We start from the raw sequence: 122,425 nt of genomic DNA, 5'->3' as shown, positions 1-122,425 counted from the left end.
ACATTACAAGCAACCCTGGCCATGAATTGTTAGTGGATAATGTGGTAGAGTAGGGACCATAGAAAGGTTTACCAATTTACAGTAATGGAATGGTTTAACTCATCAATTGATTTTCACTTCGCTTCATTTCCAGCTCGAAGATATGTTGAGTCCATAACTAAGCTTTTTGCTGGTTTGGCTTGAGTGTATTTTGAAAAACGTCATGTTCAGTGATGTACGGGAAACTGCCAAAATAAAGGAAACACCAACATAAAGTATGAATATGGCATTTTCCCACCACAACCTGCCAGAACAGCTTCAATGGGCCTTGGCATAGCGTCTGGAACTTTATTGCCAGGATGTCACACCATTATTCCACAAGTAATTTCATCATTTGGTGTTTTATAGTTGGGTGTGAAAAATGATGTCAGGTGCCATTTCTTAATCTTCCATAGGTATTCAACTGGGTTTAGATCTTTTGACTGACATAGCCGCAGCATATAGTTTACATCTTCATAGCATATACATTTACATTTTCATGCTTATCCAGCCATTCATGGATCACTTGTGCCCTGTTGGTGGGGGCATTGTCATATTGGAAGAGACCACTCCCATTAGATGGAAATCTTACACCATAAGATGAAGGTAATCTTTCAGAATGGCTTTGTATTTATTGGTGTTTGACTTGCCCTCTAAACTGTGTGGATCTTAACCATGCCAGGTGAATGCCTCACACTATAACAGAGCTGCCAGAGCCCTTCACTGTGGGAAACAAGCACTCAAGCCTGTAGGTTTATTTTAGCTTGTCCCACACATTCATTCATCCAGTTGTTGAGAACAGAGTGAAGGATGACTCATCTGTCTATATGACTATATCATCAATTGCTGCCTGGAGAATGACGTGTTTGAACCATCCAATGAAAGGTAACAAGGCACTTACAAAATCACAGAATGAAAAGCTGATGTAATTTGCTGGATAATTTCTAATGGTAATAATCTTTGTCATGCTAAACAAGCTCATTTGTCAGTGATCAAGGCCCTCTTCATGTGGTATAGAGTGATTCCTAAAACAAAACAAGCCAGGTTATGACTAAACTAAGGCTGGGAGATCATTGGTCTTGACCCAGAAGGTTATGGGAAACAGTTTTATCACTGTACCTCATGCTATGGAGAAATTTAGAAACAATATATTGGCTAAGCAAAACCCAATTCCTTCCATTTTTGGTTAAACCAAAATATTGCAAAACAGTCTGATACTGTGTAAAAGATCCAATGTTATACATCCAAAAAGAGTGTTTAGCTTGGACCCAATACACTATCCCCAAACAAGCTGTCTATCATAGATCAGTAGGAAATTTTCTATCTTAAATAGATCTGATTAACTGTATCTATCAAATGGATAATTATGATGTCTTGCTGTGCTGCTGGTTGTTAAAATGGACCCAGTCTAGACTGTTTACATGCAAGCTGCATCTATATTCATATCAGGTCAAAATTAGCATAGTTTGTCACATTATAGCAACACTATCTAGTGAGCTGTCTGTAACTTCAAATAAATTCTGCTCCTGTCTTCAGTAATTAGCTGGCGAACAAGGTGAATAGATGTCTTGCTATAAAGCAGCTAGCTAGAAACACTGTTTCATTTTATAGAATTAATTTCATATAGCTGGTCACTCATGTATAAGTAAATCATTTTAGCTAAGATTAACAGTTAGCTAGCTATATATTTTCTGTAGAGGAGTAGGTATTTTTCCACTATTTTGTTATAACTAGCTAGGAGGACAGCTAGTTACACTTTGGAAGAAAAATAAAGAGGAGCAATAGGAAAATTGTATCATTACAATTACAATTACAATTTGGCATTTCACAGATGCTTTTAAATCAAAGCAACTTACAATTAATGCATCAATCAGGTTTAGCTGACTACCTCATAGGCAAAGGATCGCAGTAGGAATGCAAATTAATTACTTACAGTACCATGCACCCGTATATCCTGCAACAATAAAACAGAAATCTGCAAACAAAACCTGCAACATAGAAACAGGGTTAGTATAGAAGATTTTTTTACATTTTATACCATGACACATACACTGTATGGAAAAAAGTATTCGGACACCTGACCATTACATTGTAATGACATTGTATTCAAATACATATACTTTAATATGGAGTTGGTCCCCCTTTTGCAGCTATAACAGCTTCCACTCTTCTTAGAAGGCTTTCCACAAGATTTTGGAGTGTTTCTGTAGGAATTTGTGCCCATTCATTCTGTAGAGCATTTATGAGGTCAGGCACTGATGTTGGACGAGCAGGCCTGGCTCGCAATCTCCGTTCCAGCTCATCCCAAAGGTGCTCGATGGGATTGAGGTCAGGGCTCTGTGCGGGTCAGTCAAGTTCTTCCACACCGAACTCATCAAACCATGTCTTTATAGTCCTTGCTTTGTGCACTGGGGCACAGTCATGTTGGAATAGAAAAGGGCCTCCCCCAAACTGTTGCCACAAAGTTGGAAGCATAGCATTGTCCAAAATGTCTTGGTATGCTGAAGCATTAAGATTGCCCTTCACTGGAGATAGGGGGCCTAGCCCCAACCCTGAAAAACAGGTGTAGTCAAATACTTTTGTCCAAATAGTGTGTACAGTATATATATATATATATATATATATATATATATATGTATAGCAACAATCAGTGTGTAACCCAAGGTTAATAAAAAAATGGACAACACTCCAGTTTTAACTGGAGGACATTAATATATTATTATTTTAAACAGATATCTGTAAGTTAAAAATAATAGTATTAGATGTAGTGTATAATACCATTTCAATTATATATATATATATATATATATATATATATATATATATATATATATGCCCTTTCTTGAGACGTTCTCGCGAGATGAAGGAGGTCTAGGCTGACGTTGAACCATATCGCGAGATTTGGCGCGGGAGGGGAGTGTCAGATTCCAAACGAGAGGCGAGAGGGAGAGAGAGGGGCCCTCGGGTGAGTTTGTAAACATTCTATCACTGTCTCAGCTCACAATCCAGATGTAACCCAAGTTAAAACTGGCCATAGGGGCCATACACGTAGACCGGATAGGACTGTGCCTAACTCGCAATGTCTGCTGTGAGGTACAGGCTAACTTGCTGGGTAGCTCGCAGTATCAGTTTCTTGCGGTGTGTTTCTGGCCAACCAGCTAGCTAGCTGGCTAACGTTAAGTATCTTAGATTTTTTGCTCTCTCCTTTTGATCGAGCATCGATGACTTGTCCTTGTCAGTTGATTTGGGGTTGGATCTGCAGGTCTTGGTGTATTATTGCCGTGCTGTCAGGCGTGGGAATTGTCGGCGCTGTTGCTAGCTAGTTGGCTACCTGACACACTTTCTTTGGAGGCTTTATCTGTTAGCGGCCTGCTCGACTGGGGTTCTTTTGGTTTGTGAGGAGGAAAAAGGGGAAATTCCAACATTGAGAAGCATTTCTGACATCCAATTATACTCTACTGTTAGCTTTACTGACGTCTTAGTAACCAATGACAAGAAAGTGTTTGATTTTCTGATTATGTATGACCAATCAGGGTCATTTTAGGGCGGGCACATGCGGGAAAAGGCAGGGTCAAGCAAGTTACAGTCAGATAGCTAACCAGGTGACTAGCTAGCTGGTTAGCAAGCAGCGTTGCTTCTAGAGTGGGTTATGACACTACCTAGTATCTTTCGATCGTGACACGTTTAACTAGGCGCTAGCTAAACAGGCCAGATAGCAAGTTAAATAGTGTTAAAATTTATGTAGCCATTCTTCTCCATCTGTTGTATTGTTTTCGAACGATTGTAGATATTTAGCTAGCTAACATTAGCTTGTCATGTCGCAAATGACTTGGTAACAGTTAGTTATCTTCCTGCATCCATTGTTTTGAGGTTAGTGTAGCTAGCTTCGTGGTTAAGTTCGCTGTTGGTTGTGTTTTCAGGTTAAGTAGATGGCTGGCTGATTATAGTTATTCACAACCAAACTGCAGGATCTCGGACGAAAGTCGGGTAAGAGAAAAGGCTTTTACGGAACAATCAGGTCAGAATGGCACTGTGGCGGGCTATCTCACTACCTATTTATATGTCAGTTAACCTTGCCAAAACATTTAATTAACGCTAATTGAATTTGTCGTTTAAAAGACTGCATCATATATCTAGACAACTCAATAGTAAACTTGCCTAATATTTAGCTAGGCAGTTGCTAGCTAGCTAACCTACTAACTGTTAGTTTACTAAACTGTGTACATGGGCACAAATCACTGCAAAATAAAGTGTATTATAGAGGGAAAAGTGTTCGCTAGCTATTTTATTTCTGTTACTTACGGGGCTGTGAAGAATTGAAAACTCTTCAGCTTAGCTAGCTGTTACTCGCTCGCTAGCTGTAGTTTTAGGCAGCGATGTGAGGAGGACGCCACTTTCTAGCCAGATAGCCAGCTGGTTATGCCGTGGGTGTGACCCTAGCTGCTGTAGCTAGCTCTGTAGCCTGCAAGCTACCTAGGCAAATGTGCTTTCGGAATAAATCTCTTACACAATATGTAAGATGTAAACAAGTCGCTCTGCAGAAATTCGCCCGCAAAGTAATGCAATGTATTGTAATTTGAGCTTGTGATATATTTGGGCCGTCCCCTCTTCTGTCACCACCATGGGAATGTAGCTTGTCCACTAGCTATGTGGGAATCGCATCTGGCACCCGGCAGGTTGAAGTAAAATGTAGGCTTGACTTCGTGGGCTTAGTATTGAAGTTCTACGGCACTATGTTAGTACTCCTCAACATGTATGCTTCTGGAATTGGAATTGAACAGACAGACAGTTTAAAATCTAAGACTCAAGTGGTTTATTTTTAGCTGTTGAGATTCCCATATTGGAGGTCTTTTCTACATCCGGATCGGCGCTGGTGAAAGAGCAAATTTGAATTCAGGTAGGGGAAGAAGATACCAGAATGTTTGAGTGAACTCAAGTTGCCCTCTCAGAAAATGGCTGGAGTTGATTGGTGGCCCTGATCCTGGATTTCTGCAGAACTGGATCAGGGTGCAGATCCTCCAAAGTGGAGATGAGTTCTCATTTACTTTGGTATTGTATGGGCCACCAGTCACCAGTGAATAAAATGCAGATTTTCACTTGTTTTTAAGGCATACTTTTTTTGCAATTCAGATCTTAATATTTGAGATGGAATCGTGGGATTAGCATCAAATCCAGATCATCTTATTTGGAGGAATTATTCTGGGAGTCATATCAAGTGGAATTGGTGGTTGGGCTGTTTTGAAATCAAGTGTCTTCCTAACTACAGGACCAAGTACCATGACCCACATGGCTGACTGATGCTTTTCAATATTGTATTAATACTTCACAAACAGTGCTGGTATGCCTCCAAGAATTGTCTCTGATGTCAGTTACCAAGGTGTAGACAGATTTGGGATGGACAGTTGGTATGGCGTGTTTTAGGGTTTTCTGTCTGTGTAGAGTTTAAGGTTTCTATTAATATGCCATCAACAAGCCCAAGGCTTTTGGTGTGCTGCATCTGTATTTTATCTTAAGCAGATTTGTTCTCTTGGAGTTAAAGTATGGCGATTACATAACATTAATTTTTCATAAGTGTTTTTCTGTGCAGTATGTATACAGTATATCATACATGAAACATTGATCTAAAAAATCCATGTCAATACTCTGATTTCTAAATTTTTTTGTCTTGAGTTCCTGAATTTGAACATTTGAATCTGGACATTTGAAGAGTAACTGAAGATTGCTATTTAATGCTGGGATCTTTCCTGTTTGTGTTGATTGGATGTCTCAGTTCTGAGCATTTATGTTGCTTTGGCGGATCCTAGATCTGTCCAGTTTAAATGATGATCCTGTTTTTATCCCAGAACAGTGTAGTGGGTTCTGGACTGTTGTATATTGTCATCTCCAAGTGGATTTCACATAAGTAGCTATGGAGTAATGCAGGTGTAGACATAGGATTTCATTTCATCAATATGTCTGTTTCCTAGGTTTGCTCCATTTAGGTAATGGTCGTGAATCTCTTGATTAGATTATTTATTTTGAACTGTATTTCGACTTTGTCATTTTACATTTACATTTTGTAATTTAGTCAGACTGTCTTTCTTTCTTTCCTCTTTCTCTGTCCCTTCTCTCTTTCTCTCAGTTCAGTGTAATTCAGCTCCATTCAATGCAGTGATGCCTTCCTGTCATGGCAAATTCTAGAACTGGAATAAAACAGAGCATCATAAATAGAACAAAAAACTAAAGAATAATATTAATCAAATAAAATCCCCCATTCTCTCTTATTCTTTCTCTCTCTCCCTGTTTCTCTGTCTGCCTTCAGGAGTTCTAGATTGCTTGGCCCTGGCTGCAGTAGGATCTATTAATACAGTTTGTTTAGTCAGTTTCCTAGCAGGCTGTATCAAACACTGCAGGCCTGTGCCCCCCCCCCCCACCCCCCGCCCGACTGTCACCCCTGTCCCCCCACGCATGTACTCATACACACATGCGCACACCTGCTGAGTGGGAAAATTCATGGTTAATAAGAGGCAAGGCTTTACAACTGGCAATCTTAGAGCTGCTTAGCTTAGGCCACTGATTTTTCAGCATTTTCTGATCCCCTCTTCACTGTGTGAACCTAAACCTCACATTTTGAGGGGAAATAATTGAACCCCCTTCACACATACACACACACACACACACACACATACAGCAGTCTCTGGTCTGTGGGTGGCCAATTTGTCTGCTGACTGCTTGCCCCTGCCTGTTCAAATTGACTCTGTGGAAGGCAGTCTGATTGAAGAACCTGGCACCAAGATGTTTTCTTGTCCCAGCACTCCTGAAATCTGCAAGTAGCCCAACCTCTTGACTTCTCTTTGTTCTCTGGATCTCTCTGGGGGGGTGGGGGTAGGAACAAAAGTCTTTCTTTACACAGGAGACTGAGCAGAGATATTAACAGCCAACTCAAGGCAGTATTTCAGAAGTGATGCTCCCCAGAAAACAAGGCCATCCAGTGGAACTGAACTTAATGCCTTGATCATTCGAGGTTCAATTGCTTCAGTTACTTCTGAAATTGTTTGAGAATTGTGAAAACCTCCCACAGTTCTGTTAATAAAGGAGTAATGGAACAGTGGTCTAAATAGGAGGAAGCTGCAGTATTGTTGTTGTTAATGTTTGCTGTTAAAATGTTGTATTTGCATGTAGTAGAAGTTGTGTAACTGTACCAGGCGTCATCCAGGGCTGGTAGGGAACAATTAAACATTGATGTCCTTCCTGTGTTCCTTATTTAAATTTAATGAATGTGTTTTTTAATATATTTTTATTTTTTTAAATCATACCTTGTCTTCACTGGGAGATGTAGTAGTAAAGGGGAATGTGATTGGGTGGGGTCGTGGAATGGCAAAATGGAATTCTTTGGATCGCAAAAGAAATTCTGGGCTCTTGTCTGCTCAACTGTGGCTGGTGAGGGTCTGCAGGAAGTATGCAAATAGCAGAGTCTGCTTGTGTCGGACCATTCTGAGTCAGCGGACTGGGCAGTACAGAGGGGAGCATGTGTGTGTGTGTGGGAGACTGCCTGTGTGCATTTGTGTGTTGGTGAGAGGTTTAGGCTTACATGAGTTGTCAACTAGATAGAAGCTTTACGTTAAAAAAGAACGTAGAGCTTGACATTTGAAAGGCGTGAGTTGGAATGCAGGGTTTTATCTTCAGTCAGTTTCCTTGATTTCTCTGACCCACTGTGTTTGATGGCAGCATTTTGGTATTTGTTTAAAACTGTATGAAATCAATATTAGTTGTGGTTATAGGCTCCAGAATCTATCTCACTTGGGCCTTGGGGTCCCTGCCTTGACTTGGAAATTCAATCCTGTAAACTCACTTCCTCAGTTAAAGACAGCACTGTAACTTGCGTTTGCAGAGACAGGAGATAGTGGTAACTGCACCCCGCCATATTGGAGCTGTGACAGTAGTGTTGCATACTATTCAGACTGCAGGTTGATGGCTTGAATCTTGGGTGTGCACTGGGGCTGTGACGGTAATGATTTTTTCGTCCCGTGGTAATAAAGCAACAAATTACCGCGATTTAGCGGCGCCGCCCTCCGACCCCCGCGCAACATAAAAAGCCAACCCATAACGTTTGCACATGAACAACTTGTTTATTTTTCTGCAAAATTCTCGGGAAGGCTGATTACAACTTAGAAAGTGATTGCAAACTTACAAATATTTTACATTTAACATTTTAATATTTTATATTTTAATTCACATAATTCTGTAGGCTATACAATAATGGCATCTGAAGCAGCATGAGCAGGTAAGCTATATGTAGCCGCATTAAAACAGTTTTAATTATTTTTCAAATCAAATGACAAATAAGATGGTAAGGGAACATTAGGATAATGGTTTTGAAACATGCTACATAATTGAACATTCATGATGTCGGTAGGTATCTACTACAATCACTGCTTGTATAAAGTGCTGCAAAAAATCGAAATGTACTCATTCTTTATTTTACGGTCTTTTATTTTACGTGGCAAACGCAGATGTGCTGAACGGCAAATTTCATTTTAACCCTTTCGCGCGTACGATCACACCGGTGTGATTAGCCGTTTAGCGCATATGCTAAAACTGGTGCGATTAGAACACTAGATTGGAAAAATTCTAGCTAATTTTTAGCTTTGAGGAAACAGCGATTTAACTCTAAAAATATAGCAAATGCTATGTGAAATCTATAAGAAACTTAATAACGCAAATGAAAACATAACGAACCATATAAAGTAACACACGCGCTACATACCATAACAAATAAATTACATGCAAAAGGGTTAAAACGAAATTTGCCGTTCAGCACATCTGCGTTTGCCACGCCTTTCAGTAATTCAACCAGGTAGATATCCGCGCTGGAATTATGGAAGGAAGTTGCGGTCAAACTTGATAATATGATTAATTTGCGTTAAAACGTTAACGAGTTGAAGTTTCCAGATTAATCGCGAACGAGCGTTAACGTGTTAACGGTGACAGCCCTAAAATAAATAATTGCGGTGATGCGGTAATGAGCTCAACCCTGCAGTAGGCGTCTCATGACCCCGGTATTGCAGTGATGCGGTTATCGTCACAGCCCTAGTGTGCAGCAACCAAAATGTGAGAGATGTTTGTAAAGAGAGTGAATCATATGATACGTTGTGGTATTAGGAGAAAGAGTCCAGTGAGAGTGTGTGAGGACTGAAGCTGGCTGTTAAGAGTGAGTTTTGAGGAGCAGAGGAGAGTTCAGAAATGGAGACAGATGTTTTAACTAGGGGTACAACGAATAACACCGTAGTCCACTAAAATCGATGACCAAATTAGTTTTGTCGATTAGTTGATGACGCTATCGCGTGTGTTTTTCGTGCTGACTCGGAATGCTCAGACATGTAGTTTAAGCTACGTTGCTTTACTGGAGTGAACAGTAGAGATGGCAACACCCTCACGACCAAAGACTTCAAAAGTGTGGCAGCATTTCACTCTTAACCCTTTCGCACGTAATTAATTTTTTATGCTGTGTAACGGATGTTACATATTTCGTTATGTTTTCAATAGTGTTATTAAGCTTCTCATGGTTTATTCAATATTTTTCAATTTTAAATCGCGGTTTCCTCAAAGCTGAATTTAGCTAGAATTTTTCCAATCTCGTTTTCTAATCGCACCAGTTTTAACATACACACTAAACGGCTAATCACACCGGTGTGACCGTACGCACGAAAGGGTTAACTCTGCCAAGAAGGTTGTGAACTGCGACATTTGTAAACCTGACCTTGCCTGGCATGGGAGCACATCAGTTATGCTCGAGCATCTGAAGAGGTGGCACGTTGGCTTTCTGGATGATGAAGACTCGTCTCGTTTGGCTATGCTAGCTAGCTAACTATCTTATGTTAATGTTAAAAGCCATGTTACTTCACGTTATGAGCTGTAATATTTTCTATTTTGAAATACATTTCTCTTGATCAATAAATTATTATTGGTGTTGAACATACAGTGTAGCAAATAATAACCTATTATTCACAACGACCCTTTTCACATTCCAAATGTGCCCTAACTTTACAATGTTACACCAGAGAATTTAGAAATTCTCTGCTTAAACGTTGCATCGTTGTCATGGCAACGTTTATGGCTGGAGATAGTGTTGAGTAGTGGTGTTTAGAGAACACCGGAGAATTTGATACTTTCTAAATTGCGAAAGATTTCTACAACTCATGTCTATGCGTGCATGCCCAATGTGGGTTGCAGTCAAATTCATTTGAACGAGATATGGGTTTGTTGGATCTCATAATGCTACCATGGATGGCTTTCTTCAAAGGAAGCAGACTTGTACTCCCCAGCAAGCAACTGCCCTCACTGAATTAGTCCTAGTAACCATTCATTAAAAGACATATTTTTGAATGAAGTTCTCATCTTTATTGTCTTTATTGTTAGTTAGCATATGCCTAAAACAACCTCAAGCTAAATTTAATAGTCGATAGGTAAATAAGAGCCATTGAGTAATTGTGCGATTCATAATCTGAATAGTCAATTATTCGTTTCAATAATTGATAGATTATTCAACTATCAAAATTGTCATTAATTGCAGCCCTAGTTTTAACAGACAGGAGGGAGGGGAGGAGAAAGAAAGAGAGACAGACAGGGTAGAGACTTTCTCATGCAAATGCTAGCTTCTTCTAGCTTCTCTTGATTTAAAAAAAAAAAACTTGTTCTGATTGGCCAGCATGGAAGCCCCTTGCATGAGGGAAAACATCACCAGGGAGACCCTGGCCCACTGTGTGTGTGTGTGTGTGTGTGTGTGTGTGTGTGTGCGTGCGCGCGCGCACACGTTTTCTTCCCTGCCTGGTTTATTTTTATACGCACTCTGCTTCCTTGGCTGGCTGAGGATACAGCTTAATGCATCCGTGTGTTTATGTTGACAGGAAGACCAAGATTGGGAAATTAAAGAATAAGCCTAGTGATGTTCTCTTCTCCCCTCTTACAGCTATACTGCGAACTCTTCACAAACATGGGGGACGACCGACCTTTTGTCTGCAATGCCCAGGGGTGCGGCCAGGTGAGTGGGAGCTGCTTCGGGGTTTGGGGGTATGGGCAATGGTGCACGGGTATGAGCACATGTTCTTGCTCACGCCTGCACGTGCGTTTGCGTGTGTCTGGTGTGAACATTCATGTCTCTGTTTGTGTGTGGCCCGGACCTGGTGCTGTGCGTTAGTAGTGTTGAGGCGTGGTGTTAGAGAGCCGAGCCACTGTTGCCTTAGCTCACAGTGCCTCTGTGAGCTAGCTGGGCAGAGCAGAGAGGAGCAATGGTGTATGTGTGAACCAGCGCTGCTGTTGTGACATGGGCATGGACCACTGACTCAGAGAGGGCAGGAGTGAGTAACCAAGGTGCTGCTGCAGTTTAAGCCCCTCCTGGTCCTCTCAGAGCTGCCTGCCAGCAGACAGGGATTCAGGTAACTCGGGTCATCACAGGCGGTGACACGTGAGAAATGCGTCTTTTGGGTCTGCACCAACACGCTGCTATGAAGAGAGCAGAGGGCCGAGTGCAGCAGAGTGACACTAAAAACAGGAAGCACGCACAGACTGTCTGAAGTGTTGAGACATCCACGAGTAAAGAGAAGTGCAATACTAGTTTTATCAGGCACATTACATGAGGCTGAGGTGGGGGCTGGGGTCTAGTGGCTTGTGTCTGGAGGCTGTCATTGAGGCTAGTGGCTGTGCGTTGCATGCACAGCCTTTGGGAGGGGTGTGGTATTGTGTGGCGGCTGTGGCTGGATGCTGAGGGTTCAGAGATGTAGGCTGCAGAGTGGGGATGTTTGGACTGAAAGCTGTAAGCTGGGCCCTGGTGGTTGGGGGTATGGGACACGATCAAACCTCCAGACATTATGTTTTGAGCCATTTTTGTTTACGTTACTTAAAATGACTGAGTAAGTGGTTTAACAATACAAGCATGAAAATTCATCCAAGCAGCACAGGTTGAGGATGAATAAATCATTAGGTGCACTTTGTTTGGGAATCTTTGGGAAGTTTTTTTTCTCTCCTAGCCTTTCAGGCAGAGAGGAAGGCCTGTTTCTTATCAGAATCTCAGTTTTCCTGTTGTGTTAACGTGTAAATTTCATGCTTGGACTCATGGCAGAACTTATGGTGGTGCTGCGTGGCTGAGTTTGTTTTTGGTGTGTGGCCCAAACAGGTTTTGTGCTGCTGTCTGTCACCAGATGTAATGAAACCCTTCACAGTCCGCCACAGTCAACCGTGACAAGTATACTGTCTGAAGATGGCGTTTTGAAATGAATGAAAGTGAATGCTGTGTCATTTGAAGTTGTCCTCCAGTGGAGTCTTGGGGAGCTGCCTCTCTAAGACTGACTTTGGTGAGTGTCACTCACGCTTGGGTATCCTGGCTCTCCTTCTCTTCCTTGTGTGGTGGTTGTGGCTGCTCCTTTTTCCCCTGTCCTGTCAGGATGGGGTGCAGGCTGAGGTTTCTCTCTGGGTCTTCTTGATTTGGATGCGCAGGACGGGCGGGGAGTGCAGTGTCCGGCCTGGACGATGTTGCTTTTGTAGCCCGCCCATCACCTTTAGACACGGGGACTTGTGTTCACTTGGAAGAGCAACCCTCAGGAGGTGCCATGAGTCACAGGGTATCTGCAAGCTCAGGACATTGGGCTTTGGCCACTGATTGTTGCTACCAAGGAATACACCACAACCCCCACTTTCAATATTTAAAGATGGAGACATGCAGAGCCGAATAATCGACCACCTGTTCTGGCCCCCCTCTTTACTTGATGTTGAGCTGGTGTTGCCACTGTCCCCATACTATGAAATTCGGCTATGAGCCACACTCTACCCTTAGTGAGAGGGCAGGGACTGCGAGTCCTGCAGTTGTATCGGTATGTCTAAAAAAAGCCTTGACACTTGACTGTGTTTCCACTTGGCTCGGCCGCCCACGCTCTCTCTCTCACGGCCTGTGCCGTGGCCGCTGCGCTGTGACCGAAATAGATCGAAGAGTGAAGTGGCGGCTGTTCCTCTGGCACTGAAGCACCCTGCAGGGTCCAGCTAAATCAGTGGGAGAAAAAGAAAAACAGGTGGAGAGACATATAGCCAGACAGATAGCCATGCATTGGTGCCAGGGGCCGCACTGTGTTTGATTCATCTGAACACACCACATGTGGATCTCTGAGTGTATTAGCATTCAGGTGCCTAGTTGGGTACCAGAAAATGGAGAAAAACATTAGTGCTCATCAATATTCATGAAGGGCAGTCAAAGAACCCTGCACAGGATTATCAGATAATTCATAGGTGGTGTTGGTTTTCCTTCCTGCAAGTATGAATGAATGCAGTGAGTGTTCACTTAAAGAAACAAAAAGAAAGAGTTTGATGCAGTGTACTGGATCATGACTTACCTTCCAGTGTCTCTTCTGGAGTGTGGACCTGCTTGATTGGTTGAGACTTTTTCCTATGTTACTGTAGGCGAACATGCACAAGCATCACAAGAAACAATGTGCCAGGCAGGGTTAAAAGAAGTTATTTTCCCGCAACAGTGCAAAAGAAGCAGTGCAGTAGAAAGCATTTTTTTGCACAGGACAACAGAATCACGAATGCAAGTTAAAAATGGGTAACAAAATAATTTTGGAAAGGCAGGGTATTGTTTACAACCAGTATCCATTCATGTAGTTGCCATACAGTGCCCTTCAGATGAGTGAGAGACTATATGGATTTCCATTTCCTCTTGTCAGCTCATTTTTTTGAAATGTGATATTTGAGTGAAGAGTTCTGTTTTTCTTCCCTCTGCCCCCTGCTCTTTTGTCTGTCTCCCTCTGCCTACCCCTCCCTTTGTCTATCTCCCTCTGCCTGCCTCTGTGTCTCCCTCTCTATCCCTTTCCCTCACTCTTTCTCCTCCTGTTCTCCCTCATCTGTTGTGCTCCCACCTCCTCCACCCCTCAGTGAGTTGATTGTTTGTTCCCTCTCTCTGTCCCTCTAGAGATTCACTAATGAGGATCATCTGGCTGTACACAAACACAAGCATGAGATGACGTTGAAATTCGGACCTGCCAGAACTGACTCGGTCATCATTGCAGGTGTGTGACCTTCTGGACCCTCCATGTTTCTACTCTGGAGATTCACCCTCCCTCTTCCACTTCCTCCACCACCATTTACTACCTGTTTTTGGCATTTTAATGGTGGGTGCAGTTATATTATGGCCAGCAGCCATAATATTTTTTCAAAAGGGGAGCATGGTGCAGGGCAATGGCTTTTTAATATGAGTGTGAATAAGTGGGCCAACACTGATCACAAAAAACATGAATGGAAAGAGAAAATATTTTTTAAAAATTTAAAACCTATCAAACAAAAGGAATCCGCTTCAGCACACAGTCAACTGCAGAGGATAAAAGTAAGCTCTCTTGGTCTCCAGCCATACACCTGTATTTAATATGGCTTTAATTAGGCATGTGTGGCTTGTTAACTGATGGCTGGTGGCTGGTACTTACACATAATGGCAGTTACAATTGACAATTAAACAATTAACCTATTTGGAATGAAACTGATGTAATGAAATCTGTCTGTCTGCAAATATTTTACATTGGGGAAAAAATAAGGATCCTTAACATTCAATCTTAGCAAGATTGAAGGAAACAAGATTAACAAACACAGCAGCCAATTTGGGGGTGAAGGCACCTCCCTCATAAAGAGCTTACAAGAACTTGCCTTCCAGAAGTGGTGTTTTGGACTAGCAGGGGCTGAGCAAATAATTGATTATCTGTTTTACCGGACAAATTTGAAACTTACCGGTCACGTTTCAATAACAGTCTATGTTACAAGCGCAAATATAATGAGCACCTAGGTTGACAAAAGAATGATGATGACCTCAAATCAGTTTGACTATTTAGTGAACAGTAACGATTGAGCAAAACCTCAACATTAGCCGCTAAAATGTAGGCTATTACGAAATGTCTGTAACCCGTAAACCTGTAAAAAAAAAAAAAAAGGCTAGGCCTACATGGCATAAAATGTAGCCTATAGGCTACCAGGTAACGTTTTATTTTCTCCTTTTTTCATTGCGGCAAAGTCCTCTGCTGCCGACTTGAAATCAAACATCTCCAATGTGTCTTTGCAGCTTGCAATGCGCATAAACCGCATCACTCTCTCCTCTTCCAGACGACTTTGCAGCGCCGTCTTAATTCAATTCTGCAGAGACAAGCCCCTCTCTTCTGGCACGCTTGACACGGGCAGAACACAGGCAATACATGTATACACTATATGGACAAAAGTATTTATTCAGGGTTTGGGCCAGGCCCCTTATCTCCAGTGAAGGGCAGTCTTAATGCTTCAGCATACCAAGACATTTTGGACAATGCTATGTCATTGTCAATGTCATTACAATGTAATGGTCAGGCGTCCAAATACTTTTGTCCATATAGCGTATATATATGTATATATATGTATATGTATATATATAATTTGGAGTATAAACTGGAATTTGTCTGTATTGTTATCATGTCTTCAGCTAAAAAACAGAGTGAAATATCAAAGGTGTGAGGGTTTCACCGCTGATCATTGCCGTGTACCGATGTGTCAAGCATCTGCAAGATATAATACGGCACTTAGTTTCCACTTAGTTTTACATTGCATGTATGTAAATGTATTATATTTTATAGAAAATTAACATTCTAAATCTAAAACAGAATTTCAAAATAATATAAACATATTATTTTATTTTATTAATTTGCCGAGATGATTGTTGAAACATGAAACATCCATATGCTTCTTTTTGGGAGCATAAACATATTTAAAAGGAAAGACACCTTTCTGATGGAAAGTGCATCTGTATTGTCCACCTTTGTAATCAAGAGTGGAAATTTGACTTCAGCTTGAAAAATTGACAACAATATAAAATTAAACATCATAGTGACAACACTGAATAACAAATCAATATTGGATATTAAGCTTACTTTGAGCAACGTTTAAGTTACACATCATCACAAAATGCCCCCATATGATAGCTAATGAGCCACAATATCAAAATGTATTAACGAAAATTAGCTTCTCATTCACAGGGTCATTCGGAACGATTTGGTAATTTTGTTTTATAGTAACATTGGCTAACTAATAACACCAACAACAGATTATTGGTCAGAAATACAACAGAATCCGCTAACCCGGGCTGCCAGGTTTGGCATAATTATTTTGCCTAATCGGTAGTTATTTCGCACTGACTTGTGTGACTGAAATGGAAATAGTTTGGTTTTCTTACTGAGATCGTGTCAACTTGACAGAATAAAATATGCATTTTAGCCATCAATTTCAACACTCGTTCCTGCACAGAAATAGCCACGGTTTGCTTCCATGGTTAGCAATTTATTGTAAGTAAACACTTGGCAGAGTGGTGTTTTAGTGCTTTTTCCAAAGCGAACCTTGTCTGGGATCGGTTTTGATAGCCTGTAACACGATTTCAGCTTTTTATGTGACATCACTTGAAATCAGACTGGCAACCCTGTCAAAAAAGGCCGACTGTTGTTTATCACAAAGACACGCTTCTTTAGTGCATTTTATTTCCTATTAACCAGCGCTTGCTACGCCCCTGCCCCTTTTCGCTCATTGGTGGAACATCAGTTTTAAGGGTGCGTCATCCCGGAAGAACGTGGTGGCGGGACTGTATAGCTCATGGCGGGCCAAAACAAAGGCGGGCCAAATTGGGTGGACCTGTGATAGGTCAAATGGTCGCATGCTGAGTGTGAATGCATGGCGTATGTAAATTAAATTGATTTTTCTTATTCTTCGCACTTCAGGCAGTCTTTTGCGATGTGTTTATCGCACATGTTCATATCGCGATGACGATCAAAATACGATTTATCGGTCAGCACTAGTTTGTAGTTGGCATTGTTTGTAGCTGGTTCATTGAGGAGGACCTGACAGAACCGACATCAGAAACAGGGCAACGGCGACTGAAAAGGGAACTGTCCCAGTAGTATTTGACTAGAACACCTACTTGGTTGAATCGCTGAGACTTGGGGTATGGGAGAGGAGAGAGAGAGACCCTTGGAAGATACTGCTCCACAAGAACAGATGGACATAAGCCTGGAAAAGTATAACTACTGCTTAGCCCCCATCCCTGCAGTCATCAACCTAACTCTCGCTGAAAATGAAGAGCTCCGTATCACACAGCTATAATATATTTAAGCACGTGAAGATAGGTGGCACATTTTATATGACCTGCTTGATGGAAGACAAAAAATATCAAGGTTAAAAAATATCAAGACTAAACATCAGATTAAAATATATTTTTAAAGACCACTGGAGACTCATGCAACTAATTTCATAAATATAAGTGGAATATCAGTAAATAAATTTAAAAACAAATGAGCCTTTTCTTAGCCTCCTTATTGCTTCCTCTCCCTTACTCTCAAACTATGTGACTGTTGGCTTTTCCTCATAGACCTAAAGCATTCTGCCCTAATGATTTTCTCTTGTCACTGGATCTTTGTTGGAAACAGATAGGGGACATTAACATTACGATACTGGATAAACTGGAATACATTGAAAAGCTGTATAATGACATAATTGACCAAAATTTAGGTAAGAAGAAAAGTAACATAGGCATTATCATCTTTGTTGGCTAACTGGAAAGCTAGCTAACATTAACTAATGACATAATTATGTTATATAAGAAGAAAAGTCACAACAACATTATCATTTTTACTGGATAACTATGAAACCAAAAGGTGATGTGTTACTAGTAGGGCTGGGCGATTAATCGAAGTTTTGTTTCTAACGATTATGAAAACAAGATAATCTGTATATAATATACACTGCCTGGCCAAAAAAAAAGTCGCGCACACTATTTTGTTGGACCGCCTTTAGCTTTGATTACAGCGTGCAATTGCCGTGGCATTGTGTTGTTAGTCAAAGTCCAGAACAACAAAAAGTGTTTTGTTACGACAAAGAAGCAGATTCGATGTTCGTAGCAAAAGACAGGAAGGTTTATTAACACAGCCGGCCGTGGGAACATCAGCATTGAGCAGAAGTTCAACAGGTATAGAATTCAGTTCATTTTTTATACAGTTAATAGCAGTCACATTTGCATATGAGTTATGATAACCAGCGGGGGTGCTGTTTCTGATTGGTCTTGTGCAGGTGTGCATAGCTAAACAGTTCCCTCTCTGATTGGGTATTTCCTGAGCCCTGTAACCTAATTGGCTCCATAGGGTTCACAAGAGGCGCCGTTTGGCTCCGGTCGGATGTAGCGACATCGCTTTGTATTCAAATACACATCGCTTGTCTCCAGTATTTGTATTCGAATACACATCGCGTGTCTCCGGATCAAACGCCATGCCATTCCACAAAACTGTCTCCTAACAGTGTCAACAACCTTATGCAATGTCACAACATTTAATTCCGTCCAGTTGCATTAATTTTTGCCCGAGATCTTGTATTGACGACGGGAGGGTCAGACCACTCCGTAACGTCTTCTCCAGCACATCCCAAAGACTTTCAGTGGAGTTAAGGTCAGGATTCTGGTGGCCCGTTCATGTGTGAAAATGATTCCTCATGCTCCCTGAACCACTCTTCCACAATATGAGCCCAATAAATCTTGGCATTGTCATGCTGGAATATGCCCATGCCATCAGGGAAGAAAAAATCCATTGATGGGATAACCTGGTCATTCAGTACATTCAGGTACTCAGCTGACAGCCGCATAACGTTGCTGAGCCTACACCTGACCAATTGAAGCAGCCCCAGATCATAACACTGCCTCCAGTGTTTTCTTGTGGTCACACAGCTGTTTAGTCCCAATCCTGTGAGTTCTCGTCGCATTGTGCATGTGGAAATGCTCTTACTTCCACTATTAAACATAGCCATGAGTTCTACTGTCGATTTTTTACGATTCCACTTCACCAAGCGTTTAAGTGATCCCCTGACCACATTTCTTCTGTGAAGTTGACGGTTCACCAGTATCCTTCCGGCTTTTAATAATGTGTTGGGCATTTCTTAACTCAATTCCAGTAATTTCAGCAATCTCCTCAGTTGTTTTCTTTGCTTGATGCAGGCCAATAACTTGACCCCTCTGAAACACAGTAACATGTTTTCCTTGACCACGGGATATGTCTTCTGACCTGGTTGTTTAAGACATGAGAAGCTACTCACTGCATCAGTTAGGGTTAAAAGCATTGTTGCCAGCTGAAACATACATTATATGGACAAAAGTATTCGGACACCTGACCATTACATTGTAATGACATTGTATTCAAATACATATGCTTTAATATGGAGTTGATCCCCCTTTTTGCAGCTATAACAGCTGACACTCTTCTTGGAAGGCTTTCCACAAGATTTTGGAGTGTTTCTGTGGGAATTTGTGCCCATTCATTCTGTAGAGGTCAGGCACTGATGTTGGACGAGAAGGCCTGGCTCGCAATCTCCGTTCCAGCTCATCCCAAAGGTGCTCGATGGGGTTGAGGTCAGGGCTCTGTGCAGGCCAGTCAAGTTCTTCCACACCGAACTCATCAAACCATGTCTTTATAGTCCTTGCTTTGTGTGCTGGGGCACAGTCATGTTGGAATAGAAAAGTTCCTTCCCCAAACTGTTGCCACAAAGTTGGAAGCATAGCATTGTCCAAAATGTCTTGGTATGCTGAAGCATTAAGATTGCCCTTCACTGGAGATAGGGGGCCTAGCCCAAACCCTGAAAACCAGGTGTGGCCAAATACTTTTGTCCATATAGTGTATTAATCACTGCAGTGATTATCCAGTCATAGGCTCTTAAGTATTTGCTTATTTAAATCCAAACTGCGACTTTTTTATGGCCAGGTAGTGTATATAATTTATTATTTATTTTATTTATCTCATTTTTTACATTTATTTTTTAATAAAATTTTTTAAAATAATGATTTTCAGTTGAATTATATTTAAAGTTCAAGAAAAATCACTGTTAACCCTTTTGCACATAACTTATTTTTATGTAGTGTGTATATTACGTTACATGGTTTCATGTTTTCGTTAGCGTTAAGTTTCTTGTAGTTTTCCGTTAGTATTTGCTATATTTTTTAATGCTAAATTGCTATTTCCTCAAAGCTAAAATTAGCTAGAATTTTTCCAATGTAGTGTTCTAATTGCATCCGTTTTAGCGTATGCGCTAAATGGCAAATCTGGTATGACTGTATGCGCGAAAGGGTTAAAAAGACAAGTTTTTAAAAAAAAAAAAATTCAATAGAGGTTATGCACGTGATGTCACAGTAGGCAGAGTCACTGCGAGTTGTGCGATTGACTGTACAAATAGATTCAACAAGAAATCGGATCTTTTTACAGACTTCCGAAAGCTAAAGAAAAGAGAAGCAAATGGATCGCTGTAATTCGCAGAAACAACTGGAATCCAGGCACCGATACGTGTAGCTTAAAGCTTTCCAAATAAAAGTTGTAATAAAATAGTAATATTTGTACAAACCTGTCCACATACAACCAGAATATCCATTGGTGTCCTCGTCACTTTAACTTTGCCAACAAATCCCGCCTTGAAGTACGACCAAGCTTTTGTGGACATTCTAAAACACTTAAGGTGAAACAGCTTAACGTGGCTTAATGTTCCAAAACAGCGATCAATGATCACCAAATTTCTCTCTGACATCTCTTGTCACAAAAAAGCAAAAACTAAAACCCAAAGGAATATGGTATTTAGGCCGATGTTACATTAAGTGCTGTCCTCTTGCGTTTTTGTTAGTTGGTCGCGGTTTGGAAAATTAAGCTACGAAGCGTTTTCCTTATAATGGGCGTCAATGGAGAGTTTTGCTTTTTTGAGAGGAGACAGTGTTTATGACATGTGAGATGTCAGACAGATTTGGTGATCATTGATCACTGTTTTGGGGCATTAAGCCACATTAAGCTTTTTCCTTATAATGGGCGTCAATGGAGAGGAAAATGCTTAACGTGAGATAACGACCATACTCCTAGGATTTTGGTTTTGATTTTTTGGCAGGAGGAAGTGTTTCTGACAAGAGATGTCCGAGAGAAATTTGGTGATCATTATCGCAGTTTTTGGAACATTAAGGCACGTTAAGCATTTTAGAATGTCCGAGCTTGTGTATGCCTTCAGGCTTTGCTTTGTGTATTTCCCCGCCATCGAAATCAGGTAGGCTACATATAAATGTCAGGAAACCTGATTCCTGGCAACATGTCAATGTCCATGGACCACTGGTTCTTTGGTAAGTAGTAAGGATCACTGTCGAGTCCAACTGCCTTTAATTTAAGCAGATAATAGTTTGTTTTACTCCCACTTTCGCAGTTTCCCCTACTAAAGGCCGCCATGTTGCAACATGTTTTGCCACTCAGTCCGACTGAGGGGGCGTATTCCGGCGGGAAAGTGACATCAGTGCATAACCTCTATAAATGAATGATGTTTCCAAAGTCACTCGTGACTCTGAATCTTGACTATAATATTTGCCATAATGGAGCAGCCCTAGTTACTAGCTAACCTGATAGCTACCTGGCCAGCCAAATTTTGATTGAATTTGAAGTTTGTAGTTATGGGTGTAGCATGAAACATGAAGCTTAAAACACTTCTCCTTTTTAATTGCAAAGGCACTGGACATTGATTGAACAATTCATTGTATGTCTTTTACCGTTATAAGAGGCATATTGTAGGCATCTTGTAAAAAATGTCATGACAAGCTAAGTTTCAGGTAGGAAGAACCTGAGGTAACCAAGATGGGAAATAACCAATCTGGCTAGCCGTTGTATTTCAGTTTCGACTGTAAAACAAGTAGGGGTGGATCCTTCAGATGTTGTACAAAAAGAATCTGCATGACTGACTCACTGCTGCAACCTGAGAAGAGAAGGACAATTTGTATAGTATACCAAGGCTTTTGACAATGGTGTTGGTGAAAAGGCTTGTAGAGCTTAGGCTGAGGGAGAGGTCGTGAAACGGGAAGGACCTGGATGGGATGAAAAGAATCTCAGGGCATACTCACACTAGGCCCGGTTGCCTTGTACCGTGCCCGAGCACGATTGTCCCCCCTCCCCACTCCCCCCGCTGGCCTGCGCTCACATTGCGCTTAATGTTCCAGGCCCAAGCACGCTTACATCTTCACGATGCGACTTTTTGTGTTGAAGAAAAGGGCTCTCGCACAGCACAATGGAGTTCATGATTCTACTTACTTTGTGGCTTATTTGGGGTGACACACGGCCATCTCGCATGCCTTATAGGTGCTTTAACAGACTTTCTTTTAATTTTATGTATTTGTTTTTGGAAGACATTCATCCAGTGACTTGCAAAGTCATTGTTTCAATGCACATGGTGCTAACATCTGTCCATAAGAGCAACATACCTATGCCATGCTAGTGTATACCTGGAGGCCTATGGTGGTCTATAAGGTCACCATTTCTCCGCTTTTCTGGTTGAATATGCTGCAGATACATTTACATTACATTTACATTTATTCATTTGGCAGGTACTTTTATCCAAAGTGACTTACAAGTGAGGCAGAGTACAACACAAGTGAAAGTCATACATGGAGTCGCAATACTAGAAGTGTGCTGCATGACCAAATTTCAATAGTTGGCTGGACAAGGTACAAGGTACACTACCGTTCAAAAGTTTGGGGTCACTTAGAAATTTCCTTGTTTGTAAAAGAAAAGCAATTTTTTTGTCCATTAAAATAACATCACATTGATCAGAAATACAGTGTAGACATTGTTAATGTAGTAAATGATTATCGTAGCTGGAAATGGCTGATTTTTAATGGAATATCTACATAGGTGTACAGAGGCCCATTATCAGCAACCATTAGTCCTGTGTTCCAATGGCACGCTGTGTTTGCTAATGCAGGTTTATCATTTTAAAAGGCTAATTGATCATTAGAAAACCTTTTGCAATTATGTTAGCACAGCTGAAAACTGCTGTGCTGATTAAAGAAGCAATAAAACTGGCCTTCTTTAGGGTGTACTCACACTAGGCCTGGTTGCCGTGTACTGTGCCTGAGCACGATTGTCCCCCCTCCCCACTCCCCCACTCCCCCGCTGGCCTGCGCTCACATTGTGCTTAACGTTCTGGGCCCGAGCACGCTTACGTCATCACGATGCAATTTTTTGTGCTGAAGAAAAGCGCTCTCACACAGCACAATGGAGTTCATGATTCTACTTACTTTGTGCCTTTTTTGGAGTGACACACGGCCATCTCACATGCCTTATAAATTTACTGATTATGCAGTGCAGCAATTTTCATTTAATCGTGCTGCATGTATAAGAAGATTTTTACCTAGGCAGCTGATGTTTCAGTCATTATGCTAAGGGACAGACCATTTTGTATCAGATTACAGTAGCCTAATCACAGTAATGTTAGCTAATGTTAACCAGTTAGGGCTACTACTTGTGTGTGCGCTACTGTCATCATTACAACAACAAGAATCTTCTATTACTGCTTGGATAGTACACTTTTCAATTCATTCAAGAATATTTGGGTTAATAACGGGTCTGGTTCTCACCTTATTGATGAACGTGAATTGTAGTCTGCGAGTAAAGCAGCTCCAAATTCCTCCCTCAACGTCAGCTGCCTCCGTAAAAATCTTCTTATACGTGCAACATGATTAACTGAAAATCACTGTGTTGCATAATCGTTGCTAACTGGCTGGGGATTACTGAAGACTAGCTACTTACTAACAGGTTGCCTGTTTCATTTGTGATACTCTGACTAAGCCCCTGACAACAGCAATGCTTACATGGTCACGTAAAGTATGGTTAGTTTTATTTTGCTTGCTAATGTGGGGATCCACAGAGTTATTTTTAGGTATAGGTCTACAGAACTAATCAATCAAAGGTCATTTTGGAGGTAGCCAGCTTGTTATATTTAAGGAAGTCAGCTAGTTAATCAAACTATGATTTGAAGGATTTATTTTGACTGGGTGTGTAACTAACAGATATTCAGCTAACTGTTGCTATAACGGATATATTTGTTAAATGGGACAGTTGCATCGTTGACGTCACACATCACACTAGTCAACTGAACTGGACTTTGGACAGTACGGATCGCCTAGTATGAGTACGCTCTCAGTCTTAGCCAGGTTAAGCTTTAGGCAGTGGTCCACCATCCACTTGTCCTGAATGTCTTTCAGGAAAGCTGAAATGTGTGCAGAAACCTATGTGCCAGATGGCAAAGAAGACAGGAAGAGTTGTGTGTTGACATCATAGTATGCAGCACTGGTGCATTTAGTATATCTTGTGTAAATCAGCTGTGTGTCCAGAATCAGGTCAGGGGTCTGTTGAAAGACTTTTTGCTGAAGGCTGACATCATCCCAAACTGTCACCAGAGTCCTGGCCCAGATACAGATTAGTGATAGCTCATGGCAGTGGTGCGAGTTATCCTCTTGAAGTGCCATGTGTTCTCTCCCCTTCTGCCCTGACAGACCAGACTCCCACACCAACCCGCTTCCTGAAGAACTGTGAGGAGGTGGGGCTTTTCAATGAGCTGGCAAGCTCCTTCGAGCAGGAGTTCCGCAAGGCCCAGGAGGATGATGACAAGAGGGCCAAAAACCCTGTGAGACTGGGGGAGGGAGAGTGTGGTGCCATGGAGAGGAAGGTGGAGAGGATGGTGGCCATATATGATGGGGTGTGGCCATGGGTTGAGTTTTAGGTGGAGATGAAGAGGAGCAGAAATCAAAAATGGGAGAAACAGAGGGATGGCTCAGATTATTTAGGATGGGGTTCAGGAAGGCAAAAATATTTCTTACCTTTTTGAGCTCAAGTTCAGACTGTAATTTTTTCCTCTCTTGAAGGAAAGGCGGTGCACTAACACTCTCTCTCATGACCCTCCTTGTGCAGCTGCCTGCACCTCCCCAAAGTGGTGCCCTGGACATGACTCTACAGACCCCCTCAGATGTAAAGGTGAAAGAGGAAGAACCAGTAGAGGTTGACTCTTCACCCCCAGGCAGTCCTGACTCCATCTCCAGCAAGTCTGACAGCAGCAAGGAACCAATGGTGAGAGGGAAGGGTTAGACCAATTTTGAGAGGGAAGGGTTTTGAAAGAGAGAGCAATGGTCAGAGGAGAGGGGAAAGGGGAAAATGGGAGGTGCGAGACAGAGAGTGATTTCTGAAGATCCCTTCAAAAATGGCCTTGGATCAGTTTTAGCTTTGTGCTCAGAACAGATGGAATTGACAGCATAGACCCAAGGCACATAAAGGAGGGAGAGAAGACAGACTGAAGGGGGGGGGGGGGGCTAATGGACAGAGGATAGTGTCGGGAGTGCCAGCACTGTAGACAAGGGACCAGGGATTAAGGAAAAGGGTTGAAGTAATGATGAACAGGTGGAGTAAGACATAGATGGTGGAGGAGCGGAGTGAGCCAGTAGTGCCTGAACCACACAGCACAATCCCACTCCAAACAGGTAGAGCAAAGCATCATAGCCTTCGTTGGGCGAGGTGAAGACAGTCGGTCTCAGATGATCAGCTCTTTCTCCGCCCTATTTCCACAGGAGACCCCCCCGAAGCCAGCAGTGAGCTCGGCCCCCACTCCCACCATTGTGCGGCCGGGCTCCCTGCCCATCCACATGGGTTATGATGCCCTGCACCCCACTATGCCCTCCCCGACGTCAGTCATCACCCAGGCCCCACCTTCCAATCGCCAGCTTGGGTAAGAGTGTGCCAGCAGAGCAGCCAACAGAGGAGTCCCACCCTGCTGTTTACTCTCCAAACTTCAGCCCATTCCCTGCCAGCCCATTCATCTCCTCGTCTGCCTTCCTCTTTGTGTGTACATTATCAGAAAAATCTCTGTTCCAAAGAGTTAATTTCACTTTGTCTGTCCTTTCTTCCTCTCTCATTTCTTCCTTTCTCTCTCTCTTTCTCTCAAATCAGTTACATTTTTCCAGTTTAGTATGATTTATTGGCATGACATACATTTAGTAAATATTGCCAGTGTTATGTAATTGGAACTAAACAGAGGTTTCAGTGTGTATCTTTGTTTCTGTCTTCTGTGTACAGCTCTCCCACAGGTCCTTACCCAATGATGATGCATCTTCCTAATGGACAGGCAGTTCCTGTCCTCCCGGGCTCAGTTCAGATGCCGTCTGTCATATCTGTGAGTGCCACTGCTTGGTGTGCTTATTGATGTTGGCCATTTTTGGTGTGCTCATTGATGCTTGGTATGGCTGTTTGGTGTGATTGTTTATTTAATTGTATTTGGTGAAGTTACTTGCAGAGTGTGACAATAAATAATAATAAATAATGTCATATTAGAATATATGTTAAATAATGATTATTATTTATTTATTTTAAAACCCAATCACACACTCAGGGCCCAGCCTTGACAGAGCCACAGCAAAGTGCTAACTGCTTGCTCAGTTCATGGCCCTCCTTTCCAACACAGCAGTCACATACCGGCTAGTTTAGTCAGGTGAAGCCCATTACCTGTTAGCTGGCATTAGACATGTACACATACAGACAGTGGCAATTACAAATGGCAGTTAGATGTGTTCTGTCACCATTTCTGTGAGTGCTCCCGGGTAGCATGGTGATTAAGGCGTTTGTTTTGGGCTCAGGCTGAGCTTAGGTTCGATCCTAACCATGTCATCAGGTGCTGATGACTGGGAGTCTGCAGTAGTGAAACAAATTGGCTTCATTCTCCCAGGGACAGGCGTGGGTATGTTGGCAGGGATTGCTCTTCAGGTACCTGCAGGTTACCACCATGATATCAACGGTCTTTCAGTTGGCGCTGAGCTCACTGTATCACCCAAGGTGATATACAGTGTGAAATATAGTAGCAGTTGGCTGTGAGTGTAGTAGAAGGTTGCCTTCACTAAGGCCTTGCATGAGCACAGTAGCTGTTGCAGTGAGAGAAGCGTAACATCCAACTGGCATTTCCCGAAGAGGACTGGATAAAGGGGAAACAGCATTGAAAACAGTTTATTGTTAGTATTGAAACATATACACATTTTAAACACAAATACAATGCAAGAATCAGTATTGCTGACTTTTAGAAACATTTTAAGTAAGCCTGGTCTCAGGAGATAGGCAAAGGATCCTTCTTCGTATCTTGTTTGATGTGGTTTCTGAGTAGAATGTGTTTGGTGAGGTTGTTGATATTCCAGTGTTTAAAATCAGTTATTGTTTTTTGTATCTGATGTGGTCATTGCTGTTTGCCCTGTTCGGCAAGGCTGTTGATGTTTGTTCCTGTGCTGTGCAGCTGGCCCGGCCCATGTGCATGGTACCCAACATTCCTGGGATCCCTGGCCCCCCACTGGGTGGCAACAACAGCGGCTCATCATCCCCCTCTGGGTACAACCCGCACTCCGAGGCCAAGATGGTGAGGCCACCCTGGACAGCTGATCTGTGTCTGTCTAGCTCCCTGTTTCACTGTCGCATTATGTTACATTACATTACATCACATTGCACTGCATACCAAGCATAAGCCCTTGCCTGAAGAACCTATGTTCTTTGTGCTCAGTCGAGACAGCAGTGCGGCATGGTGGTAAGCAACAGGGCTTGTGACCAAAAGGTTGCTGGTTCAATTTTCCCGCTTAGGCACTGCTGTTGTACCCTTGGGCAAGGTACTCAACCCACACCTGGCTAAGTAAATATCTAGCTGTATAAATGGATGTAATCCATGTAAATCATTCTGGATAGGTAATTAACTGAAATGGAGTTTTGGGGTGTGTGTGTGTGTGTGTGTGTGTGTATATATGTGTGTGTGATACTTTGTGTTTAAATGGAATAATTTGACTGTGGAACACACATTGTTTTAACAAACACCCTTATCCAGAGTAACTTATGTTTGTGTTGTCCATATATGCTGCCAGACATTTACTGAAACAGTTTTGGTCAAGAACCTTACTGTAGGTTACAGCTGCAGACCTGCAACCATATGATCTAATCCACATGTATGCACTGAAACACAGAGACACATGCATGCACACATACACCCATAGACACGCACACTGGGTCAGTGATGATCAGTGGTACATATTCCTGTCTTGAGAGAAAATGGTTACATTACATTGCTTAACTTGAGTTTCAAAAAATATCCCTCTGTATAAGTGGAGCCTGTGTAAAATATAGCATAAGAACATCTGCCAAGTGAATAATCAAAGGAGGAGCTTCACCCATTTCCTCAACACATAACTAAAGAGAAACATCCCTCTGTCCTTGCAAGGGATGTTAAATTCCACACATTCCTGTAAGCTTTTCTTTCTCTCACTCGCACGCACGCACAAGCACGCACACACACACACTTTTCAACCATTTGTTCAGTTACTTAAGTATACAGGAGTTAATTGAATCTGTTTGGTTATGTGTACTGATTATGTCAATATAGACCAATCACTTTGTTTAAGATAGAAATCCAAAAAGAATGACCACTTTCCATGTTCCTGCATTAAAAACATAGTAGTGGTACTCTCTCAGACTCTCATCCCCATTTCAAACCAGGCACAGTCATCATTTTAAATGGCATAAATCAGATGGGCTGTGCTTATCCCATGTGCATTCTCCTCCAAACTGTGCACTCGGCTCTTGGGCTTTTGAGTGTATTGTTTTCCTTTATACGTGATTAAACATGCCTTACATATAGGGAAGACTGACAAATTCTGCCTCAGTAAAGCTTCACAATATGTCATTTTTGCTTCCAGTGGAATATGCTCACTAAATTTCAATGAACCCTGTAATCTGTTTCTTTCTTTGCACTTGTTTGTTGGGATAGATTTTGGGAAAGATAGATTTTGAAATATGCCTTCTGCCATCTGGTCATTGCTATTCAATTTTGAATAATACTTCAGCCATTCAATTAAGATTGTGGATCTTGTGAGGAGAAGTCCAGAAAGTTTTAAGTTGTTGAAGAGGTGCAATGCAGGATGAATGCAATGTGTGAAAAATTGGAAAAATCATTTTGTTAGGAACTTTGTTTGTGATGATTTTTGCTGTTAACTTGGCGTTGAGAAGATTTCTTAGAAAACACGATTTGCCCAGATGCCTACTCCTGTGTGTTCATGGCATTCTGTGCACTGCTGTTCCCCACAGAGACTGAAGGCAGCGCTGTCCCAGCAGACCCCTGCAGGGCAGAACTGTGGGGCTGTTGCTATGGGGTCCAGCACCATGGTGCCTCAGAGACAGGAGCAGAGCCAGCTGCTCGTGCAGCAACCAGATGCCCCATCGCCCGCACAGCCACAGGTATACATGCACACTTCCCTATACCCCACTGCTCACACATCCACAGGTGTACATACACACATCCCTACACCCCACCCTCTGTACAGCCCGAGGTATACATGCACACTTCCCTATACTCCACTGCTCACTCATCCACAGGTATGCATCCACACATCCCTACACCCCACTGTCTGTACAGCCACAGGTATACATGCACACTTCCCTATACCCCACTGCTCACATATCCACAAGTATACACACACCTCTCTAGACCCCACTGTCTGTACAGCCACAGGTGTACACATACACCTCCCTACACCTCACTGTACAGCCAAAGCTATACATACACATCTCCCTACACCTCACTGTCTGTACAGCCACAGGTATACACACACACATCCCTACACCCCACTGTCTGTACAGCCACAGGTATAGACACACCTTCCTACACCCTACTGTCTGTACAGCCATAGGTATACACGTACACCCCCCTACACCTCACTGTCTGTACAGCCACAGGTATACACACACACACCTCCCTACACCCCATTGTCTGTACAGCCACAGGTATACACACATCTCTACACCCTACTGCCTGTACAGCCACAGGTATACACACATCTCTACACCCTACTGCCTGTACAGTCACAGGTACAAACACACATATACACAGTCAAGTTTGCTAAAACTGAGGTACAGGGGGAAAGCCCTGCTGCTAGACACGAGTTCTGCTAACGTGTGGCCACTTTTGTAGGTTTCACCGGCCCAGCCTACTGGTGGGCGGAGACGGAGGACGGCCGAGGATGATCCTGATGAGAGAAGACAGCGCTTCCTGGAGCGGAACCGGGCAGCAGCCTCACGTTGCCGACAGAAACGCAAGTTGTGGGTCAACTCTCTGGAGAAGAAGGCCGAGGAGTTGACTTCCATGAATGTCTCTCTGTCTGTGAGTGTGCCTCCATTGTCTTTTTTTCCTGTGACTGTATCTGTATAGTCTGTGAGTTTGGGTCCATGGTCTGTCTGTTAGTGTCCCCCCCAAGTCCATTCGTCAGGGAGTGAATCTATCCTGCGTAAACCATCTGGACTGCCCACTCATCTGTGTGCCAAAGTGTTGATGTAATGATGGACTACTGCTATATGTGTCTGCGTGTGTGTGTGTCTTCAGATCCCGCCAGGTTGTAATGTTTGCGGTGTTATGGTTTCTCCGTTTGTCTGTCAGAACGAGGTGTCTCTGTTACGGAACGAGGTTGCCCATCTGAAACAGCTGCTGCTGGCCCACAAGGACTGTCCTGTGACCACTATGCAGAAAAAGACTGCCTACCTGGGTGAGTATGTGCCAGGGAGAGGGAGGGACACAGATATGGACAGAAGAGTATCTGTACCAGCTCAAAATGCCTTAGCAATATTTACAGAGTATACTTCCTGCCAGTAAAGTGAAGTGAACTTGATGTAGAGGGAGGGGGTGACTCTCAGATGCCTGATATGTACAGGAACAAGTGTGACTCTGTTGTCTCTGTGTCCTTGCTACAGGGGAAGAGAGCCTGAAGGAGCTGTCGGAGCCCACAGGCTCCCCAGCGGCCGTCATCCAGCACAGCTCCCTGGCCCCCAGCCCCTCAGCTGGGCCCAACGGGCTGAGTGCGCGGGCGGCGGCCGAGGCGGTGGCCATGTCTGTGCTGGCGGGGATGGGCAGCCAGCGGGGGGGTGAGAGTGGGGGCGGCTCCTCCTCCCATGTCATCATGGCCACACAGTCCCAGCCAGCCGCCAGATGATGAGCTTGGCGTGGCCCTGAACTCTGCAGACCCCGCCCCTTACTGGGGGAGGGTGGGGAGAGGAGGTCTTTCTCTCTCGTCCCTGCCCAATCCTTCCCCCCCTGCCTCCCACCCTGTCTCTTTCCCTGACCTCACCAGCGCCCCCCTCTTCGCTCTGGCCTGGAGCTCAGCAGCATTGTGGGACTGCACTGGGACTCTCTGAGAGCTTCCTTTTCATGAGGCCACAGACTACAGGGGCTGGACTCCACCCACCCTTCTGACCACACCTTGTACTCCACCCCTCATCTTCACTGGACTGTAGGACTGCAAAACTTGTCCTGAGTGCACTCTCATTGTCAACACCACACACACTCTTCAGTGTGTGCCGCACACATACAGACACACCATAAACCATAACACAAATACACCGTCACACTAAAACACGTACCACACACTGTAACACTTACCACACACACGTGGGCACACTGTAATATTATACCACATGCAGAGTTTTATTCATGGATTGTCCTTGATCAGGGAGTTACTGTACGCAGAGCCTTCCCTTTTGTTCTCCTCTTCTCCTTTTGACTCTGCCTTTCTGTCACGATTTGCTAGAAAAGGAGGCAGTTTCAGAAGTCCCTTATCTTTTACCAGGGACACTGGCTCAGTGGTAGTGAGTGACATAATCACAGGTGCCATCTTGTTCATTGACAAGTGCAAACATCGCCAGAACTTCACTAATAGCTGACCTCATTTATACCCCTGTATAATATATTTTATAAAAGGTTCTGTGTGCATGTGTGTGGGTGCGTGTGTGCTTGTGTGTACATATAAATGTACATCAGAATATATATATTGTGGTGGTTACTGAGTCAAAGTGTCTGATACACTAATGTCTGGTTTTGCTGGCATGCAATATTTTTCTCCTATTTTCCCCCTCTGTGCTCTGTACCTGTGTGCATTGTGTCAGCTCTGGCCCCCAGACAAAACAGGATTTACTAAAAAAGGCATTTGGGAAAGTAGGCACAAATAGCACCTTAAGACTAGTTGAAGTGAATGTCCGCATTCATGTTGCATTGCAGGTCAGCTCTTTGCGTCCCATGCTTCTTCCACTATGTCTCTCTATTGGCTGCCTTGACCTGAATGGCTAGGTCTCTTCAATGGTTCTCTCTGTAAAGTCATTCTCTTTACCTGCGTACCGTCTTCCTCTCTTCCTGTTGTGCTTCATTTAGAACAGCCTAGGTCAAATGCGATGGATCAGATCCCCTTCACAATAACACTGCAGTCCCAACTGTCTCATATACACACACACACACACACACACACACACACACACACACACACACACTCTATGTGTTTAAAAAAAAAAACAAACAAAAAACAGAGTCTGCCTTAAATCACACTAGTGCCTCCTTCCTCTCCCTGGACAAGCTGGTAGTGGTGGGACTTATGGAAAGTGTTGTGTTTGAGAGGAGCATGTAGTCTTCGCTGGTTATTCTAGCTGCGTGACAAACCCCCTGACAAAGGGAAAAGATGAAATACACCACAGCATCCACATCATTGTGAAAACCCCAGAAAGGCATGGGACAGGGTAGATTTGGAGCACTTTTGTCAGCAGTGATCACACTGTCCTTGTCTTCCTGTTGTGTACTGGTGGCGGTGTCTCATGACTGTCATTTGAAGCAAGTGAAACTTAGTTCTCCACTTGGAGAGACTGCATTGAGCTGCAGTCCACCTCCCTGCAGTCAGACGCAGTCGGCCCCCTGCAGTCGGACGCATTCAGCCCTTGCAGTTGGATGCATTTGCCTCCAGAGCTGGACTGAATCCGTGGTTCTTTCTGGGACCACAACACAGCGCAACACAGTCAAACACAGTCATAAAGAAAATGGGGGGGAAACTCACAGAAAACAACATTTTAATGTCTCTCAAAATTCATACATGACCAAAATCCTCACATCTCATGTATTTGGTATGCAGTGTGTTGTGTGGCAAAAAAATGAAACATTTGAAATTGTTTAAATTTTAAGGGCATGGGTAAGTGCACTAAAAACAATACGCATATTTTTCTCAATTTTTTTTGTTTTTGTTTTTTTTCCTTAGTCCTGAATAAGAAACATCCCCATAATAGGTTCTTTTTCAGTGACAAAAGTTTGCCACATTTTGTCTTGTGTATGTATGTGTATACATATAGAGGATTACTTAGCAGCTCCTTAATACATATCTTATACATTGCTGAACCTTTACTCTTGCAGTCCCAATGAAACCTCTGTCTTCATCTATCTCCCATACCTGTATCACAGTCCCTAAAGACAAAAGGTTGAAAAGAAAAAAAGACTTTACTCAGCTATCATCATAGTAATTGTCATTAGCACTTTTTCAAGTTTTATTTTTTTAATTGTGTGCTGTTGTCAGGACTATACAGATGCCTGCTATAATAAATTCTTATCTGTTTTGGTTGCAAGAATGACATTTAGAAGTTCATCTCTTTTTTTTTTACTTTTACTTAGTTTTTTAAGCCTTACTAGTTGTGTCGTATACTCAAAGATGGCTATTCTGTTAGTTTTTCCGAGGCAGTTTTTCCACTAACTGCCTTGACGTATTTGTGTTAACTGTTTGTCTTGTTCTGCTGGTGCAGGTGCTCTGTTGGATCTTTGCTGCACCTTACATAGGCAGACTCCTCTCTCCTGTTCAGCATGAAGCACATCACTATTTATTATGGAATCAGTTTCAAATGAAATTCATATTTTTAAATTTTCCCAATATGTGAGCAATTTAAAACAACACTGTACATACCTGACATTACCCCCTCCTGAACTAAAAGCAATTCAAACTATTAATAACATTTCAAGTTGCTGTTTGTGTATAAATATATTTTGTGTTGCACTCACATATGTTAATCTGGTAATTTCAAAAATTTCAATGTATTGTACATATCTGTACTATATATATATATATATATATATATATATATATATATATATATATATATATATAAATTGTATATGAACTTTTTCATGCATGCTACAGTGAAATACTATGAACACTTACCATGCTGCCATTTTAATAATTAAAAAAAATATATATAAGGTTTCTTAGAATTCAGAAGTTTGTGAACTTGTAAATACATGCACTAAAGAAAATGATAGTCTTCATTGCTTTGTTGCAGTTTTTTCAGACCGCTGGTGATCGGAATCGAAAGATAATTCGTTTTCTACGTAGACGTGTTTTTCTAACCCAGTTAATAAAATGGTAACAAATAGAAAATATTCACGAAATTTTATTGGATTGATTTTTCTGAGAAAATAGTAGATGGGCGGACTTATTTCAGAATGTGTATAGTGGAATTTCTAGGTCTACTAAAACATCCGCAGTACTGATGCTATGTCCTAATGTACGTATTTCAGAGTATTTTGAAAAGCAGGAATTCGCAGTTACCCAAAAGTGCCAGCAGAGGGAACGAAAAGCGTATTATGCTGTAGCCTGTGATACTGTTGTTTGAATTGGGTGCAGTTATGTTTGCGGCCGATAGGGGGCCACATAGATGCTGTGGAATAGTGCGTCCCAACAAGATCACGTGACTATTTGCATCTGTGAGTTTTTCCTCGTTATGGCGGAATTAGACACACGAATGGATTGTTACCCATATTATAATCCATGATCGGTGTCGTGAAGAAGGATCTTAATTCATTATACATTTTTATTTTACTGTAAGCACTTACTGTAGTATTTGTTTCACTATGGCGGAGCGAGGTGTGGATTTGTCCGGTCTGCCCAAAGACGTTAAGGAGCAGCTGGCCGAGTTGGATTTGGAGCTGTCTGAAGGTAAGGCTTGCACGAGAATATGAAGGGAAAGGGCCGAATTATGCACTTGCCAGATAAACCCTGGTACTTTTTTCTCTTACCTTCAATTCTTAGGCGTCGTGACACAATCTATCGAATGGATTTCAGTATCAAAACTAGAAAAACCCACAGCAAGCCATATCCGTGATGACGGGGTATTGCGAGATGTTGAGAATCTGCCCTTTTTCATATCAATCCATTTCCGCTTCTTCTTTAAAAATGTACTGCACACAACACACCACACTTGCGCATATCCCGTCACTCTTTGTGGCAAGCTATAAATATGTATGTTTTGTGTTTTGTGTGAAATATTAAAAAAATAGAACACTGATTTGTGGAGGCGATGTAAACTGTTTTATGTCGCTAGATAAGCTCATTTAGCAAGTCTAGCTTGTCTGTATCTTGTGTTTTCGCATTAGTACAGGGAGCATACCGGTATGAATGTTGATCGTTCTTCATTTGATGTTTAATTTTTAAAATGTATTTATTTATTTATTTAAACAATAGCTTTGATGTAAATGAGATGGCCCGTTCCGCCGTGGGACAGTCTACTGCTTATCTAAATGTGAATTAAGTCGTAATGCGATGGGGCGGAACAAGTGTACCCACAAATTTACTGGCAAGCTGACTACTCTACAGCGGGAATATTAGCAATAGGAATATTTTCACGATTACACATTTTTTCGTGGTGCCGAGTCGTGGAAAGGAGTAATACTAATTCAGGAGTAATACGTTTCACACACTGTGTAGGCTACAGTATTGTACCTAGCTAGCGAGTTAGTCTGAAAGTTCAGTGTTTTGTCACATATCCTACGGCTACATACATATTACTAAAATACAGTATGATTGTATTCAGATTTAACTTTATATAATGTGAAAAGATGTGAATGTGGTTTCTATGTTAAACTGGCATCTACAGTTATCCCCTTAACGCTACACAGTTAGAGATCTGCCGTAACAAAAATAGACCACAGCCTGTTTGCAAAATGTTGCAATATCACGCCCAAAGAAATATTTTATTCGACGAAATATGCCATAACTGACACCTACACGCCTCAAATGTTGCGCAATCTCATGTTTAATTTACTTTACGGTAGTGTGTTGAGATTAACAAACAATACAGATATCGTGGTTTTGAAAAGACAGTTTCTACCTTCCCTATGTCAGTAATTTTCGATGGCCTAATGTGAATTTTAGCTAATTTGTGCTTTAGTGTCTTAAAAGTTTATCTTGTTTGTAGGTAAAATAACCAAGATGATATACAGCATGAATGTCTTAGTATATAAGTAGTAACAATACCGGTGACAGTGATACCGGGTAAGAATATTGGTAACTTTTATTCAACGACTAGGCTTGCCACAATTGGTATGAGTCAAACGTTGCTTTCCTCACAGTTGTGTTTGTGTGCAAATCACATGATATCACTGTTTACGTCACACGCGGGCTAATTACAAATAAAACATCTCTCGCACTCTGTAGCTATGGATTAAAATATTTAAGTTAAAACATGTTTGGAGCTGAGTGAACTCTGTGGTATGACCAACTAAATAATCGAAATCTGATATTTGAATCTGAATCTGATTATTTAGTTGGTCATACCACAGTTTTGACGGGAGTTGTGGGAAATGGAAAGAGAAAAGAGACATAAGATTTTGAGAGCCAGGCTTAAAAGTCATATGCAGCCTGTTTGATTATCAAGAGGTCAGCATTAATTAACAACATCACTGAGTTTTGAAACAGTGAAACTACAAGAGAAGATGCCTGGTGTGGGCTTTTCGTCAGAGCATTCCCAGACTGTTAACGGAGAGTGTGCAGTAAGACCCATATCTGTATCATGTAGGGGAATTTAATCACATTCAACTAAACAGCATTCAGGTACTCACAGTATTTGATGAAGGCAAATCAAAACATGCTCTTATTACCACACCTGTGAACAGGCAAAGCTCAAACTGTATGGTGCCATTTTAGGTGTGTTAGAACTCACTAGATTTTTTGTATTTGTTTTTGTATTATCAGAATCAGAATAGACATTATTGTCATTGCACGGTGGGGTACAACGAAATTGTGGGTGGTCTGCAACAACAGTGCACTGTGGAACATTTATATAAACACAATACAAATAAGGCACACGACATTATGTATAGATACAATAAAATACAATAAATACAATAAAATACTAATTAAAAAGAAGACACACATTTTAAATATTAAGAAAAACTTGTGCAATAAATATGACCTTTTAAAAACTTAAAGTGTACAGTGGAATTGCACAGTTGTATTGAGGTAGAGGGTGGTGGTTGGGTTGTGTGTGGGGCGGGGGGGTGTCAGTGTTTGTTAGCAGTCCGTATGGCCCAGGGGAAGAAGCTGTTGGTTAGTCTGGTGGTGTGGGACTTGATTGACCTGATGCACCGTCCAGAGGGCAACAGGTCAAACAGGTGATAGGCGGGATGCGAGGGGTCTCCTGTGATGGCCTTAATTTTACTGAGGCAACGGGATCTGGATATGTCGTCCAGGGAGGGCAGAGGGCAGCTGATAATTTTTTGGGTGGTGTTAATAACCCTCCGCACAGCCTTCCTATCCTCAGCTGTGGAGCCTGCATACCACACCCCCAGAGAGTATGTTAATATGCTCTCCACAGAGGAGTGATAGAAGGCCAGCAGCAGCTTCTTGTCCAGGTTGTTCTTCCTGAGGACACACAGGAAGTGCAGCTGCTGCAGGGCCTTCTTCACTAAGGCCTTGGTGTTGGATGTCCAGGAGAGATCTGCAGAGATGTGGGTGCCCAGAAACCTGAAGGTGGTGACAGTTTTCACACATTCTCCATTGATGAGGAGAGGGGCGTGGCCTGTGTTTCCTGAAGTCCATGATAAGTTCTTTTGTTTTAAGGACGTTCAGTGACAGGTTATTTTCTGAGCACCACACAGACAGTTTCCCTATCTCAGCCCTGCATGCCGTCTATGGCAAAAGGCTTGGTGCCAGTGGCCCTCCTGTATGTTACAGATATATGTCATTTAAAAATTTGATTTGGTGTCAACATAACATTTTTTCTCTGTGATCTTGGACATGATTTAGCTACTGACGGTCACTGTATTATTGAATTTTGCCTAAATTTAAGATACTGGTTTTGTGACAGGTGGGAACACAGTTGTTATCTCAGAAGCTCAAAACATAACAGCTTAATTCAACTTTTATCCATTTATCTATAAGAGAATGTAACAGATGTCAGTGACTTTGATAATCTTCTCCCAGACATTGTCACGCAACTGTCTTTTCATTTTATGTATTTGTTTTTGGAAGACATTCATCCAGTGACTTTCAAATTCATTGTTTCAATGCACATGGTGCTAACATCTGTCCATAAGAGCAACATACCTATGCCATGCTAGTGTATACCTGGAGGCCTATGGTGATCTATAAGGTCACCATTTCTCCGCTTTTCTGGATAAATGTGCTGCAGATACATTTACATTACATTTACATTTATTCATTTGGCAGGTGCTTTTATCCAAAGTGACTTACAAGTGAGGCAGAGTACAACACAAGTGAAAGTCATACATGGAGTCACAATACTAGAAGTGCTGCATGACCAAATATTAATAGTTGGCTGGACAAGGTACAAGGTACTCTACCGTTCAAAAGTTTGGGGAAATTTCCTTGTTTGTAAAAGAAAAGCAATTTTTTTGTCCATTAAAATAACATCACATTGATCAGAAATACAGTGTAGACATTGTTAATGTAGTAAATGACTATCGTAGCTGAAAATGGCTGATTTTTAATGGAATATCTACATAGGTGTACAGAGGCCCATTATCAGCAACCATTAGTCCTGTGTTCCAATGGCACGCTGTGTTTGCTAATGCAGGTTTATCATTTTAAAAGGCTAATTGATCATTAGAAAACCTTTTGCAATTATGTTAGCACAGCTGAAAACTGCTGTGCTGATTAAAGAAGCAATAAAACTGGCCTTCTTTAGGGTGTACTCACACTAGGCCCGGTTGCCGTGTACTGTGCCCGAGCACGATTGTCCCCCCTTCCCACTCCCCCGCTGACCTGCGCTCACATTGTGCTTAACGTTCTGGGCCCGAGCACGCTTAAGTCATCACGATGCAATTTTTTGTGCTGAAGAAAAGCGCTCTCGCACAGCACAATGGAGTTCAGTACAGTAGCCTAATCACAATAATGTTAGCTAATGTTAACCAGTTAGGGCTACTACTTGTGTGTGTGCTACTGTCATCATTACAACAACAAGCATCTTCTATTACTGCTTGGATAGTACACTTTTCAATTCATTCAAGAATATTTGGGTTATGCTGTGTTGCATAATCAAAAGTGGCTACTAACTGGCTGGGGAGCTAATGTTAGCTATCTAGCGATAGATTTGACAAACATAGCTAGTTAGCTAACAGGCTACCTATCTGAACGATTGTTGAAGACTAGCTACTTAAACAGTTGGCTGTTTCCTTTGTGATACTCTGACTAAACCCCTGACAACAGCAATGCTTACATCGCCACGTAAAGTATGGTTAGTTTTATTCGCTTGCTAGTAATCAAGCTAATGTGGGGATCCACAGAGTTATTTTTAGGTATAGATCTACAGAACTAACCAATCGAATTTTGCAGGCAGCCAGCTTGTTATATTTAAGGAAGTTAGCTGGCTAATCAAATGATGCTTTAAAGGAATTATTATGACTGGGTGTGTAGCGAACAGATATCCAGCTAACTGTTGCTATAATGGATATATTTGTGAAATGGGACAGTTGCATCATTGACGTCATGTTTGAGTTCCGTGCTTGGGCACGGTTAGCGATCACACTGATGCGTACCGTGCCCAAGTCCAACTGAACCGTGCCCGAGCCCACCTCTTCAAGCGGGCCCGGGCACGGTGCGGAGCGATCACACTAGTCAAACGAACTGGACTTTGAGGGTCACATGTGCTCGGGCACGGTACAGATTGCCTAGTGTGACTACACCCTAAGACAAGTTGAGTATCTGGAGCATCAGCAATTGTGGGTTCGATTACAGGCTCAAAATGGCCAGAAACAAAGAACTTCCTTCTGAAACTCATCTTGTTCTGAGAAATGAAGGCTTTTCCATGCGATAAATTGCCAAGAAATAAAGACCTTGTACAACGCTGTGTACTACTCCTTTCACAGAGCAGCGCAAACTGGCTCTAACCAGAATAGAAAGAGGAGTGGGAGGCCCTGGTGCACAACTGAGCAGGAGGACAAATACATTAGAGTGTCTAGTTTGAGAAACAGACACCTCACAGGTCCTCAACCGGCAGCTTCATTAAATAGTACCCGCAAAACACCAGTCTTGACATCAACAGTGAAGAGGCGACTCCGGGGTGCTGGCCTTCTAGGCAGAGTTGCAAAGAAAAAGCCATATCTCAGACTGGCCAATAAAAAGAAAAGATTAAGATGGGCAAAGAAACACAGATACTGGATAGAGGAAGATTGGAAAAAGTGTTATGGACAGAATCTAAGTTTGAGGTGTTTGGATCACAAAGAAGAACATTCGTGAGACGCAGACCAAATGAAAAGATGCTGGAGGAGTGCTTGACGCCATCTGTCAAGTAGGGCTGTACTGAAAAATTCGAAGCTTCGAAGCTTTGTTCATTGAATTGGCATTCGATTGTGAAATTAAGCATTTGATTTTTAGGATGGGTACTCAGTTGCCATTTTATGGTTATTGCTACTGTAATACGAGAAATTTAGATCTTAAAGCAACCTAGTTTTTATTATCATTTTACATAATTTTGCCAATAAACTGTGGGTCACCGCCAAGTGTAACAGATCTTTTTTCGCAGACAAAATGCCTTCTGTGCTACAAAACGTATAAATTCTATATGAAACCATGTGACACCGTAACATGTTTTGTCCACGAAAAACACAAACGCGTTAGCATTGTGTCCACGAAATACTGAAGAGAACATACTTTCATGTACAGAAAACAAAACGGATTCCTGTCGTGCACTGAATTGACCGTTGTGCTTTTCATTTGTGGTCAAAAGAAACTCAATGTGCTGACTGAAGTAATTCTGTCCACGTAATAGGTGTCCCAGGCCAGCATTTATGCTTTTGTGGCACAAAATGCAGAATGCACTATATGATCATCATTCCATGCCATCGAATGTTCATTTTGTCCACTTAACTGTTTTTCTGTGTTACTGAAGGTATGATGTGCATAAAAGGGCTTTGGTCCAGTACATTTCATGAGTCAGCAGTTTACGGAATGAATTATGTGTCATGAAATCGCACAGGAATAATTCCGTACACTAAAGCAAATGCCGGTTGAACTATTGGAGACAGAACTGTTTGTTACATTCATTTGGTCACTTATGAAATGCCAAAACAACAGGCTAAAACGATGACATCACGTCACAGACATTCGAAGCTTCAAATGGTTTGAAAAAGGTTGTCTAAAATTCAAATGCAAAAACTGGCATGCGATACAGCCCTACTGTCAAGCATGGTGGGGGCAATGTGATGGTCTGGGGCCTCTTTGGTGGTGGTAAAGTGGGAGATTTGTACAGGGTAAAAGGGATCTTGTAGAAGGAAGGCTATCACTCCATTTTGCAACGCCATGCCATACCCTGTGGACGGCGCTTGATTGGAGCCAACTTCCTCCTACAACATGAAAATGACCCAAAGCACAGCTCCAAACTATGCAAGAACTATTTAGGGAAGAAGCAGTCAGCTGGTATTCTGTCTATAATGGAGTGGCCAGCACAGTCACCGGATCTAAACCCTGTTGAGCTATTGTGGGAGCAGCTTGACGTAAGAAGTGCCTATCAAGCCAATCCAACTTGTGGGAGGTGCTTCAGGAAGCATGGGGTGACGTCTCTTCAGATTACCTCAACAAATTGACAACTAGAATGCCAAAGATTTGCAAGGCTGTAATTGCTGCAAATGGAGGATTCTTTGACAAAAGCAAAGTTTGAAGGACACAATTATTATTTCAATTAAAAATCATTATTTCTAACCTTGTCAATGACTATATTTCCTATTCATTTTGTTATATTTCCTATTCAAACTCATGTATATTTTCATGGAAAACAAGGAAATTTCTAAGTGACCCCAAACTTTTGAACGGTAGTGTAGCTGATAGAGAGTTTAGGACATAAATTGCTTTAGGTGGTACTGATTCAGGTGATCAGGTTAGTGTGGAAGAGCTGTGTGTTCAGATGTTTCTTAAAAATAGTGAGGGATTCGGCAGAACGAATGACGTATGGAAGGTCATTCCACCATTGGGAGACAATGGCAGAGAATGTTCTGGATAGTAATTTTGTTACATATTTTGATACATACAGTTAACACTGATATTGTGGAGTAACTTTTAGCATCTTGTTAGTAAAAGTAACAATTACATTAACCAGCTACTCAGTGACCAGCAGAGGAAAATGCTGAAACTGGGGAGGCAACTGACAAAACCGCAGCCCAGCCTTGTCTTGGTGAAGGTTGCAGGCTGTTTGTTGTTGTGTTTCATCACCTGAAAATGTGGTGTTTGTTAGATTGAATCCGGGGCTGCCTGAATGGTGATTCTTCATTCATGCACCACGTGGTCCTGTGCTTGCAGTGTTTCCCAGCCTGCCCTTTTCCCCCAGGTGTGCTGTTATGTGGACGTGGTTTCAGCTCAACAGTGAGTCACATGACTACAGTGACTCCTCATGTGGGAGTCTTGCATGGCTTCAGCATTCACACGAATGAGGTGATGTGAGCCAAAGCCTGGGGCAAAACCACAATGACAAGAAAAAACAGATAAACCTCTGTAGGCAGTGGTATGTGAAGATACTAAGCAAAATCCATGAGATTGCCTGTAGATAAAGGATTACTCTAGGGGGGTGGGGGTGGGGCACACAAGGCTGTGGTGCTGAAATTCTCCTCCCCTCCTATCCAGCAGTAGGCACACAAGCAGCCTTTTTGTTTCAGTTGGAATTAGACAGTAAGATGAGCATGGCATAACATTTTAGATATTGTGAAAGCATAAAAGGAGAGCATGTTGTGTTATCTAAAACTCCATGTTGAGTCACCCTGGTGTGGGCTTTGTGCTGTAGGTTTCCAGGGCCCGAGGGCCAGTGAGTCATGCCTTGTGTATGACAGAGCAGGGTTCTTTCACACTGGGGGACAGATGCCGGTCTGGACCCATGCCAGGAGCAACCAGAATCTGCCAGTCCAGTTTCTTTTGCTTTCAGAGTAGCTTGTCTTAACAAGGAGTGGATACCAGTAGAGGTGAAGATAAGCACACAGGGGGTGATAGGGTTTGGAAAATAATTAGATAGATGGCTTGCCAAGGCTATAGAATAACAAGAAAGTTAGAGGGAGCATTAGAGGGATTGTGATCTGATGCTACATGCAGATGCTGACTGGTAACCTAAACCCAGACTCTCCATGAAGCAGTGAGGTGAGGATTCTCCGTGGGTTTTTGAGGTTTTTGTGCTATGGTGGGTGTGAATTCCAGGGATGGAAGTAGCAATCCCAGTGTATAGAAGCAGTGTTACAGAACTGCTGAAATCAAAGCAGTGTTACAGAACCGCTTAGCATTGTGGAAGGTTATTGCACTCTGCCTGTTGAAGCCAGCCCTGGCTTTGTGACTCATCTTTGTGGAACACGATGCTTGAAGAGCACATGTCTGTTGGGCAAAGTGACTTTCAGCCGTTGCCTGAATAGTGATTCTTTATTCATGCACCACATGGTCCTGTTCACAGTGTTTCTCAGCCTGCTTTCTTCCCCCTGTGTGCTGATATGTGGGCGTGGTTTCGGCTGAGCAATGAGTCACATGACTACAGTGATTCGTCGTGTGGGAGTCTGTTGTGAGAGATGTATGTTGAGTGTTTGCACTGTGTATCCCCCAAATGCTGGTACATTTTGCAGAAGTATAAGCTATGCTCATTTGCAGTGGGGGATAAATGGGGACTCAGAGAGGTGGAAAAATGAAAAAAAAAAAAACAATCCTCTATCCTTAGAGTACATGTGCCCCTGCATAGGTACACGCAATATAGCAACCTGTCCGGGAAAACCTGTGACTCAACATAAGTCGGCAGGGAGAATTCGCCTTATGTGGTTGGAGAACACAGGTTCATCTGACAACCTAGCTGTAGGGTAATTCACACCTTGGTGCTGAATCTCATTCGGTAGGTGACATTGAATGCAACTTCATGAATTGTGCTTGTTATGAAGGCGCTCTTAAATGCTGATGCCACTTTTCTGGTAGGGACCACGAGGAAGGGCAGTCATTTTGAAAGCGCTTTAGTGTTACGTTGTGTTATAGTGTGAGATGTAAAGAGTCAGTCATATGATGGATTGTTAGGAATCGGTGGGAAGGAAAAAATTGCCAACTATATCAGCATCCACCTTATCTCATCGTTGGGGTGCTCACCCTGCAAACATGTCTCATCAGCACATTCTGCATGGGCCGTGTGTGTGTGTGTCTGTGTGTGTTGAGGCTGGCTCTGTTGCCTCTTGAACAGTAACCCAGTTCTGCAGACCCCAGTGACCGCAGGGACACAATGGAGTCCTTTGAGTTGATTAAAGCCGCGGTGGCCAGGAGCGCTACTGACATTTGGGGCATTGAACTGAAACCTTTCTGTATTTCAGCTGTGGCTGACGTAGGTTGGGCAGGGTGGGACAGACAATGGGTGTGCTCTAAAATGACACTTCTTTTGCACTGGGATGCGCAGAGCTGGAACCAGGCTGGCTCATTTATACCCCCTCTCTGTACTGTAAAACTGGAACCAGGCTGACTTACTTGCTGTCTTAATGATTTTTATAAACTACATTCCCCAGTGTGCATTGAAGTACGCTAGTAAGTGCAGTTAACTGATGGTTAATTCTCTCAAAAATAGAATATGAATTTGAATGCACTGTGACACACATGAAAGCACTAGAGGTGCATGAGGTGCAGCATGTAAGCCATGTTGCTGTACAGCTTTCTTTTTCTCCAGTTGAGTGTGTTTGATTCAGGTTGCCATTGACCAGAGGAAGATGTTGGAAGTACAGTCCTCCTGCAGGGCCTCAGAACAGATGGTAAATGGTCCAATACCCAGAATGCACTGCACTTACATACAGATTTCATTTCCTTTGAACAAAGAGATGGTAGTTGGCTTCTCTGTCTCTCTCTTTCCCTCGCTCTGTTACATAACGCCATGGTATGGGTTATGAATAGTTAATTATGGCTCTCATCTCTCAGCTCCTCAGGGGGGCAGTGGTCTGTTGCTGGGAGTATTAAAGGAGTAGCCTGAATTATTAACATGTTCTTGTTAAGCACCAGCAGGAGAGCCTTGCTCTGGCGGAACCCGGCGCGAGCACATCTGAGGTATGATGGGCCTCTGTGGTGAGGGGCAAGGGTGGAGGAGGTTGGGTCTGGACCCTCACTCTCAGGGAAGCCATCACTCAGGTCCCAATGGCAATGGGAAGTGGCTCTCCAGCAAGGCCTTCCTGCAGAAGCCATTTAAGGAAGGATGTCGATGTGGATTCAGTTACCATCAAGGGACCTTTTGGCAGTTTACAAACAAGCCCCCCCAGCCACTACTCCGCCTTTGAGTCCTATAATGTTAGGCTCTCAGGCATTTTTTAGGGGTTAGCCTTTTAGGAGAGAAAAGGGTCTTCTTTCAGTTTCTGGAGAGAGCAGCTTTTCTGTTTTTGGTAGTTGCTGTTGAAGCAGCATGAATTTGCATAGCTGAACATCTCCATGTGGATTTGTATCTGTATGAGACTTCAGTATACTCTGTGGATGAAGGCTGGTTTTGGGTTGGGCTGCTGCGCCTGTTTAAATGCCAAAGCAGAACTAGTAATACTTATGCAATGCTTATGCTGATTCTTTGACCCAAACTAACTGGACTTGCGTGGCTTGCAAGGGAATAGTGCAAACCACATGTGTGCTTAAGATGGTGTCAACAAAGATCACTGTGAGTTATTGCCTAACAAATTCTAAATCGAATGGTTCCATCACAGATATCCTTTGACCTTCATGATCAAGTTAAATATGGCCACCAACATGGACGTCATGTAAAGTTACATCTCTGACCACTCCAGTCAGACCTAAATGAATCTTACCCAAGTTGCGTAATCTTCAATCCGTCTGAAGTTTAAATACACTACTTTTGATAAACTCTGTTCTTAATAAAAGCTCATTCTGAAAGAGGCAACCATGAACAGGCTGACAAAGGCCATATGTTTCTTTCATATGCCAGGCAAAAATCATGTGTACTCAACAGGGAGTGGTAAATACTTGACTGATTCAGCCAAACACATTAGTGCACAGTGTTCAAGTGGCTTGTGTTTCACTTTTGTTTGTTTTAGGTTTAGACTTACAGTAGCACCACTAATCAGGCCTCATCCCTAAGAAACTACCACAGTTGGAGTAGAGTAATCACATTTGGTGTGATTATAGTGGAATTTTGGTGCCACTATATGCAGTGTGGGATGTTTTTTGGAAGTCTTAGGCCTCATGAGCTTTTCTGAATGGCAAACTCATATTAAGGTTGTGAGTTGACGATCAAGACGATCTTGCATTTTAGTGTGGAGCACTGGCCAACCTCTGTGGTGCTTTGTGTTCAGCTTTGAGTAAATCATTTTTTGTATTCTGAATATTTCCTCAAAAGTTTTGAGGGCTCTGTGGTTACTTAAAAATGTTCTATGAAAAAATTAAAACATAACACAGCTATGAGGTAAGTGCCATAGTGGGGAGTGTCATGTAGTGGCCCTTAGTAACTGTAATCAGTATGCAGCAGTTGCTTATTTATGGGTGTCCATTTGAAGCAGGCACCATGCAGACCCCCTGACTTTCACATATGCATGTTTCAGTTGGTTGTCCCTGAGATTGCTGGTCTGGTGTGGACTCTTCACTTTGCATTGCCAAGCACCATAGAGCAGTGCAAGGACACCCCTTCCCCCCACACCGACTAATTTCCTTAAGACTCCTGTGAAAAGGACACCTCTCTGCACACCTTTGTCTGCCATCAAATGTGAGGACAGACACATGAGGACAGATGGGTTCCACGCTGGTTGCACACTGACAGGAGAAGGGCTCTTAATGCAGAGGCAGGAGTGTGAGTGGAGGTTCTCTATGTGATGTCGCCATTGGGCATGTGACTATTAGAAGACTGCACGATAAAAGGGAAGAGTTCCTTTCACAGCTCCTAAGGGGACATGAGGAAAAACCCTGGTAGTGTTTTTTTGACTTACCCCAAGAGCCAAGAGCAGTTGTGCTTTTGCTGCCGCAAGAACGTCCATCGCGTTTGCACATGTCCACAGAGCCACCTTGAAGAAGGAGGTTGAACGGTCACATACACAGTATCTGAGACCACGGAAAGCAGAGCTTAGTCAAAATGTGTCTCAGTCCTGCACCCAATGCAGTCTCCAGAAGCAGATGCTTTATTTCAGGACCCCTAAGTTGCCTTCTTAAACACTGGTCCAATTCTTGAGCGAGGTGACTGACATATGCTATATCTGGCCCACCGCCCTGTTTGTGTTGAGGGAACGAGCCTGTAATACAGCAGATTCAAGAGCTCAGACAGCTCATGAGTTCTGCAAGAAGTCCACTATGAATTCGTACCAAGAGTTGTTGTGATTGTGAACATGGTAAGTCTGAGTTTGTTCTCAGACCAGCCAACGACACGTGGTACTGAACAGTGACAGTGACATAACTTTTGTCATCTTTTGCAACCTTACAATAAGTGCACTCTGGAGGTTGAGAGAGGTGAGCTGTTGAAGCACATTTAGAGATAGAGATATAACTGTTAGTGATACTATATGATTGCAGTTGGTCCTCTCTGGTTCCTGTGTCCATCAGGCCTGTGTGATTAGAGAGCTGATTGTTGTAGGGGCGTGGGCAGTGCAGAGTGTTTTCCCTACAGTGGGTCACTTTCTAATTTTAAAAAGCACAGGCCAAGGCCGGAGGTGGGGGGGGGGGGGGGGTAGAGGGAGAGCAGTCTTGTTGTGTGCAGTGGCACAGAGCCCAAATTTGAGTGGAGAAACAAAAAAAGCCCCGGAGAAGTCCCCCATCCCCCTGGCCTTACCCATAGTGCTGTTTCACAGAGATTTTCCTGTGGCAGAGTTTGACTTTAAAAATGTAGCGAGAACTACACTGTGTACATACTGTGGGGAGGCTAAAACAGGACCCTAAGTCAGTATTCTGTAATCCAGGGGAAGTCTCCACAGTGATGTTAATCCATAGCTTGTATGTGTGTGTTTTCAGAACATGAGCAGGTGTGTGCACGCATAGGAGAAAGAGCAATGGAGAATCACACAGGAAACTGCTCCATTTGTGAGCTCTTGATAGTAGTCCCCGGAGGGAGGGAGAAAGAGAGAGAGAGGAAGAGAGAGAGAAAACAGTGGCTGGGTGTGGTGTTAAATAACAGCATTCAGCCCCTAACCTCCTGTCTGGTGTGATTAGCCTGAAATTTACATGTGTTGTGAAAGAAGATTAGCTGTGGAAGGTTTGTTCCCAGCCCACTTTTTGTGCTGTTTCAGGCGTTACAATAATAAGGAAGACCAGCTGATTGTTCAGATAGGTCTCTGAGTGTTTAAAGTGGCCTCTGCATCTGAAAATGGGACGTTCAAGCTGAAAACTTGAGTCCGAGTATTTATTCTAGAGAACACATTAACATTAGAAATCTGGTACACAGTAAATGACACCTTAATGTAACTGTTCTACTGCATTATTCACTTTTAGTAAGCTGGGGAAAATAAACTTTTTTTGAAGCCGTCTGGTTCTGTCTAAGGCAGTGTAAATAAATCCATTGTTTGAGAAATCAATTAGAATGCATGCTGTTTAATTATGGGAATATATTGAAAGCCAGATCTGATGATGCATTCAAGGGAACAAAGATCTTGGCTATTGACATGCTATGCAGGCAAAAAAAAAATTTAAAATGTGTTTAAACATTGAAAATAAATATGTTTTAGTAAGTGAAAAAGTGTGCTTTCCAGTAGATTTCCAGTCTGATTAGGACTCAGTCAGCTGAAACAGTGGGATGATGTGGGCTCCCTGAGAAAGCCATCAACTATCAGCACTCTTGTTTTCTGCATATGGCTTCTTGCTCTGTTCTCTCTAATTAAAATGCACCATGTTTGAGTCATACACACAGATGGCTGCTTAACGACATGATTTGATGTGGGACTGGGAGTTCTGGTACCTGCGGAACAGTCAGGCCCGTCTGGATTGCCAGTCGCTGCTCTTAATTGTATCCCTGTGTCATAGATCCTGGATCAGCGGTTGGTGCCAATGAAAAGAGGGGGCAACAGTAAGGGGAGGGATTAGGGAAGAAATTGGATTGTGCTGGATGTGTCACGGCGATGCATCTTTCCAGCTGATTCATCAGAATCTTCTGGTTAGTGTTCAGATTAGAGTTCCCATTAGGGAGGGATTTGTTGATGGGCCCTGCAGTGGGGTCTTGGTGAACAGGACTGCTGTAGGGATATCTATGTGTGCATGTACTGTTGCCAGATTCCCTCCCACCAGACCTTTATGAAGTACCCTCATTTGTTGCTAAAAGTTGAAGACTGTGATGTTCGCACGTTGTGACATCATCGCAACATTACATTACATAACCTGACCCAATTTGTCAGTACATCTGTCAGTCTTCTTGTAGCCATGCCCACAGTTCAAGGTAGAGTGGTGGTGGGGGTGAAGCCCAGCAGTGTTTTGCAGTCATTACATAAAGAGAGCCCTAAAAGTGAGCAAATGGCCTTAATGGATGTACCGGTCTTTTCACTTAGTGAAGATGAAACTGATCATGAATTGTATTTAGATTTTTTCTTCTTCCTTTGAGATTTCTTTGAGATTCAAAGAACTTGCTCAATATACAGAAAAGTTGGTAACAATGATATAGTGAAAAAAAAGTCCCAAACTAGCTGAATAAAACATTTGCCAAGAGATAGTACACGGTTTTATGCTGTTGTTCTCTTTAAAAAACAGAGTAAATCCATTTATCTCAACAAACACAACAGATATCAGTTTTCATTTTTATGTAGGCCTATTCCTTTGTACTTACTCCTGTTTAATCTAGCTAAGTTATTGCCAGCTTGCAAGAATTTTCCCTGTCTAACTACTACTTGTTTTCCACAATTCAACCCCATCAATAACCATTTTGTTGAAGTCCTAAGATACCCTCTTTTTTTGGGAATCAGATATATAAGGAAACTGCCTCACTAACCAGTTATTTTGTGGAACAGTCCCTTTAATTGTGACATCAGCAAGCTTTTTGTCTGAGGAGCAGCAGAATGGGCATCGGGCATCACCAGCCCCTCCTGTCCCTTGTTTGGATACTCAGCGCAGTGTCTTTCTCATTGGATCAGTCCAGGGGGTACGTAATGACTCCTAAGGTGCTGCTGATGATTGGATACCAGCTTGGCACACTGGCTTTCCCATTGGATAAGTGCAGGGAATGTGTGTGATGGGCCTCCCTGTCTCTGAGCCTCATGCCAATGTAGCACTTGGCAGTCTGACGGTAGCGCTTGGCTGTCCTGCTAGGGAGAGCTTTGTCTTGCAATTGCAACTTGTCCAGCACAGGAGACTCTTCAAAAGTCTTCAAAGAAATCCATGTCACTCTGGCGATAGGTCATTGGACAGTATTTCTGGGCTTATCTGGAAATGTTCTCAAGAAGCACAGGATAAAAAAATGTAAGAGCACCTTCTCCATCAGAACTGCTTCCAATGCCACTGGTTAAGTAATAGAGTATACCCATTGCCAATTGTAGATACTAATTGCAGCTGGCAGGTTTGGGAGAGTTAGTTTAAAGGAGAGATTTTTCGCTACAACCTGCCAACCTGCCACCATTTGGCACATACAGTAATCATGGCCAGTCCCATGTGGTTGTGAACTGAAGTGGAGAGTTGTGGGAGATATTTTCAGCTGTCCAGTCCTGACCCTGCACCCCACAGACAGGGTGATGAGGCTGACAGACAGTCACTGCTGCACAAACAGCTTGTCGGACACCAGAAATGCCTCCAGACTCCTGTGACATCAGCACTGAGATCTGAGCCCTGATTATTGACACTGCGCAACAAGCGTCTGTCTGTGGCTTTCTGGCACCCTGCCCTCATGGCTGTGTGTGAGCGTGAGAGTGTGTGTCGATGTTGCTTCAGAAGGAATTGAGTTGGCATGCTACTCTAACATTTTCAAAAAGTAAATATTTATCTGGGCATTAAAAAACAGTGACAGATGACGTGTGGATCCCTCAGTATCTTCATTAGGGATCCAAACCCAGCCTGCTTTACAGAACATGCACAGAACTGCTTCCCCTCTCTGGGGGAACTGGTCTACTGTGTTGATGCTATACTTTGAATTGTGTGTGTGTATGAGCTCTGTGGTGCTTTGAAGTTTCACCACCTGTGTCCTATACAGTTATGAGGATAAAGTCTGTGAACTTGCTGGAATTACCTGCATTACTGCATTAATTCCCCTGCTAAAGGACGTTCCTCCAGTTACTAAATCTTAAGTGTCACGTACTTTTTCCAACCTCGACTGTGAATGTTTATACAGTGTGTTCAGTGACAAACATGAGAAAGTACAGTTTGTATGTTATTTGTTTCTTTTTTCTCACAACTGTATTGTCTGTGTGTGTGGGTACTGTGTTGTTTATTATGCAATTTTTGTGAATTGTTTGTGGCTTCTGTGTTGTGTCTTGTTCTTACTTTGTTGGGTATGGTGTATGTGTGGTAGTTATTTTGTATTGTGTTTGTAACTTTGAAGCTGGGTAGACACACACACTCACACACACACAAAGACCACGAATGCTTAGGACTGTTTGCAAGGCAACTTTACACAAGAGGGCCCTCTTGACCAATAGTATAGAGTAATCAAGACTTCACTTTGTTGGGTTAGTCAGCGTTGTTAATACAGGTACAGTGCTTTGGTGTGTGGATCATGACGAATGACTGTGCAATATTTCAGCAGAGGGAATTGCTGTAATCTCTGACTCTGGGGGTATTTTCTTTTAATGCTTCCAGCTGTGTGTGGAAATATATAATCCCTGCAAACCTGAAGCTGCTGATAAACCTAAAAGGCCAGTGCGGATATAAGTAATGGACAAAATGATTCTAGTGTTCAGGAAATCTCTGAAAAGAGCCTGTTTTTTTCCTTCTCCCATTTTTCAAGTTACATTGTCATATTTTCAGTGGTCGTTAAAAAAAGACAGGAAGAGACAAAGTTGCATTTAATTATAGCCAATAGTGTTTTGGCATCCGATGTCTTCCCCATGACACAGTGGCCCGGTTTGGTTTTGTATCCATTACATCACAATCATGGATTTGCAGTGATTGTGGCGTGGACACACGATGCTGGTGCCTCTGCTCTGTCAAGCCACCAGATTGGTGTGGATTCTGCAAAAGGCTGTTGTGAGTCTCAGCTGGAACATGCCCTCCAAACCAACGGGTGGTCTGCGCTGGCAGAGCAGTGTTACTCCTTCATAGTAACCATTGCCTTCCACACTGCCCCACATGAACCTGCAAATTGTTGTGATTTCCATCTTCCAACAGGAAGCTGTTAACCTGTCTGCTAGGCTGGCCTCCTAAATGGCATGGGCCACGTGGTTGTGGTGGGGAAACCCAATGGAACAGAAGTGGCTCTCACAGGCAAGGCTTCATATGAGCATAGCTCCGCCCCGTCTGCCTGTGCTTCATAGCGTCTGGCTGAAGACATTTCCCACAGCCAGAGGAGCCTGTCTCGCTGTGTGGGGGGGTAGCTGAGTATTGCTCTGTTTTTCACTCGTATACGTCTGGCACTTTGGAATGCTCTTCTCCAATGCCTGTTATTGAATGAAAAAATAACGATGACCTGCAGGCATTCATGTCAGTGCACTGAAAGACAGCCTCATTTGCAAAGGAAAGTGGTTCTGTGTGCACAGGAAGAGCGACTGGCGAGTGAAACACAGACATGTTTTGTTCAGAACCAGTCAATGTCTCAACACTCTGCAGTCATATTCAGGCCTATAGTTCCAAACAGTCAAATGCCAAATTATTTTATTTGGATAAAATTAAATCCAATGGACCAAAGTCTTGTGCATGTACGGACGTTTTTACTATTTGAGCATGTGTGTCTTTGGAGATCAGCAGTGAGCCAACTCAGAGCCTGCAAGAGCCACAAGATCACTGTTGAGTATGAGCGCACATCTTCTGTACGGCTCAAAACACAAGACAGAGACCATTGTTCTTTTAATCAGTGCTGGTTTTGTTCACATACATGCACCACCCTGTAAATGCTGCTCTGTCCACCAGGAGCATGTATTGTTCAGCTGATTTGTGTTCATACTGGCTAAGTGTGAATTCAGTGCAAAGACGCATGCCGCTGTGCTTTTCCCTGGATGTGGTCTGAGGTTGGTTATATTAAAACCCCCCTGTGAAGACTGTTTGAACAGGGAGGTTTCCTTTATTACAGCTCAGGTGGATCTGGGGCTGGGCTTTTGCTTACTGCGCCGGACAAGACCTGTTCACAGGTCAGGTGGAGTGACAGCTCTGGAAGGGGTGTGAGAGATGGGTTGTTACATTGCATATTTGTCTAGCAGGCACCCTTGTACTTGCTGACTGACACAGCTTACATTTGACACATTTGACACATTATATATATATATATATATGGGATATTCACTGAACCCTACCCAGGTGTGGTGTAAGTATAGGTGGAAGTGCGGTGGTCCTCATGGGAATGGATAAAATTCTCAGCCTCCTAACCTTTAAATCATGCTGTCACCCCATATTATGTTCGTTTGGACTGTGTTCAAACCTGGTCTGTTGGTTTTGTCACCCGTGACATGCCACTGTGCATCATGTGAAGACCCAGAGCAGGCAATCCCTGTCCCTGCTCCTCCTCTTGAAGCCAATATGTTTGGCCTTATATTCAGACACAGAGAAATCCCCTTCTGTTGTGTCTCTGTGTGTGGTGTTTTTGTGTTATTCTCCATCTCACCAGGACAAGGGAGAGGGCTTGAATTATGAGGCTGACAGTTTGCTGGGGGTGGAAAGGTGGGGGTGGGGGTGAGGGGTGGTGGTCTTTGTGGAATTAAATCTCTGTGCTGCAGTGGTAGGGGGGCTGCTTTGACACCCCCCCCCCCCCCCCCCCCCCACACACACACACACACACACACACACACACACACATACACACACATACTCTGATTTAAAGATTCCTCCTCTAGGCTGGAGATGGCGGGTGGTGGGGGTATCATTGTCTTATTTCGTGTATTTAAGGCAAAGCCAGTTTATGCTCGTCATTTTGGAGTGCACAGACAAACCCTTAAGACAAACCTCACAATAGGTACCTTACAAAATCCTGTCAAGTTGTTCACTTTGGGTAAACGATTTATAATACAATATATGTACAATTTTTTATGTAACAGGTTAGTATATGTAAGGTGTTCCTGCACAGTAGTGTATCTCATGAATTGCTTGTATGGAATACAGTGCAGGAGATGGTCTTGTGGCAGTGCTTTTGTTTGGAATGCTTTTTCAAATAGAATCTGATAGGTGGAACATACTGTATATCCCACTCTGAAGCCAGCAGCTGAAGGTCCAGTATCTGTATTCAGGGGCATTTGTAGTAGACATGTAGTGTTCTGCTTGTGTGTTAGTCTTTCAAATGAACATTATTGTCAGACTGAAGAGGTGCTCACCTCATGCTCTGAGGGTCTGCACATTGACTTTCAGGGAGAGTCCACCTATGCATGACATGGGCAGTTTGGACCTCACGCTGGACAAGATGGAGGTTTATCACAGAACATGTGTCTGTATAAAATCATGCACATGTACAGAACACACACACACACACACACACACAAAAACAGACACACACACAAGCACAAGCACAGCTTTACTCCATTCAGTAAAGTGCAGGGACTGTTTAACATCAATTATGGATTGTTTTGTGCTGGTTTCTTGGGTCCATCTTCAGAGTTGTTCATGAGAATTAGAAAAAATAAAAATTCAAATGTTAATCCAAGTAGATTCTTGCTGACCTTCAATATTCCAGTACTGGAATACTCAGTCTTGTCCCTTGTACTCAGTGTTAGAAAAACCCTCTAATACTTGAAACTTTGAAATCCTCCATTTCCTGTGTTGACTGTGTATTCATGGTCACACTCCCCCCTGTTTAATCTAATGGAACAGTCTGCTCACAAGTGCTAAAAATAAGGCCAGTGAGTGATGTCATTTCCTCCCCAGCATTACTCTGTATTTATGTCTGTGTTTTTCACTGTGTTTTTAAAATGCTGCCTGTAATCAGAGTGGAATAATCTCTCTCTGTCTCTCTCACAGATCTTAAAAACAGGACCATACAGCAAAGACATGAGTTGGGATTATTGGAGACTAACTGTCCGGGATGATTTGAGCGGGACTCATTTTACATATTATCCATTAATACAGCGGGGTATTTACTGAAGGGGTTGGTTGAGCACTATGTTGCTGCTCCACAGCAGTGTCCTACCTGGGGATTTGTGCTAGTTATTAGCCTGGTACCTTAGCTTCTATGTTGCATGGCCACCCCAGATTCCCAATGTGAACTGCAGAGCCTGCTCAATCACATGACTGCATTCTCCAGGCCATATTGTCCAGCCTCCTCATCTATATCTGGGCTAGAGGCATGGAGCCAGAGCAGAGGGGTAGAGCTGAGGTAGAACTTTGTAACTGGGATCTGCTCTCTGATCAAATGAACTGAATGATTTCTCTCCCAGAGTAGCTTTTTTGCATTTTGTAAACACATGTGTTCAGATGTTCCTGAAAAAGGCACTACCTTGGAGTGGAGATAATAATGGCAGATAACAAACACTGTCATACATTAATAAAGGTTTGGTTCAGAAGCTCTTCCTCCCAGCATGGCGGCTGTGTGTGTAGGGGTGGCAGAGTGGAGGAAAGGGGACCTGCTCACCCCAGACATTCTGCCAAGTGGGACAGCAATGTTGGTTCTGCCACGCCTGCTCTCCCCTCCTCTCTGATTGAAACTGTGACTAATCTGGGATTACAGGGCCCAGGATTACGAGAGAACAATAGCGTGGGACATGTGTGGGTTTTGTGAATTCCGCAGAGATAACATGAAAACAGCACCAAGACCCAGCTCTTTCATTCCTTTCAATTAAACCGATGACTGAAATCTGAAAAGGACCTCTCTTCTGTCTCATTCTGTCTGTATCTCTCACACACTCTCATACATACTCACTCTTTTCTCTGACTTTCTCTCTATCTTACACATTCTCTCACACTTTTTCTGCCAGGCTGCAGACTTTGCTCTTCAGAGCCATAAAGACATCTCTCACAAGCCCCTTTCATGCATGCACTGGACGCCGGAACGTATCCGGCCCTTAGCCGGAGGAGCTGTATGTGAGAACGCAAATGTCCGGATCAGTCGGACCGGACATGTGACGGACTTCTTTCTGCCAGCTCCCTAGTACAAAGTCCACCTTTTGTCAGCATGAGCCCATGTGTGAACAGAGCAGGCAACATTCCGGAAAATCCACCGCGAGCGAGTGGGCATGTTGATGACGTTTCTGTCATGCGACTGGCTCAAAACTGGAAGAATACAAACATCTGCCTCGTACTCTTTTCCGCGTGCCTGTACATAGCTTTCCACTGTTTCGTTGACATTGTGGATGTGTAAATACATGCTATTTTGAGTCCAGTGATCATTAAAGAGATAGTTAGCTATAGCTATACTGTCAAAACTTGTCTCTTACGATGATTAATAACGTTGGTTAGTAGTTTATTATCTGGTTAGTAGCTAGCTAAGCTGTAGCTAAGTAATAGTGATAGGTGTAGTGAGATAGGTAAACTGGTGACCTAACATTACATAGCGAACAACAAAAACATACCTTCTTGTTATAATAAATGTATAATTAATAATAAATTATGTGTACCAGTAGCACCATTTGGATGGCTATGTGTGATTTTTTTATAGGCTACCCAAAAGTATAATAGCCATGTTCGCCTTCTCCTCCTCCATGCCACATTATGTACCCGTACCACCGAAAGGTAAGACATTGAAAAGAAAAAACTGAATATACTTCAACTCGCAAATACTTCAGGTGATCTCGTCAATACTTTTCACCCGTGAAAATGCAGGTGGCATCTAACTGGAAAATACCACGAGGAAATCTGGATGTTTCTAAACTCGCAATGATTTCAAGCGGCAATGTAACATACTACAAATGTAATTATTAATGGTTGCATACTGGGTACTACACTAAAAAATAGCATGCAGTATACAGTATATAGCCTACTTGTGTAGCACGCAGTACACAGTATGCAGTAGGCGGTTTCTAATACAGCCACTGCGATTTCTGCAGTGTACTTTTTGCGTCATGTCCTGCCTCCTGCACACTCTACCCAAGTGCCGTCCCTCACCTAAACCAAAGTGGAGTATTTCCTGTAGGTGAGAACACGACTGTCACGGACAATCTCCTGTTGTGTGCTACATGTGTGAAAGGGCAATTCCGGCCAAATTGCAGACCTTATTCTCCGAACTTTGTCCGGAGTTCATATTTGAAAACGGCTTCACACTGTAGTGCTGGCCATATGATGCTACAGCTGTAGTTTGTAAAGGAGACACTTTCTGCTTTATAAGACGCCATAGTGCTCCTCTGTCTCGTGTCCTGAAAGAGAGAGGGAAATCTTCTTTCATTGGCTGTGTATGTGTGTCTGTGTGTTTGTGTCTATGTGTGTGTGTATGAGTGTGTCAGTGTGCAGGTGTGTGTGTGACTGACTGCTGTGACTGACTCTGTTTCCTGGACACCTGAATTGAAGATCCATCCAAGTGACCGTCATGATGACACATACCTGCACCATACACCAGACCTGGGGTTAGTCGGAGTTGTGCATTCATGTGAATATCAGTTATGAGATTGCCAAAACAACATCTCCTGGATGTCACCCGTTGAGCTCCAGCTCTCTGTCTCCTCTGTACAGTGGTTCCTCTGTAAGCTGAGCCCTGTCAGTGACGACTCCATATGCCTCCCTATGTATATGGAGTCCCTGCGCGGGACTTCCTATCAGAATGCATGCAGGGAGGGAAGGTTCCCTGTCCCCAGGCTGACAGAGGCGGAACTCCTCACTAGCAGCAACAGTCTACACATGCAAACACACACACGCACACTTGCTGTGCACTGATGCTGCTGTTTCTGTGTTGTTTAAGAGAGACCCCAGGGGACCTCCTGTCCAGTTAGGCCCACATTGTGCCTCCTCCAGGCTGGTTGGCTGGTTCTGTTAGATTACAGTCATCCAGCAAATTCCTGCTCACAAACACCCTTTCTGGCAGGCTGGTCTTTGTAACAATTCCAGTTTCCTCTCTTGCCTGCATGTAAGCACACACACATACACAAACTTTCTCTCTTAAAGTTGCAGGGATTGTTGTATGTGAAGTTCGTATTAATGTTGTGACAGTGTAGCAGTGTAATATAACATGTGAGACCCTGGGAGAGGTTTTGCTGTGTCATTGAGATAGCGTTGGTGGCTTGGCGCTCTCTGCCCAGCTGGTCTGCCTGCTGCGACACTGCCGTCCCTCTCCCCTGTCCCGCGGCCAGCGGGCACAAAGCTGCCTCAGTCTCACAGTGGCACTGCCAGTCTGTGCCTGTTGTCCCAGGACAAACCATCCTCTGTTTCTCTTTAATGACCCCATCCATGCCCCCCCGCCCATTGTGTCAGTCGTAGGACAGTCCCAGAACAAAGGCGTCCCAGTCCCTAGCTCCCTGAAAACCATCAATCTGCCAATGACTGTGAATCTGTCTGTCCCGTGCAGTGTGTGTGTCTGTCAGACATCCATCACCCCCCCACAGACCTGCAAGACCATTATGTAGCTGTTTGTGTGTGGTGTGTGTGTGTGTGTGTGTGTGTGTGTGTGTGTGTGTGTGTGTGTGTGTGTGTGTGAGAGAGAGAGAGAAAGAGAGAAAGTACGTGTGTAGGAGTGTGTGTTTATTAGCAGGGAAAGATATCGGTGTTACAAGATTCTCAGGCAGAAAGAGTAACCAGGCATGAACCTGGGGCTGGATACTGGGCATCTCATTAGCTCTGGTGGTGGGAAGTGGGGGAAGAGAAGGGGGGGAGTGGGTGGGCGACAAAGCGGCAGAGGTAGGAGGGAGGGTGGCTGACAGTGTGCCTCATGGTCAAAATTTAGGATTCAGAATTTAGGATCATTGTACACTGTTAGCACAGAAAACAGGAGCACACCAGAAAGATAGGCTGTATAGATGTGGATATAATAACACATGAACCCACATTACACCCCTCACACTTTTACTGTAATCCCATGTCAGAGGAAGAAATTGACAAGTGAAGAAGCAGTTTTTCCCACTCCAGTTCAGAGGGAGTGAGAGAGGACAATTTTGTGTGCATTCGCTCTGACCTGCACTAACCCCCCTCCTCTGTTCTCGAGTCCCCTTCTCCTGCACAAACAATCAAAGCAAACTGTGATGGGACTCTGTGACCAGCTGAACAGTGCTGTTTGCATAGTTTGGACCACCCCTCTCTGGATCTAGCTCCTGTTTTACTCTGTCCCCCTTTTTCTCAATGAACTACCTGCCACTGTGCGTCTGCTTCTCTCTGTTACTAGTTCTCATCCTTGATTTCTGACTGTTAGAAAACAGCCATTAAAAACAGCTATGTTGAGTGAGTAAATGGCTCCCCTAAGGTATTGACATTACTGGCATTTGAACACTAAATGGTGAATTTGTAATGGTAACTGCTGAAGTGGCTGCATACCCTTGACAAGTGTCTGTTTTTGTTCTTAAAAAGTCCAGCAGAAGCGGTTGGAGAGCCTTGCCAGAAAGTTGAAGATGTGCATTCTGAGTGAGATACTGCTATGCCAGCTGTAGAAATATGACATATTTAAGCATCTGTATGCATATTAAGTCAGGTTTAATGATTTGCATTTTACTCAGAGGTTATGTTTCATTTGGAGTCAAAAACACATTTAAAAAGGCACATAATTTTCAAGGGACTTGCCCTTGCAAGTGGGAGTCAGGCAGGTCATAGGGTCTTGGCCATTACAGCGTTTGAGCTCAAAGCATAGAAAATTTTACCTTTTAACTTATCTTTTCCCTCCCTTAATAACAATAACACATTTAATTAACTGATTAATCTGTATGGGTCAGCGGCTTATTCTTTTTCTCTTAATTGCATCATGTGGTAACATTATGTTCCTTTTAGTCAATAAATTTTGCAGTATTAGCATGTACCACTGATTATTTGAGCATGTGAGAGGATTTGGTGTTATTTCATCATACCCATATCCACAGCATGCTAATAAGGTAAATATCAGTCTGTCTGTGCAAACTGTCCACTGTTGAAGTGCCTATGGAGCTCGTTTTGAAGAGTGCCTTCACTACCCTTTGTGGAGCTTTGCACTTGTGTCCAGTGGCATACACAGTTACAGAATGAGTGAACCTTTTTTTAAGTTGAGCATATTTTTTGAGGTGATGGAGCTGATTTTACTAAATTGATTTCATTTGTTTTATCATTTAAATGTACTAATTCTGAAAAAAGAATACAATTGTATGCGATACAGTTGAAAGAAGGAAGTTACCTGCCAATGACTAGTTGAGTGTTCAGATAACCTACACTCCTAGAATTCAAGTAAGAAAAATTGAAACGGTCTTAGAGAGATCAGTTTAAATACAAAGCGTCTGCCTCCTCTACAGTACGGTAAGCTCAAAAGCTGCCTCAGGCAGAGCCTATTTCTGTGGTGTGAAGAGAGTTATGTAGAAGCCCTATACCAGATCCCCATCTACCATGGGGCCATTACCCATAATTCATCCCTTTTATTACCAAGACACAAATTCAGAGCCAACAGCTGCCATTTTAGTTACCATGTTTTTTTTTTTTTTTTTTTTGGTCTGTGGTTTTGGGAATGAACATACAAATGTAAGGAGCTGTGGCTGAAACTGACCATGTTGTCACTGAATGGGTGAGAATCCCAGGCTAACCCAATTTCACTGTCTCTTTTCAAATTCAGTGGGTCATAATTTATGCTTTAGACATGTAGTAGGTCATCCACTGAGAACAGGCAAGTGCTTATTAAACACAAAACAATCCAAGAAACTACATTTTTAGGGACCACAATCAATAATGATTTGGACTGAACCAACTTACTGGTATGATTAAATTCACTGTAATGACAGCTTATATGCATATGGTTATGGTTAATAACTTAAAGTGCTGCTTATTTTATATCAGCAAGGCAGAACATGGACAGATATGATTACACTGGAATTCCATGTACTTACAATTTTTGATGCATATTAATGTGTTTTTTTGTTTCTGAATGGCCATTGTGTTTGTAAATAACGGGGCTGTGTTGTGTTCTCTCTCAGGTGACATCACACAAAAGGGCTATGAGAAGAAAAGAGCCAAGTTACTGGCCCCCTACATCCCCCAGACACCAAGTAAGATTACCACCTCTTTCTCCTGCTGTCTCTCTTCCTTCCTTAGCCATTTTATGTCCCTCTCCCTTTCTCTTTTTTCTCTCTCATTGTCTTTCTTTCTCAGATGAATCACTTTCTCATCCAGTGTTCCTGTGTGACATGCCATCCTTGCTCATATGACAGTGGCACTTTCCCTCCCTCACAAGACCGAATGGATTAAGGAAAGGGCATGCTGTCATACATGAGGCTTGAGACTACACCTCTTCAGAATAGGTGTCTGAATAAATTAGTTCATTAAAAAAATGTGAACCAACCATAGGAAATCACTATGTTTGTGTGGATTGTTTCACGAAAAATATTCTGATTAACCTAGATTTATGAGGAGCATCAGAAAATCAGTTTATTTCTGCTCTCTAGTGGTTGGAGACAGAATTATCACCAATGGCAAGGTGTTATTGAAAAATGGTGTAAGCAGTACATCAAATATACTTACTTTGGTAATGGACTTCTAATCAAGTATCTCATTGTGCTTGTAGTAGGGCACCTTACATATTTACCTTACGTATTTATCCATTTCATTTATCCTTACGTATTTATCCATTTCAGTGGCACAATGCTTAAATCACTATTCCACATTATAGTATGCATACATGCTTACACACTCATGAACAGTTTCCTCTGTTGTTACCCTTTGTTGCTGTTTGTGATGTGACCCTGAAAATGTTTAGCAGGAAAAATAGCCACTGTTTTGTAATTACTTAAGCTTGGAAGAGGAACAAAAACTGACCTTAGTGTTCAGGATCCAGTTCCCAGTAGCGTCATTGCCTCAGAGTAACCCCAGTCCTCTCTTACTGATGCTCAGATATCATACACACATGCAGGGTGAAAGCTGATTTAGTCTTGTGCTCACTGTGCCACCTGCTCAGGATTCAAACCTCAGAATCTCACACAGCTCCACACATTTACATTTACATTTATTTATTTAGCAGACGCTTTTATCCAAAGCGACGTACAAAAGTGCATACAGTAAGTATAGCGACAGTACGGGGACAGGATGTGTACAGTTCCACAATGAGACAGTTCTCAGCTGAGAGCAAGGTCTGTTTGAGGACACAGTACTATCAGATTTGTACAACTACAACGTATAGGGCAACTAATACGATACACCTTCAAACAGCAAACTTCAACAACTTCAAACAGCGCAATGAGTGTCAGGGTAAAGGCAGTGACAAGAAACAATTTAAAAAGCACAGCAATTTACGACAGCACTGGGGGAGGCAGCAATTGTGTGCTGGGTCAGTCCAGGTAGAGTCTGAAGAGGTGCATCTTCAGGCCCCGTCTGAAGGAATGGGGTGAAGGAGCTGTCCGTAGCGGGACAGGGAGTTTGTTCCACCACTGGGGAGCGATGTAGGTGAAACACCGATGTCTGGCAGAATGAGCACCTCCTGCCTTGACCATGCAAGGAGCGAAACGTCCAGTTGCTGCTGAGCGCAGGGCTGGTGTGTAGGGCTGGATGAGTTCTTGGAGGTAGGTAGGGGCTGTCCTGTTGATGGCGAGGGTCAGGGTCTTGAATCTGATCCTGGCAGCGACAGGAAGCCAGTGGAGTGATTTAAGCAGGGGAGTAACATGGGAGAATTTGGGGAGGTTGAAGATTAGTCAGGCAGCTGCGTTCTGGATGAGCTGAAGAGGCTGGGTGGTACAGGCTGGGAGGCCTGCAAGGAGAGCGTTGCAGTAGTCCAGGCGAGGGAGAACTGTTCCATTATCACCATACAACACTACAGCCCATTTAGAGTGTGTGTGCGTACGTGTGTGTGCGTGTGTGTGTGTGTGTGTGTGTGTAGTATGGAGTTGATGCGGAGCATGTGAGTAAGGTATTTCAGTGGAGCATGTGCAAGGTTGGAGCGAAGGCATACTGAGGCCGTGACTCACAGAGGCCCAGAGAGATCCTACACGCAGCACGCTCACATAAGGTGACGTTGCTCATGCCAGCATCCTGGCCAGTTACCCAATCTCTGGCTTTCTCACAATTTGTCCCTCTAGTCATCCCCAGTGTAACTGTCTAAAAAATTCCTTCCTCTCTTCCTCTCTGCCTCAGCTAATGTATGGGCAGCATGTAAATGGTCATTATATAAACTGTTAAACAAAGAAATAATGTTTATTTGTTATTGCAGAGTGTGGCTTGGTGATTTAGTCCAATCATAATTTTTTTTTTTTTTGTGTAGCAACTGGGTCTCATCTTTTTAATGGTTCATACTAGTCATTGATTGACAGCACATGGTAGTTTCACCCAATAAATGGTGCGTGAAGCCTTACTTTCCCATCACTGGGCTACATGCCCTATGTTTCATGACAGATCTGAGATCAGGCACAAAGTGACCCTTTGTTTGTCTTTGTCCCCCTCCCACAGGTGTGGATCCAGCCCTACAGAGTGACCAGCAGGCCCCAGGCCCCAGCTCCGCCCTCGATCCCGCCCCTGCTCCTTCCTCTGCCGCCCGTGCCCATCGCGCACGTCGCAGTGGGGGGGCCAGGGATGAGCGCTACAGATCAGGTGAGAGATGCCTCACTTCGTATGCCTTTAAAGAGATCTGGTGGAGGCACAAAAGTATGACTGTTCACAAACAATCAGGCTGATGCTGGTCTGGTGTAGATTCACTATGGATTTGAGAGGAACTGTTTTAATAGCATGTTGTTCAGAACCACAATATGGTCCTAGCTCACCTGCTCATGAATACTCTGAATATAATTCTCTGTAGATTTTAAATTTGCTCCAGGATGTCCCTTTTTCAGGGACAGGAAGGAAGTCCAAGTGCGTGATTTTGCTGGTGATTAACAGTCTCTGGTGGCACTGTGACATTGACAGTAGAAACGTAAATGTAATCTGTGTTTAGAGATAGCGAGGAGAGTTGGATGTAATTAGAAGCAGGCTTGATTCCTTGGTGGGGCACTGCAGTATTTTGCCCTTGATCAAGTTTACTCAACTAAATCATTTTTTTCTGAAATAAGTGAAAAACATGTAATTTGTCATTTGTGGAACATGTTGGTGACAGCTCCATACAAGTAAAAAATGGATTTTTGTACTATTAGTGTTGTACCATTTATTGTGCAGGAGGATTTTAACCTTTCTCTCTCACTGTAAGATATCCACACTGAAGCAGTCCAGGCTGCCCTCGCTCAGCATAGAGAGCAGAAGATGGCACTGCCTATGCCCACCAAACGCCGCTCTGCCTTTGTCCAGTCTCCTGCTGACAACTGCACCCCGCCTGGTGGGTGGAGTTATGCTGTCCATTCACACGCCCTGTTCCCACCCTCCACACTCCTGCCCCCGCTCTCCACACTCTTGTCTCTGCCCTCCACACTGCTGCCCCAGCTCTCTGTATTGGCTATTACCTATATGTGTGTGTTTAGATAGTTTTGGAAGTATCCAAAGCATCCCCTCTCTGTAAACCAATCTTTCTTCCTCTCTCTGTCCCTCTGTCATTGATACATGCTGTGTGGTCTGATTGAAGCACTCTCTTCCTCTCTTTATACCTCCCTCCCTCCTCCTCTATATTCCCTTCCTTCTCTCTCTCTCTCTCTCTCTCTCTCTCCCCCTCCCCTCTCTGTCTCTCTCTACCTCTCCCTCCTCCTCTCTCAGACACGTCCTCTGCGTCGGAGGATGAGGGCTCGCTGCACAGGCGGGCAGCTCTGACACAGGGCCTGCAGAGCCCGGACTCCTGGATTAACCGCTCCCTGCAGGGCTCCTCCACCTCCTCTTCCGCCTCCTCCACCCTCTCCCATGGTGAAGGCAAGCCCCAGCCCTCTGCGCTTGCCGATGTACTGGCACACACCCGCATAGGTACGCTTCCACTCCCCGCCCTGCTTCTGCTTCACACCCATACCCTCTGCATCAGTAGGGGGCACCCTGGGTTTCCCACTTACCCCCCTCAGAGGGACGCACACGCTAGATGCTCCCACCCCGACCTGATCGCAGGTTTCAAAAATATATACTGGTTCAGGTGTTCAGTTCATTGTTACGATTATTTCACCCATATCAGTTAAAGTCTCGATTGCTACTATTTTATCAACTTACTTGTGAATTTTATCAAATATTCAGATGAATATGTGTTTTTGTGGGGGCTTTTGTTTGGAAGACGCAGGGTGCTAGGGGGTCGCGTTTGGCCTTCCATTGCCTTCCAGTGCCTAAGTGTGTAGCAGCAGTGCCTTCCCACTGCTGCTACACACTTATACACCCCCTCACCTACACCCATACACACTATACACTTAACACCTACTCCCCTGATACTCTCCTATATTCTTACACACCTCCATCTGCACTCCCACAGGCATACACTCATACCTCCAACCAGCATCTGCATACCTGCGACACACCACACACCTACATTCCTGCACCTCTACACCCTTCCGTAATGAATGCACAATGCACCGAGGAGCAACTGTGTACAGTAGTCTTCGAAGGCCTCATGAATTGTCCCACATTCAGGGAACACGATGCTCTGTTCTGAAACAAGATAACACAACGTGGCAGAGATGACAGCTGTGGGAGTTGTAGCTGAGCAGGGAAACACAGTCTGGCACTGAAAGAAGTGAGAGAAAGAAAATATCAAACATGACATTATTGTTCATTCTTTCAGCAGATGCATGCATCCAGGGTGCCTTACAGAACTTAGACTTTGCAGTGTTATCTATTTGTGTTATCCAGCTGTGAATATACCAAATATTAAGATTTATGTGAAAAAACATAACTACTGGGCGCAAATGCAGTACACCATTCAGGATATGGAATTGCAGTCTTCTGGTTGCTAGGTCAGGTCTTACACCACTACACTGTGTTTCCTACATAGTCTTTGCTTGGGAAACAGCAACAGTGTGGCGTTGTGATAAGGAGCAGAGCTCGTAACCTGTGGATTTGGTTCCCTGCTGGAGCACTGCTGTTGTACCCTTGTTGTACCCACTGTTGTTGTAACCCTAAATTGTCTCAATAAATATCCAGCTGTATAAATAGATATGTAAAAATTGTAACCTATGTAAGTCTCTCTGGATAAGACCGTCTGCTAAATGACAATAATGTAATATAATATAATGAAACACCTGATTGTTTAGCTTCATAATATAAAGCAGAAGAGCCAAAATTCTTATATGTCCCACCCCCTAGATAACAACAGCGTTCCCCCTGATGTGACGTCAGCCACGCCCCAGGAGAGGGGCTCCCAGACAGACCTCCCTCCCCACGCCCCCGTGCGGGGGATGAGCCGGGGGCAGAGTCGCTCCAGCATGATGGACACAGCGGATGGTACTGATCCCTGCCATGATCGTGCTCCTTTTCTGTCTCTCAGCACTCTCACCTTTACTGGCCACTGATCCTGCTGATTGCATTCCTGATGCCATATGTTGTGAAGTCTGCGAGTTGGTCCACTCACTGGTTCTGACTGTAGCTGGAAGTACTTCATGGTTTTTTCCTCTGTCTCTGAGGTGATCCTGGAAGAATAGGATCAACTCGAGTCTTTGTCTTGCTTGGGGGTTTTGTCTGTGCCTGTGTGTGTGTGTGTGTTTGTGTATTTGTGTGTGTGTGTGTGTGTGTGTGTGTGTGTGTGTGTGTGTGTGAAAGTGAGTGAGTGTGACTCCCTTTTCCTCATTAAGATGACAGGCTTCATCTTGTGTGGAAATTTCTCTAATGAAAAAACTTCTGTTTTCTCTCCTGGTCTTCTTGTCATCCCGTGTCACATTTCTTTTGACTGGCAGTAGGAAAAGGTAATACAGAATTGAACAGTGCAGTCCCTGTGTGTGTGTGCGTGTGTGTATGTGTGTGTGTGTGTTGTGCTTGTGTGAGGATAGAAATTATTACCTCTGAGGTCAGCACAGTCCACACAGTGCCCATGTGGAAGGGCACTTTGCCTGTAAGACCCCTGTTACTTGTATGTGTTTTGCCTTGCAAATCCTGTTGCAAATCCATGTTGTTACCCACCCTTCCTGCTGAGCCCTTGTGATGTTAGGTGTGTGCTTGTCCCCCCGTCCTGGCCCCTACCCCTCTCCACCCCCCTCAGGTGTTCCTGTCAGCAGCAGAGTGTCCACCAAAATCCAACAGCTGCTGAACACTCTGAAGAGGCCCAAGAGACCCCCACTGAGTGAATTCTTTGTGGATGACGCTGAGGAGATTGTGGAGGGTGAGTGACGATAACTGGAGACTGAGGAGGACTAATAGGTTCTTATGGGACTCTCAGGCTTCATGAACCCTGGGTGAAGCTGCTGTGGGCTGTTATTATCTGTCTTGTATAACCCAGTCAGAAGGCTATGCTGTCTGACTGAATGAACTCACTATTCAACACCATGGACAAGAACTATTCAGAATATACTCACTACTCAACACCACGGATAAGAATGGTTCAGAATACACTCACTACTCAACACCATGGATATGAATTATTCAGATTATGCTTGCTACTCAACACCACAGATAAGAACTATTCAGAATGTACTCAATACTCAACATCACAGATAAATCACATTGGCTTTCTCTTTCTCCTTTCTCCCTCTGTCTCTGCTTCACTCTCATTCCCCTCCCTCACCTTCTCTCCATCTCTCCTGCTGACCTCTGTCTCTCCATCCACCCCTCCTCTCCCGTGCCCTCCTCTTACCTGCAGTGCCCCAGCCTGACCCCAACACTCCGAAACCTGAAGGGCGGCAGATCATCCCAGTAAAGGGCGAGCCACTGGGCGTGGTCAGCAACTGGCCCCCAGCCTTGCAAGCAGCGCTCGCTCGCTGGGGGGCCACTCAGGCCAAGAGCCCTGCCCTCACAGCACTGGACATCACGGGCAAGCCCCTCTACACCCTGACCTACGGTGAGCACCGGGGTCCAAAAGAGGCAGAGTGCTACGGGTCTTGAATAGTATTGACTTGCAATACAGATTATTACTCAAAATACATTTTTTCAGTGGGTTATTGTGGGACATAGAGCAGATAACGCAGTGAGGTATGCGAAGCAAATCTGCACTGAGTTCATCACTCTAGCAGACTGATACAGCAGGTCTCCAGGTTGGGAGTGTCCGGTGTACCTGACTGTTGGTGTCTGACACCTGCTGCAATGTCTCTCTCAGGCAAACTGTGGAGCCGCAGTCTGAAGCTGGCCTTCACCCTCCTCAACAAACTGGGAACCAAAAATGAGCCAGTGCTGAGGCCAGGGGATCGGGTGAGCCTTTTTTTCTCCATCTTTCTGTGGTGCAGTTTCCTGATTCTTACTCATTGTTGACAGTGATATTTTTTTACCTATTTAATTGTATAAACTCATGGTGGACAAATCACTCACATGGATGCTGAAGACCTTGTGTCTGAACTTTAGGTGGCGCTAGTGTACCCTAACAGTGACCCTGGGATGTTCTGGGTGGCGTTCTATGGTTGCTTGCTGGCGGAGGTTATTCCTGTGCCCATCGAGGTGCCACTGTCCCGCAAGGTAGGGTGTCCATGCTAATGAGGGTATGGGGGGTCAAGTGGGTGGGTCAGGATTTGGATGTGGTAAGTGGGATGGAAAATGCATTTTATAAGTTTAAGGAAAGAGGTACATGCTTTTATAGAAGAGTGATGAATGAAAATGAAGTTGTGAAGATCACAGCAAATACAATGATCACTTATGAACTGTTCAGATAAACTTTTCACTGCCAAATGCACCTATTAATAAAATATGAAATGCAATTACCAATACCACCAACGCTCACGTGAAAGAAATAATTATTACATTTTATCAGACTCATGAGGACTTTTCCACTGCGTCTTAATCTGTTTTACAGCTGGTCTGTTGGATATGCTTTAAAGGTTTAGATATCTGGCAGTTAGTATGACTGTATGACTTTAGCCAGTTGGGTACCAGCTCAATGTGTAAATACTGTATATCAGTCAGACTCCAGTTTGGCTGTGTGACATTGGTCAGTTGGGTGTCCAGGGTGAAGGAGCTAAAACTCAGAGTCATCAGTGTCCTGCGGGCCAGTTCTCTCTGTCTCTGACTGCTCTTTTTTGTGTCTGCAGGATGCAGGGAGTCAGCAGATCGGCTTCTTGTTGGGCAGCTGTGGGGTAAGCCTGGCCCTGACCAGCGAGGTGTGTCTAAAAGGGCTACCCAAGACCCCCAATGGAGAAATACTACAGTTCAAAGGTCAGAGGCTGCCATTATGGCTCCCCTTCCACCACTGCTAGTACAGCTGCCGCATGCCGCTCACATTCTCCTCTTTCCTTCTCCTTGTAGTGGGTATTTACAGAACTTCAGGTTAAGTGCAGTGCTCAAGGCTACAAAAGCAGCATCACACCCCAGAGTAGAAGCTACAGCCCACTGGTTTCAATGCCCTAACCACAGCCCAGCTGACTCACACTCTGATGCTCGTAGGTTGGCCACGGCTTAAGTGGGTGGTGACCGACTCTAAGTACCTGACCAAGCCGTCCAAGGACTGGCAACCTCACATTCCCACGGCCAACACTGACCCGGCATATATTGAGGTGAGAAACCTGTGTGTGTGTGTGTGTGTGTGTGTGTACATGTATGTGTGTGTACATGTATGTGTATGTATACCTGTCCATCCAGCTGAGGGTGTTTATTTCTCTCTCCCAGTACAAAGCCAGTAAGGAGGGCACAGTCATGGGTGTGGCTGTGTCCAAAGTGGCCATGCTCACCCACTGCCAGGCCCTGACACAGGCCTGCAACTATAGCGAGGGTGAGTTTCAGTCAAAATGGACAGCATCTCTATCACAGCATCATTACACTCATCTGTTACATACACTTATATTTGACATCATTCATAAATGCTTGAATGATTAGCAAATTAAGATACCATACTGTTTGATTGTGACTGAATGTGACTGAAATACACCAGTTCTGAAACAAAAAGTTCCCCTCTACTTAGGGAGAGCCTGCCTACACTGATGCTAAAACACAGAACCCAGGCATGCTTACTGAACTAGGACAGAGGTGCCTAAAAACACTGAAAGAACAGTGAGATAGATGGAGGAAGAACATGAGAGAGAGACTAGGGGAGGGGGGTGAGAGAACAGAGGAAACAGGTAGAGGGTTTGGGAAGCATTTAAATTTGTATGTTTTTTTTAACTACAAAATACCCACAAATGGTGAATTATTGAGTGTACTTTGCTTGTCCCTTGGCATGCCTTGAACTCTGAAACTGTTGAATAATAGATTGCGCATGCCTTCATGCATATACTAACATAACACTCAGTGCACAAGATAAACAAAAGCGCTTTACGCAAACACTGCAGATTGAGAGTACAAACACTCATGCTTATTTGTCATACTTACAGAAGAAAAAAGTACATTTATGTTTTATTTTTGTAGCAAAAGAATAGATCTTTCATTTTCAGCTGTTGGCTGTAGTTATGGAAGGGAGCTTATATCTAGACATTGAAAATTCCATACACATTGGTGTACATTTTTGTACAAAGCATCATTATGTGCATAATTTTCCTACCATAAGCATCTTGATACACTACCTTAATAATATTGTGTTTTGATGTCTATGTTTTTATCTAGTTTTGTTTGATATTGGTTTCGATTTGAGGTTCTGGTTGATGTCTGTTTTTTATGTTTTGTATGACTGTGCTTATGTTTTCTTTACACAGGGGAAACACTGGTTAATGTGCTGGACTGCAAGAAGGATATGGGTCTGTGGCATGGTGTTCTCACGGTAAGTAAGGCTGGCTGTCCCTGTTGACAGGGACTGCTCTGGACCTCCTTCTTTGAAGCTCTAACACTTTGTGAAATGTGCTTTACCATTATGTGTTCCTTTCAAATATATATTGATCTGTGCAGATGAATCCAGTAAGATCTGCTTTTAAAGAGAGATCACTTGAATGATTTAGTGACAATTCAAGGACAGATTAGTCAATTGCTTGTGTGAAAAAAATCCAATGAAGATCCAGTTCCATGTTTGCACAGTACATTTTTTATGTAGGCAAAGTGTCAGTTGTAATCAGATCTTCCCAGTCTAAAACGAATCAGCAATCGGTTGTATTAATTCTGAGGTAAAAGGCAGATAAGGCTAGCATTGGCAGAAATCCTTTGCTGGAATCCTCCACACATCTTCCTACAGGAGGTGTGCACCTGCATTCATGTTAATATTGATGTCAGTTGCATGACAGGCACTGTATGAGCATGTGTGTTCTGTGTCTGCCTCTAATCCCCCATCTGTGTACCTTTTCAGAGTGTCATGAATCGAATTCACACCATCAGTGTCCCCTATGCTGTGATGAAGGCTTGTCCTCTGTCTTGGGTGCAGAGAGTCCACATCCACAAAGGTGTGACATGCAAACACGCCTGCACATGCGTGCATGCATGTGCGCACACACACACACACACACACACACACACACACACACGTACACACACATACACACAAACAATTCCATTGAGCCAACCGATTTATAGTTCTTTATGCAAATGGACACACTGAAGAGGAGATTGACGCCCTGTGCCAGCACAGATTACTGTGCTGCTCTCAAATCTCCATGAGTTAAAAAGATATTCAGTTGTGCTGCATGATACAGGTGAAAGGATGTGGATGTGAAGGTGTAGACTGTGAGCACTAGGGAAAGAGGTGTGTGGTCGTGAAGTTTTGACATGTGTAGCAGTGTGATGGTTCCCTCTGATCCCTTCTAGCGCGGGTGGCCTTGGTGAAGTGTCGCGACCTCCACTGGGCCATGATGGCCCACCGAGAGCAGAGGGACACCAGCCTGGGGTCACTGCGCATGCTCATCGTGGCAGACGGAGCCAATCCCTGTGAGTCACACCACTGGCCATTGCTCTTTGGCAAGGACACATTAGGGGCTTCTCATAGAACCACTTGTCTCCACCCACCCACCTCTAGGTCCAGCCAGTCATAAGGGAAGGGAATAAAAATGTTTCTAAAGAAAATGTTGGACAGTTCCAAGTGCAGAAATCAGAAAAGTGAATAGGTATCCTTATCTTATCCTTATCCTTACCTACTCTCAGTCTGTTAACACCATGAAATATTTATCTTTGATCTGTCCCGAGACAAGACAACTGAAATATGTTGCAAAGCAACCACAGCATAGTAGTTTGGCAAAATGCTTCCACTGTCAGTTTTTTTGCTTGATGTAGCAGTGAGTCACTGTTGAGACAAGCACTTTTGCCAGTGGCATAAACTGACTACCATCAACTGTAGTGCACTTTGAATGTAAGTGAATAGCTTTTTAAAGGTTATAGCAAGCTCGCAAGTAAAAAAGCACATTTTAGCTTATTAATTAGATAATAAATTTAAGATAAAGTACACTGTATGTATTTCATCTTGAGAGCAGATATTTCTCCAGAAAAGCTAAATGCACTGTTTTTACTGGGCATTATGGTAGCTATTCTGTTGTGAGAAACTTAGAGATGCTCTTCCCTAATAGCACGGCTCCCTTATAGGGGTTTGAGGTATGTTTTCTCTGTCTGTGGGAAAAGGGAAACTGCTGGCCTGCTGAAGTTCTCTGAAACATTACTCTGTGCTATCCTGTGAACCTATTGAAGCTGTGTTCACCGTGTACAGAACACACTCACCATCTTGTGTTTTTGGGGTGGTTGTGTCTCAGGGTCGGTATCATCATGTGATGCCTTCCTCAATGTGTTCCAAAGTCATGGCCTGAAGCCCGAGGTCATCTGTCCCTGTGCAACTTCTCCTGAAGCCATGACCGTTGCCATCCGCAGGTGCAGTACACCCCCCCGTGCCATGTCCATTCAGTGCAGATATAATCAGTATCTGTTACCTCTGTCTCTCTTTCTAAAGTTCACATTCATAAAAATGTATATTTACTTTATTGAGATCATCCAAAAGAAGGAAAGCAAGGTATCACTGAATGTCAGCACAGTATAGATGTTAACAGTCTGCCCGCTCTCCCTCACTCTGTCATTTCCTCTTTGTTTCTCTCTCACATTTACTTTTTCTCCATCTCTTTTTGTTTGTTTGTGTTTGTTCCTCTTTCTTGTCAATTCTCCTCTCCCCCATCCCTTTATCCGTCTCTCTGCAGGCCAGGGATCCCTGGGGCGCCGCTCCCTGCCAGAGCCATCCTGTCCATGGCGGGTCTGAGTCATGGGGTGATCCGCGTCAACACGGAGGACAAGAACTCAGCCCTCACTGTGCAGGATGTGGGACATGTCATGCCAGGAGGTGAGGCAGATGCAGAGAGAAGGAAAGGGAGAGATGATCACACCACTGAAGGAGCATGCTATATGTTTTCACTTCACAAAACATGCACTTGTTATGTATGGTAGCTCTAACAACTTTTTCTGGTCCTACAACATAAGAACTCCAGTGGAAGAAGTTTGATGTCATTATGCATGTATGCTGTAGCTCAGATATAATTACATTGGCTGTGTCCCAATACTAAGTCAGTTGCCTGTTGCCTGCATCCTTAGAAGTGACCTCCCTTATAAGGTAGCATCCTAACGGAAAAGGGACCTCAAAAGGCAACAAAATCGGGACACACTCTGAAGGCAGGATGTCGTCATAGATCGTTCACGTCCATGGAGAGAAAATTACTTTAACGTTCGTGTAACTAAATAACTAGCCACTAGATCAGTTACTTTTTTCAATTTAATCAGATGATCATGTTTAGTATTTCAGTATCTGTAAAAGACTTCACCTTGTTCGATGGGCAACCAAACTACCGCTACATTAGCTAGATAGCTAGCTTGTTCTATTGGAAAGTAATGTGATTACTAGCAAGCTAGCTAGCTAGTTCACGGAAAGCTCACCGAGGCTTAAAAACATTACGTACATTATTCCAGTGTATTAAATAATGATGTCTTTTACTTAGATATAACCGCAACAAATTATTGAGTTCATTGTATACTTACATTTATAATGAGCTCCTCTGCTACCACCGCATCTACCGCTGTGGTGTTTTCAGCTGCCATTAATTTAACGGAAGTTGAGAAGCTTGAGGTAATCCCAAAAACTTATGGGATACCCTACCTGGCGAAGGATACGTTGGATGCCGCCTTCAAATTTAGCTGAAATAAGGCACCTTAGAAGGGTGCATTTTATGATGACTTCGGTTTGGGACATGCCTACGAAAGGGCAAGCGTGCAAAATTGTGAAAATAGTGAAAATGCTCCCTTCAAATGCTGCCTTCTAAGGCAGCTGACGTATTGGGACACAGCCTTTGTCTCCTATTGCTCTGATGTAATTAATGCCTGTTCATGTCCTGGCATTATTACCCTATATGTTACAGCTTTGATGTGCATTGTGAAGCCAGATGGGCCTCCCCAGTTGTGTAAGACAGATGAGATAGGAGAGATTGTCGTGAACTCTCGTGCTGGGGGCACCTTGTACTACGGCCTACCTGGAGTCACCAAGAACATGTTTGAGGTTTGGGTTCAGCATTATTCTCTCTCCCTGTCACATGGTACACCACCCAGTACTGTTTCTGCTCCTTGAAAAGCAGGTCATGTTACAGGAGTGTAGTGTTCCATATTAACATTCCCCAGTACCATTTCTCACTCACCTTTCAGTTTTCTCATGATCCGTTTATACAGTTGGATATTTACTGAGACAGTTTGGTTTAAGTGTCTTGCCTGTTACAGGATACAGCAGTGGTATACCAGTGAGTCAAACCAGTAACCTTGAGGTTACCAGCCCTACTCCTTACCTCTACTCCAAACTGTTCCCCCATTATATTACAGCTTTGTATCACAGCATTGTTACATTGCAGCAGCATAATAGAATACATGTTTATTGATTTGCCAAAAAGTGGATCTCCTTGGACTTAAAATCATTTTTCAGATATGTACCTCTGTCTGTCTGTAGGTGATCCCTGTTAATGCCAGTGGAGCCCCAATTGGAGAGATTCCCTTTGTGCGCTCTGGACTGCTGGGCTTTGTGGGACCGGTAAGAGAGGGAGGGAAGGAAAGGGATGGCTAGAGTGGGGGGAAAGAAGAATCGCAATAATTACATGAAATTATATTATTGTCACTTAGGTGCTCTTATCCAAAGCAGCTTACATAGCACCCAATTTTGGTCCATATATACAGCTGGATATTTACTGAGGTGGGTGAAGTACCTTGCCCAAGGGTACAACAGCAGTGCCCCGGAGGGAATTTGATCCAGCAACCCTTCAGTTATGAACCCTGGTCCTTACCACTATGTCGTACTGCTGGGATGGGAATGGGGGTGAAGAAGGGAGGGAGTGAGAAAGGTAGATGGAGAAGGCAGAGAGGAGGGTATGAGATTTGAGAGGCAGGGCTGTTGACTGAGTGCACCCCCCGTGCTCCCCCTCCCCCCAGGGCAGCCTGGTGTTTGTGGTGGGGAAGATCGAGGGCCTGCTGATGGTCAGTGGCCGGAGGCACAATGCCGACGACCTGGTGGCCACCGCGCTGGCAGTGGAGCCAGTCAAAACCGTGTATCGTGGGAGGTGAGTGCTGATGAGATTCTACCAATTCACCCTGTGTCTGTGCTTATTCTCTGTGCCCTGTGATTCTGCTGTACCCTATGTCTGTGCAGGGTGGCTGCGTTCATGCTGTGCTCCATGTCTGCGCAGGGTGGCTGTGTTCTCGGTGACAGTGTTTTATGATGAGAGGATTGTGATTGTGGCAGAACAGAGGCCAGAGGCCAGTGAGGAGGACAGCTTCCAATGGATGAGCAGAGTGCTACAGGTATGGACCAATCCCATCCTTTTGATGGCTAATCTGTCTGCCTTTGTCTCTGTCTGTCACTCTCCATTTGTGTGCTTCTCTACCTCTGTCTGTATGTCTGTCTCTCTGTGTCCGTCTGTCTCTCTGTGTGTCTCTGGGTCTGTCTTTCTGTGTCCGTGTGTCTGTCTCTCTAAGTCTGTGGTTCTGTCTGTCTCTGTCTGTTTGTGTCTCTACTCATTGACTCATTGTTCTCTCTCTCATCCTCTGAACTGTGTATTCTTGTATGTCTGGTGTGGCTTTTTGGTTAGAGTCAAGAGGATGTGCCACACTATAAGAAGCAGTTTGTGTTTTAGTGGTGCTGGTTTTATCTTGCAGGCCATAGACAGTATCCACCAGGTGGGGCTGTACTGCTTGGCACTGGTACCTGCCAACACCCTCCCCAAGACCCCTCTCGGGGGCATCCATGTCTCGGAAACAAAGCAGCACTTCCTGGAGGGCAACCTGCACCCTTGCAACATCCTGATGTGTCCCCATACCTGCGTCACCAATATGCCCAAACCACGCCAGAAACAACCAGGTAATGCTGTCAGAAACCATCAGGTAACCAGAGCAGAAAGTCAGGAAACACTGCTCAAAACAACCAGGTGGTAGTACACGACACAGTCAGGCATCTGCTGTGGAATCAGCCATGTAACAGCATTAGAAACAGCCAGGTAGCCAAGCCAGATGACAGGTGACACTCTCAGAAGCAGCCAGGTAACTGGCTTTTTTGTTACACTTGTGAAAGATTCAACAAAGAAAATCCATCAACTGCACTCACTTTGTTTGTTCCCCTCTCTCCCTCATGATCCTCTGTTCTAGTTGGCGTGGGTCCGGCCTCCATCATGGTGGGTAACCTGGTGGCCGGGAAGCGAGTGGCCCAGGCTGCGGGGAGGGACCTAGGGCTCATCGAGGACCAGGACCTAGTCAGGAAGGTGAGAGGACTTAAGAGCCTGTGTCAGCACTGTCCCACTAGTTCAAAGCAGCACAAACCAACTGTACATTGCTAAAAGAATAACTGTAGGAGTGTGTAGTATTCACAGTGGTAATAATAGCAATGAGTACACATGTTGCGATTCATGAGAATTGTGTGTGCTGCAAATAGCTGAGGGAACCGCTGCTGAGTTGGGGCTGAATTTTCCAATTAGGGAATCGTACTGTGTGTCCCCACCTCAAGACAGCAATTTTGGAGCCATATGGCCCTGCTGGTAGTCTCTGATGCTTCCTAAAAGGTTACAGGGTACTCAACATAACTCTAGAACACCACAAAGTCACTGGAAGTTTCTGTGAAGCAGCCCAGCTGTTTGTTTCCACTGATCGTATGTCTGCGGTTTGTTGTGGTAGCTGTTCAAACAAACCGTCATGCCCCTTTATCTGATGACTATTTGCTGTGGAGCTCACAACCTTTGTGTTTTATCTTGGTTGTTCAACGGCTCACTCCCTGCTTTGCTGTGGTTCAACAGGAGACGCTAACAGCTTACAGGAAACAGCTGTGTTTTTGCACATCACTAGTGGGTGGATGTAGGTCATCCACTGCTGCAGTTTCTGACTGCATTCGAAACCCAGTGCTGGACAAGAATTGGCAAAAATATATGATTGATATCCACACACGGCTCATAAGGTGTTCAGAAGAGCAATCGTCATAGGTCCTGACATGCCACAACAGCTGAGCTATCAATCCAGCATGTGTATGCCTAGTTTTACCAAATCTTGCAAACTTGCAATTGGAATCTAAATTGAGGCTAAAGTGGCAATGTGTGTACCGGGCATGAGGCTGAGGTGAAATGAAATCAGATACAGTAACTGTGGTGTCTGTGATGTTGGGGTTGGGGGATTTTGTGCATTTCCTCCTTTAAGGCTGTGTCTATTCTGTTCTGTCTTTACTTACTCGTGTCGTGGGGATGTAGCTCTGTATGTGGCCCACCATGATGGTAAGGATAACACCCTGACAACTTTGATCTCCCACTTCCATCGGGCACACCGCAGCACAGCACGGCAGCCCCACACCTGAGCCATTTGCTATTGGTGTACCTTTTTATTTCAATCAGGGGTTCACATAAACAGCGACATGCAACCACAATACTGTCATTTAAATTACGGTGGAGTGCCATAGAGTGTGCAGAAATGCAGAGGAAGCACTCTGCTACTGTGACTTTCAGCACATCTCAGGTCATAGGCTTGAAAGAGCTGAGACAGTAGGTAGAAGTGGACAGCGTTTGGAAGGAGCAGGAGGGAATAGAGGGGCCAAGGGGGCGTGCTGGTCCATTCTGCAGTGAGGGCAGGACAGAAGATCTCTAGGCATGGAAGTCATTATGGAGGGCCAATGCGTAGCTCTCAGAGAGATACAAGCCCTGAAGAGCTAGAGAGCAGCAGAGACGCTGCCTCTAGATGGGGAAGACGGGAACCAAAACTGATGCCAATCCCCTAGTTGATGTCCTCAAGTCCAGCAAGACCAAATTTGTGCGGGCAGATGATAGGAATTTAAACGGCCGCTCCAACTGAAAGCATTTAATCTCTTGATGCTTTTGTTACCTGGGGAATGTGGAGAGGTCTTAAGGCATTGTGTGTCCCTGGAAGGTAGCCCAAATCCAAGGCACATAAACGATTCCAGTTTATTGGTGCCAATGGTGCTGGTGGACTTGCAACTGAGGCAGATAACACTACGCTAATAAACAAACCATTTTTCTTCCTGGAGGTGATCCCTCTTGATATTTTCTTAAAGGCGAGGAAGATTGTTTTAAAGGTCCATTATTGAGAGGAGTTTCCTTTTTAGAGTTAATAAAGAGCGAGCAAAAACAGATTTCAGACAAAGCAACAGGGCACTCCGTGAGCAACAGGGAGCTCAGAACTCACATTCAATCGATCAAAATTTTCCACTCAGGCATATATGTGATCTTAAAAATGAGAATTATGTGCACCCCTGCTGCAGTATAAATAGAGTTATGACACTAAAAGACCTCTTCCTGGCTCTGCATGGGTTTGTGAACAGTACTAGAGGGCAGCCTGCATGCAACTTTATTGATGTGTGTGTGCTTCAGAACCATTCACAAACTGGGGTGCCAGTCAGCTTGCAGTTTTATTTTTGTTTGGGCAGGGCATGGTGTTAGCCTGAATCACACAGAAGGTACCAGTGTAAGACAGAGAATGGCCCTCCGTGTCACACCAGCCAAAGCTCATGCTCTGATGGTGGAGATCACCAGCTTCTCTGCTGTGTTTATTGCCCCACCCCCCCTCCCCACATCCCTGACCCCACTCACACAAGGTGTTCAGTTCTTTCTCTTCTTCCTGTTTTTCATTTATTCTTCCTTTATCCATCATTCTCTGCTTCCCCCAGTTTATGTTAACTTCTAATAATGCATTCTTTGAGTTTATTCAGTGCTGATTCATACTATCCAGGTCAGTTGAATTGAGTGTCTGAGATGCTATGATATTTCTTAGAGCTGTGCAGGGAAATGGGATCGCAGCCATTTAAATAATTGTTCTGTAATATTGTAATATTGTAAGTAGTGTTGTAGTTATTCATAGTTGATGGGTGGGAATGGTCTGAGAAATGCTTAGGTAAGTCCTGATCATGTGACCATTCACTGTGCCACGTCTTAAGTGAAATTTCTATTTGCGGTCAAACTCTAAATTCCTGGAATGCCATCCTGTTGTGATGGAGGCTGCAGGCTATAAAGGTGGTTTCGTTCTCATTTCCTTGTGTGTAGGCTCTGATCAGGCATTGGTCAGGTGGGGAGAGTGAAGTTGAGCTGTATGGTCAGGATATGGTCTGTTGGGGAGGGTATATGTGAGATGTATGATCAGATTGTGAGGGAGCTGCTGAAGTGTGTGGTCACGTTTTGTTCCTCTCCACCTGTGCAGCACCAGTACCTCACAGAGGCCCTGCAGTGGAGAGCTCAGACTGACCCTGACCATGTTTTGTTTGTGCTGCTGAATGCAAAGGTACAGAGCAAGTACTCTCCCACGCTGATTCTCATCATCTCATCTACACTGATGCACTCACTGATTCATCCACTGAGTCACCAACTCACGCACATGGATACACTGACTCATTCACTATTTCACCCACACTTCATCTCTTCCACACTGACTCACTCACCCATTCACTATTTCACTGACACTGACAACCGACCAACCAACCATCACTAATACTGACCCATTCGTGCTCTTATTTACACACCCTTGCATGGCAGAGTGCACTGGTTTCTGAACTGCACTGGTTCAGACCACAAGCGGACAGCTGAGACACATTGCCGTTTACACCTGTGTCTATCATGTGTCTCCAAGGTGTCCAGCTGACCACTTGTGTTCAAATTTTGTTACTGCCTACGTCACTTCCGCTAGAAGGTCAGAGGGCCCAGTGCACAGTTATTATGTCAGTCTCTGTCACCAGACAACCGCCGGCTTTGTTTAGCATGGGCTAGCTAAGAAAAGAAAAATGTTTCAAGAACTAATATACATGTACGGGCTATTGCAACTGTTGAGACTGGCAGGACAAAGTCATTTGCAACTTGCAAAAGAGCACAGGACAAGATGAAAAAGGAAGAATGTCCAACCACCACATCCTGCATTGATTTTCCTGTTACATCCTTGTCGGGGATGCATCAAGACGCATTAATGTTTACACTACAAAAGATATGTGGTCAAATGCGTCCCAGACCACCTCGGCAAGTGGTTTGAGTGATCGGATTACAATGCGTCATGGTGGTCGTTTACACTTGTATTTAGCGTTGTCCACTTGTGATCCGATCGCCCAAGACTAGCGCTGTGCGATATGACAATATATATCGTGTGACGATAGAAAAACGTTATCGCTTCATATTATGCTCTATCGTTTATTTCGTTGTGTCGCAAATCACACACCTTACTGCAATATTTTTCGTCATTTGTACAGTGCTTTGCGTTCTTCTACACGGCACGGATACAGGCAGGAAATTTGCATGAAGGTAACACAAACAAACATGGAGGAGAGTGAACGTGAGAAAGAACTATAGTTAAAAAGTGTTTTCTATTTACTTTTTTATATTTTATACATTAATATTTTATATTTTGTTACATGCTTAACCCTTTCTCACACAACTTATTTTTATACTATGTAGCGTGCGTGTTACGTTACAAGGTTCATTATGTTTTCATTAGCGTGATTAAGCTTCTCATAGTTTTCAGTTAGCATTTGCTATATTTTTTAAATCACTGTTTCCTCAAAGCTAAAATTAGCTATAATTTTTCCAATCTAGTGTTTTAATCACACCGGTTTTAGCATACGCGCTAAATGGCTAATCACACTGGTGTGGCCATATGTGTGAAAGGGTTTTATATTAATTTCATTGATGTTACAGAAAATGTGCTATATCGTGATATGTATCGTTATCGGGATATGAAATGACCTATATCGGGATATGAGATTTTGGTCATATCATACAGCCCTACCCAAGACGCATTTTAAAACCAAAAGTAAACAGGGTCATAGTGTGTTCACGCGACAAGGAGTCTTGCATGGTCTGTTGCCTGCCTGGTGCCCTGGTTGGGGACCTCCTGGAGCGTGCAGACAAGCTCCTGGCCAGAGCGGGGGAGGATCGAGTAGTCATGGTCCATGTTGGAGCTAATGACATAGGAAGGGACTCGAGGTTCTGTAGGACAGATTTATTGAGCTAGCGGGAAAATTAGGAGCAGAACTTCCATGGTAGTCTTCTCTGAAATTCTACTGGTACCATGCGCAAGCAAACAGAAGCAAGCCTTTATATGGAGGTTTAACACGTGGCTACAAACCTGTTGTAGGAAGGAGAGGTACAGGTTTATGGGGCACTGAGACTCCTTTTGGAACAAGGGTGACCTGTACAAGCACCGGAGAGATACAGACCGAGATACAAATCGGAGAGATACAGCTGCATTGGGACAGTGTATGCTTAGGGTTGCAGAGGGTTATTTAAACTAGGGTCTGGGGGGGCAGGGAGGTTATATAGTGAGATGGGTCGGGATAGACAGACTGCCAGAATAGAACACACCATGGCTAAGTATTTTATTAGTAGTGGGGGAACCACGATTGCAAATCAGTCAGAGCAGCACTGTAATAGAGATGGTTTTGAGCAGCTGGGAGTGGAAAGGAAGGACAGGAAATAGACACGCAGTACCCTGAAATTCCTCTGTTTAAATGCTAGAAGCATAAAAAATAAAATTTTGGATCTAGAAACTGTTATGAGTAATAGTAATTATGATGTTGTTGGGTTCACAGAGGCGTGGCTTGGTGCAAGGGATTCGGATGAGTATAATGTAGAGGGATACTATTGAGTTATTTAAGTGTCTTTTTAACGCAAGCATAAAAGACAGTTTTGAGAGCAAATTTCCTGCAATCAATTCTAAATAATTCTATTTAATTTCTAAATTTAAATAAAAATAATTTACACTTGATGTTGCCTATTCATAGGTTGGAGCTTGCATGTCCCACATGAAGTTGTGGCTATTCAGAAGGTTAATGTTTTGGCATAGAGCTGATTAGGTCCGCCCCCAGTAACTGAATTTAACTCCAATAAGTAACCAGTACCATGTTCAATTTCTCACGTTTATAATACACCAAATGTCATGAAAATTGGTTCAGAATTACGTGAGTTACGGTCAATTTTGTAGAGAACTCTGCATCTCTCAATGCACGTGGTATTTGTTTACTAGCGGATCTTGACCGCTCCAATATGGTGACCACATAGATGCATAGCGGTGACATACAGCAGTGGCCAGTGAGGTATCTACGTTTCTATATATATGGGTGTAGCCATACTGTCGATTCAAGTCAAACCCACCAATAGAAATTCTTCTCATCCATCAGAGAAGATCCCGCCCATTACGTCCAGTTCAACTCACAACCAAAACCTTTTGACTCGTATACTTTTTGACCTGTAAAACTTTTTGACTCGCAAAACTTTTTGACTCGCAAGCAAAACTTTTTGACTTGCAACCAAAGGGCACTGATTTGCAATCAAAACTTTTTGTGACGCAAAAAAGACAAACTTGATTTTTGATTGCAGTGCGAGAAATTTGCTTCATTTTTCATTTGTCTTTTATGCTTGCGTTAAAAAGACACAAAAATAACTTAATAGTATCCCTCTACATTATACTCATCCGAATCCCTTGCACCAAGCCATGCCTCTGTATATATATATATATATATATATATATATATATATATATATATATATATATATATATATGGAATATATAGATCTATCTATCTATCTATCTATCTATATCCAAGAGTTCTCAGGGAACTAGCGTAAGTGGTTTACAAGCCTCTGACAGTTATTTTTAAGAAATCTCTTAAAACTGGAGAAATACCAGATGACTGGAAACATGGCAGTGTAGTATCTGTCTACAAGAAAGGAGACTGGACTGATCCAGGAAATTATAGGCCTGTCAGTTTAACTTGTATGACATGTAAATTACTGGATTCCATCATTAGGGACAATCTGGAATTATTCCTGGTATCTTAAATGATAGCCAGCATGGTTTTCGCAGAGGGAGGCCATGCTTAACAAACCTCCTGGACTTTTTTGAGGAAGCTACAGTGCGTTTAGACTCAAACCAAGCTTATGATATTATGTATTTGGACTTTCAAAAGGCATTTTACAGCGTACCGCATGAGAGGCTCATAGTGAAAATGAAATCTGCAGGATGGGATTTGAAGTTGTTTGTCTAGTAGAAAGCAGACTGTAACCGTGGGAGGAATTTTATCAGAGCAGGGTCCTGTACGAAGTGGAGTCCCGCAGGGATCGGTGTTGGGGCCTTTGCTATTTCTTATATACATAAATGATATTGATGCGGAGGTTAGTAGTAAAATAGTAAAATTTGCAGATGATACAAAACTAGGGGGTCTAGCCAACAGCATAGAATCAACTAAGGTAATAAAGGAAGACCTAAACAGCATCCAAAAGTGGGAAGATACCTGGCAGATGACATTCAATTTAGCTAAATGTAAAGTCTTGCATGTGGGAAATAAGAACCTTAGACAAGACTACTTCATGGAGGGAAAAACTAGAATGTTCTCAGTTTGAAAAAGACTTGGGAGTAATAGTTAACCCAAGCTTAACAGGATCTAGGCAGTATGCTGTAGCAGTAAAAAAGGCCAACAGGATGCTGGGATATATAGCCAAAAGTATTGATTATAAATCTAAAGAGGTTATATTGAAATTATACAATGCTTTAGTCAGACCTCACTTGGAATATTGTGTGCAGTTCTGGGCACTACACTATAAGAAAGATATTGAGGTTCTTGAAAAAGTTTAAAGAAGGGCAACTAAATTAGTTCCTGGCATGAAATATAAAAGCTACGAGGAAAGACTCAAGTTACTTAACCTATTTAGACTTAGCGAGAGGAGGCTTAGGGGTGATTTAATAGAGGTTTTTAAATTTATAAAAGGACTCAATAAGGTCAACTACAATGCATTTTTTAGGGTGAGTTCAGTCTGTAGAACAAGGGGACATGAATGGAAACTAGTTAAGAGTAAGTTCCGCACTGATATAAGTAAGTATTATTTTACACAAAGAGTTATCAATACATGGAATAGGTTGCCAGGTCATGTAGTCGAGGCAGAGACCCTTGCTGTGTTCAAGACCAGACTTGATGCAATTTTGGATACTCTTTAATTGTAATGGCGATCGTAGTTGGGCTGGATGGCCTGTTATCATCATAATATGTTTTTAAGTTCTTATATTCTTATATACGCACGCGCGGACACACACACCCATGCGCACCTGTATGCATTCAATCACACACTTTCCTTACACAACACAAGCACAGACTTCAACTCACTCATGCTCCCTCACACATACATACTCAAAGACACTCATACACATAGACCCTTCCTGTGTTTGTTCAGTGAAGCAATGGCCTGTTGTTTTCACATGGAGATGAATCCCTGTCGAGCACCACAGAGTGCTAAAACTCTCTCCCTCGTGTTCCCTCTCTCTGTCCTTTCTGGTGCTGTCTTTGTCTCTCCCCCCGCCACCAGGGGACAGCAGTCAGCACAGCCACCTGCGTACAGCTGCACAGGCGGGCAGAGAAGGTGACCGCAGCCCTGGCTGAGAGGGGTGGCATCAACACTGGAGACAACGTAGTACTGCTCTACCCACCTGGTGTGTCACTTGTGTACTCGCACACCTCCACGCCCAGGCACACACACACACAGCATGCCCATGCAACACAAACACACACAACACAAACATGTGTACACACATGCATGCACACGCACATGCCTACAAGCACACACACAACACAAACGTGAAAGTGAGCACACACATTATTGTGACACCAGGCTCAGTCAGTCAGTCACTAACTCACTCACTGATTAAATGGCTCACTGACCATCTCACTGACTCACTGTAGTTAAAAGCCTGCTCCGAGGGGGCTCAACAATTTCATTCTGACCTGCCACATAGCAGGACCTTATCTTGTTATATTGTGAATTATTCTTCATTTATGTATGTTGCAGGGCTCCCTCTTCAAGGACGAATTACACAGCTCAGATTTTACTTATTGTCTCTTTCTACAACCGGCTGCCTAGGGAAAGGGTACAGGTTAACCCTCTGGTTCCAAGCCCAGCTCTGATCAAAGCTGATAATGATAACTAGAAATCACGTCTTTATTGAAATGATAGGATTTACCTAGTCACCTTCTGCTCTTGCATCATGCCTCCTTAAGCCCTGTTAATGAAAGAGGTTTGTCTGACAAAATGGGAAATGTTGAAATCATAGATGAAGACAAATGTGTGTGAAACACAAGCCAGCTCCACTTAGAGTGAGTTTGGGTGGGAACATCTCAGTGGCCTCTGTATGGCCCAGGCCAGCTGACCGTGGGTTCAGCAGTGACTAGTATATTCAGCTCTCTCTGCATTACACCTGCATAATGTGTCGGATGGCCTGATGGTGAATGCCGCAGTCAAACATGCTTTGAGTGTTGATGGCGGGTTCCTCCTCTCTGCAGGGATTGATCTGATCGCCTCCTTCTATGGCTGCCTGTATGCTGGCTGCATTCCTGTCACTGTGCGGCCCCCCCACCCCCAGAACCTGGCAGCCACTCTGCCCACCGTGCGCATGATCATTGATGTAAGTGTGTGAGTGCATGCATGCACTCACAGTGTTTGCATGCGTGTGTGTGAGTGTTTGTGTGCTTGTGTGCACACAGTTTTTGTGTTTCATTGTGGAGAAGCTGGCTGACACAAAAAAATTAGCAGAAGAATAAATCTTACAAAAACCAATAATTTATTTTAAAAATCCATAAAGAAGACACCAGCCCAAGGACATAGCCAAACCAACTCAGTCTCCCAGCACTGCACCCTCATACCTGTATTTAACAAGCCTGATTAGGCAGGTGAGGCTCATTAGCCTATGGCTGGCTTACACACAGGCAATGGCAAGCAGACAAGTAACCATGAAACAATTAACTAGTTAGGTGTATTTGATGCAAAATGAGCTCAATTACCAACAAGGTTGAACATTGAAATGGAAGATCCGTAAATATTTAAATAATTAGCAAACAACAGTTTTGGGGAACAGGTGAAGGTTCATCTTCACAATCATGCAGTATGTGTGAAATTGTGGTGCCTGATGGTGAGGGATGAGGCTGAAATTAAATTATGTCTCACAGATTGGAGTGCGATTTTGAGTTTGTCCCCTCTTGGCTCCCGCTATAGGTAAGCAAGGCAGTGTGCATCCTCACCACCCAGGCGCTCATGAAGATCCTGCGATCCAAAGAAGCTGCTGTGTCTGTCAACATCAAAACCTGGCCCACCATCATAGACACAGGTGCCCTGTTCACCAAGGCAAATATAGAACACAGCAGTAATGGCACTGATTGTTAGTGACAATGATAATACTAGGTTTATGACACTGTTTATTTACTGAATAAAAAAAACTCAGCCACATACCAGAAATGAATAGCAGTATGACTTTCAAACCGATCACTTAACTCATATTATACAGCAGATATCAATGTCAAAGAACATGACACATTTTTGGTGGTGAAAATTAGCATTTGCTGTTCATTTGAGAGTATAGGTACATGCATCAGTAGAGATCTAACAAGGCAGAGGAATATCCAGTTTTGGATTTGGCTAAAGTGCCTCCACCCTCTCCTCCAGATGACCTCCCTCGAAGACGCCCTCCCCTAATCTACAAGCCCCCCACAGCAGAGATGCTGGCTTACCTGGATTTCAGTGTGTCCACTACTGGCATGCTAACTGGGGTGAAGGTGAGCAGATGGGACATTAGGGAGGTGATGCCTGCTTTGATAGGCAGGTCCTCTCTTGGTATGTGATGTCACAGTGTTTTCTCTGTTGTGCTGCATGTGTCGAGCCTGTGTTGAGATCAGAGGTGAGAGCTGAGTCTCTGTGTCAGATCTCTCACGCAGCTGTGGGTGCTTTGTGCCGCTCCATCAAGTTGCAGTGCGAGCTCTACTCCTCCAGACAGATCGCCATCTGCCTCGATCCCTACTGCGGCCTGGGCTTCGTGCTATGGTGTCTGTCCAGGTAACATGTACTATGTGTGTGTGTGTGTGTGTGTGTGTGAGACATTAGCACTGTGTGTGCACCTCTGTAGCGTGTGTGTGATTGACAATGTGCACATTCATCTCTGCAGTGTGTGCATGTAATTGATGCTATGTGTGTGTTTGTGTCTGTGTGTCTCTCACTGCAGTGTGTACTCGGGGCACCAGTCCATCCTTATCCCTCCAGCAGAGCTGGAGAGCTCTCTGCCGCTGTGGCTGACCACACTCAGTCAGTACAGGATCAGAGACACCTTCTGCTCCTACTCCGTCATGGAGCTCTGCACCAAGGGGCTGGGAACACAGACTGAGGCACTCAAGGTGAGATCACACTGCTGCTACACACAGTCACTGACACTCCCACACACAGGCAGTGTCACTGTCTCTCTCTCACTCTTTTTCTCACACACACATGCACATGCGCACGCGCATACACACACAAACACACACACACACAAACGCACTGCCACTGTCTTTTTTTCTCTCACACATACTGTCACTGTTACTGTCTGTCTCACACACACAAACACAAACACAACATACTGTCACTGTCATTGTCTCTCTCTCAGACAGAGAGACACACACATACATAACATACTTTCTCTTGCTCCCTCTCTTACATACACACACACACACACAGGCACTTCCTGTAACTGTGGTTTCCTCTGGATACTGAGAAGATGCGCCACTGTATTTAAAGTGCATCAGCAGTGTTACAGACTCGCTACTTCCCCGGCTCGTTGTTATGTACTGTATGTATGAGAAGTAGGGCTGCAACCTGATGTGAGTGTAAAGGTACAAAAGGAAAACCAAATCTAGAATAAAACTGGCACCGGACGGCCCTCGGAAGGTTCGATCTTGCCCCGCATTGGCGGCCAGCTCCGCAGGCAATGTATTTGCTTTATTTTTGTCTGCACCACCTTCAGGTGATTAGCTACAGCACAAGCCGACTTGAGTCGTTCTTTGAATTCACAAACATAGTCTGGCAAGCTGTTATGTCCAAAAACATCATGTCCAAAAACCAGCTCAAACGGACTAAAACCAGTGGACTCACATACAGCATCATGAATGGCAAATAACAAAAAAGGAATACTCTTGTCCCATTCCCCTTCTTGCTCTACACAGTACATTCTGATCATTGTTTTTAAAGTCTGGTGATGCCTCTCCAGCACTCCCTGTGACTGGGGATGATAAATAGAAGACTTCACAGAATAGTTCACAGAATTATTCACAGAATAATTGACACCAATGCGTAAATGGAGTAAATGATTATGCTCGCGAAACAGCGCAGATTGTCTGTAGTTTGTGTGCTTGCGAAAGCTACAACATGAGATTGTTTAATTAACAAGGATGGCATTTATCGATTTAAATTACATGAAATGCTCATGACACATCACAGCTTTTGTGAGGTCTGTGTTCTCAACATTATTGTTCATTGCACTCAACCTAACCGAAAAGTTTATTCTCAGTAATTTAAATCGATCTGTCTAAATTTAGCTCCATTTTGTAATTTGAATTTTGTAACACAAAGAAGCTATAATGTGAAACATTTAATAGAAAGCTTTAGGATTACTTGCCACTTAAATGTTCAAATTGCCATACTTGTTAATTAAACAACCTCATGCTGTAGTTTTCGCAATAGCGCACAAACTAGACAATTTGTGCTGTTTCGCAAGCATAAGCATTTACTCTATTTACGCATTGGTGTCAATTATTCTGCGAATTATTTGTTTTATTGTTAATCAAGGAGGATAAAGGGGAACGGATTGAAAGTAATGAATACATTTAAAGGTAATGTTTCAGCCTTCCCTGTTTCCAGCTCACCAGCCGCCACTGTTGGAAACTTCTTGTAAAGATTCAGTCTCTTGAGAAACTGTAGGTGTCTCAGCCACTAGAGGAGTGACACACACTTTATCTCCCGCCAAGTCTTTCCCCAGCATAAATGAGACTTGTGGAATGGGTAAGCTGGATACCACTCCAACTGTAACCAGGCCCGTCACTACGTTTGACTTTAAATGAACCTGGTGAAGAGGAACTGATCTAAACTGCTCTGGCTCACTATCTACCCCTTGAATTAAAGCACACAGATTCTGGAAGGAATGAGTCGCCACAAATAATGACTGGGCTGCACTGGTGTCTCACAGCACAACCACAGGGTATTCAGAGCCATTAACAGACACCACCCCATCCAGGGCTGTAGTGGAAAATAGCATTTTTGCACCTCTAAATAGAGTTTACGCAACTTTAAAATTTGAGTTAAAATTAGAGTTTCCTATTGTTTACCAGGGCAACCTGTAGTATATTCAAAATTGCGCTGCATTATCAGCATTTACAGAATCTGTGACCAATCACATCGTCTCTTGCGGCAGTCAGGCTCTTGACAGCCGTAGAATGGGGCTTGCTAGCCAGCTAGCTATCTATCTAAGGTTGACTAGCATTACGTGTCTGGATTCCTGCCATTGAAAAATGGATATATATGGCGATTTCTTTGCTGCTCCTACAGTTTTTATACTATATAGACATATGTTACATTAAAATGTTCACCTTCTTCTACTGTCACTCACATTTAAATATCTAAGCCATGTGATTTATAATCTTTAAGCTTTAGCAGTTTGTTTGAGAGTCATGTTCCCCATACACATACACTGTGGAATGTTCAGAATTCCACTAGTGCTGTTTGTAATTTCACATTTTGTACTGCTGGTTGCTCTGAGTTGTTTTCAGGTTATTACGGGATGTCCTTTGACTGCTTCATAGTTTCACACTCTCTTAATGGTGATTCATGCACTTAATACATGTTGTATTTTTCTTACTTTCATACTGTCTTTCATAGTTTCATACTGTCTTTGTGGTGATTAATACACTTCATAAACTTTATATTTATTGCTTTCAGGCCTTTCATAGTTTCATACTCTTTTTGTGGTGACTGCTACACTTCATAGACTTCAACTGTGTTTATTCCTTCCATAGTCTCCTTTAACAATGAATTCCTGCTTCACCTTTTAAATATATGTAGGAACCACATAGTAAGGCCCCAGGGAACACCCAGTGATGCCCGGCAACACCCTAGGAACCACCTAATGGTAGCCTATAACAACCTGTATTGTTATACAAGAGCTGTATTGCTCAGGACCCAAGCAACGTGTAGCAGCTAGCCCACTTCACATTTTCTCCAGGAAATGTACATTTTACAAATAAATAAACAAATATTCTGAATATCTTTTTTTTACCAGTATGTCATAGTCTGCCTTACCTTGATCACAGAATTCATAGTTTACCCAGCTCTTTTTTTTTACCACTACAACCCTGACCCCATCTGCGATAAATCCGCTGTACAAAGACGGGATTTTCTCCTCAGTTATGGGATACTCTTGAGACACATCCAACCCCGACACCAACATGTGCTGTTTTGTCCACTTGACTTGGATCTCAAGAATTTCCAACACTCTGCTTTCTTATGACCCTTCTTTCCACAGTAACGACACACTAGAACCTCAAAGCGTATTGGACCTTGCTGGGATGCATCAGATTTTGGCACCCTAGTTACTGGTAAAGACTTCCGGCAGCTATTCTCAGCCCCTTTTCCAGTCTGAGACTTAAAAAATTTGGCTTTCTCTGCACCATGATAACCGCGCTGATGCGTGAGTTCAAAATTGTTGTCCATGACAGCAGCTTTCTTAATGTCCTTGACATTCTGTTCTTCTAGATAGTTTTTCACAGTAAAAGAAAGAAACACAATTTTTAAATTCCTCAAGAAGGATCAACTGTTTTAGTTTGTCATAATCACAACCGATGTTCTTAGTACGTACCCACCTATCAAATGCTATTTCCTTCTCCCTTGCATATTCTATATGCGTTTGATCTTCCTTGTTACGTAGGCCACGAAAACGTTGTCTGTGCACCTCTGGAGAAAGTTTATATGCAGCCAAAACAACAGCTTTCAGTTTCGTATGATGCAGACTGAGATGCGTCCAAAGCCGCATAAACTTCCAGCGCCCTACCAGTAAAAACACTTTGTAAGAAAAGAGTCCACTTTTCTTCTGGCCACTCTAGTGATTTAGCGATTTTTTTCAAATGATAAAAAGAAAGTGTCCAATCTCCTGTTCATTAAAATGTGGAACTAACTGTATGTTTTTAGCGAGATCAAAAGCTTTACCCGCTTCCATTTTAGCTATTCTCCTTTCTTCCAACCTCTAATTTAGTAAATTATAAATGAATAGCTGCATCCGTATTTTCATCAGGACCTTCACCAGCAGGATTGACTTTGCTCACAAGCATATCTATGAGGTCAGCTTTCGGCTGGACAGTCAACAGTCAATTCGGTTGTCACTAAGGAATTGCTCTGGGTTGAATTCGTCACTCATTTTAAAAAGATTATGCAGACTCTGGTAATTAGATAGCCTTAGTCCTGAAAACCGCCACACACACGTTACACAAAATTGCTAAATACAACCACGCGAGTTGCCAAATTACTAACCTAATCAATTTCCAGTAACTTCTCTATAGAAACGTACAATTACCTCACGTGATTTACAATAGATTACACACTAAAAGAAACTAATAGGTGACGTTGCAGTCACAACTATTAGCGAATATACCTTTACCAATACCCAGTTGCCCAACTACACTATTCACATTTACCATAACATAATTAAACCTATTTTATTAATCCAGGACGAGAACCCCACTTGTTACAGACTCGCTACTTCCCCGACTCGTTGTTATGTAGTGTGTACGAGAAATAGGGCTGCAACCTGACGAGAGTGTAAAGGTACAAAAGGAAAACCAAATTCAAAATAAAACTGGCACCAGATGGCCCTGGGCCAGCTCGATCTTGCCCCATGTTGGCGGCCAGCTCCGTGGTCGTTGTATGTGTTCAAGGTTTTTTTTTTTTTTAAGTTTTCTTTTTTTTACCTAAAAGTAGTGTGGTAGCACCCACCGTGCAGACGTGAAAAAAGAAATCCCTCAGCCCGAGGGGGGGAACGTGGATGGTGTTGGTGTCCATTGCGGTGTGGTTCAATGGCGTGCCGTCATTATTCTTATCCCAATAACAAAATGTGCATATACTTGAAATTATTTTACCGATAGCTCATACATTGAGTCGGCTCCATGCTTACAAGTTGATCAAAACCACTTGCTCGGTTTGAAACTTGCCACCATTCACACACCAAACTCCACCACACCTTTGATCACCTGGAGCTCCTATGAAGGCAATCAGAGGTAGTCTGATTATTGTGCACTCTTCGAGGGACCGTCAGCTGCGTGATGACGTAGCAGCAGGTGTCAAAAGAAAAACAGAACAAAACAAAAGCCTGTATGTGTGTAGGTGTGTGAGTGAGATACTACCCCCTCGTAACAGCAGGTAGAACTGAACTGAGTCTGTCTAAGGAACAAAAGCTGCAGAAACATGTCTGTGGTTAGCTTTGGAAAACAGATCATATTTAGTGCCTATGTGGGCAGGCCTCTTTCTCTCCTGTTTGTGTAATTTTGTCCATTTTTTTCTGACACATGAATGTGATTATGTCTACCTGTCTAGATGTTATTGTGTGGATGCTGTTTGTGGCTCTATAGTAGTGGTGATTGTGAAAAAGAAAGTGTAGAGGTGGACAAAACACTGATGAAAAAAGGGAAAGATGGATTGTAAAGCAGTTTTACAGTAGCGGCTCTGAGCACGAGTCTCTCTCACTTGTAGGCCCGTGGGGTGAACCTGTCATGTGTGCGCAGCTGTGTGGTGGTTGCTGAAGAACGCCCCCGTCTGGCCCTCACACAATCCTTCTCCAAGCTCTTCAAGGACTTGGGCCTGTCGCCCCGGGCTGTCAGCACCGCCTTTGGCTCACGGGTTAACCTGGCAATCTGCTTGCAGGTCTGCATCTACATGCCATTATACACACACACACACACACACGCACACATGCAGTATTTACACGCTGTCATGCAAGCACTATGCTATACACTGCATTTACGCGCTGTCATGTACACATTGTACTACACACTGTATTTGCACGCTGTCACACACATACTGTCACACACACATTACTGCACACTGCACGTACATGCTGTCACACTGGCATGCTGTATTAGGGACTGCATGTACACACTTTGCGCAGATACACTGTACCACTGTGTGTACATACTTTAAAAAAGGTGGACTGCTTTACACACTGTGCATACATGTCTACATAGACATTGCAAACTGTGTGTATACACCTCTGCAAATACACAGAGTACTATGTGTAAACACTTATACTCAAGGTGCACAATCCAGTGTGCGTTACTTTGTAATTGGAGGGTTTGAACTGTTCATGTGACTCCACATGCTGGACTCATCCCTCTTCTGTCTGTCTGTCTGTTTGTCTGTCTGTCAGGGCACCACGGGACCAGACCCATCCACAGTTTATGTGGACATGAAGTCTCTGAGGCATGACAGGTGAGCTGACAGGTGGATATAAGGCAGCAGGGTAGAACCACTTGGATAGTCAGTGGGGATGAACATGGTGATGTTCAGTGCCCTTGAACAGGTCAATGCGTTTGTGCTTCTCTCAGGGTTCGGCTGGTGGAGCGAGGTGCTCCGCAGAGCCTTCCGCTCATGGAATCTGGCACGGTAAGTCCCCAGTGTTTCTCAAGGGAGTAGTCCTTAAGCATTCAGCCGCTGTGAGTATTTACTGCTGTTGATGAACATTTTCTTGTTGCTATAATCTCTATTTCTCTATTTCCCACCCCTTCTCTCACCCTCTCTCTCTCTGTCTCCCACTCACTTTCTTTCCCCTCAGATTCTTCCAGGAGTCAGGGTGGTCATAGTAAACCCAGAGACTCGGGGGCCTCTTGGGGATTCCCACCTGGGGGAGGTGAGATCATTAAGACAGAATGAGACATTCTGGGAGTCGTTGTGGGTAATGTCAGGTGTGTGTATTGGGTGTAAGAGATGTGATGCACCACTTATCCATTTTCTTCTCCTTTTTGATCACTTTCCCATCCCATGCCCATGTCCTTCTCTTCTCTCAATTTTCCTCTCCGCAAACCTTTCTGAAACTCTCCTCACCAATGCCACCCACCGTATCGTCACTTCCTCCGTCTGTCCCCGCCCCTTCCGATTCCCATCCCACTCTCTGTTTTCAGATTTGGGTCAGCAGCCCTCACAGTGCCAGTGGCTACTACACCCTGTATGGGGAGGAGAGCCTGCAGGCCGACCACTTCAACACCAGGTTGAGCTTCGGAGACACACAGACCCTCTGGGCCAGGACTGGCTACCTGGGCTTTGTGAGGAGAACCGAGCTGCTGGACGCCAGCGGAGGTCAGAGAGCCCACCCCATTCTGGAACTGTAGCTCTGTGGGCTGTGTTTGGTGAGGGGGTTATGAGTAAAGACAGTCTGGAAAGAAAATGACAGCCCGGGGAGATACTGAAAGAAGAACACTGTGCTACAGCTGCACTGTCAGTGTAACTGTCTCTCTCTGTTGATGGGCAGCCTTTTACTTTGAGAAACCTTGTCAGTGTTGTGAGGGAGTCTTATTCAAGGTTCATTCATTCATGGGAGGTGTTTGTCCTCAGGGGAGGGCATGACTTATCAAAGAAAAAAATGACTGGCAGACTCTGGGTCAGTGGAAATGTTGATGGTGCTGGTTCAGGCACTGGTTTCTCTGTGTGTCTCACACTCCACCACAATACATAGGCGAGTTAATGTGGCGGGAGGAGGTGGGCATTTTTAATTCGCACTTTTGAGTTTTGAGGACATCAAGGACCTTGATGATAGCGTATGATTACTAAGCCTGTGTCCTACTAAGCCTGTGTCCTTAACTGCAATACACCAGAGGACTCAACTTTGACACGTCTCTCCGCCCCCCACCCCCCCACACCACCTCTCCCCAGATCGGCATGATGCCCTCTTTGTGGTGGGATCCCTGGATGAGACTCTGGAGCTGAGGGGGCTGCGCTATCACCCCATCGACATTGAGATGTCTGTGTCCCGCGCCCATCGCAGTATCGCTGAAAGGTGACCACACGTGTGTGTGTGTGTGTGTGCGTGCATTCACATGTGTATGTATGTCAGAGTGTGTGTGAATGTGTGCATTTCATGTACATATATGTGTCTGTGAGTGTCTGTCTGTGTTCGTCTATGTGGCTATGCGGGTATTTTGTGTGTCTGTATTCTAGGGATCGACCGATATGGTTTTTTTCAAGGCCGATACGATAATGATTATCTGTGTCAAAAAAAGGACGATAACCAATATTTCAGGCCGATATTTGAATGCTTTTAATTTTTTTTCCTGTGTGAAAAGAAATAGGCTGTGATAACATGGACTTAATTACAAACCCTCTTTACTTAGGTAAAAATAAACTGAAAATTGTGATAACTAAAATGACCACATTTGGCATTACAGATTATCTGTGAGGGTCACATTTGAGCTTGAGGCGGTGTACGAGAGACAGGGCCTACTAAAAGGGAGCTAATATTGACGTTGTGGTTAAATTTCTTGATGGTTATCTTTATTTTGGCTAGGCAGCAGATGCCTCTCGCTATTTCAAAAGCATTCAATTATCGGACAAACGATGGCAATCATTGCATGAGAAATAAAGCGAATTGAAACATCATTTAGGCTGCATTTTCATCAAAAAGTATGAAATATCAAACCTTAAAACTAGCCTGTGTTGCCACACTTTTTCTGAAGCTGCGGGGAGCTTCTAGGAGCCCATTCGCTCATAAGTCATTTATGTGAAAAATGGACAGCTCATACAAAAGTAGGGTACCGTGTGGAAGGACTGTGATAAAGTTAGCAAAAATACTGTGAAGTGCAAACTGTGTGCTGCAAATTTTTATTTTAATAATTCGACTTCCATTCGACTTCCATTCCATTCGACTTTCAGCTTTGCCGCGATTTTTCGATATACAGTGCAACCGCAAGCGAGCTAAAGTTTAATTTCGTTAACGGTTGCTTAAATGACGATAGTAATTCAGAAGGGGGGTGCTTTAGGGTACATTTCTTTGAATGTTTTATTTGAAAGAATAAATATACATTACTATTTTTAAATGTGCAGTGTCAAACTGTTAGTCCTTATTTATTATATATTCCAATCTTGTTTTTTAGCTTAAGCATAGACTATTTATACTGCTTCAAAAAGGTCCACTTAGCTTAGCGCAATTTAGTTAACGGCATGGTTTGAGCACAACGACCCTTTTACTGGATACTTACCTTCTATCCTTGTTTCCAGCAGCAGGTCTGAGAAAACATTTGATTTTCAAGGTCAGATAACGTTGTCTGTCTCGGCCAATGAGGGAATTTTGTGGAATGTTAGCCATACCAATAGCAGTTTTTCTGACAGAAGAGATGTGTCGGGATAGTACACATATTGCTTTTAAAAGTTTTTTCTTTTTTTGCCAGGAATTTAGATAAAAATATACAGATGACTGATTATCAAAAATTTGCAAATATTGGCTGCAATTATCTAATGACCAGTAATCGGTCGACCCCTAGTGTATTCGCCTTTGCCTTTGTCTATGTGTACCAAATGTGAGTGTTTGTGTGTCTGTCTGTCCCTCTGTCTGTGCATGAATGTTTTGTGTGTGTGTGTGTCTGTCTGTCTGCAGTGTACTGTGTGAGTGAGTGTGTTTCAGTGCTAAACCCGTACCCCTGTGTGTGTGTGTGTGTGTGTTCCAGTGCTGTGTTCACGTGGACCAACCTGCTGGTGGTGGTGTCGGAGCTGTGTGGGTCTGAGCAGGAGGCGCTGGACCTGGTGCCCCTTGTCACCAATGTGGTGCTGGAGGAGCACCACCTGATCGTGGGGGTAGTGGTGATCGTGGACCCAGGGGTCATCCCCATCAACTCCCGGGGGGAGAAGCAGAGGATGCATCTGAGAGACTCCTTCCTGGCTGACCAGTTGGACCCCATTTACGTGGCATACAACATGTGAAGCCAGCCAGCCCGAACCCCTGCCCCGACTCTGTCAAGGCTCTGAGGGTAGAAGGATGAGGTGGGGAGAGGGAGAGAGGGAGAGAGGGAGAGAGTGAGAGAGAGGAATTTGGGACTTTTGCAAACTGTATGTTTCAGAGCGGGGCGTGGGAGCATGGATGAAATCATCACTCTTGGGGCGGCACAACAGTTGTCACTCAGGTGCCCCAGCAAAAGCCATTGCTCTAGTGGCAGAGGGAGGATGGGTAGAATTATACAGGACCTGCGACATTCAAACCTTGAAATTAAGACCTGCTCCACCTACTCCCTCACTCTAACTAGCATCCCCCCCACCCCCACATATGCAGACACCGGCATTGGGGGGGAATGGGTATTAGTAGAATTTCGAATGTAGTTGGATTGTAGTCAGTTTTCTGAACTGAGATGTGGTTTTAGTGGTTTGTGCACTCCCAACATTCAGTGTCTCTCTCTCTCAATTCCTCAAACACCCTTTCATCCTGGCCATTTTACGCTCACCTGCCCTCTTGTGGCCGCCCAGCAATGTGCTTCTTCGGACACCTCTCCAAGGAGAGTCTTTAGGGATACAGAGAAGTGTAATGAAATGAGCAGCACACAGCTCCATGCCCCCATCCCATGCTTTGCTTTGTGATGTGACTGATGAGGCTCAGTGTAATTCCAACCCCCCCCAAACCCGCTGCATTCACTCTTTGGTCCAGCAGAAATGCCATTTTAGTCTTTATTTCCCTGAGCTGCTGGGCTGTGATTCAAGTCTTAGCCTCTCTTTTTTGGCAAGGTTGTTTTGAAATTCAGTTAGAGAGATGCGAGAGGGTTTGGGCCTAGTTTTTAGGGTTTTGGCACAGGAGGGTGGGGGGTTCCTTGTTTGATTTAATGTAGTATTCCCCAGTCATCCACATTTCCATGGGTGGCGCTATATCTCATAAAATGCCTGCAAAGGACCCCCGTGAACCATGTGCTTTTATAGACATAGGCATATGTAATAATTTAATAGTTTACATCACTTCAATTATTACATCATCCATCACAGAATGCAAGTGATTATTTTAAACTAGACACACACATGCATGTGCACACACCATAAGAGGAACAATCGGGGGAGGAGGATGTCTCCTAGCCTTACAATACCTGTGGACATTTCTTAGAGTTCTTTTTTGTTAGATAGTCCTGCTAGGGTTTTTTTTTTGCATATTTTGTGTTGGGTATTTTGTTACCATTTTCTATTGTTTTGTATGTTGTAATTTTACAAAGGGATGAGTTTTTTGAGGTGGGGGCTGATTTATGGGGGGCATTTTATGTAACATACTGTACAGAGGCCAGATACAGCATCCGGTCTGTCTGAATTCCTGCATTTTACACAAAAAAGACTTTATTGAATTGGGGAAGGGGGGATTTGACTGATTTGTCATACTTGACAGCAATTCTCTTTATCACTGACACACTCATTGACTGAGTAATTTTTGTAAAAACACAATATTACTCTGATATGTGCTCCAAAAAACTGTTGTCAATAACCATTCACAACTTGCACTTATACCCAGCAGTTTGATGTTGCTTAATCCTTATTGCTCCTGGTTTCCTGATCCATTTACGGTTGTTTTTTCTCAACATTATCATGAAAGAACCAAATGAAATGCATTCCTCATATACCAAGCATAGGAGTGACTCATATTTACCTTTTTCATTTTTATTGGATATCCTTTAGATTCTCAGTCATTTCTTAAGAAAAAAGAAAAAAACATGAAAAACAATGTTGCGCTACAGGAGGTTCCGAAGACATTCTTCTGTGATGTCACAATAAAGCAGTGGCATGAAGGAAGTGCAAACTGCCCTCATCCCTTAATAGTTACAAAGTGACTTCAGTGTTTATTCATAGCTTTTTTCCTATGTAATAAAGTCCAGAATGCTACAGATAGTCCATTTGTTGAACATTTAACTATGTTAGCAACAGTTGCATATTATGGTTTTATGCAAATGTAACGCTCGAAAAGCAATACCAATCCACACAGATTTAAGCACATGCTGTGTTTTTCAGTCTTCAGCCAGTGAATTTATGAAAAAAAGCTCTTAGACTGCCTTAGTGTTTTAGAGAACAATAGAATCATTTTAATTCATTTGATACATACTACAATTATAGCTTTAACAGAGCATATACTGTATATTGTTTGTCAAATACACAAGAATCCTGATCTGGGATAAAGTCCTGGGATGAATCTCATTCAACATTATGGCCACTAATAATGCTGTCATCAGGTGATGAAGATCAGCCCATATGGCAGCAGGTTGTCTGTTTTTGAGTGAATATACTTCTGAATGAGAGATACCACATTGCTGGAGCCTGCAACAGTTTGCATTAATAATACAGTAATATGGAAGCATCGGGCAATTTGTCTTTATAAGAATTGCACTTCCCTAAATGGGGTTGTAGGTCATGTCATGTTTTCACAAACAGGACTTAATGTGCTGTATGCAACTGTTCATGTGGGTGTAAATTGAAGACTGAAGACAGTAATCGTTCATTAAAATGAACTTATTGTAAAAAATATTGTACATACAAGCATAAGTTGCTTGTCTTGTACTTGATCACCTTGATTTCTAGATGCTCCCTTCTAAAAATTATTTTATTTTCCTCATTAGCACATTATGTAAACTTGTGGGGGAAATATGCCAAATAACAGAGCTGAAGCAGAAACAATTAAATGATAAAAATGCACCTTGTTTTGTGGAGGGTGAAGATGTGAATATATTTTCACACATCAGATTCTAGTGATTGAAATACCCCTCCCTTATGCCCTCCCCCATCCCAGTCCAGCCAAAAGAGCACAGATGTGACACATGTGCTGTTAAAACCTTTGTCTTCCATTGCAGCATTTTCAGGAATTCTCCTAGTTGATTCACTATAAATAATGCAAAACATAAATGTTCCTGACACACTGGATGTATGGGACTACCCTGAATGAATGTTGTCCAATCTGGGGACATGTTAGACTCCATTCCTGGTGGGGTAGTTTCCATGCTGCATTTTGTCGTCGTCCCCCCAAAATGCCAAGAGATGAAGTGGCTGTACTTATGAGAGCAGAGGCCAGAGCAGAAGCCATCATACATGCCCCAGTCCTTCAGGGACTGAGTCTGATGCCCCTGCTCAAAGTGGAGGCTGTCACTACCACCTCCACCTTACGGGTGGGTGGAGATGTTGCCCTTTCAAACTCAGCATGCCATAAGCAGTGCCTGGAACAAACGCTGGTGGCTCCCAGTTTACATCTGGTGTTGGTCTGCAGTGTCTGACTGACCTTGTACAAAGCCCCCTTCATGTCAGGCTATGTGTCCATAAAATTTTCAGTTGCATTTCTGAGCCAATAAAAAACACTCATTCATAATATGTTGGGAGACTGCGTAGAAATATATAGTAGAAGGACAGGTGTGAGCAATGTGTTTGGCGTGTTAATAGGGGCCTGGAATTGAAAAGATTCCAGCCTGGGACGGATGCTGGTTGTTAGAGACGTGTGGGTATGACTTTAGGCTGTTTTGTGACTTGCTGTCCTACTGAGGGATATGGTGGAGTGAAAAGTGGAGAGACGCTCTGTCTGATACATCTCCACGGGAACTTGCCCTCAATAATGAACCAGGTGGTGTGAATTGGGTTCCTGGGTCTTATGTGGCGGTCATTCAGCAATGTCCCTACTAAAACTGGACAACACTGGAGTCTGTTGGCTCTGGTTCTGGACCTGTGAATGACCCTGTGCCTGAAGATTCTAGGTTCTCCCTAGTGTGTGGTGGACCTGTGTGCAGGTCAGGGAAAGGCTTTCAAACAGAGGTCAGGCATATTTGAACCCTCAACAGCGTTTCTGGAAGTGAAATCTTTGCAGTGTAATTTTCCGGTGGTCAGTGTCTGATCAGGGTCTGCGTTGTAATGGGAGAGTGCTGCTTCATGAACACCATGGCAGGTGGAGCTATATATATATATATACTGTATATACCAGTCTGAAGACTACTTTCCTTGGCAGAAATCTCTGATTGGTTAAAATTGCAGAAAATGGTGATGCCACATAGTTTGGTGCTCCTGAAACCTCACCCTGCCATCACTACCACTAGGGGGTGATGTTTGCCCTGTGTTGTGATGGATACCTCCAGTGACCGCTGGCGAGCATTTCAGCAGTATGGCAGTGTAGTTTGGGAAATGGACTACAGCCTGAGTGTTGCAGGTTCGAAGTTCAGGCTAGGGATTGAGGTTGTACCCTTGTACTTGACCTGAATCTCTCCAGTAAATATCCAGCTGTGTAAATCGATAACGGTAACGTAAATGGATAACTGTAATGTAAATATGTAAGCTGCGTACACTGCCCTGGATGAGGGCATCTGCTAAGCAAATAATGTAAAATGACCAGTGTGCTTCACACACACTTCCTGCGTGTGCAGGCTAATCTTGTGTGATGCATCGCTATATTATTCTTTGTCTTTTATTTGTTGTATTATAAAACAGCATCAAAGTCAGTGAGATATGAAACCAAACTACACATGATCTCTTTTAGCAAAGTGATGTCTTTTATTCAAATTTTTTCTCACATATCCTGACTGACACAGTCCCCTGGATAAAAAATACAATAGAGCACGATTATTCAAATATACAAGCATTATAAGCACTGTGAAAGTAAAGTAATATGAGAGCTAAATACAGTCAACTCCAGAATTATTGGCACCCTTCATGAAAATAAGCTAAAATTAATATATAAAAAGAACCACACTTGCAATGAGTGATATTTTGGGCTAAGCCTCATGCTTTTATTTTCAAACAGACTTTTGGAACAAAATAAAGTTTTCCTTTAGTAACACAAATTTTCATGAAAATGCAGATTACAAAAATATTGGCACCTCAATTTTCAGTATTTGGTGGAGCCTCCCCTGGTGAGAATGACATTACTCAGCCTCTTTCTGTAGTGTTTAACAAGATTGGAGAACACTTGTGGAGGGATCTTGGACCACTCTTCCATGCAGAATATTTCCAACTCATTGAGATTCTTGGGTTTTCTCTTGTGAACTGCCCTCTTCAATTGAGACCACAGAAATTTCAACTGGGTTCAAGTCTGGAGACTGGGATGGCCATTGCAAAACCTTGATTTTGTGTTGCTGCAACCATTTCTTTGTCGATTTTGATGTGTGCTTCGGGTCATTGTCTTGTTGGAAGACCCAACCATTGCCCAGTTTCAGCCTTCTGGAAGAGGCAACCAGATTTTGGGCTAAAATGTCCTGGTATTGGATGGAATTTATAATGCCACTGACCTTAACAAGAGCCCCTGGACCACTGGCAGCAAAACAGCCCCAAAGCATCAAAGAGCCACCACCATATTTCACCATGGGTATGAGGCGCCGTTCTTTGTATGCAGTCCCCTTTTTTCTCCAAACATGACGATGGTGTGCGTGGCCGAAAAGCTCAATTTTTGTCTCATCTGACCACAACACATGATTCCATAACTCCAATGTTGCTTGGCAAAGTTCAGATGCTGGGATTTGTGTCTTGTTCTCAGGAAAGGCTTCTTTCCTGGAACTCGTCCAAAAAGCTTCTGGTCATGGAGGTGGCGTCTCACTGTTGATTTTGAAAGAGTGAAACCCCAAGATTCAAATCTGCTTTGTAGTTCTGAAACTGTAATTTTTGGGCTCCCCTTTGCCTCTCTTAACATCCTCCTCACTGTGTGTGGGGGCAATATGCGGATGCGTCCCATTCCTGGCAAATTTTCAACAGTTCCATGCTTTTCAAACTTCTTTACTATAACCCTGATTGTGCTTACTGGTAATTTCAACTGAATACCTATTTTTTGTAGCCATTCCCCAATCTGTGCAGCTCAACAACTTTTTTTCTCATTTGAGTTGAAAGCTCTTTGGTTTTACCCATGTTGATGGATGACAAAAGGATTTTACCCTGTACATTACCTCATATTTATACTCCAGTGAAACAGGAAATAGTCATAGACAACAATAAAGTTCCTAGACAGTTCCTTTATTTATAGTATTCTTCAAGGGTGCCAATAATTTTGCCACATATGTTTTTGATGGAATAAACTATTCCGAAGATAAAACAACACTTTTGCAAGAATGATTTTTATTAAATGAATAGTTACCGATTTCTCCAAACATTTGAGGAAAATTAGAATCATTATATGTATTATCTATATTATATTAATGTTTTTGCTCACTTTCTTGAGGGGTGCCAATATTTCTGGAGTTGGCTGTATGTCCATGTTCGTTTTAACCTGCATTTTCATCTTCCTTTGGCACAGCTTTATTTAACGTGAACCTACTGTAGCTGTTTGGTATTGGATAGGAGATATCCGTACATTTTGCCCTTTACAAGACATTAAAGAGCAAACAGCATGCTGCTTTGGCAAGAAAACATACTGCTTTCAGATACTGAAGGTACACTGTTCTGTTGCATCTCTGCTGTAAACAGCACATACTATATTTATTACTGGTACATATGGAAAACCACTAAAAAGGGGGCCTTCCCCTGTCACAGACACATTGAAAAGCATTTCCTCACTGGCATGACACTTCTGCTCAGTGTGAAAAGGTATGTACATTTAAATGATACAGCACACTGTTTCCACGTCAGTGGGAAGCGATGGTGAAAATGACAACTGCCCCTTGAAAAGCAGAGAACCACAGAGACAGCAGCCTAAGGCTGTATGGTGACTTTTTTACAAAAAAAAAGTCAGGCCCTGGGTAGTGTGTTAAGATTCTGTTTGGAGTGGTTCTGCTACCCTATTGTTGATCACTTGATTCTTAAACAGTCTTCTTTTGTGCCAATGCAGGCTGCCGTTTATGAGTTTTTAGTCTGGAATTTCATAAGTAATGTTACTATTGTTTGATACAGGTGGCTAGAAATGTCTATTGGTGATGTAGATAATAAAGTCTGGGATGTTTGTGAGCAGACTCATTGAAGGTTCTATTCCTGAGTTCTGTAGTGTGGATTTTAGGAAATGGATGAACATTCATAATGGTGATTTTAATGTTTAAAATAATTTTTTGTGTATGCATTTGTCCTGTAATATAGTCTTTATATTGTATGGCCTCCATAATATGATTATTTTGTGTGTGTATATATACAGAGAGAGGTATTTAACAGTAGGAAATGTCTTAATTGGACATGTAAAGATTTTTAATGTTTCTGTTTCAACTTTAGTAACTCAATACAGAATCTTTTTGAAGCGCTGTGCTGGTTCTGTGTCTCTGTCCCATGTATGTGCGGGTGCTTGATGTTCTACTTTGGGCCAGAATGAAACCGATTATTCCTTTTTTTCCTGAGTGTCCAATTACTGAGTGTTTCTCTTGCAAGTATATTTATTATTTTCAGAGGTGAACCCACAACCTTCAGTATTGTCTAACACTGGTCTGAATTTTGTTAAAATGGGTGAGAATGACCACATGCACAAGATATTCTATGCGGTGACAGTTTATGGAATGGTCACGCTTGGTGAATTCAGATGACAAAAGAGTAGACCTACCTGGATGAAAGAAACATTAACTTCCTGATAGTGCACACACTACTAATGACATGGCAGGCAGTGGCCAGCAGTGGCCAGCAGAGGGACCCACTCACAACATTACTGCAGCATCTTGGAGGTGACCTTCTGAAATTGATGCGTAATCAAGCACATGGAGTATCAAGCACAATGTGGAGCTGACCCAAGCACCTGGAGGCTGTAACTCCAGTTAGTACAAGCATTACATAATGACAGGGGCAAGTACAGACGAGGTTATTATTGTAATCTGTGTTTACACGTGTCTGTGTTGTCAAATCGAATGTGCAAATGCCCTTAAAGGAAAAAAGGGTTGGCATTGCATGCTGCAGTCCATTCGTAAGCTACCATGGCAGGGTCTTTGTTTCTCAGTATACACTATGCAAGTATCTTCTGCAGTCAATCCCAAACGTCTTGCACTAAGGGGTAAATGTGTATATTTTAAACATGTATTAATACGCAGAAAATGTAACCATGTGTCCCATCCAGAATATTACACATTCAATGTAAACAAGGAAGCTAAAACCTGTAACCACTTGTTCACCATCTTAAGTGTACATTCTTGCTGTATACGTATGATTTGTTCTTAAAAAATAATGATTACAATAATAATTTTAAGATTCATGCAGTGATGGGATGTGGAGGGACAGACACTTTTAAAGTGAACGACATTGGTATCATTTTATCTCTTGCTGAAACAAAGTAGTTTACCTGCGTTGCTACTTTCCACTCCCTGTCATTGCTCACTTTTTGACATGTAAACATGGTGATAATTACCGTTTTATATTTCAACTGCAAAATGAATAAATAAAAGCTTTTATTTTGCAAGTGTCTTTTTTCTTTTTCGCTAGAAGCAGCAACCTGACAGTGACCCGTGCATTGAACTTATCGCCAAATTGAACTGACCTCGAATACAATGTTACATTTTGAATGAATACAATGTCACATTTTGACATCATTGTAGAAAAAGAGGTCAAGGGCAATCCAGTGCGGCGCATGAACAGAGATGCGACCAAAAGCGTATCGTTATCTGCAAACCGTTGCCTTGCCTGGTGTGTGTTTTGGGTGTCTGCATTACTGTTTCACTTCCTCTGATCGCCCTTATCGCTCAAAAGTTAAAAAATTAAATGGCGCTAATGTGTCACACACGACTTGTATAATCAATGGTTACAAACCTCCTAGGGATAATGTAAAATGTAGTATAACAACAAATATCCAAAGATGTGAATAGTCTACAAGCCCAATTCAACACGAAATGACGTCCACGTGTTTTATGGAGACTTGTTTTCACGCAATTGTTAAAAATTAGGATAATTTTAACAAAGCAAGCAACGAATTAACAACGGATGCTGCATTCGGTTTGAGTCTGATATTATTCCCAGTGTAAAGATTTGTTTAAAAATCAGAACGAAACGATCCCATAAAGTGAATTTTGTTATCAGTAATATGTTATAAATAAATAAATAGCTGCAGGGCAGACACATGGTTTAATTGGTGACTTACCTGAAGATTCAACTACGTATGATTAGATGTCTGGCAATGGAATGCTACTTGGCTATTTTGTGCACTCACTTTCCCCACAAGGAGGTAATTTAAATGAGCCCACGCACAATCCTTCATATCGTGCTTCTCTGGCCTGCCACGGTCGTATGACACAAAAATCCACTTAAACACATCATTAGGAAGAATCTAAGCGTTTATTTCCAATGTACTATACATAGCGTATTACTAAATTGACTACGAAGACAATGAAAGTGAAGAGATATATTTCCCCAGGGGAAGGGGCGTGATAATGACGTCAGACAGAGACTTACTCTCACGTGACTTTAGGAGGCGGAGCGCGGTATAACGTTAGCTTCTGTCCCTTTAAAAAAATCCCTTTATTTTTAAATGGTTGCAAGCCATAGATCATAATTAAAAACACACTTTCCCTCCGTTGTTTGTGTGAGGGTGTTAAATAGAAACACTATTTCGACATAAAACGGATCTGATCGTTCGACAGGAGGCTGCGCAGAGGAACCGTTGGGCCGGGACTTGAAGGTAATTTTCAGAAAGGTGGTGGTTGATCGCTAGCTGCTGGCTCCGCATTGTGGTGCCTGTAATGGCGGTTCTGCACTCGGCCGCTGTTGCAAGAGGAAGGTGTATTAATGGCTGTCCGTATCGCTGACGTCTGTTGACGCGGTGACTTGCGTGCTAGTGACTCGGTTAGCTACCGCACCACATTCAACAAATACATTCGGTGATGAGACAGAAAAAACTTTGTTAGCTATGCTTGGGTGGAGTTAGCTACAGACACGTTATCTAGCTAACTAGCTCACGAGCTGTCCTTACCTGCCTGCAGTTAGCTAACTAGCCAGCCATCTTAGCAGAAAATCCAGTTTTTTTTTTTTTAGCAAGTTGGCGTGCTAGCTCATTTTGCTTTTCACATATTGGAGCCACTTTTCACAGCTAGTTAGGTTTAGTTTTGTGCTATTGTAATGTTAGCTCGTGAGCAAGTGAGCAGTTAACTGTCTAGATAGGTAGTCGCTAACATTAGCTACACTAGTATAGCTGAAGCTAGTGAGCTCAGATGGAAGTAGGATAGTTCAAGTCTACCGTTTTCGAAACTTGGTATGCTATCTAGTTGTATTAGCTACTGGAAATGAATGATTACTAGATAACCGTACAGTATGATGAACACATCTAGTAAACGCAGCTAGTTAGCTGGTAACGTTTGCTGTAACAGAAACTAGGGAATTTATTTTATTTAGCTAGGCTAACTAACTTTACCCACCTAACGTTGCTAATTCCCTGTCTAGCATAAATATGGGCCTTGTAGCTTGCTAGCTTGCCAGTCAGCTTCCAACCATAGAAGAATAAAGCATTTGTTGATATTGAACTTCAGTAACTTAAATTGGTATTGAATTGAAATAAGTTAACATCAGCGTTATTAAACACACGATGTTTATGCAGTTTCTTCCCTCTATCTAGTTGATATAGTGAAGCTCCCCTGTAACGTGCTTTCCTAGACCAAACACAGCTCGTCGTTTGGCAGTTACCTATCTCCTGCCCATCTTGTCTTACAATGCCTTCCTTGTCTGCTGTCATCTTTAGTTGGCCTGCATTATGTTTTTGAAAGGGAGGATGCTAAATGTTAAATGACAGTAGTTGCAGCAGGGGGTGTGACACTTTATTGCCCACGTGGATGTGAATAATCACAACACAAAGACAGCTCTCAGCATCAAGTTTTTCACTTGATTGTATTCAGCTGGGTGTGTAGTAACCATATGTCTTTGGGACATGTGTGTGTAGTCCCAAGAAGTATGTCTCAAATCCTCTAATATCCTCTGTGTCCAGACTTCTCTGTAATGCATTCTGTCATTTTCAAACACACAGTGTCATACCATAGCACACCATCACAGTGGCTGAAAGGTAATCCCTCTGCCACAACTTTGCCCCCAGATGTCAAACTGCAGGGATGTGATAGTGTAACAGGCTATCTGCTGAGATGGTCTACACAGAGTGGTTTGGTACCAGGAAAACTGTGATGACACTGGCTAACAGGGCTGTTATCACTCACTCTATTCATCTTGACAGGGGGGATCTCCTGCTGTGGCCAATCAGAGTTAAAGAAGACAGATTTGCAATTTCCCAATCGCAACATGATTAACTCAGCACCAGCAGAGAGTCTGAGAGGAGTATGGAGGTTCAGTGACCACAGATGCTGTGCTTTGTGCTTTGATGTGATTGTTACTGTCAGTTTGTTTCGTCTGTGATTAGTACATCTGACAGTTTTTTTTTTTTCTTGGTCTGTGATGTTGACAGTGAGGATGGAGGAGGTGCAGCAGAACAGCAGTAATGGAACTGAAACTCAGACTGTCACCATTCCCACCACCATCAGTGCTTCCCAGATCTCACAGATAGCTCACCAGGTAATTAGGTGTGCGTGTGTGGCAGAGCGAATCAGTGAGAGATGATGCGTGTGTGTCAGAGGGAGCATGAAACAGTGGGTGTGCATGAAAGTGTTTCTGTTCCAGGAAGAGAGCCTCAGTTTGTATGTGTCAGCGAAAATGAGTATGTGTGAGAGTTGTTGAGTAGTTTTGTTCTAGCTGAATAAGGCAGGTTGAGTCTTGTTTTTAAGTGTAAGTGTGGACATGACAGCAAATACATCCATATGAGAAAAGCAGTGTGGGTGATGTTGGCAGCCCATCTCTGTAGATAGTTTGACCCGGTCTGTACATGTCTGAGGATGCATGCTTCTCAGTTTGGAAAGAATCACGCTGTTACCAGTTGGGATACCTCGGATGACCTTTTGGAGCTACAACAGCTAAATATTCTTGCTCTTCCGTGCCCTTGATGCGTGTGTAACTGATAGGACAATAACCAGGTGGACACTGCAAATAGCATGCATCGGACGCACTCCAGAGGCATCTTGACACATGACATCAGCTGGCTGTGCAATTCTGTTTAATTAATGGAGTTGTGTATACGGACGCATCTTTGTGTGCATTGTCAGAAATCAGCACCCCACAGTGTGTAAATACGGCAAACACATGCAATCAGCCCAGCTGGTAGCCCACGCTGTTGATTCTAGTGTAGGTGTAAAAGAGCCTTGCATATATATCAAAGTGTATATGTTTGTGTGTGCATGTATGTACAGTGCATTCAGAAAGTATTCAGACCTCTTCACTTTTTTCACATTTTATGTTGCAGCCTTATGCTAAAATCGTTTAAATTCATTTCTCCCCTTGTCAATCTACATTCAGTACCCCATAATGACAAAGCAAAAACAGGATTTTAAAAAATTTTTGCAAATTTATTAAAAATAAAAAACTCATATCACATTGACATAAGTATCCAGACCCTTTGCAGTGACATTTGAAATTTAGCTCAGGTGCATGCCATTTCGTTTGATCATCTTAGAGATGTTTCTACACCTTGATTGGAGTCTACTTGTGGTAAATTCCATTGATTGGACATGATTTGGAGAGGCACACACCTGTCTATATAAGGTTTCTCAGCTGACAATGCATATCACAGCAAAAACCAAGCCATGAAGTCGAAGGAACTGCCTGCAGAGCTCAGATGCCCCTTTTCCACTAATGCATTTTGAGGGCCGGTTCGGAGCTGGTGCCTAATCTCGAACCAGTTCTTCACGTTTCAACAGCCAAAGAACTGGCTCTCGGCCAGGAAAACTGGTTCAACAACGGCACCAACTCTTTGCTGGTCTAAAACAAAGAACCGCTACATCAGGGGCTGGGGGCGGGATTATCATGACCAATAAGTCCAACTAAAACTTTGTGACCGCCATTTTTAAAAACCAGAGCTAGTGTAGCGTTTAGTCTGCCTAAAAAGAAGAAGAAAAAAAAGTTTTATTTTTCAAACGTTTCGCCTTGTTGCCAGCCAGCTATGTATTTCTTAGCTGTTTAGCGAGCTACTAATTTCTCACATCAATGTTACGAACGTAACATTAATGGCTAGCTAGCTAGCTGTTGGTCAGCTAACATTAGCCAAGCAAGCATAGCTACTAATTTCTCGCATCAATGTTACGTTTGACGTTCGTATCATTGATGTGAGAAATTAGTAGATATGCTTGCTTGGCTAATGTTAGCTGACCAACAGCTAGCTAGCCAGCTACCGTAACCTTGGTAACAGTAGCTAACGTTAGCATGCTACTTTCTAAGATTGCCATTGACTCACCTACCAATGTCACTTAACTTTTTTAAAGCAATGTTCACTTGTTTTTATTGTTGTTTGTTCCCGCTAGCTTGCAGTGGCGGCTGCAAGCTAGGGAAACACTATGCTTGCGAAAAACTGCAGATTGTCTGAAATTTGTGTGCTATTGCGAAAGCTACAGTATGATTGTTTAATTAATAAGGATGGCAATTGGAGAGGGGAGAGGGGCCTTGGTAAGAGAGGTGACTAAGAACCCGATGGTCACTCTTGCTGAGCTCTACAGATCCTGTGTGGAGATGGGAGAAACTTCCAGAAGGACAACCATCGCTGCAACACTCCACCGATCTGGGCTTTATGGCAGAGTGGCCAGACGGAAGCCCCTCCTCAGTTAAAGACACATGAAAGCAAAAGCCCCGACTGTGAGAAACAAGATTCTCTGGTTTGATGAAACCAAGATTGAACTGTTTGGCCTCATTCCTAAGCGTGTCTGGAGGAAACTAGGCACCGCTCATCACATGCGCAATACCATCCCAATGGTGAAGCATGGTGGTGGCAGCATCATGCTATGGGGGTGTTTTTCAGTGGCAGGGACTGGAAGACTGGTCAGGTTTGAGGGAGAGCTGAACAGAGTAAACTACAAAGATATCCTTAGTGAAAACCTGCTCCAGAGCACTCAGGACCTCAGACTGGGCCGAAGGTGGACCTTCCAACAGGACAATGACCCTAAGCACACAGCCAAGACAATGCTGGAGTGGCTCAGGGACAAGAGCCCGGCCAGAGCCCGGACTTGAACCCTATTGAACATCTCTGGAGAGACCTGAAAATGGCTGTCCGACGGTCCCCATCCAGCCTGACAGAGCTTGAGAGGATCTGCAGAGAAGAATGACAAAAAATCCCCAAAACCAGGTGTAAAGCTTGTCGCCTCATATCCAAGAAGACTCGGCTGTAATCGCTGCCAAAGGTGCTTCAACTAAGTACTCAGTTTAGGGTCTGAATACTTATGTCAATGTGATGTTTCAGTTTATTTTCAATATATTTGTATAAATTTCTAAAATCCTGTTTTAGCTTTGTCATTATGGGGTATTGAGTGTAGATTGGTGAGGGGAAAAAATAAATTTAAACAATTTTAGCATAGGGCTGCAACATGACAAAATGTGAAAAAAGTGAAGGGGTCTGAATACTTTCTGAATGCACTGAATCTGTGCATGTGTGCCATCCGGAGAGTAACAACTGTATAATGATCGCATATGTTTCTTTTGGAGGTCAAAATGGCTATGAGAGTGGAAAGGTCATGCAGATTTGCTTTGCAGACTTATAAGAAGATATTTAAAATGCACAACAGAATTACGACTTTAAAGGTTAAACTCTGAAAGCAGAGCTCTTTCAAAATGAATCATATCCAGTGGTTTTTATTTACTTGTTATGTTGGAAGTCAGCTCAGCTGACAGGTATAATAACTGATAGATTTTGAGTTCTCCTTTAGTGCCGGAGCTTCTTTCTAATCCAAGTGTGAGGTGTCACACAGGCTCCAGAGGATTATACTTGAAAATGTCAATAGACAGAGCTGTGTATTAAAAAATTGAACGAACTGATATTACAGTCTCTGTGTCAAAATGTATGAGTGTTTACCCATGTCCTCTGCAGACTTTTGTTAAATTCTCCCTGTTAATGCTAAAGGGTCTAAGTTAGAGTTTGGTAATCGCATAACACTAGAATATCCAGGGCAGAAGCGTGGCGTAGACCTGATGAGCAGGGCTCGTAACTGAAAGGTTGCAGTTTTGATTCCCAGCAGGGGCACTGCTGTGGTTCTCTTGGGCAAGGTACTTAACCCACAACTGCCTCAGTAAATATCCATTTGTATAAATTCATAATAGTTGTAACCTACATGTATGTATGTCACTGTCAGTAAGAGCATCTGCTGAATGACAATAATGTAATGTAATATCAACACTTTGAAATGAGAATGTTTGACCTTGTGCAGCAGGATGAAGGAAGCTTACTCTTACTTCTGATGCATTCTGGAAAACCTCACGCGCACAGCCAAGCCATCCCTTTTCTGTTTCTGGCAAAACCCTTACGTCTTCAAACCAAAGTTTTCTGGCCTGACAACACCCACTCAGGCTTACTTAGATTCCAAGCTATTGGTATAGGCCTTCATTTGCAGCTTTGCTTTTGTCACTGGGACATACACAGGTAACTCTGCATCCCTGTAGTTGTTTTGGCATCTCTGAAAATACCATCAAGCTTCCAGTTTTCCCACTTCCAGGTCTTTCACCATGGAATGCAGCAGTGTTATTGCTTGGTAATTTTTCTTTTCCAAAGATAGCCGTTTCAGTGTCACAATATGTTTTTGACATATTGTATTGTATTGTTTTGACACTATGTATTTTTGATACAGTTCCCCAAATATCATCACACGCATTTTTACCATGGAAGGAGGCAAAGAAATGGCATCATGTCTGGAAGTAAAAATCCTCTAGTGACTCAAATTTGTAAAGTTTTTCAGGTTACAAGCTGCACTTAAAGGCCTATTCAAATAGCATTTAGCCTAAATCAGCCTGGGTGGCTACTGCTTGGATGTCTGTGTAGATATAAAAATGGCTACAGGCAAAAAACACACAACTACATTAAAATACAAAAAAAACGAATAAATATGAATGATAATGTTTTGTCTGTTTTCAAATCTCAACATGGCGAATGTTTGGGCCAACATTGCACTCAATCTGAGAGACTTGAGTTGGTTCTATAGTTCATGGATTTACCCAAAAGTGGCTGTGTATCTTATGTTACCCTTTTTTGTGGTTTGAGAGATGGTAGATGCTGATGCCTGCTCCTGTGTCTTTGTGTGTGTGTGTGTATGTTTGTACATGTTTGTGTGTGTATATTTGTGTATTTGTGTGTGTGCACAGATGTCTCTGGGGGGCTCTCCTGTAACACTGGTTCAGCTCCCAGGTGGCCAATTCCAGGTGCAAGGGGTCATTCAGTCATCAGTCATCCAGTCTCCACAGGTGCAGCCAGCACAGGTAACACAGGCCTCATGTCTGAGTGGTATGGGGAATTTGGTCACACTTTTGTGATTGGTCTCATTTTGTTTCTGTTCTTGAATTGTCCTTTCATTCAGTGCATTCTTCTGCATGTGCAGGGTCAGTCAGATACTGACGACTCCCAGGATTCCTCTGACAGCACAAGCTCCGCCCACAAGTCCCGTGAGATACTGGCCAGGCGCCCCTCCTACAGGTACTGCTGCCACCTGAAGCCAGCCTTAGTGGTATGCGTGACCTACTGTTGTGACACAACTCTTGCACCCGGTCATTTTCCATTTCAGTGTATGGGCGTACCTCTTAAAGAAAAAACAATATGGGCTTAATATAGGCAGGGGAGAGCTGAATCTTCCTTCCCACCGAAATGCTGGAATACCAGATTTTTAATGGGCTCATTAGGCAACAGAGACTTTTTTTATTACTTTTTCAGCTTTAACATTTGTTGGAATTATTGGAATATGCTATTTTCTCTGAGAAGGTGAGAAGGAATTGCTTTGGTTCATGGAGAGATTGTGTTTAATTATTGCACTGTTACCTTCTGCAGGAAGATTCTAAATGAGCTGTCCGCAGAGGAGGTAACATCTCGGAATGAAGGAGAGGAAGAAAACACTTCCTCCACAGCGGCCACCACCATGACCGTCCCCACGCCTATCTACCAGACTAGCAGTGGCCAGTACAGTAAGACCCCAATTCCAGACTTTCATTCCAGACTGGCAGTGGCTGGTACTGTGTCCTTTTGTAAAAAGCATCGTGATCTAGCAGTTTTGTCTTTCTCTTAGTTGCCATCACACCCAACGGAACCATTCAATTGGCCAGCCCAGGCACAGAGGGCGTGCAGACCCTTACCATGACAAACTCGGGCACCACACAGCCAGGCCCCACCATCCTGCAGTATGCCCAGACCCCTGATGGCCAGCAGATCCTGGTGCCCAGCAACCAGGTGGTGGTTCAGAGTGAGTGAGCACTTTGGCCCAGTCACAGCTCTCCTCAGCGTGGCGGCCACGCTTATCCGTACTAAAGTACCTTGGTGATGGCTGTGCTCAAGACTGGCATAATGAATGTCAAAGGCTGACCGTTCAAAAGTAGGGAGTGCTGCTCAATCAGCACACAGTCAAGCTGTGCTTGTGTAACTCAGTTGTGTGCAGAGTTGGCACCAGCTATATGGAGTGCTGGCTAAAACAGGCAGGTTCTGTCACGCTCTGTAAATCAGGGATATCAAGTTTAATTGCTAGAGGCGTGGTGTGCTTGCTGCTTTTTGCCTCAGTGGGATGTTTTTGTAAAATGTTAAATTATGGAAAGAAGGGACAGCAGGATCCACGCAGACCCTCTAAGACTTGAGCTTGACATCACACCTGAACTCCCCCACAGCATTACCAGCGTGTGGCACTCCTTAACAAAACCCAGATGGAATGCAGAGCATAGCATCTCGCTGATGATAACTGCTCCTGTGTGTCTTCTCTCTCAGGTGCTGGGGGAGAGATGCAGACCTTCCAGATCCGCACCACGTCCAACACCAGCTCCTTGCCCCAAACTGTGGTCATGACGTCCCCCGTCAACATCTCCTCCCAGGGCTCCAAGACGGATGACCCACAGATGAAAAGGGAGATCCGGCTAGCCAAGAACAGGTATATCTGCTTCCACTTACCTTCTCAAACCTGCAGGACTCCACTCTGCATAGGCAACCCCTCATCTCCAACACTGTGTATTAAACCATTAAACAGAGATATCCTTGCTCACGATGGCCTTTGTCACAAAGTCACAGTGGCCCTAAAAATCCTGTACTTGGTGTCATTTTTGACATGCAGATACTGACCCAGAGCCAGTCAGGGCTCAGTTATTTGCTTAGCAGGCTCTTTGCCGTACAAGTTGGCATTACATTTTATTCCATGTCATATTATTGACCTGATTGCCTTTAGCGTGCCATCAACAGGTTGTGGATGAATGAATTGGCTAATTGAACAATTAAAGATGAATCTCTGTGTGAGACAGTTAAATGTGTTATGTAGGTTTGTCAGTGTTTTTTCTATTTAGATAGAATGCTGAGAATTGTTGTATAATCCAGAAAGGTTTTGCTTAATTTTTAATTTAATGACTTATGTACTTTATGCAGGCTTTTGCCATCTTCTTGAAGTTTTTACTTACATTTGAGTTTGAGTGAAGTTTGCTGAACAGATGCCCTTGTTCAGAGAGAGCTGGCTGTTGAGTTTACACGTCATTTATTTGTAGACCTGAAGATTTTTATAGTAGTAATTCAGTCCTCAAGAGTACAACAGCACTGCCCCACTTGAGATTTGAACCTGCAAACCTCTAGTCACAAATACAGCTCCTGAACTGCTTTGCAACCATTTCTGATACAATATGTGCCATAGGATATGACATGAGTCTGTATGTGCAAATCTTTATTTTAATTGAATAGGTCATCGGAGAGCAATTCTCATTTTTACAGACGACCTGACAAGCAGTAATGATAAACAGCAATGGAAGAAAAACAATGGTTCTGACAAGCCCCAAGCAAAACAGCAGACTGAAATGACTATCTTCCTGAAGGTTACTACAGCAGTGCCACACCATGGATTTGTACCTGTGAACCCCCAGTCGGTCAGACTCCTGGTCCCTAATGATTGTGCCCTGCTCTAGACCAGTTGCTAGGCGGTTCTGTAATTTGAGTGTCTCTCTCCTCATTAAGGGAGGCGGCGCGCGAGTGCCGCAGGAAGAAGAAGGAGTATGTGAAATGCCTGGAAAACCGGGTTGCTGTGCTGGAGAACCAGAACAAGACACTGATTGAGGAGCTGAAGACATTAAAGGACCTTTACTGTGTCAAGACAGGGTAACGAGTCGGACCTCACAGCAGCTTGTTATGGACCACTGGGAGACTGGGAACAGCGTTCATTTCTAACCGTATTCCTTTGTTTTTTTATTCTTTGTTAAAATGTGCTTATGAGCAGCTGAACGAACAGAAAAAGGTTGTTAAAAAATTGTGGCAATTTTCATGTGGATTTTTTTTAAGTTGAGAAATAATGGATGACTTCTCCAAACCCATTTTTATCTTGTTTTATTTTATGAGCACAGAAAAGCTGGAATTGCAAACATATAAAAATGCAGTGCTTTGGCATTTTCTAATTTTTGCAAGCCAACCATTTTTTCCCCTTCATTTTTATTAATAGAGCAGTTAGTGATCTACAGTTTTAATCTCTGTAAGAGCAGCATTATTGTGAGTGTAACTATGACTTTGTGATCATGTATCTCTTTTGTAAGTAAACACTTTTCAGTTGTTTCTCTCCTTTGTTGAGGACATGGTGCAGATGTTCTGCTTTCCCTGGAACTGTCAATGTAAGGACTTCTGTGGGTCATGTTCCCACCAGGACAGTTTATCAAGGAGGGTGAGGGAGGGGGTGATGTTTGGTTTGATCCAATAAATCAAATATCACTGACTTGGTAAGTGAATGAAAATAAATATTTTTTTCCAATCTTTATTTCCGCTGTAAAAAATATCTTCTAGGAAGAACAGGGCAGAGGCTGCCCTCTTGTGAAAAGGCCACTTGTGTTGGAGGGTTTGTCCTGAATACAGACGGTTGTGGGTTCAGCCCCCAGCTGACTTGTGCAAAGCCTCAGTCTCAGCATGTCACCCACCACCTCTCTGTTTGGCAGTGAATGAGGTGAACTCTGCTTCCTGGCACCTATGATAGCCAGACATCCTGTCCTCATAGTGACCCTGCACGTCAAGCTTCTCCATGCCTGTAAAATTGAATGTCTCATGTCCCCAAGCACCCCTCTGCTCACCACAGAAGAGAGATTTGGGTTTTGTATTTCGGCTGGTCACACGTGCTTGTCTTGCCGTTTCGAACATATGGATGTCATGGTAACCCTGTTAAATATGCTAACAAAATGATGTACTTCCAGTTGTTACCACATAGAAAAACAGCACAACCAACACCATTGGGAACTTTTGTGACAACCTTGAAACAGCAGAAGCGGACATTTCTTGAAGATAAAACCAATGCTAAGCTTCACAGAGCAAAAACAGAGCAAAACCACACCTTCTGTCTGCATAAGTGCAGGTCATGACTTTTTTCCTCAGTCATTTATGTAGTGATGAAATCTGTCAGTTAACTCATTCAAAGTTGTTGACTCACTGTGCCAATGGATTGTGGTTTGGTCGTGTGTGAACACACGCATGGTTGAAGATCGTAATACAGTTGTGGGAAAGGTATATGTCCACTGCCCCTGTGATAATGTGAGATTTGTTCACATGTGCAAAAACCTCCCAGTGTCAAATTTGCATCAGCTTTAAGAGTAAATCTTTGGGTGAATGCGGCATATGCAAAAAAGAGGTGCAATGTTGTTGCTGTTCTGCGGACCCAGGCCAGCAGGGGGCACTCCATTGCTTCATTCCACAAGGGGACTGTAATGCAGTACTTTCTCCTCGGTTCAACAAAGTACATATAAACAGAAACTACATAAATATTACTAAACAATAGTAGGCGCTGTGGAGCTGTGTAGAATTTCATTCAAGAATACAAAGCTATTTCTGATATAAAGCAGGATAGCCAATAAAGGTCTATCGTTTATTTGTTTAGTAGGCGGGACAACTTGCACAGCTTCCATTTTGTCTTTTCTTACATTTCTGTTTTGTTTGTACAGTATTTCAGGTTATAAGAGGTTATAAAAATCAAAGTATCATACATGTTTTATGTGTATTGAGTGTATTCATGATTGAACATTTCAGACAACAGACATTATAAACCAGATTCAATCTAGAAAAGTACCAGCATCTCTACACTGTAAATTATCTCCCTGGATTACTGAACTTGAAGCCTCATCACCGGAACATCACAGCAACGGATATTATGTTGTTTATGATTAGACATTCAACCATTGTGTCTTCTGTCCTCCATTCAGGAGATTCCTGCACTGTTGACGTTTCTGTGCTAGCTACAGATGCATCATGCAGTTTCAAGCATATCCATAACAAGCAACTCAGAATGCTCATAGCTTCAAGAACAGCAGACAGAACTCTGAATGTGCAGTCAAATTGTCTTTGTCAATCATTTGCCACAAGTATCAAAACCCACCCAGTTGGTTTCATAATCCATATCACTACCTGTTTTACATCCTCAACATTGTCTGTACAGCTGTGGGTATTAGAGCTCAGATAATGTTTATCTACCCAAGAACCATGACAGGATCGATGAAAGCAGATTGATGAAACAAGGTTTCGGATAAAAAGGAATAGAAAGATTTAACAGCAGCCATTGTAGGCAACCTTTCATCTTCTGTGTATCTGTGTGTGTGGCCTGTATCATGGAGGTGAACTGAAGAATACTACTATTTAGTGACCACAAGGTGGCAGCACCCACCATTTACAGCAGTGTTTCTCAACCCTCTCCTGGAGGGCCCCCTGCCCTGTATGTTTTGGATCTCTCCCTGCTCCAACACAGCTAATTCAAATGATCAACTTGTTATGAACTCCTGAAGCTGCTTAATAACAAACTGATCATTTGAATCAGCTGGGTTGGAGCAGGGAGAGATCTAAAACATGTAGGGTAGGGGGCCCTCCAGGAGAGGGTGAGAAACACTGATTTACAGCAACTTACTCCTTTTGGGAGTGATTGTCTCAATGATGCCAGAGGCTAATTAAATTCATCGGAATGACACTGGAACAAAAGGGCTGTGACTCACTGAAAATTAGACAGGCTCAATCTCCTGGTTTTCCATTCAGTAAATGAAGATCTAGACAGAGCGACACTGGTTTGTGAGGACTTTCACTCACTAATTAAACAGGTAAACAGGATCCACATGCATGGACATTTGTAATTGCGATCTGCAAAGAAAAGGGAATGACGTTGTAGTTGCTGTTCACTGTAGTATCTCCCAACAACAAATAAAAACACACACACAATTAAAAATCCACCTAAAAAAGGCCAAAACGGTCTTTGGTCAAAACAGTGGAGCAATGTTTCACTTGCCATCAAAGCAAATTTCGGCCTTTACTTATTACTACATGCAGGTACTGTATCCTTCACCAATGATCAATTAGGCTGCTATGACTCTGACTTCAGGAAGCAGGCATTGATAGCATCATTCTGATGTTCTGTGCTCAAGTCTGAAAATATGTTGATGTAATGTGCATAGTACATGTCTAAACACTAATTCTTATTCAATTATAGTATTTATTAATTATTTCTTTTTGAAAGAGGGCCAGGGACAATTCTGATAAACTCCGCTCCGTTTTTTTTCAAACCACACAAAATGACATAATGTTTTATGTCACCACCAGGGGTCACTGCGAATCTAAGTTTTGTATTGTCCTTTTGGTGCCAGTTCCTGTACATATTCAAACCAATGAATACATGTTTGAATGGAGGTAATAGTCTGGGCCAGGGCATGACAATTGTGTAACCAATTTACTAAAACCCCAGTCTTAACCCCAAACCCATTATTTAAAATGGAACCTGAAACTGGCCAAGAATCATGATTTGCGACAAAACCAGAGACTGTTCGAAAGAGAAACTATCACCTATGGTGACATCCATCCTCCAGATTTCTGTATCAAAGAGATTTCAACTGTTGCTGTCCATGCTGGGGTGCTACACATGGATACTGTGCCTTTGACCACTCCCCTTTATGAAGAGCCATTAAGAGCTAGAAAATCAATATATTGTCAGCTTCAGTAATAGCTGAAACAGAACTTTAAATGTATATGATGCACACAGCATTGAATATCTGTTAAATAAACAGAATCTCTGTGACAGAATCAACCAGAACACTGCAGAAGTTACTGCGAGGTAAGAGGGCATGAGCAGCCAGAAGTGTGCTAACACTAAATCACACAGATCAACACAAAAACTGAATGAATTTTGGTCTGTAATCATTTCTGAAATGCAATTTTTGCGTTGATGTAATCCATTGTGGTCTGAGGACTCTACAGTGGAATATATTTTGTCTTGTTGTGGGCCCAGTTCTTCCTTACACTCTGAAGGTGCTCAGTTCTCCCTTGAGCTCTGGCATAGCTTTTCTGATAGGCTGATCCTGCACCGGACCTGGAACAGGGGGCAGAGGAACCAGCATGTGGGTGGGGTCAGGGTAGTGCTGGGTAATGCAGAAAAAAACAAACAGCTGGGTGAGTCTCCTCTGAATTCCCTTCTGGTAGGAGAGGAAGGGAAGCTAATCTCTGATGCTATCAGAGCTCTCCTTCATGTATAGTGACCTAGAGCGGTGCTTCAGTGGGGCTTTCCAGACTTGGCCATAGGCAGGCTTAGTGTACTGGTTTTTGCTCCAACCAAAAGCTCAGTTCCCCCAGTGTAGTGAGGTGTTAAATGATTTCTGTGTAAATTATCTATTTATAAGAATCTGCTCTCTGAGGTCACAATATATGCTTGTGTGTACTATGCTTGTTCAAGGGCCCGCCAAAAAATCCAGTCTCTGATGACTAACTTGATGTGACTCAAATGAGTTAGGGATGTGCTGGAACAAAGACCACTGCACACAGTGACACCCCAAGTTTGCATTTTGGCAGCTATGATAGGTATTTTATGAAGCATAGGAGTTGGGCGAGAAGGAACAGAAAAGGATGAAGTCGATGGTAGGAGGCAGGGGAGGATAGATGGGAAAGAAGGACAAGAGGAAGACAGATTAGGGCAGGATTGTCAGAGAAATGCCAGTCACTCTTCAGCGCTGATGGCACAGCATGTTGTATCCACTCCCTCTACTACACATCTTCCCCACAGTCGTCTAAAAAGCCAAATGTGAAAAAAAAACTGTCGCAGACTGCAAGTATTGATCTGTGGCTCAAAGAAGCTTTCAGCGTAGCTGGAGAATCTTTGAGTGTAATTACCTGTTTTGTTCATGTAAAGCTCACATGAGCAACAATAATTTCATTTCTCCATTTCAGAGAGTTTTTCTCTGGGACACCTTGGGCCTGTGAGGGATATGCCTCAGGATAATGTTGATGTAAAGCAAAGCAATTCTGTGGTAACTCAGTCGAAAGACTTCACAGATGCACCAAAGCAAATAGTTTTTGACCTACAGATGACAAAAATGTTTTCAAAAAAAGTTTTTGACACCTCAACCTGCACTGGTAACAAAAATGGACAGAATCTTCTCAATGGCATTTTTCTGCCTGTAGGATAGAATAAGAAGCTGATACTGATATTGATAACTGTCTATAGAACTATAGCTAGATTACAAACCATGAATGGTCTCCAATAGCTTTTTTGGGAGCTACCTTATAGCTGATGCTCCAGTAATGATGTAAAAGCTTTCATTATCTTGGTTGACTTGTACAATATCTGCAATCTACTGTGGACTTCAATATCTTGCAGAACACAGACCATTATAGGAAACGTGTGTGGCTGGCATACAATTCAGGTTACAGAAATGCTTAAACAAAGGAATTATACTCATGGGCAAACTGTGCATGTATAGATTTAAGATTGATGGCCAGGTAGAGTCAGATTGGCCTTTCAGTACATTGTCATCCAAACAAAGCTGTTTCACTTTCTTAATATCAGACAGAACCAAAGCTCCATCTCCCCTAACACAGAGGGTGCCTCTGAGTGTGATGGATCCTTCCATGTGATTTGGTTCAGTCTGGAGATGGAGCTGAGACAGGAAAGATTGTTTATTAACTATAGGGATGGAACACATAAAATTATTATATGGGCAAGGGCCTCTTTAATTTTGGTTCTTGTGACAATGGGATATATCTTTCCAGGAGCACTTTGGCTTCTTACCCAAACAACACCACCCTAATATGTTTATCACAGTAGCTCCTGTGTTTTGCTGGTGAAAAGTAACATCAGTAAAGTCACATCCACAGTACTGATGCTGGTACTGTTCATACTGCTGTAAGTAACTGTACATTGCACTTGTATATTGCCTTTCACAGATTTAAAAACACACATTTAGTGTGGTAAATGGGCAACATCATTGTAGTACAGTGGTACAATTCAAAAGGTTCCAGGGCCTTGGATACCAGCTGTTGAATATTTTATGTTTGGTTGCAAACTCTCACCATCTCAATGCATGGCAAAGTGAATGTGTGACACTGGGCAAGTTTAACAATTTGGTCATTTGCAGATATTTCAAGACCATTTCCCACTGACTAAAT

The 122,425-nt window shown here is 43.1% G+C and overlaps 3 protein-coding genes across 9 annotated transcripts; all 3 read left to right on the top strand.

Annotated features, from left to right (window-relative positions):
• Nucleotides 1–2,953: 2,953 nt before the first annotated feature.
• On the top strand, nt 2,954–33,304 carry atf7a (activating transcription factor 7a). 4 transcript variants are annotated; one of them, XM_036533784.1, is made up of 13 exons: nt 3,789–4,005; nt 4,842–4,915; nt 10,967–11,038; nt 13,955–14,051; nt 24,362–24,492; nt 24,777–24,932; nt 25,427–25,584; nt 25,932–26,028; nt 27,133–27,252; nt 28,962–29,111; nt 29,845–30,033; nt 30,307–30,412; nt 30,618–33,304. In XM_036533784.1, the coding sequence occupies exons 3-13, from the start codon at nt 10,991–10,993 to the stop codon at nt 30,854–30,856; spliced, it is 1,491 nt and encodes a 496-aa protein (XP_036389677.1). In that variant the 5' UTR covers nt 3,789–4,005; nt 4,842–4,915; nt 10,967–10,990; the 3' UTR covers nt 30,857–33,304. The 4 variants fall into 4 exon arrangements, with proteins under 4 accessions (XP_036389674.1, XP_036389677.1, XP_036389676.1 ...); XM_036533781.1 differs by lacking the exons at nt 3,789–4,005; nt 4,842–4,915 and adding an exon at nt 2,954–2,983; XM_036533783.1 differs by lacking the exon at nt 4,842–4,915.
• A 1,111-nt stretch (nt 33,305–34,415) lies between these two features.
• LOC118781279 (disco-interacting protein 2 homolog B-A) lies at nt 34,416–102,104 on the top strand. Of its 2 annotated transcripts, XM_036534244.1 has the most exons (39): nt 34,416–34,657; nt 60,961–61,032; nt 63,419–63,559; nt 64,149–64,274; nt 64,646–64,846; nt 66,164–66,301; nt 67,053–67,172; nt 67,650–67,847; nt 68,103–68,194; nt 68,345–68,455; nt 69,025–69,148; nt 69,377–69,486; nt 69,599–69,701; nt 70,618–70,682; nt 71,199–71,292; nt 71,654–71,773; nt 72,586–72,700; nt 73,021–73,160; nt 74,227–74,363; nt 74,802–74,882; nt 75,278–75,405; nt 75,532–75,646; nt 76,001–76,202; nt 76,487–76,599; nt 77,572–77,595; nt 79,526–79,606; nt 84,664–84,787; nt 85,635–85,756; nt 86,344–86,455; nt 86,791–86,900; nt 87,047–87,177; nt 87,344–87,512; nt 92,884–93,054; nt 93,557–93,618; nt 93,735–93,792; nt 93,962–94,036; nt 94,308–94,482; nt 95,056–95,179; nt 96,843–102,104. In XM_036534244.1, the coding sequence occupies exons 1-39, from the start codon at nt 34,573–34,575 to the stop codon at nt 97,093–97,095; spliced, it is 4,722 nt and encodes a 1,573-aa protein (XP_036390137.1). In that variant the 5' UTR covers nt 34,416–34,572; the 3' UTR covers nt 97,096–102,104. The 2 variants fall into 2 exon arrangements, with proteins under 2 accessions (XP_036390137.1, XP_036390138.1); XM_036534245.1 differs by lacking the exon at nt 77,572–77,595.
• Nucleotides 102,105–106,445: 4,341 nt separating this feature from the next.
• atf1 (activating transcription factor 1) lies at nt 106,446–117,895 on the top strand. 3 transcript variants are annotated; one of them, XM_036533898.1, is made up of 8 exons: nt 106,446–106,660; nt 108,425–108,531; nt 113,185–113,298; nt 113,418–113,512; nt 113,861–113,994; nt 114,096–114,269; nt 114,782–114,941; nt 116,003–117,895. In XM_036533898.1, the coding sequence occupies exons 2-8, from the start codon at nt 108,430–108,432 to the stop codon at nt 116,145–116,147; spliced, it is 924 nt and encodes a 307-aa protein (XP_036389791.1). In that variant the 5' UTR covers nt 106,446–106,660; nt 108,425–108,429; the 3' UTR covers nt 116,148–117,895. The 3 variants fall into 3 exon arrangements, with proteins under 3 accessions (XP_036389791.1, XP_036389792.1, XP_036389790.1); XM_036533899.1 differs by lacking the exon at nt 116,003–117,895 and adding an exon at nt 115,763–115,966; XM_036533897.1 differs by lacking the exon at nt 116,003–117,895 and having other exon boundaries at nt 114,782–115,159.
• The last annotated feature ends 4,530 nt before the right edge of the window (nt 117,896–122,425 follow it).

The sequence above is a fragment of the Megalops cyprinoides genome, chromosome 7 (assembly GCF_013368585.1).
Source record: "Megalops cyprinoides isolate fMegCyp1 chromosome 7, fMegCyp1.pri, whole genome shotgun sequence".
Lineage (NCBI taxonomy): Eukaryota > Metazoa > Chordata > Actinopteri > Elopiformes > Megalopidae > Megalops > Megalops cyprinoides.
This window is presented reverse-complemented; position numbering and strand designations above follow the sequence as displayed.

Coding starts and splice junctions, on each gene's coding strand:
- atf7a (XM_036533781.1), top strand. CDS start 10,991: ATGGGGGACGACCGACCTTTTGTCTGCAATGCCCAGGGGTGCGGCCAG. Junction 26,029..27,132: donor AGATGCCGTCTGTCATATCT/GTGAGTGCCACT, acceptor TGTGCTGTGCAG/CTGGCCCGGCCCATGTGCAT. Junction 29,112..29,844: donor CATCGCCCGCACAGCCACAG/GTATACATGCAC, acceptor CCACTTTTGTAG/GTTTCACCGGCCCAGCCTAC.
- atf1 (XM_036533897.1), top strand. CDS start 108,430: ATGGAGGAGGTGCAGCAGAACAGCAGTAATGGAACTGAAACTCAGACT. Junction 113,513..113,860: donor GCCAGGCGCCCCTCCTACAG/GTACTGCTGCCA, acceptor TACCTTCTGCAG/GAAGATTCTAAATGAGCTGT. Junction 114,270..114,781: donor CAACCAGGTGGTGGTTCAGA/GTGAGTGAGCAC, acceptor CTTCTCTCTCAG/GTGCTGGGGGAGAGATGCAG.
- LOC118781279 (XM_036534244.1), top strand. CDS start 34,573: ATGGCGGAGCGAGGTGTGGATTTGTCCGGTCTGCCCAAAGACGTTAAG. Junction 75,647..76,000: donor GGATGAGCAGAGTGCTACAG/GTATGGACCAAT, acceptor TTTATCTTGCAG/GCCATAGACAGTATCCACCA. Junction 86,901..87,046: donor GCATGCTAACTGGGGTGAAG/GTGAGCAGATGG, acceptor TCTCTGTGTCAG/ATCTCTCACGCAGCTGTGGG.